Source organism: Oncorhynchus tshawytscha, linkage group LG19 (assembly GCF_018296145.1).
Source record: "Oncorhynchus tshawytscha isolate Ot180627B linkage group LG19, Otsh_v2.0, whole genome shotgun sequence".
Classification (NCBI taxonomy): Eukaryota; Metazoa; Chordata; class Actinopteri; order Salmoniformes; family Salmonidae; genus Oncorhynchus; species Oncorhynchus tshawytscha.
This window is the reverse complement of record NC_056447.1, coordinates 48,558,165-48,663,164: the sequence shown is the minus strand read 5'-3', so window position 1 is coordinate 48,663,164 and position 105,000 is coordinate 48,558,165. Positions and strand designations below refer to the sequence as shown.

The following is a 105,000-nucleotide window of genomic DNA, read 5'->3' as shown; positions in this document are numbered from 1 at the left end:
GTGTGTGTGTGTGTGTGTGTGTGTGTGTGTGTGTGTGTGTGTGTGTGTGTGTGTGTGTGTGTGTGTGTGTGTGTGTGTAGGTAGGTAGGTAAAGAAATAAAACAACATTTGAAAAATAACAGTAGTTAGGCTATATACAGACACCGGTTAGTCAGGCTGATTGAGGTAGTATGTACATGTAGATATGGTTAAAGTGACTATGCATATATGATGAACAGAGAGTAGCAAGTAGCGTAAAAAGAGGGGTTGGCGTGTGGTGGGACACAATGCAGATAGCCCGGTTAGCCAATATGCGGGAGCACTGGTTGGTCGGGCCAATTGAGGTAGTATGTACATGAATGTATAGTTAAAGTGACTATGCATATATGATAAACAGAGAGTAGCAGCAGCATAAAAGAGGGGTTGGGGGTGGCACACAATGCAGATAGTCCGGGTAACCATTTGGTTACTTGTCCAGGAGTCTTATGGCTTGGGGGTAAAAACTGTTGCCTTTTTGTCCTAGACTTGGCACTCCAGTACCGCTTGCCATGCGGTAGTAGAGAGAACAGTCTATGACTGGGGTGGCTGGGGTCTATGACAATTTTTAGGGCCTTCCTCTGACACTGCCTGGTGTAGTGGTCCTGGTTGGCAGGCAGCTTTGCCCCAGTGATGTACCTGGAGGCCGGGCAGTAATGCAACCATGCTCTCGATGTTGCAGCTGTAGAACCTTTTGAGGATCTCAGGACCCATGCCAAATCTTTTTAGTTTCCTGACGGGGAATAGGCTTTGTCGTGGTGTGGTGTGCTTTGGTGTGTTTGGACCATTCAAGTTTGTTGTTGATGTGGACACCAAGGAACTTGAAGCTCTCAACCTGCTCCACTACAGCCCCGTCGATGAGAATGGGGGCGTGCTCGGTGCTCCTTTTCCTGTAGTCCACAATCATCTCCTTAGTCTTGGTTACGTTGAGGAATAGGTTGTTATTCTGGCACCACCCGGCCAGGTCTCTGACCTCCTCCCTATAGGCTGTCTCGTCGTTGGCGGTGATCAGGCCAACCATTGTTGTGTCGTCTGTAAACTTAATGATGGTGTTGGAGTTGTGCCTGGCCATGCAGTCGTGGGTGAACAGGGAGTACAGGAGGGGACTGAGCACGCACCCCTGGGGAGCTCCAGTGTCGAGGATCAGCGTGGCAGATGTGTTGCTCCTACCCTCACCACCTGGGGGCGGCCCGTCCGGAAGTACAGGATCCAGTTGCAGAGGGAGGTGTTTAGTCCCAGGTTCCTTAGCTTAGTGATGAGCTTTGAGGGTACTTTGGTGTTGAATGCTGAGCTGTAGTCAATGAATAGCATTCTCACATAGGTGTTCCTTTTGTCCAAGTGGGAAAGGGCTGTGTGGAGTGCAATAGAGATTGCATCATCTGTGGATCTGTTTGGGCGGTCTGCAAATTGGAGTGGGTCTAGGGTTTCTGGGATAATGGTGTTGATGTGCCTTTCAAAGCATTTCATGGCTACGGACGTGAGTGCTACGGGTCTGTAGTCATTTAGGCAGGTTGCCTTTGTGTTCTTGGGCACAGGGACTATGGTGGTCGGCTTGAAACATGTTGGTATTACAGACTCAATCAGGGACATGTTGAAAATGTCAGTGAAGACACCTGCCAGTTGGTCAGCACATGCCCGGAGCACACGTCCTGGTAATCCATCTGGCCCCACAGCCTTGTGTATGTTGACCTGTTTAAAGGTCTTACTCATGTCGGCTACGGAGAGCGTGATCACACATTTGTCAGGAACAGCTGATGCTCTCATGCATGCCTCAGTGTTGCTTGCCTCGAAGCGAGCATAGAAGTGATTTAGCTTGTCTGGTAGGCTCGTGTCACTGGGCAGCTTGCGGCTGTGCTTCCCTTTGTAGTCTGTAATAACTTGCAAGCTCTGCCACATCCAATGAGCATCGGAGCCGATGTAGTATGATTCAATCTTAGCCCTGTATTGACACTTTGCCTGTTTGATGGTTCGTTGCAGGGCATAGCGGGATTTCTTGTAAGCTTCCGGGTTAGAGTCCCGCACCTTGAAAGCGGCAGCTCTACCCTTTAGCTCAGTGCTAATGTTGCCTGTAATCCATGGCTTCTGGTTGGGGTATGTACGTACAGTCACTGTGGGGACGACATCCTCAATGCACTTATTGATAAAGCCAGTGACTGATGTGGTGTACACCTCAATGTCATCGGAAGAATGCCGGAACATGTTCTAGTCTGTGATAGCAAGACAATCCTGTAGTTTAGCATCTGCTTCATCTGACCACTTTTTTATAGACTGAGTCACTGGTGCTTCCTGCTTTAATTTTTGCTTGTAAGCAGGAATCAGGAGGATAGAGCTGTGGCCGAATTTACCAAATGGAGGGCGAGGGAGAGCTTTCTACGCGTCTCTGTGTGTGGTGTACAGGTGATATAGAATTTTTTAGCCTCTGGTTGCACATTTAACATGTTGGTAGAGATTTGGTAGAACTGATTTGCGTTTCCCTGCATTAAAGTCTCCCGCCACTAGGAGTGCCGCCTCTGGGTGAGTGGTTTCCTGTTTGCTTATTTCCTTATACAGCTGACTGTCACGACTTCTGCCGAAGTCGTTGCCTCTCCTTGTTCGGGGGTGCTCGGCGTTCGACGTCACCGGTCTTCTAGCCATCATTGATCCATTTTTCATTTTCCATTGGTTTAGTCTTGTCTTCCCACACACCTATTTTCAATCCCATTCATTACCTGTTGTGTATTTAACCCTCTGTTTCCCCTCATGTCTTTGTCAGAGATTGTTTATTGTCAGTGTAGTGTTTTTTGTATAGGTGCGCGACGGGTCTTCGTACCCATGTTTGTTTATATTCATTTTTTCTATTTAGTGTTATGGAGCATGTACTTGGACATTTATTAAAAGACTCCATTTTACACTCCGTTTGACTCTCCTGCGCCTGACTTCCCTGCCACCTATACACATATATCTGACACTGACTGAGTGCGGTCTTAGTGCCAGCATCTGTCTGTGGTGGTAAATAAACAGTCACGAAAAGTATAGCTGAGAACTCTTTAGGCAAGTAGTGTGGCCTGCAATTTATCACAATATACTCTGCTTCGTGCACCAGCTGTTGTTTACAAATATGCACAGATAAATATGCACTAACCCTAACCCCACCCCCATCTCGGAGTGTGCTGTTCTATCAGACCAGTCGATGTGGATGGGGGCATGCTCGCCCCTCCGTTTCCTGTAGTCCTCGATCAGCTCCTTGGTCTGACATTGAAGAAGAGGTTGCTGTTCTGGCACCACCCAGCCAGGTCTCTGGCCTCCTCCGTATAGGCTGTCTCATATCGTTACTGGTGGTCAGGCCTACCACCGTCGTGTTTTCAGCAAAGTTGACGATAGTTTTGGAGTCGTGCTTGGTCTCCAGGAGGGGGCTAAGCACACACCCCTGTGAGGCCCCGTGTTGAGGGTCAGCGTGGTGGAGGTGAGGTTGCCTACCCTCCCCACCTAGGGTCAGGAAGTCCAGGATCCAGTTGCAGAGAGAGGTGTTTTAGTTCCAGGGTCCTAAGCTTGGTGAACAGCATTCTCACATAGATATTCCTATAGGGCAGTGTAGAGTGCAATTGAGACTGTGTTGTCTAAAGACCAATGAGTAAAAAACAGGTCAGAATTAGGCTGCCTGTGTAAACACAGCCATAGACAGACACAGAACAGCTGCCAAATCCAAGCCTGTGTGTGTGTTTTGTCAGAGTGAAATAAACATGCTTTTTAATTAACTTCACCCTCCGTGTGAGATAAACATGGATGTTTCCTTAGAAAGATTTTCAAAGAAGGATGTTATCCACTTAATATTTGGCATCTCTCCTCCAGTTTTCTGCTCCTAGATGAATGCTTGTTTACATGTACCGAGCACAGCAGCCTAACTCCTGAAGGCCCCGTTCTATTGTGTTTATCAACACACAGCCCAGTGATTTGTGGGCACTGACAGATATTTCTTCCATTTTTATGATAACAAGCCAGCTTTAGATAAGGTCATGGGGATTTTGGGATTTTTGTTAAGCTACCAAAGCAGATGTGACAACAAGCACACTAGCATCAACTGTTGGATAGGATGGTGAAAGAGAATAATCTTTAAAGCATTAATAAGTATTTTGTATTTTATATCATCACTGTATGTCTAATAAATCAATATGTGTGTTTATTTAATTAAAATGTTGATTGATTTTAATAATTGATTTCCCTGAGCATCTTTTGGCCATTGACATGCTCGGTCTGATTGTGTAGGCCTTAGGAAACTAACTTTAAGATATTGGCCGTGTTCGAGAAGATCAAACCCATAAATGTATCATGGGTCAATTGTGACTGACTGACTGATCTACAAATAATAATGAGTAGTTATTTATGACACAAGGTTCTTTGTAGATCAGTCAGTCGGCAGTCGCCTGCACTATTGGCTGCAATGTCGAACAACTCATTTACATATGCAGCCCTGATTGGCTGATAGGATGGTCTAGAGCCTACCCCCTTACCCAGATGAACGGTCATTGGTGTATTTATTATAATCAATTCCGATGGGGACGTCATGATCTGGGCCAAAAACTCCACCCCTGTAAGGGTCGACACTGGTAGCGACGAGAAGCAGGTACAGGGAGTGAACATTTTATGTCAACGGACATGGAACAGGACAACACAGAGTCTGGACATGAATACATAACGACGTTAATGCAGACACAGGGAACAAACGGAGGAGCAGTTATAGAAGGAGTCCAGGTGAATCCAATGAGCGCTGCTGCGTGTAATGATGGTGACTGGTGTGAGTAATGAAGGGCAAGCTGGCGCCCTTGACCACCAGAGAGGGAGAGCAGACGTGACAATTCCATCTGAACAGTCTGAAATTCTAGGCATTTCATTCAAACAGCTCTTACACAAAAAGGGTATAATCGTCATATTCACAAATTCACAGTGTTATTTCAACCTCATAGTGTGGAAATATATTTTTTTTAACAGGAAACCCTTAAACTAAGGACAGGTATCACCTGACATTTTATACGCAGTATAGAATAACTATGTGGCCTTACGTGATTTGTTTTGAAATCAGGACATTGCACAATGCACTGTAACGCTCGTCTGAAGAAGAGGACCAAAGCACAGCATGGTACGTGTTCATGATTATTTATTCAAATTGAACACCGAAACAAAATAACAAAGTGGAACAAAACGAAAAAGTCCTGTCTGGTGCAAACACAAAACAGATAACATAGAAATAAAGAAACTAGACTGCCCACCCTAGTCACACCCTGGCCTAACCAAAATAGAGAATAAAACCTCTCTATGGCCAGGTCGTGACTTACACATAGACATTTATACATTTAATGTATATTTTATTTATACAGGTAGCCTGGATCCTATTCAGATAAAAGTTATATTGTAGCGACCTTAATAACACAAGACCTAGTGACTTCATTAAACAGTTTGGACCCCTGGGCGTAACGGTTAAGGGTTGGCTTGCCAGTCACTGGTTGGGGATTCCCCCAGAATTTGCAACAATTGATTTAAGGCCTGAGTGGGTGTGGTATATTGGCTAAGAGCTGCTAGACCAGATCCTGGATATAGCTTTGGAATGTTGGCCATATTATAAACTGGGTAGTCTGAGCCCTGAATGCTGATTGGCTGATAGCTGTGGTATGAAAAAACAGTTATTTTTTACTGCGCCAATGTCATTGGTAAACAGTTTATAATAGCAATAAGGCACCTCGGGTACTGCGCCAATGTCATTGGTAAACAGTTTATAATAGCAATAAGGCACCTCGGGGGTTGTGATATATGGACAATATACAGTAGCAAGGCTAAGGGCTGTATCCAGGAACTCCGAGTTGCCTTTGAGATGCCTTATTGCTATTATAAACTGGTTACCAACATTTACGTCATCATAGTACGCCAATTATACATTTTCACCTACAAATACTCATACCTCCAAGACAGTTTACTTAAACCTTTCAATGGATTCTTCCAGGTTAATTCTGAAATACATCCATCTATCTAACAACAGACACTGTGATAACCTTCACCCTACCCAGTGCTGCACCTCACATAGATCCATTCTCTATCAAATACAGAGGTACCATGCTCTGGAATTCTTATCTTCACATTGCCAAAACATCATCATACCTAAATAACTTCAAGCGAAGACTGGGTGTCAGCTTGATGAACCAAACTACTAAGTAATCTCCTCCATATAGCCCGACTCACACACACACACACACACATCCAAACACATTCAAACAAAACATATACTGTTTATTTTTTCTGATTGCTGATTGGTTTATTTGTACACCACACACTCATACATATAAACAAATGTACTTTCAAACAGTTTACCTGAATATAGCCCGCACCGTGCACGTTTGTTTCAAAACTACGCACACATTAGTTAAATTTTTTATTTTGGGGCGCGTTTAGGCTACAGCTGTTTTTGTTCCTTTGACTCACTCTGCAGGGTAACATGAAGACAGACAGACAACCCACCAACTGGAACAGCTCTTGATATCAGCCTCCCCTGTCTGGAGCAGAGCCTCCAACGCAGTTGATTTGACCAATTGAATGCCAGAAGAGTGTTTCAACGGGAGTGAACTTCGATACTCTTTTATTTGCTAAACCCTTTATTACACTTGGCAGATAGACAACAAAAAACAACTGCTACCTCTGAAGGACATTGTTGACTTTCTCCTGGGCACACTAGAGTTAAAGTCTCACCACGATTAGGCTGATTGGATTGAAATCAGCCACTAAAGAGGCAACATGTCTGGGATCAAAAGTTCAGTGAATTTGCTGAGGGTCGCAGTCAGGTCGCAGATCGTCTCCAAAGCCGCCCTGTCACAAAAGCCTGCGAAGCACCACATATCCGCGGGCGTAAGTACATGCAGCAGGTTGCTGAGCACTTTCTCTATCCTAGAATGCTCTGCGGGGAGCAGAGCGTAAAAGCTCGTCCTTCACAAATCCATTTGATTTCTGTCTATTTGAAGCATGATTTTCCATTATAAGACTATATCAAAGTCATATGGGGTTAATGTAAAGATGGTGATATTAATAACTAACTATTACAGCTTTATGACTTCTCACACGGTTAGGCTATAGGGTCCATGGCTAGAATAGATACAGCTTTATGACTTCTCACACGGTTAGGCTATAGGGTCCATGGCTAGAAAAGATACAACTTTTGTCAAATTAAGGTCAAACGTTTATTTTTCTTGCATTGTAGCTAACCCTACCCCCAACCCTGTTTCCTAACCTTAGCCTAATTCTCCTAACCTGCTACGAAAAGGGAAATCTGACAAAAGTTGTATCCCGTCTTAGTGAACACCAGTCTGGTCTATAGGGGAAGTGCGCATAACGCCATTATCACTGTAAATTCCTTCACGTAGGCTCGTCGGTTGCATGCATGGATAATTCAAGTCCTTTATTTTAAAGTGTGTTTGACATTTGTTTTATGTGTTTGGCATCGGATAACTAAGCTACGCACATTTCCTGCCTTGTGGTCTAGTTCATGTGCATGGAGCCTACTTGAAATTGTGCCAAATAATTTGACCTTGTAGGACTTTGCCAAATATAGTCAAACTGTGCCCAGTTTGATTTAAATCTACAGCTGGGACGTTGGGAACGATACTGACAGAAATGTCTCACCACTGTTTAAAGTCCACATTCTCATCTGGGGTGAATTCAGAACAAGTATGGACACTTTTTACATTTATGTCTTCTGTAACTTCTTCAGACATTTATCCAACATATTAGCCAAACACATGATGCATTTTTTGAAACCCTCAAGATCACATACAAAAACATGTAAATATCATATTCACAGGAGGCATGACACACCCATGTGTGTACATTGAGTCAAAACCATAGTTGCAGCTTGCATTTTGTAGACTGGGGCAGCAGGTTAGATAAACTGGACACCCTTATAGTACTAACTGTACCCCAGTGACAGTTCAATTCCATTTGATGTGATTAGGAAACATCTGAGGATTTCAGAAATGTATCATGTGTTGGGTTAATATGTTGGACAGATGTCTGAAGAGGTTACAGAAGACGGAATAATCTAAAATCTCTTTCTGAATTCACTCAAATAAGATTACTAATATGAGTATTAATAAGAGTACTGATAACAGTACTAATACAAGTACTGATAATAGTAATAATAACAGTACTAATAACAGTATTAATAACAGTACTAATAAGAGTACTAATAACCATATTAATAACAGTACTAATAACAGTTGTAATAACAGTATTAATAACAGTACTAATTAAAGTACTAATAACAGTACGAATAACAGTACGAATAACAGTATTAATAACAGTACTAATAAAAGTACAAATAACAGTACTAATAACAGTACTACAATGAAACATGAACAGGATACAGTACTAGAAGAACCAGGGCACCAGTACCAAATGTAAACTGGTTCTCTTTCCTCCATTGGAAAAGCCTATAGGACTGTCCCACTTTAGCTACTCCATGCTGTCCTACTTTAGCTAGTCATGGTTGGTAAAGTGGGACAACAACAAAAATGACTGAATTACAATTGAAACATAATATTGAAACATCCCATACGGAAAAGTAATACATGGCAATATATATACAGTATCAGTCAAAATAATGAAATAACACATATGGAATCATGTAATCTCAAATATATGTTGATATATCTCAAATATATGTTGATTTGTTTAACACTTTTTTGGTTACTGCATGATTCCATATGTGTTATTTAATAGTTTTGATGTCTTCACTATTATTCTACAATGTAGAAGATAGTAAAAATAAAGAAGAACCCTGGAATGAGTAGGTGTGTTTTGACTGGTACTGTGTATGTTATGGGAGCATTATTTCAGTCATGGTAATAAAATAGAACAAATGACACAAATGAAACAAAAAAAACATTACCATTAATGCCCTATTTGCAATGATTGATTTGTAAATGAATTAAAGGCATAATTCTCTTTTTTTTTTACCCCTTATTGTCAGTCAGATGGTTCTTTACCCTGTCCAAGGGCCAGGAGAAACTGTAACCCACGATTTAGAGGTGTTTAAATAGGCACTAATAACATGAGGGGGATTTGGCCATGAACATTTAACTTTGACTAATTGCCCCCATCAACCACAGAGTTGTTTTGTTAGCCATCTGACTATAATGTGTACAAAAGTCAACTATACCTTTAACATCCTTCAATTTATTCATAAAAAAAACAAACAACAGTGTTACGGTGCATACATTTTTTTTAAATGGGATACTGTGAGATTTCGAGATGTAGATCATTTGTCTACTTACCCAGAGTCAGATGAATAGATTTTTATGTCTCTATTGAAACGTAATATTGAAAGAAAATATTTTCAAGATCAAATAATTGTAGGCCTAAACATGATGTAAATGGTGTTGTTTTCATCCAGGAGCAAGCCATTGCATTGACAGTCTTTTTCATCACCATCCTGGGGCCGTCTGGTTATGTCCTGGCCCATCTGGAGGACTACAAGCACCACTCCTAAGTGGACCTGTCCGGACTGACCCCCGATCCACTCTACCGGTGAATTACTCCAGATGGCTTCTCCTGAAGTCTCCTAAACCCTTTATATGACGGATGATTATATTAATGAATGTACCAATAAATTAATGTCCCAATACTACGACTGTCTCATCTTCTGATCTAAACCATCACACACATGCACATGTAAAGCATATACAAAAGTATGTTGACACCCCTTCAAATGAATGGATTTGACTATTTCAGCCACACCCGTTGCTGACAAGTGTATACAACTGTGCACACAGCCATGCAATCTTCATAGACAAACATTGGCAGGAGATTGGCCTCACTGAAGAGATCAGTGACTTTCAACGTGGCACCGTCATAAGATGCCACCTTTCCAACAAGTCAGTTCATCAAATGTCTGCCCTGATAGAGCTGCCCTGGTCAACTGTAAGTGCTGTTATTGTGAAGTGGAAACATCTAGGAGCACTAACGGCTCAGACGCGAAGTGGTAGGCCACACAAGATCACAGAACGGCACTGCCGAGTGCTGAAATGCATAGCGTGTAACTCGTAAAAATCGTCTGTCCCTCAGTTGCAACACTCACTACCAAGTTCCAAACTGCCTCTGGAAGCAGCTTCAGCACAAGAGCTGCTAGTCGGGTGCTTCATGAAATGGGTTTCCATGGCGAAGCAGCCGCACACAAGCCTATGATCACCATGTGCAATGCCAAGCGTCAGCGGGAGTGTAAAGCTCGCCGCCATTGGACTCTGGGGCAGTGGAAACACGTTCTCTGGAGTGATGAATCACGCTTCACCATCTGGCAGTCTTGACGGACGAATCTGGGTTTGTCGGATGCCAGGAGAATGCTACCTGCCCCAATGCATAGTGCCATCAGTAAGGTTGGTGGGGGAGAAACAATGGTCTGGGGCCGTTTTGCATGGTTCGGGCTAGACCCTTTAGTTCCAGTGAAGGGAAATATTAACACCACAGCATAAAATATTCTAAACAATTTTGTCCTTCCAACTTTGTGGCAACAGTTTGGGGAAGGCCCTTTCCTGTTTAAGCATTACAATGCCCCCATGAACAAAACGAGGTCCATACAGAAAGGGTTTGTCGAGATTGGTGTGGAAGAACTCGATTGGCCTGTACAGAGCCCTGACCTCAACCACATTGAACACCTTTGAGATTAATTGGAACACTGACTGCGAGCCAGGCCTAATTACCCAACATCAGTGCCCTACCTCACTAATGCACTTGTGGCTGAATGGATGCAAGTCCCCACAGCACAGTTCCAACATCTAGTGGAAAGCCTTCAATACTTTTGGTCATGTAGTGTATATGTTCTAGTAGATCAGTAGGCAGAAGAGACATTTCTGTTCCTCACAAAAATGGACAACGTATCTATTCTATTATGAATGCTATTATTATATTCTGATAGCTAAAGGTCTCATGGTGCATTTACAATAACCACAACACATTTTTCTTTCATTTAACCTTTATTGCTGAGGAGTATTTCTGTCTGTAATAAAGCCTAGGAGAAAAAAATTATTCTGATTGGCTGGGCCTGGCTCCCCAGTGGGTGGGCATGACTGCCAAGTGGATGGGCCTATGCCCTCCAAGGCCCACCCATGGCTGCACCCCTGCCCAGTCATGTAAAATCCATAGATTAGTGCCCAATGAATATTTTTTAATTGACTTATTTCCTTAGATGAACTGTAACTCAGTAAAACTGTAGAAATTGTTGCATGTTGCGTTTATATTTTTGTTCAGTATAGAGTTGATTTGATTATAAAAATTGTTTTTGTGACATGTGTTGTATACGTTTAGATTTTGAAAATATGTAAACAACATTGCCTAACTTTTTTTAATGAAAGGTTTTGATATTCCTGAAGCCACTGAAAAGAACTTTGATTCCACCCAGAAAACACTTTCCAGTACATTGCATCAGCCACCAGAGGGCAGCTTTTACTGTCAACGAGACAGGCTATGTATCCATATGACAGGGCTGCCCCCACCACTCTTCCTGGAGATCAACCCTAACCTAACCGACATGATTCAGCTAGTTAAGGTCTTGGTGAACAGCTAATAAGAGAAATTAGAGTTGGGACTGAAAACCTACACGACGTAGAACTCCAGGAAGAAGGTTGGGCAGCCCTGACATAGTAGTCTGATTCTCCTCTTCCTCTATTTACATAATGTCAGAAGACAGAAGAAGCTCATCTCATCTCTGCAGTATAGCTGTGTTCACCTAAAATGACACCTCTAATTCTGACGGGACGCTGGTGTCTGTTATGCGTTAGTGGCCAGTAAAGCAAACGCTTGATAAGACCTGGGTCGTGTTCATTAGGCACCAAAAGGAAGAAAATGGACTGAAACTGGGAGGGACTACCTGGAGTTGTCCAATAAGAATCCTTCAGTTGTAAGTTCCATGGCTAACATTTTTTACAGTGTTTCCTGTTGGGTGTGCCCTAATGAACACCACCCAGGCCTTGAACCAAGTGCCTTACCCGTTCTCTTCGTGTAGCCATGGAAATCCCCATTTCCCTCTCTATTGTATTAGTGGTCAATTAATAATTATAGGTGGTGGTTAAATCTAATATAGCACACTGTTTACTGCAACAAATATTTTTTGTAATATAAGATATTAATTAATAATTCATCTTTATTACTGTTTAATTACCATTCTTCCATGGACTTTCTCGGTAGATACCTGATAATTACTGTAAAAGTCAAATAAAATGCCAAGAATATTTATTTATAAAAGATGCCAATTCAAGAGAATGTTTTTGAAACATTTTTACTGAACCTCACATTAGAGTTGGTATACAATATAAATTAGGGTGAATATATAAGTGGATTATTTTCATCAAACCTTTAAATTGCCATGAAACCACCTAAAATCAACGGATTTTTTACTCATTCCCATTCTGAACTGAAATGTGCACATAACTGAGATAGCATAGTGGCACACCATATCAAGATCACCCATCCCCCAAAACGTCAGGTATCACATAACATGAAAAACACCTCATAATATAATCAGATATTATACTTCATTTTGAGGCTCTCTGATCACTAGTTTAGAACAATGCAACTACTGAAACTGTATTAATGGATTCATAATTTAATTCTATAAATAACTTCAATAAAATTTGCTCAGTATAAGAACAACGCAAACAAAACCAGGGACAAATAAAAGGAAACTCATCACACAGTGTCATTCTGTCTTTTGAGAACGTAAAGAAGATTAAAGTCTTGAAACAACATTTAATGTGAAAGGAGTCCGATATGTAAAGTATTTCACCTACAAAAGGCAGAAAACATACCTAAACACACTGATGGAAGTTAATCACAACCCAGAACATTACTATATACTTAAGAAAGATAGTTAACATTTCACATGCTACTCAAACACTGTAGCTATTTTAGTACACAGTCATTGTCTTACATCAGATGATGATTCCGCCTGCACCGATAAGCTTCAGAGCCTGTGACAGAGGTTACACAACAGGTGACAGTCCATTATATTCATTCTACCTCCCCCTCGTCCTCGCTGCCTGAGCCTTGCTGTTGTTGTTGATCTTGTTGTTCTTTTTTATGTTCTTGTTGTTGTGGTTCTAGACGTAGTTGTGTTTGTAGGTGTAGTTGTTGTCCCTGTGGTATCTGGTCTCTCATTCGTCGCAGGTCGCCAGAATTCATCTGTGTCATCGAACCATCAATCCCCAGCATCATTGGCTGGATAATATTGGACCTGAAAGATAGAAAAGTCTCAACTGAAAAGACATGTATGATGATTCATTATTCCAATACATATGGCTGCAGTGCTGTGATCATTACTGTGTATTATTGATAATATTACATGTTTACCTTGTATTGAACATCACTATTGTTAGGAAAGGAGGTAGTGGATTAAGCAACAGGTAGACAGTCTATTTCCACATTTCCAAAGTAATTTTCCACATGTCTACAGTCCATTTCCACATGTCTACAGTCCATTTCCACATGTCAACAGTCCATTTGCACATGTCTACAGTCCATTTCCACATGTCTACAGTCCATTTCCACATGTCTACAGTCCATTTCCACATGTCTACAGTCCATGTCCACATGTCTACAGTCAATTTCCACATGTCTACAGTCCATTTCCACATGTCTACAGTCCATTTCCACATTTCCAAAGTCATTTTCCACATGTCTACAGTCTATTTCCACATGTCTACAGTCCATGTCCACATGTCTACAGTCCATTTCCACATGTCTACAGTCCATGTCCACATGTCTACAGTCCATTTCCACATGTCTACAGTCCATTTCCACATATCTACAGTCCATTTCCACATGTCTACAGTCCATTTCCACATGTCTACAGTCCATTTCCACATGTCAACAGTCCATTTCCACATGTCTACAGTCCATTTCCACATGTCTACAGTCCATTTCCACATGTCTACAGTCCATTTCCACATGTCTACAGTCCATTTCCAAAGTCATTTTCACATGTCTACAGTCCATTTCCACATGTCAACAGTCCATTTCCACATGTCTACAGTCCATTTCCACATGTCTACAGTCCATTTCCACATGTCAACAGTCCATTTCCACATGTCTACAGTCCATTTCCACATGTCTACAGTCCATTTCCACATGTCTACAGTCCATTTCCACATGTCAACAGTCCATTTCCACATGTTTACAGTCCATTTCCACATGTCTACAGTCCATTTCCACATGTCTACAGTCAATTTCCACATGTCTACAGTCCATTTCCACATGTCTACAGTCCATTTCCACATTTCCAAAGTCATTTTCCACATGTCTACAGTCCATTTCCACATGTCTACAGTCCATGTCCACATGTCTACAGTCCATTTCCACATGTCTACAGTCCATGTCCACATGTCTACAGTCCATTTCCACATGTCTACAGTCCATTTCCACATATCTACAGTCCATTTCCACATGTCTACAGTCCATTTCCACATGTCTACAGTCCATGTCCACATGTCTACAGTCCATTTCCACATGTCTACAGTCCATGTCCACATATCTACAGTCCATTTCCACATGTCTACAGTCCATTTCCACATATCTACAGTCCATTTCCACATGTCTACAGTCCATTTCCACATATCTACAGTCCATTTCCACATGTCTACAGTCCATTTCCACATGTCTACAGTCCATGTCCACATGTCTACAGTCCATTTCCACATGTCTACAGTCCATGTCCACATGTCTACAGTCCATTTCCACATGTCTACAGTCCATTTCCACATATCTACAGTCCATTTCCACATGTCTACAGTCCATTTCCACATGTCTACAGTCCATTTCCAGATTATAGTCTGCTAACCAGTTCTATGACACTATGTTGCACAATCGTACATGTTAGCTGTTCTTTTAGGGGGTAGATCAACTTTAATATTGCAGATAGATTGTAGCTTCCATCAATGTAATTATCTGCATTATTTCCAATCCCCCATATATATCTAAAATAAATATCTATATATATACACTCTGTTAGCTGTTGGTAACAGCTCCTTCCTCAGCTCATTAATGATGCATGAACCACAGTGGGAAGGGAAGTGATGAGGACACCTGCTGGGAGCCTGTGGCACTGCTGTAGTGAGCTATCTGTGTCTGTGGCCCTGTTCCAATAAATGCATCCTTCCTTACGTTGTTCTTTAGAGTAATCCCTGATCTCACACGACTGGGTTGCTGTAGGATATCTAGCGGAGTCCTGGGTTTCACCTATCCAACCATTTCAGATCAGCGATTAGGCTACTTTGAAAATGCATCTTTACCTGGAGAGCTTATCAAACATGTTGACCAGCTTCATGGCCTCCAGCTCCTTCTGTTCCTCTGTCATTCCCTCCATGGGGTTGGGCTGCTCATCCTCCACTCTGCCTGTCACAGGGTTAATTCTGGCCAGGACAGAGAACACAATGCTACTCATTCTGAATAAGGCCAAGGTGGCCGAAACTAAATGTCAATGATTTTTAACTCTTCTAAATAGGGCAGGTATGCATTAATTTCAAGCGCGAAACTGTGTCTGTTTCCCCCAAGGAACAGAGCAGGGCTCCATTATTAATAAACTCCAATTCAACTCACTGAGTTTTGTCCATTATTAATACAGTTAAATTCAACTCACTGAGTTTTGTCCATTATTAATAAAGTTAAATTCAACTCACTGAGATTTGGCCTCACGGTACTCTTCTGTGTCACTGTCCTCATCCTCAGAGTAGACACCTGGGTTGCCACCCCCTCGCAGAAGCCCTCGGGCGGCCAGGAGACCCGCTGCATTGCCATAGCCTGTGTACTTAATGAACCTGGACACTGCACAGGATGGAAATAGGGTGGAAGGGGGTGTTGACGGGGGAGAATAATTATATTACAAATCCTATAGTTTCCTTATGATGGTAGTTACCATACTTCCAAATCTGGTTCATCACTCGGCTATTGAGAAAGCCAGAAATCAAGGTTTCTTCTATGATGGACAACAGTGAACAACACAGCAATAGAGGGTACACACTTCAGGGCTTTATGAATTGTAGAAAATTAGAAAGCAGAGGAAAACACCACCACTCACCACTTTCTTTGCACAGGACAAATAGGAACTCTGCTGCACAGTTCTTGACATCAGTGTCAATGTTGGTCATCAGGCGAACAAGCTTGTTGCGAAGGGCGTTCCCCACTTCTGGTAGATTCTTCACGTCCCGCAGAGGAGGGAGTACCTACACATACACACACACACACACAAATGAAGAACCAACTCAATGGGACATTCAGTAATTGACATGCAATTGGATGAATGATGAGATGAAACGTCCAATCACCTACCTTCATCCTGAGGAACTTCCTGGTCTCCCTGTGGATGCGGGCGCTCTCAGTCAGCAGGTTAAGAGAGGGGAGCATGGTCTCCTTCAGTTTCTTGCCCTGGAAACCCACACACATAACTGTTATTAGACAGATAATACAACAACCTCTTCAGCTAGCAGCTAGACCCACACCGACCGATATGGTGGGTGTTACTTGACAGATATTATCAAAGTCTCTCACAAGATTTGGTTCTGCGTGCCGAGATGAATTATTGCCATGTCTCTTATGGATGAGACTAGACTGTTTCATTACTGAGGCCTTCCAGCTGTGTCCTGGTTTTTTACCCATATCCCCAAAGACACTGGTGTGCCTTCCGGAACACCCTCGTGACAACCTCCTTCAAGAACAACATCCCATTTGGAGAGGTAATCATATCCCATCCACACAGCCAGACACCCTCTGCAGGGACATTATTACATCACCTTTAATACCTGGATGGCACACAGAGCAGCTCCAGGAGCAAAGACTCTACAAGAGATGGCAATAAACTGATACACACTAATGCACATCCAAACAATGTGTGTATGCAACTGTTTATGCCACCTTTATGAAAACACGTTGTCTATGTAATGCCGGTTAGAGTTTTCCTTCATTCCATTTTAGGGCACCGTAAACTACGCCCACTGACCGTTGAGCTTTCATCCATTAGTTCTGCCATCAGAACAAGATTGAAATCTCCACTGAGCATTTCTAATGGCATCTCAACCTGCTGTTGAGGGTTAAAACCCAGCTCACCCTGTCTAGCCTCTTCTCCATGTACTCCAGGAGCATGTCGACGGCGTCCATGTTGACCCCCATGTATTCTATTGAGCCCTGCTGAACCTTGGGCATCAGCAGCACATCCAAACAGGACAGAGGGAGGTTCCCCAGTAGGTTCAGTGAATGACTGCAGCCCAGGAGAAACACAAAGGGTTATCACAGGAATGCAGCCCAGGAGAAACACAAAGGGTTTTCACAGGACACAGTTTAGCTGAGGTCGAACGCAATTCCTGGAGGGCAAAGTGTCATCAGGTATTCGCTGCTCCCTTACTTGATTGAATAATTAAGGTCAACCTGGTCATCACCTGGCTGTCTAGGCCTTAATTGAACACAAATTGAAAGGAAATAACAAAACCAGCAGAGACATGGGACAGCCCTCCAGGAAGTGAGTTTGACACCCCTGATTTAGGTTCAGAAGCCTTTACTAATATAATAAGACCTGTTACCTGTGAAACTCCTCTGTGTCGTCCTGTGCGTCAGCGCTGCTCATCAGACAGTGTCTAAGGATGGCTCCCAGGTGTCTGAACGCCGCTGCCTCCTCCTATAGGTTCAGCAGAGGAACTGTGATTATCATTATATTGATGTATGTAAACAACACTATGCAAAGTTTACAGTATACAGTAATATGCTATGGTGGACAGGGTTAGAGCTAATTCCATTTCAATTCAGTTTACCTCTTGCATTGATGAAATTGACCCAAACCCTGATGGCGGATCCACTCTTTAGTGCTCACCTCGTCCACCTCCCGGCGGTTGGCATCGTAGGTGATATTGAAGAGGATCTTGAGGATCTCCATGGCTCTCTCGATCTTCTCCCGGCTGAGTGGGGGCAGTTCGGACGGTTCCTCAGAGTCCGGATCGACCTCCACCCCGGCCCGCCCCACCTCGAAGGTATCAGGCCAACACAGCCCCAATGTAGCATCCAGGTGGTTGGACAGCAGACTGACCCCCCGCAACTCCCTCAACAGCTGGGTTCGCATCGCCACACGCTGGGCTGTGAGAAGGAACATGAGGCGCAGGTCGAAGAACCTTACGTAGTGGTTCCACTGGTCCTCTCCACACTGCTTGAGACGCTCCGCGATGCCAACAATCAGCTGCAAGTCCTGGCCCACCTGCACAGCCACCTTGGTTAAAGAAAGAGATATATTATTAGGAATGCATCCTAAATCACACTCTATTCATATTACAGTGCACTACTTTTGAATCTGGCCCCATATAAGTTATGTCCCAAATAACCCCCTATTCCCTATATAGTGCACTACTTTTGACCAAAGCCCTTTAGACTCTGGTCAAAGTGCACTTTAAAGGGAACATGATGCCATTTGGAACACAGACTATATCATTATGGTGCAGGAATAAAAAGCTCTGGGGAGTAGTTACATACAGCATTCTCTATATTCGGACCTCTTATTTCTTTATCTAAATATTATTTTTGCCCAGCACCGTCCGGTATTCCCCAGTGTGGTTAAGCCTATATCATCACATCACCCTGTTTTTTAATCCACCTTGTTGTGCAAGCAGATGTTGCAGATGCTCTTCAGCGCCTCTACGATAATCTCCAGGTCCGGGTTCTCAGCGAAAGGGACGAGGACCACGCTGCCCTCGCAGTCCACGTTGCCGTGGGAGATTGCGATGCCAGCGTGCCGGCTGAGGGTCTGCATGGCGGTGTGCGTGATGAAGGGTGCCACGTTGTTCTTGTCACGTGACAGGATGCGGATGGTCTCCAGACAGGCAAGCTGGCAGGACGGTTGGAGGTCTCGCTCCAGGAAGCCCAGCACTAGCTCTCCTAACCTCTGAGGACACAGGTGGGCCAAAGAGACAGCATCACTAGACCTAACTACTCAGTATGCAAGTATGACGACACTGCCAAACGTTTCTATACCAACGAGGTGCTTGTCTGTGTAACTAAAGTACATGCATGTCAGTACAGTCCCAAACAGGCCTTTCCCCATCTCCAGAGGAGAGGATGGGATGGGAAATTGCTTATTTTCATGAGATTCAACATCAATGGGGAATAGGTGTTTAGGAGGTTCTTCCACTAGTTCTGCATAAGGTATAGGTTTTAAGTTCCAGAAAGTCCTCTGTTTGGGCTTAAAACTGTGTAAAAATAGACCAAGTCAGAATCAAAGCCACCAAGCTACCCTGTGATCTGTGAGTAACAACAATAATTTAATCATCAGAGACTCTCTTTTCCTTTCTAGAGATATCGCAGTAACACCCTATAAAAAGCCTTTTAATAATACACACACGACGCCTCTGACAAAGAACTGTCTCGTTTGACTGATATGATGACGGGAAACAGTCTAAATCAAATCTCTGCATGTCTGTGGGCCGTGATAGTGACTGGCAGCTGTCTGCACAAAAGCTGCCACACTGGGACAAGCTTGGACATATTATTCACTGGGGTCTCAGATGCTTCCAATATACATAAATAAAGTACAAATGCCAAGTAATCAATAGCCAGTATATTTGAATGCCATCATTGTGAATTTGAATCAATCTAAATCAAATTAAGAGTTGAAAATAGACTACAGTCCAGCCTTTGCTTTGTCATTATGAAGGTAGACTACAGTCCAGCATTGCTTTGTCATTATGAAGGTAGACTACAGTCCAGCATTGTTTTGTCATTATGAAGGTAGACTACAGTCCAGCATTGTTTTGTCATTATGAAGGTAGACTACAGTCCAGCATTGCTTTGTCATTATAAAGGTAGATTATGAAGGTAGACTACAGTCCAGCATTGCTTTGTCATTATGAAGGTAGACTACAGTCCAGCATCGCTTTGTCATTATGAAGGTAGACTACAGTCCAGCATCGCTTTGACATTATGAAGGTAGACTACAGTCCAGCATTGTTTTGTCATTATGAAGGTAGACTACAGTCCAGCATCGCTTTGTCATTATGAAGGTAGACTTACAGTCCAGCATTGCTTTGTCATTATGAAGGTAGATTATGAAGGTAGACTACAGTCCAGCATTGCTTTGTCATTATGAAGGTAGACTACAGTCCAGCATTGCTTTGTCATTATGAAGGTAGACTACAGTCAAGCATCGCTATGTCATTATAAAGGTAGATTATGAAGGTAGACTAAAGTCCAGCATCGCTTTGTCATTATGAAGGTAGACTACAGTCCAGCATCGCTTTGTCATTATGAAGGTAGACTACAGTCCAGTATCGCTTTGTCATTATGAAGGTAGACTACAGTCCAGCATTGCTTTGTCATTATGGAGGTAGACTACAGTCAAGCATCGCTATGTCATTATAAAGGTAGATTATGAAGGTAGACTAAAGTCCAGCATCGCTTTGTCATTATGAAGGTAGACTACAGTCCAGCATTTGTTTTGTCATTATGAAGGTAGACTACAGTCCAGCATTGCTATGTTATCGTCAGAAAGACACAGCATAACCCATCCATAACCAAGTAAAGTTCAGGATCATGAGTCTGTGCACGTCAGATGTTTTCCTGTCCCGATATAACACAGTGCACCCAGTGGGCCCTGAATGTCCTGAGGCAGTAAGTTAAAAGCTTCAGAAACAGAATTATAGCTGCCTAAGTCAGGAGTCTGGGCCATTTAGAATACCTCCCAAATAGTACCCCATTCCCTCTGGTGTGCACTACTTTTGACCAGGGCTCTTGCCGAAAGTAGTGGACTATGTAGGGAATAGGGTACCATTAAAACCCAGCAGATGTAGGTCTCACAGCATAATGTCTCCCTTTGGGAGACAGAGTGAGGACGAGTCAGTTGTTGAATGCTGAGAATGATTGATGGTTGCTGCTCACTCAGCTTGCCTGTGCTCTGCTCTATACTTGAGGAAATTATGATAATGAGAATCGACAATGCCCTCATCAATTAATTGCCTAAATAGCTTGTGAGGTCTCCAGAGATAGCATGTGGCTACCCGAAATACATAGCTTTGAGGGATAAGACACAGCAAATGTAGGACATCAGATAAGAATGACATAATAGCTTGTAACTGGTTGTAACCAATTAGATTGAAGCAAGTCACAGATACAAGTCACAGATAAAAGTCACAGTTACAAGTCACAGATCCCTATTTCTCCAAAACACAGTACATGAATGCACACTTCCTGTCGGTCAGGACTTCTCCAAGTAGCTCCAAACCGAAATAAATTCACCACGGAATAGTGGTTTTGTCCCAAATGGCCCCCTATTTCCTATATAGTGCACTGCTTTAGACTGGAGCCCAATGGACCCTGATCAAAAGTAGTGCACTACATAGGGAATAGGGGGCCATTTGGGATACAACCAGTATCTGCTAAGTTCTCTCATAATGCCTTCTTTCAGATAGGGTGCTGTGTCAACAGTGGACTAACCGCATCCCACATTTAACTTGACCATAGCATTGAGAACACTTGACCATAGCATTGAGAACACTTGACCATGGCATTGAGAGAACTTGACCATAGCATTGAGAACACTTGACCATAGCATTGAGAACACTTGACCATAGCATTGAGAACACTTGACCATAGCATTGAGAACACTTGACCATAGCATTGAGAAAACTTGACCATAGCATTGAGAACACTTGACCATGGCATTGAGAACACTTGACCATAGCATTGAGAACACTTGACCATAGCATTGAGAACACTTGACCATAGCATTGAGAACACTTGACCATAGCATTGAGAACACTTGACCATAGCATTGAGAACACTTGACCATAGCATTGAGAACACTTGACCAAATCATCCAGTCTTGGATATAATGGACAACTGCTGTTGATGATGGCCTATATTCCAGCAGTTGTAAGCCCTAAGTAAGTATTTGGCAATAACATTTGTGGAGAGGGACTATAACGTTACATACAGCTATGGACAGCATCTCCAAGGATCATCAAATGATATGGACTCTCAAATAAGTATGGGCTATATTTCAACACACCACGAGGAGCGATGGGCCTAAGTACATTTCAATATGTCAGTGATAAGACTGATAAACATAATTGTGATGGATATCAGACAACATGCTGTCAATAGTGGCAGAAGTGCAGCAGAACATGGGTGAGTCATCATCAACTAGCTGTGAAAACATCCAGGAAGAGGGTCTGATGCCCCTGTAGATGTAAAGACAATGTCTTGGTCACTTGCTGCAGGTTGTCTCTCATGAAAATAATTATATGTCTACTTCTACGAACCCAAAGTGTATTTCTTGATATAATGTAACAACAATTAATAATTACTTACATTATGCCAAATGTCTAAATACATCATTAAGAATTGAAATAGTTGTAGAGATAAACTCTGGGTTGAAATATACTGAAACACTACCATTACACACCTCTTGTAACTTCCCATCCTAGTGTACAGGCACGCAAGAAGAAAGAGATGAAAGATGAAAAAGAGAGTTAGGGCGGAGGGGATTTGGTAAGACTGACCAGCATGGGTTATACTATACTCTATACAGTTTGGGGTGGCAGGGTAGCCTAGTAGTTAGAGCGGTGGCCTAGTAACCAAAAGGTTGCAAGTTCAAATCCCTGAGTTGACAAGGTACAAATCTGTTGTTCTGTCCCTGAACAGGCAATTAACCCACTGTTCCTAGGCGGTCATTGAAAATAAGAATTTGTTCTTAACTGACTTGCCTAGTTAAATAAAGGTTTAAAAAAAATGGTTGATATCAACTTTGGTGTTTGGGCTGTATCTCACTGTGATTCTACATAATCCAGATTACAAGCAAACAGTATAGTTAAAAAACTGATAATGCCTCAACAACTGTACAAGGGAGATAGGGTTCCTTTTCAGATGTAGCCTATTCCCTAGATAGTGCACTACTTTTGACTAGGCCCCATAGGGCTCCGGTCAAAAGACACTACTTTTGACTAGGCCCCATAGGGCTCCGGTCAAAAGACACTACTTTTGACTAGGCCCCATAGGGCTCCGGTCAAAAGACACTACTTTTCACTAGGCCCCATAGGGATCCGGTCAAAAGAAGTGCACTACATAGGGAATAGGGTGCCGTTTCCAACACATCCATAGTAAAAAATAAACTCCGTACCTCTCTCTGCTCCTCTTCATCTGTGGTAAATGTGAAGCACTGGGTCATCTAGGAAGATTACAAGAAAGTAAAGAATAAACATTGTAAAACATTTCACAACAAAACAGCTACCCCAATACACTATGAATTAGCATACAGTACAGTAAAGTAGAGTGCTCGTGTTCCAGTGGTGAGAGCTTTTGCCTTCTCTCTCTCTCCCTTTCTCTCTCTCTCCTTTCTCTCTCTCTCTCTCTCTCTCTCTCTCTCTCTCTCTCCCTCTCTCTCTCCCTTTCTCTCTCCCTTTCTCCTTTCTCTCTCTGTCTCTCTCCCTTTCTCTCTCTCTCTCTCTGTCTCTCTCTGTCTCTCTCTCTCTCTCTCTCTCTCTCTCTCTCTCTCTCTCTCTCTCTCTCTCTCTCTCTCTCTCTCTCTCTCTCTCTCTCTCTCTCTCTCCTCTCTCTCTCTCTCTCTCTTTCTCTCTCTCTCTCTCTCTCTCTCTCTCTCTCTCTCTCTCTCTCTCTCTCTTTCTCTCTCTGTCTCTCTGTCTCTCTCTCTCACTCTCTCTCTCCCTTTCTCTCTCTGTCTCTCTGTCTCTCTCTCTCTCCCTTTCTCTCTCTGTCTCTCTCTCTCTCTCTCTCTCCCTTTCTCTCTCTGTCTCTCTGTCTCTCTCTCTCTCCCTTTCTCTCTCTGTCTCTGTCTCTCTCTCTCTCTGAAAAGGAAGATCCATCAGTGTTTTACCAAAAAATGAGAGCATATGGGACACTTCAGGGTGGAAGATTATTACAGTTTACCTACAGTAAGCCTGTTACTAGACCAACCCTTTGTTATGTTACAGTAAGCCTGTTACTAGACCAACCCTTTGTTATGTTACAGTAAGCCTGTTACTAGACCAACCCTTTGTTATGTTACAGTAAGCCTGTTACTAGACCAACCCTTTGTTATGTTACAGTCAGCCTGTTACTAGACCAACCCTTTGTTACACTACAGTAAGCCTGTTACCAGACCAACCCTTTGTTATGTTACAGTAAGCCTGTTACTAGACCAACCCTTTGTTATGTTACAGTAAGCCTGTTACTAGACCAACCCTTTGTTATGTTACAGTAAGCCTGTTACTAGACCAACACTTTGTTATGTTACAGTAAGCCTGTTACTAGACCAACCCTTTGTTATGTTACAGTAAGCCTGTTACTAGACCAACCCTTTGTTATGTTACAGTAATCCTGTTACTAGACCAACCCTTTGTTATGTTACAGTAAGCCTGTTACCAGACCAACCCTTTGTTATGTTACAGTAAGCCTGTTCCTAGACCAACCCTTAGTTATGTTACAGTAAGCCTGTTACTAGACCAGCCCTTTGTTATGTTACAGTAAGTCTGTTACTAGACCAACCATTTGTTACACTACAATAAGCCTGTTACCAGACCAACCCTTTGTTATGTTACAGTAAGCATGTTACCAGACCAACCCTTTGTTATGTTACATTAAGCCTGTTACTAGACCAACCCTTTGTTACACTACAGTAAGCCTGTTACCAGACCAACCCTTTGTTATGTTACAGTAAGCCTGTTACTAGACCAACCCTTTGTTATGTTACAGTAAGCCTGTTACTAGACCAAGCCTTTGTTATGTTACAGTAAGCCTGTTACTAGACCAACCCTTTGTTATGTTACAGTAAGCCTGTTACCAGACCAACCCTTTGTTATGTTACAGTAAGCCTGTTACCAGACCAAACCTTTGTTATGTTACAGTAAGCCTGTTACTAGACCAACCCTTTGTTACACTACAGTAAGCCTGTTACCAGACCAACTCGTTGTTATGCTACAGTAAGCCTGTTACTAGACCAACCCTTTGTTACACTACAGTAAGCCTGTTACCAGACCAACCCTTTGTTACACTACAGTATGCCTGTTACTAGACCAACTCGTTGTTATGCTACAGTAAGCCTGTTACCAGACCAACCTTTTGTTATGTTACAGTAAGCCTGTTACTAGACCAACCCTTTGTTATGTTACAGTAAGCCTGTTACTAGACCAACCCTTTGTTATGTTACAGTAAGCCTGTTACCAGACCAACCCTTTGTTATGTTACAGTAAGCCTGTTACCAGACCAAACCTTTGTTATGTTACAGTAAGCCTGTTACTAGACCAACCCTTTGTTACACTACAGTATGCCTGTTACCAGACCAACCCTTTGTTAAGTTACAGTAAGCCTGTTACTAGACCAACCCTTTGTAATGCTACAGTACGCCTGTTACCAGACCAACCCTTTGTAATGCTACAGTACGCCTGTTATCAGACCAACCCTTTGTAATGTTACAGTAAGCCTGTTATCAGACCAACCCTTTGTAATGCTACAGTAAGCCTGTTACCAGACCAACCCTTTGTAATGCTACAGTAAGCCTGTTACCAGACCAACTCGTTGTTATGCTACAGTAAGCCTGTTACTAGACCAACCCTTTGTTACACTACAGTAAGCCTGTTACCAGACCAACCCTTTGTTACACTACAGTATGCCTGTTACTAGACCAACTCGTTGTTATGCTACAGTAAGTCTGTTACCAGACCAACCTTTTGTTATGTTACAGTAAGCCTGTTACTAGACCAACCCTTTGTTATGTTACAGTAAGCCTGTTACTAGACCAACCCTTTGTTATGTTACAGTAATCCTGTTACTAGACCAACCCTTTGTTATGTTACAGTAAGCCTGTTACCAGACCAACCCTTTGTTATGTTACAGTAAGCCTGTTCCTAGACCAACCCTTAGTTATGTTACAGTAAGCCTGTTACTAGACCAGCCCTTTGTTATGTTACAGTAAGCCTGTTACTAGACCAACCCTTTGTTACACTACAATAAGCCTGTTACCAGACCAACCCTTTGTTATGTTACAGTAAGCCTGTTACCAGACCAACCCTTTGTTATGTTACATTAAGCCTGTTACTAGACCAACCCTGTGTTACACTACAGTAAGCCTGTTACCAGACCAACCCTTTGTTATGTTACAGTAAGCCTGTTACTAGACCAACCCTTTGTTATGTTACAGTAAGCCTGTTACTAGACCAACCCTTTGTTATGTTACAGTAAGCCTGTTACTAGACCAACCCTTTGTTATGTTACAGTAAGCCTGTTACCAGACCAACCCTTTGTTATGTTACAGTAAGCCTGTTACCAGACCAACCCTTTGTTATGTTACAGTAAGCCTGTTACTAGACCAACCCTTTGTTACACTACAGTAAGCCTGTTACCAGACCAACTCGTTGTTATGCTACAGTAAGCCTGTTACTAGACCAACCCTTTGTTACACTACAGTAAGCCTGTTACCAGACCAACCCTTTGTTACACTACAGTATGCCTGTTACTAGACCAACTCGTTGTTATGCTACAGTTAGCCTTTTACTAGACCAACCCTTTGTTACACTACAGTATGCCTGTTACTACACCAACTCGTTGTTATGCTACAGTAAGCCTGTTACCAGACCAACCCTTTGTTACACTACAGTATGCCTGTTACCAGACCAACCCTTTGTAATGTTACAGTAAGCCTGTTATCAGACCAACCCTTTGTAATGCTACAGTAAGCCTGTTACCAGACCAACCCTTTGTAATGCTACAGTACGCCTGTTATCAGACCAACCCTTTGTAATGTTACAGTAAGCCTGTTATCAGACCAACCCTTTGTAATGCTACAGTAAGCCTGTTACCAGACCAACCCTTTGTAATGCTACAGTACGCCTGTTAACAGACCAACCCTTTGTAATGTTACAGTAAGCCTGTTACAAGACCAACCCTTTGTTACACTACAGTAAGCCTGTTACCAGACCAACCCTTTGTTATGTTACAGTAAGCCTGGTACCAGACCAACCCTTTGTTACACTACAGTAAGCCTGTTACCAGACCAACCCTTTGTTACACTACAGTAAGCCTGTTACCAGACCAACCCTTTGTTACACTACAGTATGCCTGTTACTAGACCAACTCGTTGTTATGCTACAGTAAGCCTGTTACTAGACCAACCCTTTGTTACACTACAGTATGCCTGTTACTACACCAACTCGTTGTTATGCTACAGTAAGCCTGTTACCAGACCAACCCTTTGTTACACTATAGTATGCCTGTTACTAGACCAACCCTTTGTAATGCTACAGTACGCCTGTTACCAGACCAACCCTTTGTAATGCTACAGTACGCCTGTTATCAGACCAACCCTTTGTAATGTTACAGTAAGCCTGTTATCAGACCAACCCTTTGTAATGCTACAGTAAGCCTGTTACCAGACCAACCCTTTGTAATGCTACAGTAAGCCTGTTACCAGACCAACCCTTTGTAATGCTACAGTACGCCTGTTAACAGACCAACCCTTTGTAATGTTACAGTAAGCCTGTTACAAGACCAACCCTTTGTTACACTACAGTAAGCCTGTTACCAGACCAACCCTTTGTTATGTTACAGTAAGCCTGGTACCAGACCAACCCTTTGTTACACTACAGTAAGCCTGTTACCAGACCAACCCTTTGTTATGTTACAGTAAGCCTGTTACTAGACCAACCCTTTGTTATGTTACAGTAAGCCTGTTACTAGACCAACCCTTTGTTATGTTACAGTAAGCCTGTTACTAGACCAACCCTTTGTTATGTTACAGTAAGCCTGTTACTAGACCAACCCTTTGTTATGTTACAGTAAGCCTGTTACTAGACCAACCCTTTGTTATGTTACAGTAAGCCTGTTACTAGACCAACCCTTTGTTATGTTACAGTAAGCCTGTTAATAGACCAACCCTTTGTTACACTACAGTAAGCCTGTTACTAGACCAACCCTTTGTTATGTTACAGTAAGCCTGTTACTAGACCAACCCTTTGTTATGTTACAGTAAGCCTGTTACCAGACCAACCCTTTGTTATGTTACAGTAAGCCTGTTACCAGACCAACCCTTTGTTATGTTACAGTAAGCCTGTTACTAGACCAACCCTTTGTTATGTTACAGTAAGCCTGTTACTAGACCAAGCCTTTGTTATGTTACAGTAAGCCTGTTACCAGACCAACCCTTTGTTACACTACAGTAAGCCTGTTACTAGACCAACCCTTTGTTATGTTACAGTAAGCCTGTTACCAGACCAACCCTTTGTTACACTACAGTAAGCCTGTTACCAGACCAACCCTTTGTTATGTTACAGTAAGCCTGTTACTAGACCAACCCTTTGTTATGTTACAGTAAGCCTGTTACTAGACCAACCCTTTGTTATGTTACAGTAAGCCTGTTACTAGACCAACCCTTTGTTATGTTACAGTAAGCCTGTTACTAGACCAACCCTTTGTTATGTTACAGTAAGCCTGTTACTAGACCAACCCTTTGTTATGTTACAGTAAGCCTGTTACCAGACCAACCCTTTGTTATGTTACAGTAAGCCTGTTACTAGACCAACCCTTTGTTACACTACAGTAAGCCTGTTACCAGACCAACCCTTTGTTACACTACAGTAAGCCTGGTACCAGATCTGTTTGTGCTATCTTGCCAACTCATTGTCACTCATTGGCACACCAAACAATGGTTGCCATGACAATACCATTTGGAGTTGGAAAGAGAGCAGAAGCTGCCTGGGGGCCAGGCTAAAGCTACAGGATCAGATGAGAACCATTTAGATGGACAGGATTTGAAGGGCCTCAAAGCTTCAGGAATCTATTTGTGTTTCTCAGAAGACTTAATCCTGTTATGCCAATAGATACGAACCCACAGAAGTCTAGGTAGGGCTGACTGCTGATGCTCGGTGTGTAGTCTCTGTGAGGTAACTCTGTCTAAGGAAAGACAAATCAAACAAGCATCACTCTAAACTATGACTCAATAAGTATTGACTCATTGGGATGAATTGTTTCTGCATTGCCTTCAATACAATTTGACTCAATTATGGCTGTTTCAAAGTCACATGTTAGTAATGGTCACATGGTATACGTCTCTGCAGAGAAGTGTATGTTGTGAAAGGCACTTTGTGTGTGCAGGAACGGGATACTCATCCACTGCTGAGATATGGCCCTATCATTTTACTGATTCATTTGCAGTCAGACATCATCACATAAGGATGTCAGAATTGGGACTAATGTGTTCGTCCACAGACATATGTAGGCTGAATACCTACTATAAATAATAATACAGTGGACTATGATGGGAATAATACAGTAATATCACACACACACACACACACACACACACACACACACACACACACACACACACACACACACACACACACACACACACACACACACACACACACACACACACACACACACACATTCACACACACACACACACATTCACACACACACACACACACACACACACACACACACACACACACACACACACACACACACACACACACACACACACACACACACACACACACACACAGTGGGGATTGTTGACTAAAGAGGGTTACAGGGTATGAGGTTGGTTGCCCAGGCAATAGCCTCCACAGAGTCGACTGAGCAGACAGCAGGGTGGTAACATAGAGATCCGATTAAATTATACTTATGGGTGGTAGGGTTAGGAAGGCTGATATATACTCAAAGTGTGTCTGCCTATTGCTAGGCTTCCTTTAGCTTTCTCCTGCTATGATATCGTACAGATATCCCACAAATCAATGCCTGTAATGATATCGAGAGATAGAGAAAGATACTGTAGACGTCCTATCCATGACAACAGCATGATGTGCACAAAATGCTACAATGACATGTTGATATATTTATGAATAGGCCTACAACAGATGTATTATGGCTGCTGGTGCTCAACTGACAGTTAGTTGACTGTCTCACTGTAGTACCTAGCCTATGTAAGTGCGTGTGCGTTTATGCGTCGCTCCCCAAAATAACACTTATTATAAGAGCTCAGGACGTCTACGAGGTTGAACAGTCCGTTCGCATGTTTCTGTTGCAATTGATCATCAAAGTGTCATGACGTTACATTATCGTCAAAAGAGATGTTCAACCTTATTACTGTCAAATTGCATAGGAATTCAACTTAGAAGAAAACATATTTCATACGGTACTTGATAACGATAACGACAACAATTTACCTTTTTATTGTACGTCTGCAGTGCCATCAATGCGGCATCTTGATCACCCGTTTCCATGTTTTCTATTATGGCATTTAAATCCATGTTAATTTTTGTTGTGTTCCCTGTCCACCCGAATGTTTAGCGCCTCGCGGATGTCATGTACAGGGCTCTACCGTACTGATAGCTATATGCACATATGACTCTGAGTGACAGTCACTCGGCTCTGATCCTGGAACTCAAAAACCAGCGATGATAAGATTAGCCGAGGATTGCAAATTTACCACACAGCACCCTGGGATTTGTAGTTCCATTTCGGTAAACAGCATAATATGGAGATATTATTTACACAGAAGATGATCTGGATTCGGAGAAAGTCATATAGAAATACGTATTTACAGCTAAACTCCAACACACCAGCTCTCCTCCCAAACCCTATTTTACGCTGCTGCTTCTCTCTATTTATCATGTATGCATAGTCACTGTAACTATACATTCATATACATACTACCTCAAATGACCTGACCAAAAAGTGCCCCAGCACGTTGGCTACCGGGCTATCTGCATTGTGTCCCGCCACCCACCACCCACCAACCCCTCTTTTACGCTACTGCTACTCTATGTTCATCATATATGCATAGTCACTTTAACCATATCTACATGTACATACTACCTCAATCAGCCCGACTAACCGGTGCCTGTATGTAGCCTCACTACTTTTATAGCCTCACTACTTTTATAGCCTCGCTACTGTTATTTTTCACTGTTATTTTAATGTTGTTTTTGTTTCTTTACTTACCTATTGTTCACATAATACCTTGTTTGCACTATTGTTTAGAGTCTGTAAGTAAGCATTTCACTGTAAGGTCTACACATCTTCTATTCGGCGCAAGTGACAAATACACTTTGATTTGATTTAAGTTATATATGTACATGGCCACACCTCTGAATTGTGAACACTTTTGGTACGTCAAAAGATTCTAAAAGTGTAATTTCCTCAGAAAGCGTCTCAGTCATCCAGTGGCTTCATCCCCAGGGAGACCTTCCAGAGACTGTTTGATGAGCTGGACAGGATCAAACAGGTATTTATTATTTATCTCTACGACAATGTTCATTTCTTCAAAACTATGCAGTTGGCAGACTGTCAGTCTAACTCCAAGCAGACTTTCGTCATTTGCCTTTGTGCTTGCATTTGCAACAGAAGCAACAATTTGGATAGAAGCAAACCTGAAAAGTTATTGTGAAAGGAGTTTGAACAGCAAATTGAAGTCATTGTTTCCCTCTGTAGCATCCTCCATTGCCTGAGTACTCATCTAAGTTCCTGCACAAGGTTCAGTTTATCTTCAGTCATCATTATGTCACTGTGGTGGGGAATGTGCCCCAATGTTATCTGCATCTGTGTGAATTCACTATGTCACAAGTTCACAATATTTAATGAATTAACTTAGATATTTGTGTTTCTGCTTGATCCTAACAGCTCTTAGTTACGACACTAGCCTGGAATCTTAACTGACATGCTTTGTTTGACCATAACAATATAGAAACCGAGCTTATCAGTTAAGATTCCAGGCTACTTATTCACAGTAATATTGTTGATAGAGATGCTTTAGTGAATGTACACTCTATGTTGGCCTGTTCATACTGTAAGTTGCTTGACAACTTAAAACAAATCAAATCAAAATCAAATCAAATCTATGCAGTTGGCGGGCTCGTCCGGGATTTGAACCCGGGACCTCTTGCACCCTAAGCGAGAATCATACCCCTAGACCAACGAGCCTCTCTTAGGTTTAACAACCAAGAGTTTAAATTCCACTGCATGCCACGTGCATGAGGAATTCCTCTCAAGTTAATGTTGCATGCTCAGTAAAACTGTTCAGAGACTACCACCTAGTGGCTATTCTAGACTCTGCCCAAACACAGACATGTTGATCAAATGGAAACAGAGGACTCATCATGGACATAATGCAATTTGGAAAGGACATTGCAATTGAGGGCTTCCACCATTTTAAAGTAGTCAACTGGGTGGGTTTTCCTATGAGTTGGGAGCAATCAGCCAATGAAGAAGAAGACAATTGACTACTTTAAAATGGACATAATATAAGTCCTCTATTTATCTCTGTTATTGATCATCATTAGAGTCAATTGGAAAGGCAGAAGATATAGTCCCTGGCCCATTTTGTTCACCTTCTCTGCATTTGATGTCTCTGGTCTAAAAATGAGTATTTCTTCAGAATTTAAGGGGCTGCACTGTATTGTATCCCATTTTATTTTTAGAAAATGTGTAAGGTCAAAGGTCATGTACGGTATATGCATGTATTATGTCTACTGTATATGCATGTATTATGTCTACTGTATATGCATGTATTATGTCTACTGTATATGCATGTATTATGTCTACTGTATATGCATGTATTATGTCTACTGTATATGCATCTAAGCGTCATCAATGTTCCTCTAGAATCTCCTGGTGATTGACTGTGAGTAGAATCTCTTAACCAGACAACTACTATTTAGAGGCTCAACATTTAAGGCCATTTGAACGTAAAATGTACTACAAGTAGTAGTTACAAGTAGACATTAGTTACTGTACCTGCAGTGCACTGCCGACATGAATGACTCATGTAAAGCAGGTATGGGTCTTGCAGTTTATGTCAATAGCTCAGTGCAATTCACAGACTTTATATGTATCTCTGTCACAGGAGGTTGGTGGCACCTTAATTGGGGAGGACCAGCCTGTGGTAATGACTGGAGGGAATCGGTGGAATGGTATCAAATACATCAAGCAGATGGTTTGATGCCATTCCATTTGCTCCGTTCCAGCCATTATCATGAACCGTCCTCCCCCGCAGCCTCCACTGATCTGTTTTTTCAGACAATCAACTGTTTCTTCATCCTTTACTACCTGCTGGAGATGGCGCTGAAGGTGGTAGCATTTGGCAGGACAGGATATATGTGTCCTATGGGAGTAACGCGTTTGATGGATCTCTCACAGGTCTTTCACTGGTAGGTGCAGTTCAGTATTATATACTGTATGTAAGGATAATGCAGGATCCATTTTGAAGCATGGGCAACTTAGAGAAGATTCTAGTTGATGTATCTATATTACCGTCTGTCACACAATTTAAAGTCACTCGTTGACATTACGACACTGTACATTATATTCCATACTGACTGGATATTGTTTTATATCTCTGTTTTACCAAAGGGCCTACAGATATCTATATTTGCCACTTACAGTCTACCATTTTCCTATTGGTAAGATTTTTCTACCCACTTTGCTTGTGATCTTTCAATATACTAACTCACTTAGGACAACCCTAAATACATCTATCACATATTTTCTCAAAAGGTGGGCTCATCTGGGATTTAAACCCAGGACTACTCACACCCTAAGCGAGAAGCATACCCTTAAACGAACAAGCCTGCTTAGGGAAACCCACCCGATCGTTACACTTTTCCCATCCCCTTCTCCTCATCAGCCTGTGAGTTAACTTCCAGAATCTGTGATGTGGCAGGTTTTGGCTATTAGACTGCCCTCTAGTGGTAACTGACACTTTTGGTTGAGTTTTACGTACACCGAGTGCACAAAACATTATGAACACCTGCTCTTTCCATGACGTAGACTGATCAGGTGAATCCAGCTGAAGTCTATCATCCCGTATTGATGTCACCTGTTAAATTCAGTTCAATCAGTGTAGATGAAGGGGAGGAGACAGGTTAAAGGAGGATTTTTAAGTCTTGAGACGTGTTCTGTATGTGTGCCATTCAGAAGGTGAATGGACAAGACAAGATATTGAAGTGCCTTTGAATGGGGTATGATAGTAGGTGTCAGGCGCACCAGTCTGAGTGTGTCAAGAACTGCAATGCTGCTGTTTTTTTCACTCTCAACAGTTTCCCGTGTGTGTCAAGAATGGTCCGCTACCCAAAGGACATCCAACCAACTTGACACAACTGTGACCAACCATGGCAACATGATGGATGGGTACAGCACTCAACTCGACATCAGAAGGTTCCTAGAGAGACCAGCTCTCAGAGAATAGACACAACTGCATTGGAGTCAACATGGGACAGCATCCCTGTGGAACACTTTCCACACCCTGTATTTATCTAATTAGGCTTGTCAGTTATACGACCAGTCGTTCGGCTAGCTCTCATAATACAAACATAGACGACATTGGTATCCTGTGAGCCTGCTATTTGTTATAGAAACCTACACATGACTGAATATCACTGTTTCTACTGAATATGCATAGTCATCTCCACTTCCCCAAGTAGACAATGATTATCTTGGGCAGTACAACGAGCCTGTAGTGTTCAGAAAAGAAGGGCTCGTCCGGGATTTGAACCCGGGACTTCTCGCACCCAAAGCGAGAATCATACCCCTAGACCAACGAGCCTTGTTGAAAGAAGGGTAAACACATACAATAAGTTTGCTCCCATCTGCCCTGTCACTGATGTCAAGCGTGTGTGAAATCTGAGGTGTGTCCTTAGTGAAACTTTGTTACTTTACTCACCTCTACTGGTGATGATGTATACTGCATCAACACTAGAGTAAAGTTCTGACCTGTAGAAAACATTACATTTGTCAGTTATACGAGGCCATATATCATATTATGTATGGTATATATTTCCTCTGATATATAACTCAATAATATATTGTCCAAGGCATATTCAACACAAAAGAGCTGAAATATCCAGTAGAACTATAACCATACCTTAACATATTCCAGAACACTTTACCTGACCCCTTTGTCATAGGTCATAAGGGCTGTCCCGACCATTTTATGTGCTGCTTATTGTAGTCTTCAGCGAATGAGTAACAAATAATTGCCCAAATTTGTTTGGATTTTTTAAAATGTGTTTTATTTAACCTTTATTTAACTAGGCAAGTCAGTTAAGAATAAATTATTATTTACAATGACAGCCTAGCAAAAGGCAAAAGGCCTCCTACGGGGACAGGGGACTGTTTTTTTTATTTTTTAAATACAATATAAACATAGGATGACACACACATCACAACAAGAGTGACACAACACCACATGTAAAGCACTATAAGAACAACAAAAGGCACAGGAACCCTACATTTAAGTGAGATGTGTGTAGATTATGAAAATGAACTCGCTGAGAAGATTTAAGGATGGAGCAAAATGTAAGCGTTCCTTTCCTTTATTTTCTTAGTCTCCTGTTATAAACTTGTTGAGCAACATTGTGGTGATGATGGAGAGTTTCCCCCTGCTACCTAGGGGGGTTCATTCTGGAACAGACAATTACAGGGTTCCAAAAGAAACACCTTTCTATTGGGGGACACAGGGACATGGTAAGATCTTCAAAATGGCTCGCTCTCTCTCACACACACATACACCGAGTAAGATCATTCAATTAAGACCATGTTCTCCACATGTTTCCCTTCACACAGATGAGGAGCTGTACATTCAACAGGTTGTGGTCCTCAACGAAGATGCTGTACATGTAGGAATAACTTGTTATTTTCCACCATGAGCTGCTTTTGAAATACAGTTTCTGTACATGACTTTGTTTATCAAGACTTTTATAGGACATTTGTTTACATTCCTTATGGGCACCGGGGCCTTAACATGGGCAGTTGACCGTTGTGCCTGGTCTGGGCCGGTGCAGAAGATATCTCCACCCACGGAGCTGAGTTGACCGTTGTGCCTGGTCTGGGCCGGCGCAGAAGATATCTCCTCCCATGGAGCGGGACCGAATGCTGTTAATGGACTGAGTTTTTCCTAGCCACCGTGCTTCTACACCTGCATTGCTTGCTGTTTGGGGTTTTAGGCCGAGTTTCTGTACAGCACTTTGTGACATCTGCTGATGTAAGAAGGGCTTTATAAATAAATGTTATTGATTGATAACCCTTTATTTAGCAGATGTCGATCCAGACATCCATCCTGAGGAGACATTTGGGCGTCAGGGCAGCTTTTGAGCTGCTGCACTGTCAGAGCCAGGAACCTACCTTCTCTGAGGATGTTACCTTGTAAGACAAGACCCCTTTGTGGTGTTTATTTTATTATTATACAACAGGTTATTACAGAGATGCCATCATGAAGGTGAGATGGTTCCCTCCTTACCTGAAACAACATACTGTAATACATAGTGTTAAACAACGTTATGGTTTATGAAGTTATATATGTACATGGCCACACCTCTGAATTGTGAACACTTTTGGTACGTCAAAAGATTCTAAAAGTGTAATTTCCTCAGAAAGCGTCTCAGTCATCCAGTGGCTTCATCCCCAGGGAGACCTTCCAGAGACTGTTTGATGAGCTGGACAGGATCAAACAGGTATTTATATTTTATCTCTACGACAATGTTCATTTCTTCAAAACTATGCAGTTGGCGGACTGTCAGTCTAACTCAAAGCAGACTGTCATAATTTTCATTTGCAACGGAAGCAAACATTTGGACAGAGGCAAATCTGAAAAGCTATTGTGAAAGGAGTTTGAACAGCAAATTGAAGTCATTGTTTCCCTCTGTAGCATCCTCCATTGCCTGAGTACTCATCTAAGTTCCTGCACAAGGTTCAGTTTATCTTCAGTCATCATTATGTCACTGTGGTGGGGAATGTGCCCCAATGTTATCTGCATCTGTGTGAATTCACTATGTCACAAGTTCACAATATTTAATGAATTAACTTAGATATTTGTGTTTCTGCTTGATCCTAACAGCTCTTAGTTACGACACTAGCCTGGAATCCTAACTGACATGCTTTGTTTGACCATAACAATATAGAAACCGAGCTTATCAGTTAAGATTCCAGGCTACTTATTCACAGTAATATTGTTGATAGAGATGCTTTAGTGAATGTACACTACTATGCTTTGTACACTCTATGTTGGCCTGTTCATACTGTAAGTTGCTTGACAACTTAAAAGGAGGGCTCGTCCGGGATTTGAACCCGGGACCTCTCGCACCCTAAGCGAGAATCATACCCCTAGACCAACGAGCCTCTCTTAGGTTTAACAACCAAGAGTTTAAATTCCACTGCATGCCACGTGCATGAGGAATTTCTCTCAAGTTAATGTTGCATGCTCAGTAAAACTGTTCAGAGACTGCCACCTAGTGGCTATTCTAGACTCTGCCCAAACACAGACATGTTGATCAAATGGAAACAGAGGACTCATCATGGACATAATGTATTTTGGAAAGGACATTGGAATTGAGGGCTTCCACCATTTTAAAGTAGTCAACTGGGTGGGTTTTCCTATGAGTTGGGAGCAATCAGCCAATGAAGAAGAAGACAATTGACTACTTTAAAATGGACATAATATAAGTCCTCTATTTATCTCTGTTATTGATCATCATTAGAGTCAATTGGAAAGGCAGAAGATATAGTCCCTGGCCCATTTTGTTCACCTTCTCTGCATTTGATGTCTCTGGTCTAAAAATGAGTATTTCTTCAGAATTTAAGGGGCTGCACTGTATTGTATCCCATTTTACTTTTAGAAAATGTGTAAGGTCAAAGTTCATGTATGGTATATGCATGTATTAAGTCTATTGTATATGCATCTAAGCATCATAAATGTTCCTCTAGATTCTCCTGGTGATTGACTGTGAGTAGAATCTCTGAACCAGACAACTACTATTTAGAGGCTCAACATTTAAGGCCATTTGAACGTAAAATGTACTACAAGTAGTAGTTACAAGTAGACATTAGTTACTGTACCTGCAGTGCACTGCCGACATGAATGACTCTTGTATAGCAGGTATGGGTCTTGCAGTTTATGTCAATAGCTCTGTGCAATTCACAGAGTTTATACAGTGCCTTGCGAAAGTATTCGGCCCCCTTGAACTTTGCGACCTTTTGCCACATTTCAGGCTTCAAACATAAAGATATAAAACTGTATTTTTTTGTGAAGAATCAACAACAAGTGGGACACAATCATGAAGTGGAACGACATTTATTGGATATTTCAAACTTTTTTAACAAATCAAAAACTGAAAAATTGGGCGTGTGAAATTATTCAGCCCCTTTACTTTCAGTGCAGCAAACTCTCTCCAGAAGTTCAGTGAGGATCTCTGAATGATCCAATGTTGACCTAAATGACTAATGATGATAAATACAATCCACCTGTGTGTAATCAAGTCTCCGTATAAATGCACCTGCACTGTGATAGTCTCAGAGGTCCGTTAAAAGCGCAGAGAGCATCATGAAGAACAAGGAACACACCAGGCAGGTCCGAGATACTGTTGTGAAGAAGTTTAAAGCCGGATTTGGATACAAAAAGATTTCCCAAGCTTTAAACATCCCAAGGAGCACTGTGCAAGTGATAATATTGAAATGGAAGGAGTATCAGACCACTGCAAATCTACCAAGACCTGGCCGTCCCTCTAAACTTTCAGCTCATACAAGGAGAAGACTGATCAGAGATGCAGCCAAGAGGCCCATGATCACTCTGGATGAACTGCAGAGATCTACAGCTGAGGTGGGAGACTCTGTCCATAGGACAACAATCAGTCGTATATTGCACAAATCTGGCCTTTATGGAAGAGTGGCAAGAAAGCCATTTCTTAAAGATATCCATAAAAAGTGTCGTTTAAAGTTTGCCACAAGCCACCTGGGAGACACACCAAACATGTGGAAGAAGGTGCTCTGGTCAGATGAAACCAAAATTGAACTTTTTGGCAACAATGCAAAACGTTATGTTTGGCGTAAAAGCAACACAGCTCATCACCCTGAACACCATCATCCCCACTGTCAAACATGGTGGTGGCAGCATCATGGTTTGGGCCTGCTTTTCTTCAGCAGGGACAGGGAAGATGGTTAAAATTGATGGGAAGATGGATGGAGCCAAATACAGGACAATTCTGGAAGAAAACCTGATGGAGTCTGCAAAAGACCTGAGACTGGGACGGAGATTTGTCTTCCAACAAGACAATGATCCAAAACATAAAGCAAAATCTACAATGGAATGGTTCAAAAATAAACATATCCAGGTGTTAGAATGGCCAAGTCAAAGTCCAGACCTGAATCCAATCGAGAATCTGTGGAAAGAACTGAAAACTGCTGTTCACAAATGCTCTCCATCCAACCTCACTGAGCTCGAGCTGTTTTGCAAGGAGGAATGGGAAAAGATTTCAGTCTCTCGATGTGCAAAACTGATAGAGACATACCCCAAGCGACTTACAGCTGTAATCGCAGCAAAAGGTGGCGCTACAAAGTATTAACTTAAGGGGGCTGAATAATTTTGCACGCCCAATTTTTCGGTTTTTGATTTGTTAAAAAAGTTTGAAATATCCAATAAATGTCGTTCCACTTCATGATTGTGTCCCACTTGTTGTTGATTCTTCACAAAAAAATACAGTTTTATATCTTTATGTTTGAAGCCTGAAATGTGGCAAAAGGTTGCAAAGTTCAAGGGGGCTGAATATTTTCGCAAGGCACTGTATGTATCTCTGTCACAGGAGGTTGGTGGCACCTTAATTGGGGAGGACCAGCCTGTGGTAATGACTGGAGGGGAATCGGTGGAATGGTATTAAATACCTCAAGCAGATGGTTTGATGCCATTCCATTTGCTCCGTTCCAGCCATTATCATGAACCGTCCTCCCCCCGCAGCCTCCACTGATCTGTTTTTTCAGACAATCAACTGTTTCTTCATCCTTTACTACCTGCTGGAGATGGCGCTGAAGGTGGTAGCATTTGGCAGGACAGGATACATGTCCTATGGGAGTAACGCGTTTGATGGATCTCTCACAGGTCTTTCACTGGTAGGTGCAGTTCAGTATTATATACTGTATGTAAGGATAATGCAGGATCCATTTTGAAGCATGGGCAACTTAGAGAAGATTCTAGTTGATGTATCTATATTACCGTCTGTCACACAATTTAAAGTCACTCGTTGACATTACGACACTGTACATTATATTCCATACTGACTGGATATTGTTTTATATCTCTGTTTTACCAAAGGGCCTACAGATATCTATATTTGCCACTTACAGTCTACCATTTTCCTATTGGTAAGATTTTTCTACCCACTTTGCTTGTGATCTTTCAATATACTAACTCACTTAGGACAACCCTAAATACATCTATCACATATTTTCTCAAAAGGTGGGCTCATCTGGGATTTAAACCCAGGACTACTCACACCCTAAGCGAGAAGCATACCCTTAAACGAACAAGCCTGCTTAGGGAAACCCACCCGATCGTTACACTTTTCCCATCCCCTTCTCCTCATCAGCCTGTGAGTTAACTTCCAGAATCTGTGATGTGGCAGGTTTTTGCTATTAGACTGCCCTCTAGTGGTAACTGACACTTTTGGTTGAGTTTTACGTACACCGAGTGCACAAAACATTATGAACACGTGCCCCTTCCATGACATAGACTTACCAAGTCTGTCATAGACTGTATGTAGTCTGTCATGTGGACTGTGTCTAGTCTGTAAGTCATTTGACTTCTTAAAAGGAGGTCTCGTCCGGGATTTGTATCACATCCGGCCATGATTGGGAGTCGCATTGGGCGGTGCACAATTGGCCCAGCGTCGTCCAAGTTTGGCCAGGGTAGGCCATTATAAATAAGAATTTGTTCTTAACTGACTTGCCTAGTTAAATAAAGGTTACATAAAAAATGTAAATAAATAGTCTGTGTGGACAAAACATTATGAACACCTGCTCTTTCCATGACATAGACTGATCAGGTGAATCCAGCTGAAGTCTATCATCCCGTATTGACGTCACCTGTTAAATTCACTTCAGTCAGTGTAGATGAAGGGGAGGAGACAGGTTAAAGGAGGATTTTTAAGTCTTGAGACGTGTTCTGTATGTGTGCCATTCAGAAGGTGAATGGACAAGACAAGATATTGAAGTGCCTTTGAATGGGGTATGATAGTAGGTGCCAGGCGCACCGGTCTGAGTGTGTCAAGAACTGCAATGCTGCTGTTTTGTTCACTCTCAACAGTTTCCCGTGTGTGTCAAGAATGCTCCGCCACCCAAAGGACATCCAACCAACTTGACACAACTGTGACCAACCATGGTAACATGATGGATGGGTACAGCACTCAACTCGACATCAGAAGGGTCCTAGAGAGACCAGCTCTCAGAGAAAACACACAACTGCATTGGAGTCAACATGGGACAGCATCCCTGTGGAACACTTTCCACACCCTGTATTTATCTAATTAGGCTTGTCAGTTATACGACCAGTCGTTCGGCTAGTTCTCATAATACAAACATAGACGACATTGGTATCCTGTGAGCCTGCTATTTGTTATAGAAACCTACACATGACTGAATATCACTGTTTCTACTGAATATGCATAGTCATCTCCACTTCCCCAAGTAGACAATGATTATCTTGGGCAGTACAACGAGCCTGTAGTGTTCAGAAAAGAAGGGCTCGTCCGGGATTTGAACCCGGGACCTCTCGCACCCAAAGCGAGAATCATACCCCTAGACCAACGAGCCTTGTTGAAAGAAGGGTAAACACATACTATAAGTTTGCTCCCATCTGCCCTGTCACTGATATCAAGCGTGTGTGAAATCTGAGGCGTGTCCTTAGTGAAACTTTGTTACTTTACTCACCTCTACTGGTGATGATGTATACTGCATCAACACTAGAGTAAAGTTCTGACCTGTAGAAAACATTACATTTGTCAGTTATACGAGGCCATATATCATATTATGTATGGTATATATTTCCTCTGATATATAACTCAATAATATATTGTCCAAGGCATATTCAACACAAAAGAGCTGAAATATCCAGTAGAACTATAACCATACCTTAACATATTCCAGAACACTTTACTTGACCCCTTTGTCATAGGTCATAAGGGCTGTCCCGACCATTTTATGTGCTGCTTATTGTAGTCTTCAGCGAATGAGTAACAAATAATTGCCCAAATTTGTTTGGATTTTTTAAAATGTGTTTTATTTAACCTTTATTTAACTAGGCAAGTCAGTTAAGAATAAATTATTATTTACAATGACAGCCTAGCAAAAGGCAAAAGGCCTCCTACGGGGACAGGGGACTGGGATTTAAAAAATAAATACAATATAAACATAGGATGACACACACATCACAACAAGAGTGACACAACACCACATGTAAAGCACTATAAGAACAACAAAAGGCACAGGAACCCTACATTTAAGTGAGATGTGTGTAGATTATGAAAATGAACTCGCTGAGAAGATTTAAGGATGGAGCAAAATGTAAGCGTTCGTTTCCTTTATTTTCTTAGTCTCCTGTTATAAACTTGTTGAGCAACATTGTGCTGATGATGGAGTTTCCCCCTGCTACCTAGGGGGGTTCATTCTGGAACAGACAATTACAGGGTTCCAAAAGAAACACCTTTCTATTGGGGGACACAGGGACATGGTAAGATCTTCAAAATGGCTCGCTCTCTCTCACACACACATACACAGAGTAAGATCATTCAATTAAGACCATGTTCTCCACATGTTTCCCTTCACACAGATGAGGAGCTGTACATTCAACAGGTTGTGGTCCTCAACGAAGATGCTGTACATGTAGGAATAACTTGTTATTTTCCACCATGAGCTTGAACGTAAAATGTACTTGTGACGTAGAAGTCCGTCACTGGCCGCGGGCAGCATTTGGTTCTTTAACGCACACACATATTCATCACTCCTCCCTGCGCCATTATACCATAAGTTAACAATGTGGGTCGACACACAATTTAACTTCTGTCTTGGTGCATGCATTTCACACTTGTCAATGTTCATATTTGAGAGATACAATAATTATTATACTTATCAATGTTGTGGATGAGCGCATTGTTTGTTTGTTCTGTTCCTCTCTCTCCATCTCTGTAGCTTCTGGGTATGCTGGAAAAGGACCCGAGCTAAGGGAATTGGGTTGGCTTTATAGTGCCTGTCCCAAATTGCTCATTAATGCATATGGGCATATTGAAAGATATTGTCAGTAATGATGTAATGTTGTAAATGTTATGTTGTGATATTGTTTAAAACCGTGTTGCAATGTATATCCTTTAGTATGTTTAGTTCATGGAAAATGTAGGTTTGTATTGTTAATTGATTAATTAATTAGGGTTAATTGTTCTGAGGGGAGGGGCTAGCCCTACAAAAGGAGCCTCTCTCCAGTCTCTAAGGGGATTTTTTTGGATTGAGCTGTGGATGGGGCAGCATTGTTGTTAAGCTGTCCCATAAGGTAGACGTTGATGGCAGTACTGTTGTTTTCTGTTCCGGAATCACTTGTAAATAAACACCTTTGCACAGAAGAACTTTTGCGGTTCCGCCATCTTTTTATTTTTATAGAGGTTAGGTTATCCAGTTTAGCCATCTGGCCTACTCTACGTGACATATGGTGGCAGTGGTGGGATGGCGTACCGCAAATCAGTGAATTCCAACAAGAGAGGTAAAGGAATGCGTACAGGATTGCGTTCTCAGCAACAGCATCAACTGTCAGAAAAGGTACCTGAAGTTGAACCGGGGTGGAATACCATGGAATCGTCTGGTGAAGAAGAGGTCAAGTATGAGAAACTAGGAGCCCGACCGCGGGGCCAAAGACAACCAGAACTGGGTGAGCTGCTGACTGAAGGAGCAGTTGGGGGACCAGAACCACACCCAACCATGGTAACCCTTTTTCAGCAACTTTTCACCTGCCTTGAGAGGAGGGACGAAGACCTCAAGCAGGAGTTACGTGGCCTACGCCAATCTATCCTCACAGCTCCCCACCAGGCGGAACTCGTCAGTGAGAGCCCAAGATTGGGTCTTCCAACACCAGGACGACAAAGGCTCGATGCAGCAGGGACTTCAACTCCACAGCAGGCACCCCAAGCAGTAATGAGGCCAGCACCAGGAGACCAGTCCAGCAGTGTTAACATCCATCTTCCAGCATTCCTGAGGAAGGAGCCAAAGATGCCCTCATACCAGCAGGGGGAGGACATTGAAAACTACCTGCTGAGGTTTGAGCGCATGGCTAAGACGTGGCAGAGGCCTGAGGTAGAGTGGGCCTGCAGGCTTGTCCCATTGCTCACGGGCAAGGCCTTAGAGGCTTACACAGCAATGGATGAGGGGCTGGCCAATGTCTACAAGGGCTTGAAGGAAGCGCTGCTGGTGAAGTTTGACATCTCACCGGAAACCTACCGTCAACGCTTCAGAGCTGCATCAACGCCATCGGGTGAGTCGCCGACAGAGACGTACCACCGCCTCAAGGGTCTCTACCGACGATGGGTTCGACCGGGGGAGAAGTCACAGGACGAAATCGGGGAGGTCATCATCCTCGAGCAACTTCTACAAGTTCTACCACACGACATTCGAACCTGGGTCCGAGAGCACGAGCCCAAGGACGGGCTTATGGCGGCCAAGCTTGCACTGCAGTATCTTAATGCACGTAAAGGGGGCCCACCACAACCTGCAGCACCCGCTCCAAGGAGTCTCAGAGACACAAGGGACATCAGAAACGCCAGAGATGGTGGAGGTAACTCTGGGGGTTATGTGTCTGGGAGGGAGGTAAGGGATCATGCAGTTCGCTCTGATGGGAGGGGTCTGACCTGTTTTTACTGCCGGCAGCAGGGGCACAAAGCTTCAATGTGTCTGCTACGTAAATCCAAGCTCTCAGGTTACTGTTATGTACCCAGAGAGGGGGATGGTGTTCAGAATAGACAGACTCGGGAAGGGTCATGCTTGGTACCTGTAAAAGTGAATGGTAAGTCTTACTGCAATGATTGACACCGGCAGTTCCCTGTCATTGATCAGAAAAGGTAATGTACCTGTTAATGACATTGATTATGGTCATCAGACACTGATCCAATGTGTCCATGGTGACCAGTCACAGCAGCCCACAGCTGAGCTCACAGTTGAGATACAGGGTCAGAAATACCTCCTCAAAGTTGAGGTAATGGAGAAGCTACCTTTTTGAGATGATTTTGGGGAGGGATGTGCCTGTACTCTCTGATCTGTTGGGAAGTGTGGGGGGTCAGCTATATGAGCAGTCAGTTTGCCAGTCTGATGTTCAGATGGCATGTTCAGTTGTCACTCGTGCCCAGGCCAAAGCTGGTTTACAACCTCTGCCTGACTTGTGTGATAGTCTGTGCGAGGGGGGAACCAAAGGGCCCAGAAAGTCACGCCGCCAGCGGCGTCTTGAGAAGTATGTGGGAACCCCTGTACCTGTTGCTGATGTGTCTGGGTTAGAGGTGCAATGGGATGTTCCACAAAATTTTGCTACTCTGCAGAAGTCTGACGCAACCTTGAAATGTTTGTTTGACAAGGCCTTAGCTGGGGACAGTCAATCTTTATGTGGGGGATTTACACAGTAGACAACCACATACTCTACCTTGGGTCAGAGGCAGATAGCAGGAAGTTGGTGGTGCCATCTACCTGTAGACCACTTGTTCTCAACCTTGCACATACAGTTCCATGGGCAGGCCATCTAGGGCAACATAAGACCTATCTTAGGCTAGGCTCCCGTTTCTTTTGGCCCTCCATGTATACTGATGTACAAAAATACTGCAAATCATGCCCCACGTGCCAGAAAACCAGTGCTGTCCGTAGGTCTGAACGGGCTCCTCTATGTTCACTGCCAGTTATCTCTACCCCATTCAAGAGAATTGCAATGGACATTGTTGGACCCTTGGAGAAGAGTAGTGCAGGTTACAAGTATATATTGGTGATCTGTGACTATGCCACCCGGTTCCCAGAAGCCTTCCCACTCCGTTCCATAACCACTCCAAAGATAATCAGTGCTCTTGTTCAGCTCTTCTCTCGTGTAGGAATCCCAGATGAAATCCTGACGGACCAAGGGACAAACTTCACCTCGCGACTGATGGTTCAACTCCACCGACAGCTGGGCATTAAAGGCTTGAGGACTACTCCCTACCATCCCCAAACGGATGGGCTCGTAGAGAGATTCAATCAAACGCTCAAGAACATGCTGAGGAAGTTTGTGGCTGACACTGGTAAAGACTGGGATAAGTGGTTACCCTTTCTGCTTTTTGCTTACAGGGAGGTGCCTCAGGCATCGACAGGTTTCTCGCCATTCGAACTCCTCTATGGATGGCCAGTGCAAGGACCACTGGACCTGCTGAAGAAGTGCTGGGAAGGTTCCCCAGTAGCTACCTCAGGACAGGGGATTGTCCAGTATGTCCTCCAGATGCGAGACAGGTTGGAACGGTACCGAGAGGAAGCTAGAGCAAACCTTCAGCAAGCCCAGAAGGCCCAGAAGAGAGGCTATGACCAGCACGCTCGCCACAGAGTTTGAGCCAGGACAGAAAGTCCTGCTCCTCCTTCCCTCGTCTACCAGCAAGCTCCTTGCGCAATGGCAAGGACCGTACCTAATCGGGAGGAAGATGGGCCCAGTGACCTACGAGGTGCTGCACCCGGACAAGGGTAAGAAGAAGCAAACCTACCATGTGAACCTTCTCAAGGCCTGGGAGGAGAAAGAGGAACTCTCCAAAGGAAAGTCCTTTCTGGTCCGCAGAGTAGAAGAGGATGAGTCGGATGGAGTCACAGAGGCATGGAAAGAACGAGCAGAAGTCATACTGGCTCACCTGGAAGAAGACAAGCAAGATGAGCGGAAGCAGCTGTTTGGCAAGTATCCGGCCCTCTTCAGTCAGAGACCAGGAAGAACCAAAGTCCTGGAACACGTCATTCGTTTGAAACCTGGCCAGAACCCTGTCCGCCAGCATCCTTACCGTGTGCCTGAGAGGCTGGTGGTAGCCCTCAAGGAAGAGGTCCACACCATGATAGAGATGGATGTTGTCGAGCCATCTTCAAGTGAATGGAGCAGCCCTATTGTCATTGTCCCAAAGAAGGATGGCTCTTTGCGCGTCTGCATGGACTTCCGTAAGGTGAATGCCATCTCCCAGTTTGATGCCTATCCCATGCCCCGCATTGATGACTTACTGGAGAGAATAGGTAGAGCTCATTACATCACCACATTGGATCTCTGCAAAGGGTACTGGCAGGTGCCCCTGGATGAACAATCCAAGGCCTACACTGCATTCCGGACGCCAATGGGCCTGTTCCAGTTCAAGGTCATGCCGTTTGGCCTTCATGGGGCCCCTGCGACTTTCCAGAGGCTGATGGACAAGGTCCTCCAGGACTGTGACGATTACTGTGCTGCTTACTTGGACGACGTGGTGATCTACAGCCACTCCTGGGAGGAGCACATACAGCATCTTAGCAGCGTCCTGGGGAAGATCCATGAAGCAGGCCTCACGCTTAACCTCCTGAAGTGTGAGTGGGCGAAACAGGAGACAAAGTACCTGGGTTACCAGCTGGGTAAGGGTGAAGTTCGGCCTCAGGTGGAGAAAGTGGAGTCCATCAGGAATAGCCCTCAACCCAGAACCAAGACACAGGTGAAGTCCTTCCTAGGTCTGGCAGGGTGGTACCGGAGATTCATTCCACAGTTTTCGACCATCGCTGTCCCTCTGACCAACCTCACTTCGAAGGGGGCCAGCAACCCTGTGAATCCCTCTAGTGGTCCCTCTAGTGGTGTGGGGGCTGTGCTTTGGCAAAGTGGGTGGGGTTATATCCTTCCTGTTTGGCCCTGTCCGGGGTGACCTCGGATGGGGCCACAGTGTCTCCTGACCCCTCCTGTCTCAGCCTCCAGTATTTATGCTGCAGTAGTTTATGTGTCGGGGGCTGGGGTCAGTTTGTTATATCTGGAGTACTTCTCCTGTCCTATTCGGTGTCCTGTGTGAATCTAAGTGTGCGTTCTCTAATTCTCTCCTTCTCTCTTTCTTTCTCTCTCTCGGAGGACCCGAGCCCTAGGACCTGAGCTCCAGGACTACCTGACATGATGACTCCTTGCTGTCCCCAGTCCACCTGGCCATGCTGCTGTTCCAGTTTCAACTGACCTGAGCCCTAGGACCATGCCCCAGGACTACCTGACATGATGACTCCTTGCTGTCCCCAGTCCACCTGGCCATGCTGCTGCTCCAGTTTCAACTTCCACCTGACTGTGCTGCTGCTCCAGTTTCAACTGTTCTGCCTTATTATTATTCGACCATGCTGGTCATTTATGAACATTTGAACATCTTGGCCATGTTCTGTTATAATCTCCACCCGGCACAGCCAGAAGAGGACTGGCCACCCCACATAGCCTGGTTCCTCTCTAGGTTTCTTCCTAGGTTTTGGCCTTTCTAGGGAGTTTTTCCTAGCCACCGTGCTTCTACACCTGCATTGCTTGCTGTTTGGGGTTTTAGGCTGGGTTTCTGTACAGCACTTTGAGATATCAGCTGATGTACGAAGGGCTATATAAATAAATTTGATTTGATTTGAAGTGGACTGAGGAGTGTGAGGAAGCCTTCATGACACTGAAAAAACGACTGTGCTCATTCCCTGTTCTCCAGACCCCTGATTTTAAGAAGAGATTTCTTGTGCAGGTGGACGCTTCGGCTGTAGGAATTGGAGCTGTACTGGCCCAAGGGGAGCCAAGAGAAGAGCTTCCTGTGCTGTACCTGAGTCGGAAGCTGTTGCCCAGGGAAACCAGGTATTCTACAATCGAAAAGGAGTGCCTGGCTATAAAGTGGGCCCTAGATAGCCTCCCTTACTACCTTCTTGGGAGGGAATTTGACCTGCACACGGACCACAGAGCACTGACCTGGATCCAGACCATGAAGGACCGGAATTCTCGTGTGACCAGGTGGTATCTGGAGCTCCAACCCTTCAGGTTCTGTGTCCGTCACAAGGCAGGAAAAGAGAACGTTACTGCGGACTACCTATCAAGGCTCCCGAACATGGTCGCTTCAGGAGAGGAGGAAGGTAATGTGACGTAAAATCCGTCACTGGCCGCGGGCAGCATTTGGTTCTTTAACGCACACACATATTCATCACTCCTCCCTGCGCCATTATACCATAAGTTAACAATGTGGGTCGACACACAATTTAACTTCTGTCTTGGTGCATGCATTTCACACTTGTCAATGTTCATATTTGAGAGATACAATAATTATTATACTTATCAATGTTGTGGATGAGCGCATTGTTTGTTTGTTCTGTTCCTCTCTCTCCATCTCTGTAGCTTCTGGGTATGCTGGAAAAGGACCCGAGCTAAGGGAATTGGGTTGGCTTTATAGTGCCTGTCCCAAATTGCTCATTAATGCATATGGGCATATTGAAAGATATTGTCAGTAATGATGTAATGTTGTAAATGATATGTTGTGATATTGTTTAAAACCGTGTTGCAATGTATATCCTTTAGTATGTTTAGTTCATGGAAAATGTAGGTTTGTATTGTTAATTGATTAATTAATTAGGGTTAATTGTTCTGAGGGGAGGGGCTAGCCCTACAAAAGGAGCCTCTCTCCAGTCTCTAAGGGGGATTTTTTTTGGATTGAGCTGTGGATGGGGCAGCATTGTTGTTAAGCTGTCCCATAAGGTAGACGTTGATGGCAGTACTGTTTTCTGTTCCGGAATCACTTGTAAATAAACACCTTTGCACAGAACTTTTGCGGTTCCGCCATCTTTTTATTTTTATAGAGGTTAGGTTATCCAGTTTAGCCATCTGGCCTACTCTACGTGACAGTACTACAAGTAGTAGTTACAAGTAGACATTAGTTACTGTACCTGCAGTGCACTGCCGACATGACTGGCTCATGTATAGCAGGTATGGGTCTGGCACAGTTTGTCAATAGCTCCGTGCAATTCACAGACTTTATATGTATCTCTGTCACAGGAGGTTGGTGGCACCGAGGATGGAATAGTATCAAATACATCAAGCAGATGGTTTGATGCCATTCCATTTGCTCCGTTCCAGCCATTATCATGAACCGTCCTCCCCCCGCAGCCTCCACTGATCTGTTTTTTCAGACAATCAACTGTTTCTTCATCCTTTACTACCTGCTGGAGATGGCGCTGAAGGTGGTAGCATTTGGCAGGACAGGATACATGTCCTATGGGAGTAACGCGTTTGATGGATCTCTCACAGGTCTTTCACTGGTAGGTGCAGTTCAGTATTATATACTGTATGTAAGGATAATGCAGGATCCATTTTGAAGCATGGGCAACTTAGAGAAGATTCTAGTTGATGTATCTATATTACCGTCTGTCACACAATTTAAAGTCACTCGTTGACATTACGACACTGTACATTATATTCCATACTGACTGGATATTGTTTTATATCTCTGTTTTACCAAAGGGCCTACAGATATCTATATTTGCCACTTACAGTCTACCATTTTCCTATTGGTAAGATTTTTCTACCCACTTTGCTTGTGATCTTTCAATATACTAACTCACTTAGGACAACCCTAAATACATCTATCACATATTTTCTCAAAAGGTGGGCTCATCTGGGATTTAAACCCAGGACTACTCACACCCTAAGCGAGAAGCATACCCTTAAACGAACAAGCCTGCTTAGGGAAACCCACCCGATCGTTACACTTTTCCCATCCCCTTTTCCCATCCCCACAGAACAGAATCTGTGATGTGGCAGGTTTTTGCTATTAGAATGCCCTTTAGTGGTAACTGACACTTTTGGTTGAGTTTTACGTACACCGAGTGCACAAAACATTATGAACACGTGCCCCTACTTACCAAGTCTGTCATAGACTGTATGTAGTCTGTCATGTGGACTGTACACCGAGTGCACAAAACATTATGAACACCTGCTCTTTCCATGACATAGACTGATCAGGTGAATCCAGCTGAAGTCTATCATCCCGTATTGATGTCACCTGTTAAATTCAGTTCAATCAGTGTAGATGAAGGGGAGGAGACAGGTTAAAGGAGGATTTTTAAGCCTTGAGACGTGTTCTGTATGTGTGCCATTCAGAAGGTGAATGGACAAGACAAGATATTGAAGTGCCTTTGAATGGGGTATGATAGTAGGTGCCAGGCGCACCGGTCTGAGTGTGTCAAGAACTGCAATGCTGCTTTTTTGTTCACTCTCAACAGTTTCCCGTGTGTGTCAAGAATGCTCCGCCACCCAAAGGACATCCAACCAACTTGACACAACTGTGACCAACCATGGTAACATGATGGATGGGTACAGCACTCAACTCGACATCAGAAGGGTCCTAGAGAGACCAGCTCTCAGAGAAAACACACAACTGCATGGAGTCAACATGGGACAGCATCCCTGTGGAACACTTTCCACACCCTGTATTTATCTAATTAGGCTTGTCAGTTATACGACCAGTCGTTCGGCTAGTTCTCATAATACAAACATAGACGACATTGGTATCCTGTGAGCCTGCTATTTGTTATAGAAACCTACACATGACTGAATATCACTGTTTCTACTGAATATGCACAGTCATCTCCACTTCCCCAAGTAGACAATCATTGTCTTGGGCAGTACAACGAGCCTGTAGGGTTCAGAAAAGAAGGGCTCGTCCGGGATTTGAACCCGAGACCTCTCGCACCCAAAGCGAGAATCATACCCCTAGACCAATGAGCCTTGTTGAAAGAAGGGTAAACACATACTATAAGTTTGCTCCCATCTGCCCTGTCACTGATGTCAAGCGTGTGTGAAATCTGAGGCGTGTCCTTAGTGAAACTTTGTTACTTTACTCACCTCTACTGGTGATGATGTATACTGCATCAACACTAGAGTAAAGTTCTGACCTGAAGAAAACATTACATTTGTCAGTTATACGAGGCCATATATCATATTATGTATGGTATATATTTCCTCTGAAATATAACTCAATAATATATTGTCCAAGGCATATTCAACACAAAAGAGCTGAAATATCCAGTAGAACTATAACCATACCTTAACATATTCCAGAACACTTTACTTGACCCCTTTGTCATAGGTCATAAGGGCTGTCCCGACCATTTTATGTGCTGCTTATTGTAGTCTTCAGCGAATGAGTAACAAATAATTGCCCAAATTTGTTTGGATTTTTTAAAATGTGTTTTATTTAACCTTTATTTAACTAGGCAAGTCAGTTAAGAATAAATTATTATTTACAATGACAGCCTAGCAAAAGGCCTCCTACGGGGACAGGGGACTGTTTTTTTTTTTTTTAAATACAATATAAACATAGGATGACACACACATCACAACAAGAGTGACACAACACCACATGTAAAGCACTATAAGAACAACAAAAGGCACAGGAACCCTACATTTAAGTGAGATGTGTGTAGATTATGAAAATGAACTCGCTGAGAAGATTTAAGGATGGAGCAAAATGTAAGCGTTCGTTTCCTTTATTTTCTTAGTCTCCTGTTATAAACTTGTTGAGCAACATTGTGGTGATGATGGAGAGTTTCCCCCTGCTACCTAGGGGGGTTCATTCTGGAACAGACAATTACAGGGTTCCAAAAGAAACACCTTTCTATTGGGGGACACAGGGACATGGTAAGATCTTCAAAATGGCTCGCTCTCTCTCACACACACATACACCGAGTAAGATCATTCAATTAAGACCATGTTCTCCACATGTTTCCCTTCACACAGATGAGGAGCTGTACATTCAACAGGTTGTGGTCCTCAACGAAGATGCTGTACATGTAGGAATAACTTGTTATTTTCCACCATGAGCTGCTTTTGAAATACAGTTTCTGTACATTACTTTGTTTATCAAGACTTTTATAGGGCATTTGTTTACATTCCTTATGGGCACCGGGGCCGTAGAAGGCTCCGAACATGGAGCTGAGTTGACCGTTGTGCCTGGTCTGGACCGGTGCAGAAGATATCTCCTCCCACGGAGCTGAGTTGACCGTTGTGCCTGGTCTGGGCCGGCGCAGAAGATATCTCCTCCCATGGAGCGGGACCAAATGCTGTTAATGGACTGAGTTTTTCCTAGCCACCGTGCTTCTACACCTGCATTCCTTGCTGTTTGGGGTTTTAGGCCGAGTTTCTGTACAGCACTTTGTGACATCTGCCGATGTAAGAAGGGCTTTATAAATAAAAGTTATTGATTGATAACCCTTTATTTAGCAGATGTCAATCCAGACATCCATCCTGAGGAGACATTTGGGCGTCAGGGCAGCTTTTGAGCTGCTGCACTGTCAGAGCCAGGAACCTACCTTCTCTGAGGATGTTACCTTGTAAGACAGGACCCCTTTGTGGTGTTTATTTTATTATTATACAACAGGTTATTACAGAGATGCCATCATGAAGGTGAGATGGTTCCCTCCTTACCTGAAACAACATACTGTAATACATAGTGTTAAACAACGTTATGGTTTATGAAGTTATATATGTACATGGCCACACCTCTGAATTGTGAACACTTTTGGTACGTCAAAAGATTCTAAAAGTGTAATTTCCTCAGAAAGCGTCTCAGTCATCCAGTGGCTTCATCCCCAGGAGACCTTCCAGAGACTGTTTGATGAGCTGGACAGGATCAAACAGGTATTTATATTTTATCTCTACGACAATGTTCATTTCTTCAAAACTATGCAGTTGGCGGACTGTCAGTCTAACTCAAAGCAGACTGTCATAATTTTCATTTGCAACGGAAGCAAACATTTGGACAGAGGCAAATCTGAAAAGCTATTGTGAAAGGAGTTTGAACAGCAAATTGAAGTCATTGTTTCCCTCTGTAGCATCCTCCATTGCCTGAGTACTCATCTAAGTTCCTGCACAAGGTTCAGTTTATCTTCAGTCATCATTATGTCACTGTGGTGGGGAATGTGCCCCAATGTTATCTGCATCTGTGTGAATTCACTATGTCACAAGTTCACAATATTTAATGAATTAACTTAGATATTTGTGTTTCTGCTTGATCCTAACAGCTCTTAGTTACGACACTAGCCTGGAATCCTAACTGACATGCTTTGTTTGACCATAACAATATAGAAACCGAGCTTATCAGTTAAGATTCCAGGCTACTTATTCACAGTAATATTGTTGATAGAGATGCTTTAGTGAATGTACACTACTATGCTTTGTACACTCTATGTTGGCCTGTTCATACTGTAAGTTGCTTGACAATTTAAAAGGAGGGCTCGTCCGGGATTTGAACCCGGGACCTCTCGCACCCTAAGCGAGAATCATACCCCTAGACCAACGAGCCTCTCTTAGGTTTAACAACCAAGAGTTTAAATTCCACTGCATGCCACGTGCATGAGGAATTTCTCTCAAGTTAATGTTGCATGCTCAGTAAAACAGTTCAGAGACTACCACCTAGTGGCTATTCTAGACTCTGCCCAAACACAGACATGTTGATCAAATGGAAACAGAGGACTCATCATGGACATAATGCATTTTGGAAAGGACATTGGAATTGAGGGCTTCCACCATTTTAAAGTAGTCAACTGGGTGGGTTTTCCTATGAGTTGGGAGCAATCAGCCAATGAAGAAGAAGACAATTGACTACTTTAAAATGGACATAATATAAGTCCTCTATTTATCTCTGTTATTGATCATCATTAGAGTCAATTGGAAAGGCAGAAGATATAGTCCCTGGCCCATTTTGTTCACCTTCTCTGCATTTGATGTCTCTGGTCTAAAAATGAGTATTTCTTCAGAATTTAAGGGGCTGCACTGTATTGTATCCCATTTTACTTTTAGAAAACGTGTAAGGTCAAAGGTCATGTATGGTATATGCATGTATTAAGTCTATTGTATATGCATCTAAGCATCATAAATGTTCCTCTAGATTCTCCTGGTGATTGACTGTGAGTAGAATCTCTGAACCAGACAACTACTATTTAGAGGCTCAACATTTAAGGCCATTTGAACGTAAAATGTACTACAAGTAGTAGTTACAAGTAGACATTAGTTACTGTACCTGCAGTGCACTGCCGACATGAATGACTGTTGTATAGCAGGTATGGGTCTTGCAGTTTATGTCAATAGCTCTGTGCAATTCACAGAGTTTATACAGTGCCTTGCGAAAGTATTCGGCCCCCTTGAACTTTGCGACCTTTTGCCACATTTCAGGCTTCAAACATAAATATATAAAACTGTATTTTTTTTGTGAAGAATCAACAACAAGTGGGACACAATCATGAAGTGGAACGACATTTATTGGATATTTCAAACTTTTTTAACAAATCAAAAACTGAAAAATTGGGCGTGTGAAATTATTCAGCCCCTTTACTTTCAGTGCAGCAAACTCTCTCCAGAAGTTCAGTGAGGATCTCTGAATGATCCAATGTTGACCTAAATGACTAATGATGATAAATACAATCCACCTGTGTGTAATCAAGTCTCCGTATAAATGCACCTGCACTATGATAGTCTCAGAGGTCCGTTAAAAGCGCAGAGAGCATCATGAAGAACAAGGAACACACCAGGCAGGTCCGAGATACTGTTGTGAAGAAGTTTAAAGCCGGATTTGGATACAAAAAGATTTCCCAAGCTTTAAACATCCCAAGGAGCACTGTGCAAGCGATAATATTGAAATGGAAGGAGTATCAGACCACTGCAAATCTACCAAGACCTGGCCGTCCCTCTAAACTTTCAGCTCATACAAGGAGAAGACTGATCAGAGATGCAGCCAAGAGGCCCATGATCACTCTGGATGAACTGCAGAGATCTACAGCTGAGGTGGGAGACTCTGTCCATAGGACAACAATCAGTTGTATATTGCACAAATCTGGCCTTTATGGAAGAGTGGCAAGAAAGCCATTTCTTAAAGATATCCATAAAAAGTGTTGTTTAAAGTTTGCCACAAGCCACCTGGGAGACACACCAAACATGTGGAAGAAGGTGCTCTGGTCAGATGAAGCCAAAATTGAACTTTTTGGCAACAATGCAAAACGTTATGTTTGGCGTAAAAGCAACACAGCTCATCACCCTGAACACCCCATCCCCACTGTCAAACATGGTGGTGGCAGCATCATGGTTTGGGCCTGCTTTTCTTCAGCAGGGACAGGGAAGATGGTTAAAATTGATGGGAAGATGGATGGAGCCAAATACAGGACAATTCTGGAAGAAAACCTGATGGAGTCTGCAAAAGACCTGAGACTGGGACGGAGATTTGTCTTCCAACAAGACAATGATCCAAAACATAAAGCAAAATCTACAATGGAATGGTTCAAAAATAAACATATCCAGGTGTTAGAATGGCCAAGTCAAAGTCCAGACCTGAATCCAATCGAGAATCTGTGGAAAGAACTGAAAACTGCTGTTCACAAATGCTCTCCATCCAACCTCACTGAGCTCGAGCTGTTTTGCAAGGAGGAATGGGAAAAGATTTCAGTCTCTCGATGTGCAAAACTGATAGAGACATACCCCAAGCGACTTACAGCTGTAATCGCAGCAAAAGGTGGCGCTACAAAGTATTAACTTAAGGGGGCTGAATAATTTTGCACGCCCAATTTTTCGGTTTTTGATTTGTTAAAAAAGTTTGAAATATCCAATAAATGTCGTTCCACTTCATGATTGTGTCCCACTTGTTGTTGATTCTTCACAAAAAAATACAGTTTTATATCTTTATGTTTGAAGCCTGAAATGTGGCAAAAGGTCGCAAAGTTCAAGGGGGCCGAATACTTTCGCAAGGCACTGTATGTATCTCTGTCACAGGAGGTTGGTGGCACCTTAATTGGGGAGGACCAGCCTGTGGTAATGACTGGAGGGGAATCGGTGGAATGGTATTAAATACCTCAAGCAGATGGTTTGATGCCATTCCATTTGCTCCGTTCCAGCCATTATCATGAACCGTCCTCCCCTCAGCAGCCTCCACTGATCTGTTTTTTCAGACAATCAACTGTTTCTTCATCCTTTACTACCTGCTGGAGATGGCGCTGAAGGTGGTAGCATTTGGCAGGACAGGATACATGTCCTATGGGAGTAACGCGTTTGATGGATCTCTCACAGGTCTTTCACTGGTAGGTGCAGTTCAGTATTATATACTGTATGTAAGGATAATGCAGGATCCATTTTGAAGCATGGGCAACTTAGAGAAGATTCTAGTTGATGTATCTATATTACCGTCTGTCACACAATTTAAAGTCACTCGTTGACGTTACGACACTGTACATTATATTCCATACAGACTGGATATTGTTTTATATCTCTGTTTTACCAAAGGGCCTACAGATATCTATATTTGCCACTTACAGTCTACCATTTTCCTATTGGTAAGATTTTTCTACCCACTTTGCTTGTGATCTTTCAATATACTAACTCACTTAGGACAACCCTAAATACATCTATCACATATTTTCTCAAAAGGTGGGCTCATCTGGGATTTAAACCCAGGACTACTCACACCCTAAGCGAGAAGCATACCCTTAAACGAACAAGCCTGCTTAGGGAAACCCACCCGATCGTTACACTTTTCCCATCCCCTTCTCCTCATCAGCCTGTGAGTTAACTTCCAGAATCTGTGATGTGGCAGGTTTTTGCTATTAGAATGCCCTCTAGTGGTAACTGACACTTTTGGTTGAGTTTTACGTACACCGAGTGCACAAAACATTATGAACACCTGCTCTTTCCATGACATAGACTGATCAGGTGAATCCAGCTGAAGTCTATCATCCCGTATTGATGTCACCTGTTAAATTCACTTCAATCAGTGTAGATGAAGGGGAGGAGACAGGTTAAAGGAGGATTTTAAGTCTTGAGACGTGTTCTGTATGTGTGCCATTCAGAAGGTGAATGGACAAGACAAGATATTGAAGTGCCTTTGAATGGGGTATGATAGTAGGTGCCAGGCGCACCGGTCTGAGTGTGTCAAGAACTGCAATGCTGCTTTTTTGTTCACTCTCAACAGTTTCCCATGTGTGTCAAGAATGGTCCGCCACCCAAAGGACATCCAACCAACTTGACACAACTGTGACCAACCATGGTAACATGATGGATGGGTACAGCACTCAACTCGACATCAGAAGGGTCCTAGAGAGACCAGCTCTCAGAGAAAACACACAACTGCATGGAGTCAACATGGGACAGCATCCCTGTGGAACACTTTCGACACCCTGTATTTATCTAATTAGGCTTGTCAGTTATACGACCAGTCGTTCGGCTAGCTCTCATAATACAAACATAGACGACATTGGTATCCTGTGAGCCTGCTATTTGTTATAGAAACCTACACATGACTGAATATCACTGTTTCTACTGAATATGCACAGTCATCTCCACTTCCCCAAGTAGACAATCATTGTCTTGGGCAGTACAACGAGCCTGTAGGGTTCAGAAAAGAAGGGCTCGTCCGGGATTTGAACCCGGGACCTCTCGCACCCAAAGCGAGAATCATACCCCTAGACCAACGAGCCTTGTTGAAAGAAGGGTAAACACATACTATAAGTTTGCTCCCATCTGCCCTGTCACTGATGTCAAGCGTGTGTGAAATCTGAGGCGTGTCCTTAGTGAAACTTTGTTACTTTACTCACCTCTACTGGTGATGATGTATACTGCATCAACACTAGAGTAAAGTTCTGACCTGAAGAAAACATTACATTTGTCAGTTATACGAGGCCATATATCATATTATGTATGGTATATATTTCCTCTGAAATATAACTCAATAATATATTGTCCAAGGCATATTCAACACAAAAGAGCTGAAATATCCAGTAGAACTATAACCATACCTTAACATATTCAAGAACACTTTACTTGACCCCTTTGTCATAGGTCATAAGGGCTGTCCCGACCATTTTATGTGCTGCTTATTGTAGTCTTCAGCGAATGAGTAACAAATAATTGCTCAAATTTGTTTGGATTTTTTAAAATGTATTTTATTTAACCTTTATTTAACTAGGCAAGTCAGTTAAGAATAAATTATTATTTACAATGACAGCCTAGCAAAAGGCAAAAGGCCTCCTAGGATGACACACACATCACAACAAGAGTGACACAACACCACATGTAAAGCACTATAAGAACAACAAAAGGCACAGGAACCCTACATTTAAGTGAGATGTGTGTAGATTATGAAAATGAACTCGCTGAGAAGATTTAAGGATGGAGCAAAATGTAAGCGTTCCTTTCCTTTATTTTCTTAGTCTCCTGTTATAAACTTGTTGAGCAACATTGTGCTGATGATGGAGAGTTTCCCCCTGCTACCTAGGGGGGTTCATTCTGGAACAGACAATTACAGGGTTCCAAAAGAAACACCTTTCTATTGGGGGACACAGGGACATGGTAAGATCTTCAAAATGGCTCGCTCTCTCTCACACACACATACACAGAGTAAGATCATTCAATTAAGACCATGTTCTCCACATGTTTCCCTTCACACAGATGAGGAGCTGTACATTCAACAGGTTGTGGTCCTCAACGAAGATGCTGTACATGTAGGAATAACTTGTTATTTTCCACCATGAGCTGCTTTTGAAATACAGTTTCTGTACATTACTTTGTTTATCAAGACTTTTATAGGGCATTTGTTTACATTCCTTATGGGCACCGGGGCCGTAGAAGGCTCCGAACATGGAGCTGAGTTGACCGTTGTGCCTGGTCTGGACCGGTGCAGAAGATATCTCCTCCCACGGAGCTGAGTTGACCGTTGTGCCTGGTCTGGGCCGGCGCAGAAGATATCTCCTCCCATGGAGCGGGACCAAATGCTGTTAATGGACTGAGTTTTTCCTAGCCACCGTGCTTCTACACCTGCATTCCTTGCTGTTTGGGGTTTTAGGCCGAGTTTCTGTACAGCACTTTGTGACATCTGCCGATGTAAGAAGGGCTTTATAAATAAAAGTTATTGATTGATAACCCTTTATTTAGCAGATGTCAATCCAGACATCCATCCTGAGGAGACATTTGGGCGTCAGGGCAGCTTTTGAGCTGCTGCACTGTCAGAGCCAGGAACCTACCTTCTCTGAGGATGTTACCTTGTAAGACAGGACCCCTTTGTGGTGTTTATTTTATTATTATACAACAGGTTATTACAGAGATGCCATCATGAAGGTGAGATGGTTCCCTCCTTACCTGAAACAACATACTGTAATACATAGTGTTAAACAACGTTATGGTTTATGAAGTTATATATGTACATGGCCACACCTCTGAATTGTGAACACTTTTGGTACGTCAAAAGATTCTAAAAGTGTAATTTCCTCAGAAAGCGTCTCAGTCATCCAGTGGCTTCATCCCCAGGGAGACCTTCCAGAGACTGTTTGATGAGCTGGACAGGATCAAACAGGTATTTATATTTTATCTCTACGACAATGTTCATTTCTTCAAAACTATGCAGTTGGCGGACTGTCAGTCTAACTCAAAGCAGACTGTCATAATTTTCATTTGCAACGGAAGCAAACATTTGGACAGAGGCAAATCTGAAAAGCTATTGTGAAAGGAGTTTGAACAGCAAATTGAAGTCATTGTTTCCCTCTGTAGCATCCTCCATTGCCTGAGTACTCATCTAAGTTCCTGCACAAGGTTCAGTTTATCTTCAGTCATCATTATGTCACTGTGGTGGGAATGTGCCCCAATGTTATCTGCATCTGTGTGAATTCACTATGTCACAAGTTCACAATATTTAATGAATTAACTTAGATATTTGTGTTTCTGCTTGATCCTAACAGCTCTTAGTTACGACACTAGCCTGGAATCCTAACTGACATGCTTTGTTTGACCATAACAATATAGAAACCGAGCTTATCAGTTAAGATTCCAGGCTACTTATTCACAGTAATATTGTTGATAGAGATGCTTTAGTGAATGTACACTACTATGCTTTGTACACTCTGTTGGCCTGTTCATACTGTAAGTTGCTTGACAACTTAAAAGGAGGGCTCGTCCGGGATTTGAACCCGGGACCTCTCGCACCCTAAGCGAGAATCATACCCCTAGACCAACGAGCCTCTCTTAGGTTTAACAACCAAGAGTTTAAATTCCACTGCATGCCACGTGCATGAGGAATTTCTCTCAAGTTAATGTTGCATGCTCAGTAAAACAGTTCAGAGACTACCACCTAGTGGCTATTCTAGACTCTGCCCAAACACAGACATGTTGATCAAATGGAAACAGAGGACTCATCATGGACATAATGCATTTTGGAAAGGACATTGGAATTGAGGGCTTCCACCATTTTAAAGTAGTCAACTGGGTGGGTTTTCCTATGAGTTGGGAGCAATCAGCCAATGAAGAAGAAGACAATTGACTACTTTAAAATGGACATAATATAAGTCTTCTATTTATCTCTGTTATTGATCATCATTAGAGTCAATTGGAAAGGCAGAAGATATAGTCCCTGGCCCATTTTGTTCACCTTCTCTGCATTTGATGTCTCTGGTCTAAAAATGAGTATTTCTTCAGAATTTAAGGGGCTGCACTGTATTGTATCCCATTTTACTTTTAGAAAACGTGTAAGGTCAAAGGTCATGTATGGTATATGCATGTATTAAGTCTATTGTATATGCATCTAAGCATCATAAATGTTCCTCTAGATTCTCCTGGTGATTGACTGTGAGTAGAATCTCTGAACCAGACAACTACTATTTAGAGGCTCAACATTTAAGGCCATTTGAACGTAAAATGTACTACAAGTAGTAGTTACAAGTAGACATTAGTTACTGTACCTGCAGTGCACTGCCGACATGAATGACTCTTGTATAGCAGGTATGGGTCTTGCAGTTTATGTCAATAGCTCTGTGCAATTCACAGAGTTTATACAGTGCCTTGCGAAAGTATTCGGCCCCCTTGAACTTTGCGACCTTTTGCCACATTTCAGGCTTCAAACATAAAGATATAAAACTGTATTTTTTTGTGAAGAATCAACAACAAGTGGGACACAATCATGAAGTGGAACGACATTTATTGGATATTTCAAACTTTTTTAACAAATCAAAAACCTGAAAAATTGGGCGTGCAAAATTATTCAGCCCCTTAAGTTAATACTTTGTGCGCAAACCTTTTGCTGCGATTACAGCTGTAAGTCGTTGGGGTATGACTAATGAGTTTTGCAAATACATCGAGAGACTGAAATCTTTTCCCATTCCACCTGCAAAACAGCTAGCTCAGTGAGGTTGGAAAGGAGAGAGCATCATGAAGAACAGCAGTTTTCAGTTCTTTCCACAGATTCTGATTGAAGATTCAGGTCTGGATTTGATTGGCCATTCTAAACCTGGATATGTTTATTTTTGAACCATTCATTGTAGATTTTGCTTTATGGGATCATTGTCTTGTTGGAAGACAAATCTCCGTCTACCAGTCTCAGGTCTTTTGCAGACTCCAACTTTCTTCCAGAATTGTCCTGATATTTGGCTCCATCCATCTTCCCATCAATTTTAACCATCTTCAGTCCCTGCTGAAGAAAAGCAGGCCCAAACCATGTATGCTGCCACCACCATGTTTATGGAAGAGTGGTTCAGGGTGATGAGCCATTTCTTTTAAGATATCCAAAATAAGTTTTGCATTGTTTGCCAAAAAGTTCAATTTTGCCACCTGGGAGACACCTTCTTCCAACATGTTTGAAGGTGTCTCCCAGGTGGCTTGTGGCAAACTTTAAACGAACTTTTTATGGATATCTTTAAGAAATGGCTTTCTTGCCACTCTTCCAAAAGGCCAGATTTGTGCAATAACAACTGATTGTTGTCCTATGGACAGAGTCTCCCCACCTCAGCTGGATCTCTGCAGTTCATCCAGAGTGATCATGGGCCTCTTTTCTGCATCTCTGGGATCAGTCTTCTCCTTGTATGATGCTGAAAGTTTGAGGGAAAACCTGATGGGTCTTGGACCTAGATTTGCAGTGGTCTGATACTCCTTCCATTTCAATATTATAAAGCAAAGTGCTCAATGGAATGGGATGTTTAAAAACATTGGGAAATCTTTTTGTATCAAAGTCCAGACTTGAATCAACAGTATCTGTGCCTGGAACTGTTCCTTGTTCTTCATGATGCTCTCTGCGCTTTTAACTGACCTCTGAGACTATCATAGTGAGGTGCATTTATGGAGACTTGATTACAGTCTCTCGATTGTGCAAGTCATTTAGGTCAACATTGGATCATTCAGAGATCCTCACAGCTGAACTTCTGGAAGAGTTTGCTGCACTGAAAGTAAAGGGGCTGAATAATTTCACACGCCCAATTTTTCAGTTTTTGATTTGTTAAAAAAAGTTTGAAATATCCAATAAATGTCATTCCACTTCATGATTGTGTCCCACTTGTTGTTGATTCTTCACAAAAAAATACAGTTTTATATCTTTATGTTTGAAGCCTGAAATGTGGCAAAAGGTCGCAAAGTTCAAGGGGGCCGAATACTTTCGCAAGGCACTGTATGTATCTCTGTCACAGGAGGTTGGTGGCACCTTAATTGGGGAGGACCAGCCTGTGGTAATGACTGGAGGGGAATCGGTGGAATGGTATTAAATACCTCAAGCAGATGGTTTGATGCCATTCCATTTGCTCCGTTCCAGCCATTATCATGAACCGTCCTCCCCTCAGCAGCCTCCACTGATCTGTTTTTTCAGACAATCAACTGTTTCTTCATCCTTTACTACCTGCTGGAGATGGCGCTGAAGGTGGTAGCATTTGGCAGGACAGGATACATGTCCTATGGGAGTAACGCGTTTGATGGATCTCTCACAGGTCTTTCACTGGTAGGTGCAGTTCAGTATTATATACTGTATGTAAGGATAATGCAGGATCCATTTTGAAGCATGGGCAACTTAGAGAAGATTCTAGTTGATGTATCTATATTACCGTCTGTCACACAATTTAAAGTCACTCGTTGACGTTACGACACTGTACATTATATTCCATACAGACTGGATATTGTTTTATATCTCTGTTTTACCAAAGGGCCTAAAGATATCTATATTTGCCACTTACAGTCTACCATTTTCCTATTGGTAAGATTTTTCTACCCACTTTGCTTGTGATCTTTCAATATACTAACTCACTTAGGACAACCCTAAATACATCTATCACATATTTTCTCAAAAGGTGGGCTCATCTGGGATTTAAACCCAGGACTACTCACACCCTAAGCGAGAAGCATACCCTTAAACGAACAAGCCTGCTTAGGGAAACCCACCCGATCGTTACACTTTTCCCATCCCCTTCTCCTCATCAGCCTGTGAGTTAACTTCCAGAATCTGTGATGTGGCAGGTTTTTGCTATTAGAATGCCCTCTAGTGGTAACTGACACTTTTGGTTGAGTTTTACGTACACCGAGTGCACAAAACATTATGAACACCTGCTCTTTCCATGACATAGACTGATCAGGTGAATCCTGCTGAAGTCTATCATCCCGTATTGATGTCACCTGTTAAATCCACTTCAATCAGTGTAGATGAAGGGGAGGAGACAGGTTAAAGGAGGATTTTAAGTCTTGAGACGTGTTCTGTATGTGTGCCATTCAGAGGGTGAATGGACAAGACAAGATATTGAAGTGCCTTTGAATGGGGTATGATAGTAGGTGCCAGGCGCACCGGTCTGAGTGTGTCAAGAACTGCAATGCTGCTTTTTTTTCACTCTCAACAGTTTCCCGTGTGTGTCAAGAATGGTCCGCCACCCAAAGGACATCCAACCAACTTGACACAACTGTGACCAACCATGGTAACATGATGGATGGGTACAGCACTCAACTCGACATCAGAAGGGTCCTAGAGAGACCAGCTCTCAGAGAAAACACACAACTGCATGGAGTCAACATGGGACAGCATCCCTGTGGAACACTTTCGACACCCTGTATTTATCTAATTAGGCTTGTCAGTTATACGACCAGTCGTTCGGCTTATCCATGTTCTCATAATACAAACATAGACGACATTGGTATCCTGTGAGCCTGCTATTTGTTATAGAAACCTACACATGACTGAATATCACTGTTTCTACTGAATATGCACAGTCATCTCCACTTCCCCAAGTAGACAATCATTGTCTTGGGCAGTACAACGAGCCTGTAGGGTTCAGAAAAGAAGGGCTCGTCCGGGATTTGAACCCGGGACCTCTCGCACCCAAAGCGAGAATCATACCCCTAGACCAACGAGCCTTGTTGAAAGAAGGGTAAACACATACTATAAGTTTGCTCCCATCTGCCCTGTCACTGATGTCAAGCGTGTGTGAAATCTGAGGCGTGTCCTTAGTGAAACTTTGTTACTTTACTCACCTCTACTGGAGGTGATGTATACTGCATCAACACTAGAGTAAAGTTCTGACCTGAAGAAAACATTACATTTGTCAGTTATACGAGGCCATATATCATATTATGTATGGTATATATTTCCTCTGAAATATAACTCAATAATATATTGTCCAAGGCATATTCAACACAAAAGAGCTGAAATATCCGGTAGAACTATAACCATACCTTAACATATTCAAGAACACTTTACTTGACCCCTTTGTCATAGGTCATAAGGGCTGTCCCGACCATTTTATGTGCTGCTTATTGTAGTCTTCAGCGAATGAGTAACAAATAATTGCTCAAATTTGTTTGGATTTTTTAAAATGTATTTTATTTAACCTTTATTTAACTAGGCAAGTCAGTTAAGAATAAATTATTATTTACAATGACAGCCTAGCAAAAGGCAAAAGGCCTCCTAGGATGACACACACATCACAACAAGAGTGACACAACACCACATGTAAAGCACTATAAGAACAACAAAAGGCACAGGAACCCTACATTTAAGTGAGATGTGTGTAGATTATGAAAATGAACTCGCTGAGAAGATTTAAGGATGGAGCAAAATGTAAGCGTTCCTTTCCTTTATTTTCTTAGTCTCCTGTTATAAACTTGTTGAGCAACATTGTGCTGATGATGGAGTTTCCCCTGCTACCTAGGGGGTTCATTCTGGAACAGACAATTACAGGGTTCCAAAAGAAACACCTTTCTATTGGGGGACACAGGGACATGGTAAGATCTTCAAAATGGCTCGCTCTCTCTCACACACACATACACAGAGTAAGATCATTCAATTAAGACCATGTTCTCCACATGTTTCCCTTCACACAGATGAGGAGCTGTACATTCAACAGGTTGTGGTCCTCAACGAAGATGCTGTACATGTAGGAATAACTTGTTATTTTCCACCATGAGCTTGAACGTAAAATGTACTTGTGACGTAGAAGTCCGTCACTGGCCGCGGGCAGCATTTGGTTCTTTAACGCACACACATATTCATCACTCCTCCCTGCGCAGGACCCGAGCTAAGGGAATTGGGTTGGCTTTATAGTGCCTGTCCCAAATTGCTCATTAATGCATATGGGCATATTGAAAGATATTGTCAGTAATGATGTAATGTTGTAAATGTTATGTTGTGATATTGTTTAAAACCGTGTTGCAATGTATATCCTTTAGTATGTTTAGTTTATGGAAAATGTAGGTTTGTATTGTTAATTGATTAATTAATTAGGGTTAATTGTTCTGAGGGGAGGGGCTAGCCCTACAAAAGGAGCCTCTCTCCAGTCTCTAAGGGGGGATTTTTTTTGGATTGAGCTGTGGATGGGGCAGCATTGTTGTTAAGCTGTCCCATAAGGTAGACGTTGATGGCAGTACTGTTGTTTTCTGTTCCGGAATCACTTGTAAATAAACACCTTTGCACAGAAGAACTTTTGCGGTTCCGCCATCTTTTTATTTTTATAGAGGTTAGGTTATCCAGTTTAGCCATCTGGCCTACTCTACGTGACATATGGTGGCAGTGGTGGGATGGCGTACCGCAAATCAGTGAATTCCAACAAGAGAGGTAAAGGAATGCGTACAGGATTGCGTTCTCAGCAACAGCATCAACTGTCAGAAAAGGTACCTGAAGTTGAACCGGGGTGGAATACCATGGAATCGTCTGGTGAAGAAGAGGTCAAGTATGAGAAACTAGGAGCCCGACCGCGGGGCCAAAGACAACCAGAACTGGGTGAGCTGCTGACTGAAGGAGCAGTTGGGGGACCAGAACCACACCCAACCATGGTAACCCTTTTCAGCAACTTTTCACCTGCCTTGAGAGGAGGGACGAAGACCTCAAGCAGGAGTTACGTGGCCTACGCCAATCTATCCTCACAGCTCCCCACCAGGCGGAACTCGTCAGTGAGAGCCCAAGATTGGGTCTTCCAACACCAGGACGACAAAGGCTCGATGCAGCAGGGACTTCAACTCCACAGCAGGCACCCCAAGCAGTAATGAGGCCAGCACCAGGAGACCAGTCCAGCAGTGTTAACATCCATCTTCCAGCATTCCTGAGGAAGGAGCCAAAGATGCCCTCATACCAGCAGGGGAGGACATTGAAAACTACCTGCTGAGGTTTGAGCGCATGGCTAAGACGTGGCAGAGGCCTGAGGTAGAGTGGGCCTGCAGGCTTGTCCCATTGCTCACGGGCAAGGCCTTAGAGGCTTACACAGCAATGGATGAGGGGCTGGCCAATGTCTACAAGGGCTTGAAGGAAGCGCTGCTGGTGAAGTTTGACATCTCACCGGAAACCTACCGTCAACGCTTCAGAGCTGCATCAACGCCATCGGGTGAGTCGCCGACAGAGACGTACCACCGCCTCAAGGGTCTCTACCGACGATGGGTTCGACCGGGGGAGAAGACACAGGACGAAATCGGGGAGGTCATCATCCTCGAGCAACTTCTACAAGTTCTACCACACGACATTCGAACCTGGGTCCGAGAGCACGAGCCCAAGGACGGGCTTATGGCGGCCAAGCTTGCACTGCAGTATCTTAATGCATGTAAAGGGGGCCCACCACAACCTGCAGCACCCGCTCCAAGGAGTCTCAGAGACACAAGGGACATCAGAAACGCCAGAGATGGTGGAGGTAACTCTGGGGGGTATGTGTCTGGGAGGGAGGTAAGGGATCATGCAGTTCGCTCTGATGGGAGGGGTCTGACCTGTTTTTACTGCCGGCAGCAGTAAAAGGCTTGAGGACTACTCCCTACCATCCCCAAACGGATGGGCTCGTAGAGAGATTCAATCAAACGCTCAAGAACATGCTGAGGAAGTTTGTGGCTGACACTGGTAAAGACTGGGATAAGTGGTTACCCTTTCTGCTTTTTGCTTACAGGGAGGTGCCTCAGGCATCGACAGGTTTCTCGCCATTCGAACTCCTCTATGGATGGCCAGTGCAAGGACCACTGGACCTGCTGAAGAAGTGCTGGGAAGGTTCCCCAGTAGCTACCTCAGGACAGGGGATTGTCCAGTATGTCCTCCAGATGCGAGACAGGTTGGAACGGTACCGAGAGGAAGCTAGAGCAAACCTTCAGCAAGCCCAGAAGGCCCAGAAGAGAGGCTATGACCAGCACGCTCGCAACAGAGTTTGAGCCAGGACAGAAAGTCCTGCTCCTCCTTCCCTCGTCTACCAGCAAGCTCCTTGCGCAATGGCAAGGACCGTACCTAATCGGGAGGAAGATGGGCCCAGTGACCTACGAGGTGCTGCACCCGGACAAGGGTAAGAAGAAGCAAACCTACCATGTGAACCTTCTCAAGGCCTGGGAGGAGAAAGAGGAACTCTCCAAAGGAAAGTCCTTTCTGGTCCGCAGAGTAGAAGAGGATGAGTCGGATGGAGTCACAGAGGCATGGAAAGAACGAGCAGAAGTCATACTGGCTCACCTGGAAGAAGACAAGCAAGATGAGCTGAAGCAGCTGTTTGGCAAGTATTCAGTCAGAGACCAGGAAGAACCAAAGTCCTGGAACACGTCATTCGTTTGAAACCTGGCCAGAACCCTGTCCGCCAGCATCCTTACCGTGTGCCTGAGAGGCTGGTGGTAGCCCTCAAGGAAGAGGTCCACACCATGATAGAGATGGATGTTGTCGAGCCATCTTCAAGTGAATGGAGCAGCCCTATTGTCATTGTCCCAAAGAAGGATGGCTCTTTGCGCGTCTGCATGGACTTCCGTAAGGTGAATGCCATCTCCCAGTTTGATGCCTATCCCATGCCCCGCATTGACGACTTACTGGAGAGAATTGGTAGAGCTCATTACATCACCACATTGGATCTCTGCAAAGGGTACTGGCAGGTGCCCCTGGATGAACAATCCAAGGCCTACACTGCATTCCGGACGCCAATGGGCCTGTTCCAGTTCAAGGTCATGCCGTTTGGCCTTCATGGGGCCCCTGCGACTTTCCAGAGGCTGATGGACAAGGTCCTCCAGGACTGTGACGATTACTGTGCTGCTTACTTGGACGACGTGGTGATCTACAGCCACTCCTGGGAGGAGCACATACAGCATCTTAGCAGCGTCCTGGGGAAGATCCATGAAGCAGGCCTCACGCTTAACCTCCTGAAGTGTGAGTGGGCGAAACAGGAGACAAAGTACCTGGGTTACCAGCTGGGTAAGGGTGAAGTTCGGCCTCAGGTGGAGAAAGTGGAGTCCATCAGGAATAGCCCTCAACCCAGAACCAAGACACAGGTGAAGTCCTTCCTAGGTCTGGCAGGGTGGTACCGGAGATTCATTCCACAGTTTTCGACCATCGCTGTCCCTCTGACCAACCTCACTTCGAAGGGGGCCAGCAACCCTGTGAAGTGGACTGAGGAGTGTGAGGAAGCCTTCATGACACTGAAAAAACGACTGTGCTCATTCCCTGTTCTCCAGACCCCTGATTTTAAGAAGAGATTTCTCGTGCAGGTGGACGCTTCGGCTGTAGGAATTGGAGCTGTACTGGCCCAAGGGGAGCCAAGAGAAGAGCTTCCTGTGCTGTACCTGAGTCGGAAGCTGTTGCCCAGGGAAACCAGGTATTCTACAATCGAAAAGGAGTGCCTGGCTATAAAGTGGGCCCTAGATAGCCTCCCCTTACTACTACCTTCTTGGGAGGGAATTTGACCTGCACACGGACCACAGAGCACTGACCTGGATCCAGACCATGAAGGACCGGAATTCTCGTGTGACCAGGTGGTATCTGGAGCTCCAACCCTTCAGGTTCTGTGTCCGTCACAAGGCAGGAAAAGAGAACGTTACTGCGGACTACCTATCAAGGCTCCCGAACATGGTCGCTTCAGGAGAGGAGGAAGGTAATGTGACGTAAAATCCGTCACTGGCCGCGGGCAGCATTTGGTTCTTTAACGCACACACATATTCATCACTCCTCCCTGCGCCATTATACCATAAGTTAACAATGTGGGTCGACACACAATTTAACTTCTGTCTTGGTGCATGCATTTCACACTTGTCAATGTTCATATTTGAGAGATACAATAATTATTATACTTATCAATGTTGTGGATGAGCGCATTGTTTGTTTGTTCTGTTCCTCTCTCTCCATCTCTGTAGCTTCTGGGTATGCTGGAAAAGGACCCGAGCTAAGGGAATTGGGTTGGCTTTATAGTGCCTGTCCCAAATTGCTCATTAATGCATATGGGCATATTGAAAGATATTGTCAGTAATGATGTAATGTTGTAAATGTTATGTTGTGATATTGTTTAAAACCGTGTTGCAATGTATATCCTTTAGTATGTTTAGTTCATGGAAAATGTAGGTTTGTATTGTTAATTGATTAATTAATTAGGGTTAATTGTTCTGAAGCGGAGGGGCTAGCCCTACAAAAGGAGCCTCTCTCCAGTCTCTAGAGGGGATTTTTTTGGATTGAGCTGTGGATGGGGCAGCATTGTTGTTAAGCTGTCCCATAAGGTAGACGTTGATGGCAGTACTGTTATTTTCTGTTCCGGAATCACTTGTAAATAAACACCTTTGCACAGAACTTTTGCGGTTCCGCCATCTTTTTATTTTTATAGAGGTTAGGTTATCCAGTTTAGCCATCTGGCCTACTCTACGTGACAGTACTACAAGTAGTAGTTACAAGTAGACATTAGTTACTGTACCTGCAGTGCACTGCCGACATGACTGACTCATGTATAGCAGGTATGGGTCTGGCACAGTTTGTCAATAGCTCCGTGCAATTCACAGACTTTATATGTATCTCTGTCACAGGAGGTTGGTGGCACCGAGGATGGAATGGTATCAAATACATCAAGCAGATGGTTTGATGCCATTCCATTTGCTCCGTTCAGCCATTATCATGAACCGTCCTCCCCCGCAGCCTCCACTGATCTGTTTTTTCAGACAATCAACTGTTTCTTCATCCTTTACTACCTGCTGGAGATGGCGCTGAAGGTGGTAGCATTTGGCAGGACAGGATACATGTCCTATGGGAGTAACGCGTTAGATGGATCTCTCACAGGTCTTTCACTGGTAGGTGCAGTTCAGTATTATATACTGTATGTAAGGATAATGCAGGATCCATTTTGAAGCATGGGCAACTTAGAGAAGATTCTAGTTGATGTATCTATATTACCGTCTGTCACACAATTTAAAGTCACTCGTTGACATTACGACACTGTACATTATATTCCATACTGACTGGATATTGTTTTATATCTCTGTTTTACCAAAGGGCCTACAGATATCTATATTTGCCACTTACAGTCTACCATTTTCCTATTGGTAAGATTTTTCTACCCACTTTGCTTGTGATCTTTCAATATACTAACTCACTTAGGACAACCCTAAATACATCTATCACATATTTTCTCAAAAGGTGGGCTCATCTGGGATTTAAACCCAGGACTACTCACACCCTAAGCGAGAAGCATACCCTTAAACGAACAAGCCTGCTTAGGGAAACCCACCCGATCGTTACACTTTTCCCATCCCCTTTTCCCATCCCCACAGAACAGAATCTGTGATGTGGCAGGTTTTTGCTATTAGAATGCCCTTTAGTGGTAACTGACACTTTTGGTTGAGTTTTACGTACACCGAGTGCACAAAACATTATGAACACCTGCTCTTTCCATGACATAGACTGATCAGGTGAATCCAGCTGAAGTCTATCATCCCGTATTGATGTCACCTGTTAAATTCACTTCAATCAGTGTAGATGAAGGGGAGGAGACAGGTTAAAGGAGGATTTTAAGCCTTGAGACGTGTTCTGTATGTGTGCCATTCAGAAGGTGAATGGACAAGACAAGATATTGAAGTGCCTTTGAATGGGGTATGATAGTAGGTGCCAGGCGCACCGGTCTGAGTGTGTCAAGAACTGCAATGCTGCTTTTTTGTTCACTCTCAACAGTTTCCCGTGTGTGTCAAGAATGCTCCGCCACCCAAAGGACATCCAACCAACTTGACACAACTGTGACCAACCATGGTAACATGATGGATGGGTACAGCACTCAACTCGACATCAGAAGGGTCCTAGAGAGACCAGCTCTCAGAGAAAACACACAACTGCATGGAGTCAACATGGGACAGCATCCCTGTGGAACACTTTCGACACCCTGTATTTATCTAATTAGGCTTGTCAGTTATACGACCAGTCGTTCGGCTAGCTCTCATAATACAAACATAGACGACATTGGTATCCTGTGAGCCTGCTATTTGTTATAGAAACCTACACATGACTGAATATCACTGTTTCTACTGAATATGCACAGTCATCTCCACTTCCCCAAGTAGACAATCATTGTCTTGGGCAGTACAACGAGCCTGTAGGGTTCAGAAAAGAAGGGCTCGTCCGGGATTTGAACCCGGGACCTCTCGCACCCAAAGCGAGAATCATACCCCTAGACCAACGAGCCTTGTTGAAAGAAGGGTAAACACATACTATAAGTTTGCTCCCATCTGCCCTGTCACTGATGTCAAGCGTGTGTGAAATCTGAGGCGTGTCCTTAGTGAAACTTTGTTACTTTACTCACCTCTACTGGTGATGATGTATACTGCATCAACACTAGAGTAAAGTTCTGACCTGAAGAAAACATTACATTTGTCAGTTATACGAGGCCATATATCATATTATGTATGGTATATATTTCCTCTGAAATATAACTCAATAATATATTGTCCAAGGCATATTCAACACAAAAGAGCTGAAATATCCAGTAGAACTATAACCATACCTTAACATATTCAAGAACACTTTACTTGACCCCTTTGTCATAGGTCATAAGGGCTGTCCCGACCATTTTATGTGCTGCTTATTGTAGTCTTCAGCGAATGAGTAACAAATAATTGCTCAAATTTGTTTGGATTTTTAAAATGTATTTTATTTAACCTTTATTTAACTAGGCAAGTCAGTTAAGAATAAATTATTATTTACAATGACAGCCTAGCAAAAGGCAAAAGGCCTCCTAGGGGATGACAATATAAACATAGGATGACACACACATCACAACAAGAGTGACACAACACCACATGTAAAGCACTATAAGAACAACAAAAGGCACAGGAACCCTACATTTAAGTGAGATGTGTGTAGATTATGAAAATGAACTCGCTGAGAAGATTTAAGGATGGAGCAAAATGTAAGCGTTTGTTTCCTTTATTTTCTTAGTCTCCTGTTATAAACTTGTTGAGCAACATTGTGGTGATGATGGAGAGTTTCCCCCTGCTACCTAGGGGGGTTCATTCTGGAACAGACAATTACAGAGTTCCAAAAGAAACACCTTTCTATTGGGGGACACAGGGACATGGTAAGATCTTCAAAATCGCTCGCTCTCTCTCACACACACATACACAGAGTAAGATCATTCAATTAAGACCATGTTCTCCACATGTTTCCCTTCACACAGATGAGGAGCTGTACATTCAACAGGTTGTGGTCCTCAACGAAGATGCTGTACATGTAGGAATAACTTGTTATTTTCCACCATGAGCTGCTTTTGAAATACAGTTTCTGTACATGACTTTGTTTATCAAGACTTTTATAGGACATTTGTTTACATTCCTTATGGGCACCGGGGCCGAAGAAGGCTCCGAACATGGAGCTGAGTTGACCGTTGTGCCTGGTCTGGACCGGTGCAGAAGATATCTCCTCCCACGGAGCTGAGTTGACCGTTGTGCCTGGTCTGGGCCGGCGCAGAAGATATCTCCTCCCATGGAGCGGGACCGAATGCTGTTAATGGACTGAGTTTTTCCTAGCCACCGTGCTTCTACACCTGCATTGCTTGCTGTTTGGGGTTTTAGGCCGAGTTTCTGTACAGCACTTTGTGACATCTGCTGATGTAAGAAGGGCTTTATAAATAAATGTTATTGATTGATAACCCTTTATTTAGCAGATGTCAATCCAGACATCCATCCTGAGGAGACATTTGGGCGTCAGGGCAGCTTTTGAGCTGCTGCACTGTCAGAGCCAGGAACCTACCTTCTCTGAGGATGTTACCTTGTAAGACAGGACCCCTTTGTGGTGTTTATTTTATTATTATACAACAGGTTATTACAGAGATGCCATCATGAAGGTGAGATGGTTCCCTCCTTACCTGAAACAACATACTGTAATACATAGTGTTAAACAACGTTATGGTTTATGAAGTTATATATGTACATGGCCACACCTCTGAATTGTGAACACTTTTGGTACGTCAAAAGATTCTAAAAGTGTAATTTCCTCAGAAAGCATCTCAGTCATCCAGTGGCTTCATCCCCAGGGAGACCTTCCAGAGACTGTTTGATGAGCTGGACAGGATCAAACAGGGATTTATGTTTTATCTCTACGACAATGTTCATTTCTTCAAAACTATGCAGTTGGCGGATTGTCAGTCTAACTCCAAGCAGACTGTCATAATTTTCATTTGCAACGGAAGCAAACATTTGGACAGAAGCAAATCTGAAAAGCTATTGTGAAAGGAGTTTGAACAGCAAATTGAAGTCATTGTTTCCCTCTGTAGCATCCTCCATTGCCTGAGTACTCATCTAAGTTCCTGCACAAGGTTCAGTTTATCTTCAGTCATCATTATGTCACTGTGGTGGGGAATGTGCCCCAATGTTATCTGCATCTGTGTGAATTCACTATGTCACAAGTTCACAATATTTAATGAATTAACTTAGATATTTGTGTTTCTGCTTGATCCTAACAGCTCTTAGTTACGACACTAGCCTGGAATCCTAACTGACATGCTTTGTTTGACCATAACAATATTGAAACCAAGTTTATCAGTTAAGATTCCAGGCTACTTATTCACAGTAATATTGTTGATAGAGATGCTTTAGTGAATGTACACTACTATGCTTTGTACACTCTATGTTGGCCTGTTCATACTGTAAGTTGCTTGACAACTTAAAAGGAGGGCTCGTCCGGGATTTGAACCCGGGACCTCTCGCACCCTAAGCGAGAATCATACCCCTAGACCAACGAGCCTGTCAAACTGTTAACAACCAAGAGTTTAAATTCCACTGCATGCCACGTGCATATGGAATTACTCTCAAGTTGATTCTGTTGCATGCTCAGTAAAACTGCTCAGAGACGGCCACCTAGTGGCTATTCTAGACTCTGCCCAAACACAGACATGTTGATCAAATGGAAACAGAGGACTCATCATGGATTTAAAGCATTTTAGAATGGACATTGCAATTGAGGGCTTCCACCATTTTAAAGTAGTCAACTGGGTGGGTATTCCTATGAGTTGGGAGCAATCAGCCAATGAACAAGAATACAATTGACTACTTTAAAATGGAGATAATATAAGTCCTCTATTTATCTCTGTTATTGATCATTAGAGTCGATTAGAAAGGCAGTAGATATAGGCCCTGACCCATTTTGTTCATCTTCTCTGCATTTGATGTCTCTGGTCTAAAAATTAGTGTGCATGAGGGTGCATTTTATCCCATTTTATTTTTAGAAAATGTGTAAGGTCAAAGGTCATGTACGGTATATGCATGTATTATGTCTACTGTATATGCATGTATTATGTCTACTGTATATGCATGTATTATGTCTACTGTATATGCATGTATTATGTCTACTGTATATGCATGTATTATGTCTACTGTATATGCATGTATTATGTCTACTGTATATGCATCTAAGCGTCATCAATGTTCCTCTAGAATCTCCTGGTGATTGACTGTGAGTAGAATCTCTTAACCAGACAACTACTATTTAGAGGCTCAACATTTAAGGCCATTTGAACGTAAAATGTACTACAAGTAGTAGTTACAAGTAGACATTAGTTACTGTACCTGCAGTGCACTGCCGACATGAATGACTCTTGTATAGCAGGTATGGGTCTTGCACAGTTTATGTCAATAGCCCCGTGCAATTCACAGACTTTATATGTATCTCTGTCACAGGAGGTTGGTGGCACCTTAATTGGGGAGGACCGGCCTGTGGTAATGACTGGAGGGGTATCGGTGGAATGGTATCAAATACATCAAGCAGGTGGTTTGATGCCATTCCATTTGCTCCGTTCCAGCCATTATTATGAACCGTCCTCCCCTCAGCAGCCTCCACTGATCTGTTTTTTCAGACAATCAACTGTTTCTTCATCCTTTACTACCTGCTGGAGATGGCGCTGAAGGTGGTAGCATTTGGCAGGACAGGATATATGTCCTATGGGAGTAATGTGTTTGATGGATCTCTCACAGGTCTTTCACTGGTAGGTGCAGTTCAGTATTATATACTGTATGTAAGGATAACGCAGGATCCATTTTGAAGCATGGGCAACTTAGAGAAGATTCTAGTTGATGTATCTATATTACCGTCTGTCACACAATTTAAAGTCACTCGTTGACATTACGACACTGTACATTATATTCCATACTGACTGGATATTGTTTTATATCTCTGTTTTACCAAAGGGCCTACAGATATCTATATTTGCCACTTACAATCTACCATTTTCCTTTTGGTAAGATTTTTCTACCCACTTTGCTTGTGATCTTTCAATATACTAACTCACTTAGGACAACCCTAAATACATCTATCACATATTTTCTCAAAAGGTGGGCTCATCTTGAATTTAAACCCAGGACTACTCACACCCTAAGCGAGAAGCATACCCTTAAACGAACAAGCCTGCTTAGGGAAACCCACCCGATCATTACACTTGTCCCATCCACCTTCTCCTCATCAGCCTGTGAGTTAACTTCCAGAATCTGTGATGTGGCAGGTTTTGGCTATTAGACTGCCCTCTAGTGGTAACTGACACTTTTGGGTGAGTTTTTCATATACCGAGTGCACAAAACATTAGGAACACCTGCCCCTTCCATGACATAGACTTACCAAGTCTGTCATAGACTGTATGTAGTCTGTCATGTGGACTGTGTCTAGTCTGTAAGTCATTTGACTTCTTAAAAGGAGGTCTCGTCCGGGATTTGTATCACATCCGGCCATGATTGGGAGTCGCATTGGGCGGTGCACAATTGGCCCAGCGTCGTCCAAGTTTGGCCAGGGTAGGCCATCATTATAAATAAGAATTTGTTCTTAACTGACTTGCTTAGTTAAATAAAGGTTACAGGTGCACCGGTCTGAGTGTGTCAAGAACTGCAATGCTGCTGTTTTGTTCACTCTCAACAGTTTCCCATGTGTGTCAAGAATGGTCCACAACCCAAAGGACATCCAACCAACTTGACACAACTGTGACCAACCATGGCAACATGATGGATGGGTACAGCACTCAACTCGACATCAGAAGGTTCCTAGAGAGACCAGCTCTCAGAGAAAACACACAACTGCATTGGAGTCAACATGGGACAGCATCCCTGTGGAACACTTTTGACACCCTGTAAAGTCCATGCCCCTGACGAATTGAGGCTTTTCTGATGGCAAAAAGGATTGCAACTCAATATTAGGAAGGTGTTCCTATTGTTTAGTACACTCAGTGTACAGTACATTGTCAGATTTGCAAATGAAACCATTGTCTGTGGTTGACATCTTTCTTAAGTGCTGTAAGTTATCATTTGCATTATGAGGACTGAAGCCTATCCAGGACTTTAGTGTTACAGCTGCAAATAAAACCATATGGAAGTTTTTCCGTGGCTGACAGAAAAGAGTATTTATCTAATTAGGCTTGCCAGTTATATGACCAGTCGTTCGGCTACTTCTCATAATACAAACATAGACGACATTGGTATCCTGTGAGCCTGCTATTTGTTATAGAAACCTACACATGACTGAATATCACTGTTTCTACTGAATATGCACAGTCATCTCCACTTCCCCAAGTAGACAATGATTATCTTGGGCAGTACAACGAGCCTGTAGTGTTCAGAAAAGAAGGGCTCGTCCGGGATTTGAACCCGGGACCTCTCGCACCCAAAGCGAGAATCATACCCCTAGACCAACGAGCCTTATTTAAAGAAAGGTAAACACAGACTATAAGTTCTGCTCCCATCTGCCCTGTCACTGATGTCAAGCGTGTGTGAAATCTGAGGCGTGTCCTTAGTGAAACTTTGTTACTTTACTCACCTCTACTGGTGATGATGTATACTGCATCATCACTATAGTAAAGTTCTGACCTGTAGAAAACATTACATTTTTCTGTTATACGAGGCCATATATCGTATTATATATTGTATATATTTCCTCTGATGTTTAACCCAATGATATCTTGGCCAAGGCATATTCAACACAAAAGAGCTGAAATATCCAGTAGAACTATAACCATACCTTAACATATTCCAGAACACTTTACCTGACCCCTTTGTCATAGGTCATAAGGGCTACATAACACTGTCAAAACCAGTATATAACTGACTGAACTGTATCACAGAATCTCAGACCATCGAGTCCTGACGTCACTCTAGGCGATGATCCGTCTGGTCAACATGTTGAGTGTATTCCACTTCCTGAGGTTCATCCCCCAACATTAATCTATCTTCTATGAAAAACAACTAGTCTTTGGAGTCCAGCCCTGCTTCATTATAACAACTGCTGATTGCTGTTAAAATAGATGTATTACATTTGATTGATTGATGTCATCAGTTCCCCTTAATCATTTTGCCATATTCCTCTAAAGCTCACGGCCCTGTTTGCCATCAGCATGGTCGACCTGGTGAAACACCTCGGAGCCTCTGCCGGTATATTAGTGGTGAGAATCTCTAGTGTCTGTTTTGTTTGGGTTGTTTTCTTGTGTGTAGTAGAGACAGAGCTGTTAGACTGGTACGGTTGTATGGTACTATTGTAAAGAACTGCCATCTGTTTGCAGGTGGTGTAACAGTGTGCGTACTGGCGGCAGAGAAGTCAGGCGCAGGAGAGCGAAAACTGATTTACAACGGTGTCATTTCATAAACATAAAAACCACCGTAAACAGAACAGTCAATGAATGGGTCAAACAAAACCCGGTATCCACCAGCATAATGTGCACAAGCACTACAAGAAACAATTCCGGACAAGGACATGGGGGGGGAACAGAGGGTTAAATACACAACATGTAATTGATGGAATTGAAACCAGTTGTGAGGGAAGACAAGACAAAACCAATGGAAAATGAAAGGTGGATCGGTGATGGCTAGAAGGCCAGTGACGTCGACCGCCGAACGCCGCCCGAACTAGTAGAGGGACCGACTTCGGTGGAAGTTGTGACAGGTGGTTTATTATGTATTTGCTGTGATTGGGGTCTGGTCGTTCAAAGGCACTATCATAGCACCTGCTAGTAACCTGAGGTATGAAGAAAACAACCTATTTCCTGCCTACATGTATTATCTATTTCATACAGCACTACCGCTGACCCCAGAATCATGACAATGATTGTAAACAAAACTCTACAATGTGGTTCTTATGAACAGCTTGGTTACTGGTCAAACAACTTTGAGGGCTTTGCAATGAGTATGACTCAACTTAAGTTACCATAAAATCTAAATGAACAAACAAATGATGTACAAAACATTAGGAACACCTTCCTACTATTCAGTTGCACCACCTTTTGCCATCAGAACAGTTCGTCAAGGTATCAAAAGCGTTCCACAGGGATGCTGGCCCATGTTGACTCCAATGCTTCCCACAGTTGTGTCAAATTAAATCAAATGTATTTATAAAGTAATTTTTACATCAGCAGATGTCACAAGGTGCTTACACAGAAACCTAACATAAATCTTCAGAGAGCAAACAATGCAGATGTAGAAGCATGGTGGCCAGTAAAAAGTCCCTAGAAAGGCAGGAACCTAGATAGAAACCTAGAGAGGAACCAGGCTATGAGGGGTGGCCAGTCCTCTTCTGGCTGTACTGGGTAGAGAGGAACCAGGCTCTGAGGGGTGGCCAGTCCTCTTCTGGCTGTACAGGGTAGAGAGGAACCAGGCTCTGAGGGGTGGCCAGTCCTCTTCTGGCTGTACTGGGTAGAGAGGAACCAGGCTCTGAGGGGTGGCCAGTCCTCTTCTGGCTGTACTGGGTAGAGAGGAACCAGGCTCTGAGGGGTGGCCAGTCCTCTTCTGGCTGTACTGGGTAGAGAGGAACCAGGCTATGAGGGGTGGCCAGTCCTCTTCTGGCTGTACTGGGTAGAGAGGAACCAGGCTCTGAGAGGTGGCCAGTCCTCTTCTGGCTGTACTGGGTATAGAGGAACCAGGCTATGAGGGGTGGCCAGTCCTCTTCTGGCTGTACTGGGTAGAGAGGAACCAGGCTCTGAGAGGTGGCCAGTCCTCTTCTGGCTGTACTGGGTGGAGATAAGAGTACGTGTCCATTAAGGCCAAATCGTACATCAAGATGTTGAAACGTCCAAAGATGACCAGCATGGTAACAAAATCATCACTGTGGTTGTAGGGGTGTAACAGGTCAGCACTCAAAGGTTGCTGTAATGGAAAACAGCAGGTCTGGGACAAGGTAGCATGTCCGGTGAACAGGTCAGGGTTCCATAGCCGCAGGCAGAACAGTTGAAACTGGAGCAGCAGCACGACAAGGTAGCATGTCTGGTGAAAAGGTCAGGGTTCCATAGCCACAGGAAGTTGGCTGGATGTCCTTTCAGTGTACTGGTCCCATAGCCGCAGGCAGAACAGTTGAAACTGGAGCAGCAGCACGACAAGGTAGAATGTCCGGTGAAAAGGTCAGGGTTCCATAGCTGCAGGCAGAACAGTTGAAACTGGAGCAGCAGCAGGACAAGGTAGAATGTCCGGTGAAAAGGTCAGGGTTCCATAGCCACAGGAAGTTGGCTGGATGTCCTTTGGGTGGTGGACCATTCTTAATACACAAGGAAAATTGTAAAAGCGTAAAAAACTCAGCAGCATTGCAGTTCTTGACCCACTCAAACCGGTGCTCCCGGCACGTACTACCATACCCCGTTCAAAGGCACTTCCGTCTTTTGTCTTGCCCATTCACCCTCTGAATCCTAATGTTCCTAATGTTTTGTACACTCAGTCTATATGGTACTTTAGTACTTTTTGTCAACCTTGCATTGCTGGTATTGATGGGATTTATAGTAATGGCTTTCTGCTTTCATGTTTCCTGTATTTTCAGTCTGCTCTGGTTCTATATATAACATCATGATGATGAACAACTGGAGTGTCTTTCTGGATGTATATGCCAGATACAATTTGCTATAACAATTACTTTGGTTATTCTAATCTATTCTATCATGTGAGCATTTGAAGAAATGGACGACTGACAGAGAGGTGATGATTGTATTTGGTTTATGTTCCCCAATCCAGGTGGTCCGAGCTCTACTTCATAGCCTGGTGGTTGACCTCCTCTGTCATGTGGGTCAACCTGTTTATAGCTCTGATCCTGGAGGTAGGGTCAGTAAACTGTTTGTTTATATGTTTATTTTACAGTGTGATAACACCTGTTTTTTATTTAACAGTCTTAAAATTGCCATATATATATTTTTTAACGTTTTTAATCAAACTTTCACATTTCTTATCATCTGAATCCAGAACTTCATCTACAAGTGGGACAGAAACCATGGATGCTCAAATCGTGATACGGTGAGGACAGTCTTGGACACTACCATCCAGCTGATGTTCAGGTAGGACCAGAAACAACAGTGGTTTTAGAACAGGCTATAGCTTTGGCTTTTATTTTGGCTTTGTGTTTTTGGGTCTGCCCTGAACAGGCTTTTATTTTGGCTTTTATTTTGGCTTTGTGTTTTTGGGTCTGCCCTGAACAGGCTTTAGCTTTGGCTTTGTGTTTTTTGGTCTGTCCTGAACAGGTTTTAGCTTTGGCTTTGTGTTTTTGGGTCTGCCCTGAACAGGCTTTAGCTTTGGCTTTGTGTTTTTGGGTCTGCCCTGAACAGGTTTTAGCTTTGGCTTTGTGTTTTTGGGTCTGCCCTGAACAGGCTATAGCTTTGGCTTTGTGTTTTTGGGTCTGCCCTGAACAGGTTTTTAGCTTTGGCTTTGTGTTTTTGGGTCTGCCCTCAACAGGTTTTAGCTTTGGCTTTGTGTTTTTGGGTCTGCCCTGAACAGGTTTTTAGCTTTGGCTTTGTGTTTTTGGGTCTGCCCTGAACAGGCTTTAGCTTTGGCTTTGTGTTTTTGGGTCTGCCCTCAACAGGTTTTAGCTTTGGCTTTGTGTTTTTGGGTCTGCCCTGAACAGGCTTTAGCTTTGGCTTTGTGTTTTTGGGTCTGCCCTCAACAGGTTTTAGCTTTGGCTTTGTGTTTTTGGGTCTGCCCTCAACAGGCTTTAGCTTTGGCTTTGTGTTTTTGGGTCTGCCCTCAACAGGTTTTAGCTTTGGCTTTGTGTTTTTGGGTCTGCCCTCAACAGGTTTTAGCTTTGGCTTTTATTCTATTATCCAATTATTTTTGCCTTGGCATTCATGACATTGTAGGTGGGCTATGCTATGGCTTTGCTCTGTGTTTTGGTCCTGCCATTAGGGTTAATGGCCTTTTGGCAGACCGAAGCTATCTCAGCAGCAACTGCACTTGATTACATTCTGCCCATGAACAGGCAGTTAACCCACTGTTAACCGTCGTTGAAAATAAGAATTTGTTCTTAACTGACTTGCCTAGTTAAATAAAGGTAACATTTTAAATTTTAAATTCTGTCAACACACAGGAAGTGTGCTCCTGACATTATGTGATATGGAACTCTCTGTGCTGTTGCCAAGTTTATCTTTATAGATATGAAAGGAATAGACCTTTTTCATACAGGTTATATATACTAGGCCGGGTTACTGTAAAGCACTTTGTGACAACTGCTGTCTGCTGATGTTAAAAGGGCTTTATAAATACATTTGATTGATTGATTCACATACTTTACACTATAAGGTTTGCCTTTTGTGTTTTGACTCCTGGTTTTTCAGACAAAAGATAGCAGAGCCTACTGAAGAGAAAGTTGTCACAAAACTGCATGCCCACCCACAACTTCAACACCTAACTATGTCCATGTCACTGGATCAAATATAGATATTGGGTGTAATGGAAGCGGGATCCCGGTTATTGCTTTAATTGCGGATATGTGAATGAGCTTTTGCATTGTTCCCTGAGTGGATCAAAAGACTGTTTTTCAACTCTACTGCTTCTTTTACTGACTCTGAAACACAATATTGACCGATATAATGTCACCTGTTGAGTGCTTTAAGTTATACATTCTGCATAAAGGGTCATAATAAACTCCTGATAATTCAATCATGGACACAAAGATTTTCTTAGTGCAGTCAGAGGAGTTCAATAGAGAGACAGGCACCATCTGAATGTTGAAGATAGCTGATGACATGGTGTGTGGGGGTGGTTATCTTAGCTGCTGCTGGGGCTTGGGTTACTGGATGACTTCCTCCCTCTACTCGCTCTGTGTAAAAACATACCGACTTGTGTCTCAACTTTCAGATGAGTGTTGTGTTTCTGGCTAGCTCTACCTTTCGTTTGTGCAGCTCTCTCTCTAGAAATACAGTGGGCACAAACAGTTATTAAAACAGCTTGTTTCTCCCACTAACTTGACATTGTAAACAAACAAAAAAAAATACTTTAAACTAAGTAAGGAATTTGCTAATCAGCCACAAATACATTCTAAAATATCGCCTCCCCCAGAATTCTTGCTGCCATAATGTACTGGGAAGGGCACACTAGTTACTGTTTATTCATTACTGGTGTGGTAGCTTCACTTTCACTATGACTCTTTTACTAGTTACTGTGTATTCATTACTGGTGAGGCAGTATTGCTTCCACTATGACTCTTTCACTACTTACTGTGTATTCATTACTGGCGAGGTAGTGTCACCTGTCCTGCCCTGTAGCCCTGCTGAGTGTCACCTGTCCTGCACTATACCCCTTCTGAGTGTCACCTGTCCTGCCCTGTAGCCCTGCTGAGTGTCACCTGTCCTGCACTATACCCCTTCTGAGTGACACCTGTCCTGCACTATACCCCTTCTGAGTGACACCTGTCCTGCACTATACCCCTTCTGAGTGACACCTGTCCTGCACTATACCCCTTCTGAGTGACACCTGTCCTGCACTATACCCCTTCTGAGTGACACCTGTCCTGCACTATACCCCTTCTGAGTGACACCGGTCCTGCACTATACCCCTTCTGAGTGACGCCTGTTCTGCATTGTTCTGCCCTGCCTCTGACCCCAGTTCCAGAGCATTGTCTGGATTCCCTCTGGCCTGGTCTGGCCTCTCCATACCTTTAGGTCCCCTCTTTACCTGTTCTACTCTCAACTCAGTCCTGCAGCCAGTCACTCAGTCAGTCAGTTAGTTACCAGCCTTGACTCTGACCCCAGTTCCACAGGAGCTGTCCATAGTCCCCCGAGGCTGACCTGGTCTGACCCTCTCCCCCACAGCAAAGTCCTGCTAAGGCTTTTATACCTGGAAGTCCCCTCTCTACCTGTCCTGCTGCAGTCATCAAGACACCTGCCTCTACCCTGCCCCTGAACCCAGCTCCATACCTGTAGGTCCCCTGTCTACCTCTCTACCTGTCCTCTCCTGCTCTGCCCCTGAACCCAGCTCCATACCTGTAGGTCCCCTGTCTACCTGTCCTGCTCTGCCTCTGAACCCAGCTCCATACCTATAGGTCCCTTGTCTACTTGTCCTGCTCTGCCTCTGAACCCACCTCCATACCTATAGGTCCCTTGTCTTTCTGTCCTGCTCTGCCTCTGAACCCAGCTCCATACCTATAGGTCCCTTGTCTACTTGTCCTGCTCTGCCTCTGAACCCACCTCCATACCTATAGGTCCCTTGTCTTTCTGTCCTGCTCTGCCTCTGAACCCAGCTCCATACCTATAGGTCCCTTGTCTACCTGTCCTGCTTTGTCTCTGACCCCAGTTCCAGCTCCATATCAGCTGTCTGGAGTGAGTCTCCCTTGCCATGTGTCACGCCCTGGTCAAAGTATTTTGTGTTTATCTTTATGTATTTGGTCAGGCCAGGGTGTGGCATGGGGTTTTTGTAATTGTGGTGTGTTTGTCTTGGGGTTTTGGTGGTGGTATTGGGATTGTAGCTTAGTGGGTTGTCTAGCAAAGTCTATGGCTGTCTGGAGTGGTTCTCAATCAGAGGCAGGTGCTTATCGTTGTCTCTGATTGGGAACCATATTTAGGCAGCCATATTCTTTGAGTTTGTCGTGGGTGATTGTCCTTAGTGTCCTATGTGTACTCTCGGTTAGTTTGCACTAGATAGGCTGTTTCGGTTTCGATTAGGTTTATTGTTTTGTGTAGTGTTCGTGTTTCTTTGTTTGATTAAACATGAATCTCAATCGACACGCTGCAGTTTGGTCCGGCTCTCCTTCATCACCACTAGAAAACCGTTACACCATGGCCCAGGCTGGCCTATAACACACTACACCCCCCCTCCATCACATCACAAATGCAACCTTTATTTAACTAGGCAAGTCAGCAAATTAAGAATACATTTTTATTTTCAATGATGGCCTAGGAACAGCGGGTTAACTGCCTTGTTCGGGGGCAGAATGACACATTTTTACCTTGTCGGCTCGGGGATTCGATCTTGCAACCTTTCGGTTACTAGTCCAACGAACATCATTTTTAAGAGATCTGATTTTTAGTTGAGAAATACTTTGTTAAAATGACACACTTAGTTCTCTACCCACCTCGTTCCTTTCTTTTAGCATATGCATGTAGTAAGCACACCACAAACAAAATGTTGCAATATTGAATCCCCAAGTTGACAAGGTAAAAATCTGCCTTTCTGCCTCTGAGCAAGGCAGTTAACCCACTGTTCCCCGGGCGCCGAAGACATGGATGTTGATTAAGGCAGCCCTCCACACCTCTCTGATTCAGGGGGGTTCAGTTCAATTCAGAAGACACCTTTCAGTTGAAAACATTCAGTTGTACAGCTGACTAAATATCCCCCTTTCCATCGTGCTTTCGGGAATATGTGTATTTTCAGATTACACTATGATTCTTTAGTTGTAGACACTACATCACTGCTCACCCTCTCTTGCTCTTGGTCCTCCTCTTTGCTCTTTGTCCTCCTCTTTGCTCTTGGTCCTCCTCTTTGCTCTTGGTCCTCCTCTTTGCTCTTGGTCCTCCTCTTTGCTCTTGGTCCTCCTCTTTGCTCTTGGACCTCCTCTTGCTCTTGGTCCTCCTCTTTGAAAGTCACCTTGATGTTGCATCTGTGTGTTTTATCAGTTTCTTTATGAAAATATATAGTGAACTCCATGACAGTAGCTAAAGCAAGGGGCTATTAGCAGCACACAAGTAGACTAGAAGTGCATGCTGGGATGGGCTGGCCTGAGCTCGAGTGAGAGCTACTGGAGCGAAATTGCCTTTTTAGGAATCTCACTCTGTACTCCAGTCAAATTGGGCACCTTTTGCTCCTCGCTCCAGCGCCGCTCCGCTCACATACTATGGTCCAAATAGAATAGCTGTCACGTTTGTTTAAAGATGGATTGGACCAAGGTGCAGTGTGGTAGGCATACATTTTACTTTTATTTAAATGACACCGAAAAAAAAAAAAAAATACAAAAACAAACGTAAAGCTACATGCCGTGCAGAAAGCAACTACACACAAACAAAATCCCACAAATTAAAGGTGGAAAAAATGCTGCCTAAGTATGATCCCCAATCAGAGACAACGATAGACAGCTGCCTCTGATTGGGAACCATACCCGGCCAACAAAGAAATAGAAAAACTAGAATGCCCACCCAAATCACACCCCGACCTAACCAAATAGAGAAATAAAAAGGCTCTCTAAGGTCAGGGCGTGACAGTAGCTGTCGCTAGGTCACATCACAGCACTTTAGGAATCTTTATTGTGGCACTAACTGATACTTTCATATTTCGCTATTGTTGTCATTATTATATTTTTCCTGCCTTACATTCTGCACATTTGAAGAGAGACATGAATGCATCTTGTAAGCACTATAATGAGTCTACTCCCTCCTACAGTATGAATGGCTGGGAATCAAACATCTTAGAAAATACAGTACAACCTGACGACCCAGTGACACATGGTATTTCTAAAGCTGCCCACTAAAAATTCCCTTCCTACCCTCCTGACCTCAACTACTGTGCACTACTACAGGGGCTGCAGGACTAGTGCACTACTACAGCGGCCATAGGACTAGTGCACTACTACTACTACTACTACAGGGGCCATACGACTCTGGTCAAAAGTAGTTTACTATAGAGGGAATAGGGTGCCATTTGGGATGCATGTCCAAGTCACTACACCTTTCTACATGACTGAAAGAGAGGCTCGATGGCGTGGGTGGACTGTGAATCTGTGCCCTAAGACCCTCCCCCTCCTGCCCCTCCTCCCCCACCTACCCATCCTCCCCTTACCAACCCTCATGCCCACACGACCCTCCTGAATCTCCTGCACCTTTTCCCCCTCCTGCCCCTTCTGCCCCTCCTGTCCCTCCTCTCCCTCCTGACCTTCTTCCATCACCTGACCCTCCTTCCCTTCCTGCCCCTCCTTCCCCTCTTGACTCTCCTCCACCTCTGCCCCCTCCTTCTCCTTCTGCTCCCCGACCCTCCTCCCTCTCCTGACCCTCTTCCCTCTTTTGACTCTCCGGACCCTCGTCCCCCTCCTGACCCTTTTGACCTCATCCCCCTGACCCTCCTGACCCTCCTCCTTCTCCTGACCCTTCTGCTAACCCGACCATCCTGCCCCTCCTGCCCCTCCTGCCCCCCAACTCTCCTCCATCTCCTCCCCCTTCTCCTCCTGCCCCCTGCCCCTCCTCCCCCTCCTGACCCTCCTCCATCTCCTGACCCTCCTTTCCCTCCTAACCCTCCTCCCCCTCCTGACCCTCCTCCACCTCCGCCCCCTCCTTCTCCTTCTGCTCCCCGACCCTCTTCCATCTCCTGACCCTCCTGACCCTCCTCCATCTCCTCCCCCCTCCTGACCGTCCTCCATCCCCTGCCTCTCCTCCTTCTCCTCACCCTCCTCCCCCTCCTGACCCTCCTCCCCCCTGACCCTCCCCTCCTCTCCTGACCCTCCTTCCCCTTCCTGTCCCCCTCTTCCTCCTCCTGCCCTCCTCCCTCCTGCCCCTCCTGTCCCTCCTATCCCTCTTCCCCCTCCTGACCCTCCTTCCCCTCCTTCTCCTCCTGTCCCCCTCCTGCCCCCTTCCCTCCTTCTCCTCCTGCCCCCCTCCTTCTCCTCCTGCCCCTCCTTCCCCCTCCTGCCCCTCATTCCCCCTCCGGCCCCTCCTTCCCCCTCCTGCCCCTCCTTCCCCCTCCTATCCCTCTCCCCCTCGACCCTCCTGCCCCGCTTCCCCCTCCTGAGCTTCCTGCCCCTCTTCCCCCACCTGATGCTCCTGCCCACCCTGTGTGAGTGTGTGTGTGTGTGTGTGTGTGTGTGTGTGTGTGTGTGTGTGTGTGTGTGTGTGTGTGTGTGTGTGTGTGTGTGTGTGTGTGTGTGTGTGTGTGTGTGTGTGTGTCTGAGCGGTTGATCAGCCCGCTGAGGTGGAGGTTATCAGGGTCTGCTACAGAAATGGTGATCCAGTGACTTTTTACTTGGTTGTGCAACTTATTAGTGTGATTTATTAGTGTGATTAGTATGAATGAGTGGAAATTGATGGATCTCTTCAACAAAACATATAGTGTATATACAGTACATCAATCACAATGCAGGAACCCTGATAAGGATCTTAGTTTCCTGAGCACTGTTGTTCTAAGGCTGTGTGTGTGTGTGTGTGTGTGTGTGTGTGTGTGTGTGTGTGTGTGTGTGTGTGTGTGTGTGTGTGTGTGTCACAGTTCAAAGTGCCGCTCTGATCTAGGGCTGTCCCGTTCAAATTGATCTCATGACAGAAACATACGCCCATGCAACCTAGTTCACCTAACCAGTAGACCATTAACCTGTGGGTAAAGTGCACTGTGTGGGTGCCTGAAGAAAGGTAGGCCTTGATAACATTAGTTTGCTATCTCTGCATCTCCTCTGGATAAACCACAGGTAGATTTGCATCTAGGGGAGAGTAACCATGGCTTGTGGCTGTATCAGGGTCTGTAAGGTTTGTGGGGCTAAGGTGGAGGGACGGTGGTTCAAGACGTCAGAGGTTGTGTTTAAGACGTCAGAGGTTGTATTATGCGATTAGCAAAGGCATTATAGGTTAGTAGTGTGATGTGGAACAGGGGCCCCGGGGCACTGACCTCCAGCCCTCCTTCAACACATTTTGCCATGGTGCAAAGAGAAAAAGTTTTATAATGCTATTCTACATATTTTGTCATGAAGCTAAGAGAAAATGTTGCAGTTTTTAAGCAAATTTCTTGCAATTCTACACTTTTTGTTATCATATGCTTTCTGAAAGACCTTGCAGAGGGCCCTGGGGACCACGAGCACGTGCCTTGCATGTCCGTTCGGTAATCCGGCCCTGATGTTGGACACTCCTAGGAACTGCTACACAGGACAGGATTAGATTAGAGGTAACGTAATGCTGTGATGTTATAGCTCTGTCCATTAGATGGCAGTAACATGTCCTCTGCTCTACAGAAACGCATCCGATCTCTGTCTTTACTTGAACATTCGCTTTTTTAACTGAGGCAGTCTTAACAGAGACAGTGTATGCACATCAGTTGTGTGAGAGTATTGTGACAGGTGCAAACAGACAAGTGAGACATTTTTTGTTCTAAATATGATAGCCTTTGAAGTTTGGAAACTTCAGCATGGCTGAATGTGATCAAGTGTTGGAGCTATCTCAAAAAAATCTAAGAATCTTCTGACTCTAAAAATCTAAGAATCTTCTGACTCTAAAAATCTAAGAATCTTCTGACTCTAAAAATCTAAGAAGAGCCTTCTGACTCTAAGAATCTCCTGATACTAAGAATATAATAATCTAGAATAATGAAATACTGCCTCCCATAAGACATCACCACTTTACAATGAAGGCCAGACATTCATTCATTCACAAATAAGGTGATGGAGAGCAGGAGGTAGAGAGAAAGATAGAGAGAGTTTCAGAGTCATCTCGTGTGGCAGTAATGCATCGCCAAATTGGACATATTTCTGCTGATGCAGCTGAAGTGAGAAGGCAGCAGAGTGACTGATACGGCATCTATAGTTTCCTGGTAATCACTAGAATGAAGTTTTCAGAGTTTCCCACAGTGGCAGGACAATGTACCCAGTCTTGGCTGAGTGGAACATAGTTAGCTACCCTCTCTCTCTCCCTCTCTCCCTGCCCTCTCTCCCTGCCCTCTCTCTCTCTCTCCCTCTCTCCCTCCCCTCTCTCCCTGCCCTCTCTCTCTCCCTCTCTCCCTGCCCTCTCTCTCTCCCTCTCTCCCTTCCCTCTCTCTCTGCCCTCTCTCTCTCTTTCCCGCCCTCCCTCCCTCCCCTCTCTCCTCTAACCTTTTGGCTTTGGAGGTGATCCAACATATTTTCTCTTATCACATGATGGGCTTGTCCTGCTGTAAGTGTTGATAGGGTGGAGGACAAAATGCCTTTGTCGGTTCCCAAGGGGATGGTGACTACATTTGGACCTTGGCACAAAACCACTTAATTTAGCTTCCAGTGCAGTTATTATGATGCTCTACTGCATGAGACTGATAGATCAGTCGTTTTCAGGAATTAAGTCTAATTTGACATTTATCCTTTTGAGATTTAGAAAATTCAAATACCATGTCATCCAATATAGTACATTAGGCTACATATATATTTTCTACTATCCATGCAGTATCATTTATGGTGGGAAAATGCTTCTCTTCTCTCTGGTGATGCTGTTAGCCTGTGGCAGGGACTTGACCTGCTACATGCATCTTATTATGCTTCATACAAACCAGGGTGAAAACAGCAGTCAGTCTCCGCATCAGGGGGGACAAAGGGTTGAATGGTGAGGCGATCATGGAGCCCAGAGATACAGAAAGGTAATCTGTGTGAGGGGACGTGGAGACATGGTTCACACGCTAGCACTGTAACCTGGGGGCATCATTAACATGGGGTGGTGGTGGTTAAACAGTGCTGGGGAAAGTTCCCTTCTCGTTACCCATATTAAGACGGCTGGCTGACTGACAGACTGACTGACTGACTGACTGACTGACTGGCTGGCTGACTGGCTGTTCCTGCCCTGCAAGGGTAACTGCTGTCGTGTCATGGCGTCATGGCAACAAACTCAGTCAGTACTCACCGTGTTCTATCCTCCACAAAGCCAACTCAGCTTCTCATTGGTTCAGCTGAGCTGGTCTCAGGCCCACACTCACGGAAGGTGAGGTGTGTTACACTAGCTAGCAGCTGGTTTTGCCACGTCCAGAACCTGACGACAATATCACATACAACGAGAGATGCTCCTCAGGTTCAAATAGTTAAGTTATTGCTTCAATGTAACCGTATTCTGTTGGTTGCAATGGCAGTGTAAAACTCTCTTAACATGGTATTGACACCATAGCCATTGTACCACAACCCACTTACTGTCCACCAGAGAGTGTCTGAAGCGGGCCACTATAGGTTGTCAGTCAGGATAGAGCCTATGAAAGTTCAGCTAGCTCTAGGCTGCCTGTGACGATACGGGTCACAAGAGGTCTTTGGGTCGTATCCCACCCCGGCTTGGACAGTAACCATCAGTGTCACTGACAGTGCAACACACAACACAGGCATTTCTTCTGAATGTTCATCTTGAAAGATTTCACTCTTTAGTTTGAGAATTGTGTGTTCTCCTCAGCATGCGCACCCAATATTAGAAGCAAGATGTGTCAAATTGATGTCATGACAATGGTGGGAGAGTGTAGCACCTGACAACGTTTAGCTGCATTGTGACAAAAGAATGCACTAAAGAATGGACAGTCGCATGGGAATGTTGTAGAGAAGCATCGTAACGAATGCTGTTATTTTATGTGATTATCTCAATCATATCATGAGGACTGATTAGTATGATTCTTATCAGACTGGTCAGGTTGGCTGCTTCAAATATAGATATCATAATCAGTTCAACCCTGTAGGACCCAAGGGGTGGAGAGGCATGCAGACAGAGGGCCTGATATGGGATGGCCAGGACATGTCCTTAGAGAGCCTTGTATACGGATCAACAGACTGGCCTGTCCAGGAGACTGCACAACCCTCTGCTGTCTCTGTAGCTCCGGCTGACACCCGCCCTGTAGGATCCATGAACTGGTGACTGGTGAGGCATGCAGAAGGCCTGAAACGGCCTGGCTATCTCCTCTAAGAGCCATGCAGACTTGCCTACCGAGATCGTGGCACAGCCTGTGTGTTCACTATGGAGAAACTGGGGGTCAAGTTCAAGGTCAAGGTTTTGTGGTTTTGTGTCTTGGCATTCAGAATCCTCCGCACACGTCCTCTCTTTGAGCCCTATGCTTATAAACCCCTGCCCAGAAGGACAACATGGCCTTGACCAGAACTTCCAGTCACTTGTAAACTTCTGTCAGTCCAATAAAACTCAAGACATAACCCCCAGCCTGTTGCTTCAAGGCGTGTGAGCGAAGCAATGTGGGGGATATTTGGGTCTTGTGAATGGGATGGTTTATGACACGATAATATCAGAAGTAGGTTGGTCAGTGGACAAAAAGTGAGTGGAAATTTTGGGGGGATAATCAAGGAAACACTTTGTTAAAAATATATTGTTATATTAATATTATGCCATGATTAGATGCTCTGTATAGTAAAAACCTTGCAGTATAACAATGCTTCAGATACAGAACATCATCTCACCTCCTTTCTCTCTGCTCCCTCTCCCCTTTCTTCGCTTGATTAACACTGGCAGTATTTAGCTCCCTGATACCTCACACAGTTTCCGTCGTTAACAACAGCCTGTCAACCATTCTTGTGCTGTGTGCTGTGCTGCCTTTGTGCCGGGCCAGGGCGCGGGCGGCCAGCAGGCCCTGCAGCTGTCGTGAGGCCTGGCCCGGCAGCCTCTGATCAACCAGGCATGAAATCAGCCATGAACAGCCCCACATTCACAGGCCCAATGGGCTCATGCTCGGCCTCCCTCTGCTTCAACACTAAATCTTCTCCAGGCATGCAGGCTTCTGCAGCCGCTGGCGCCAGCTATTTGTTGACCCCTTTTCCTTTCTGCTACTCTCCCCCTCAAAACCACCACAAGCACCCCTTCTTCAGCCTCCCCATTCCCCTCAACCCCACCACAAGCACCCCTTCTTCAGCCTCCCCATTCCCCCTCAACCCCACCTCAAGCACCCCTTATTCAGTCTCCCCATTCCCCCTCAACCCCACCTCAAGCACCCCTTATTCAGCCTCCCCCATTCCCCCTCAACCCCACCTCAAGCACCACTTATTCAGTCTCCCCCATTCCCCCTCAACCCCACCTCAAGCACCCCTTATTCAGCCTCCCCCATTCCCCCTCAACCCCACCTCAATCACCCCTTATTCAGCCTCCCCCATTCCCCCTCTCCTACCCCTGGGCTGTTAATGCTGTGTAATGGCCAATGAGAGGCTTTGAAGCCACCGTCAGCCATATTGGTACTCCCCAGAAGGAGCAGTCCTCCATAGGAATGAATGGAATTCTACAGTATTTCAATTAAATGTTTCAAAGACAAAATTACATTTATTTAAGAATTTTTGTTGTTGCAGTGGGGACAGTAATATTAGTTGATTTAAAAAACAAAATAATTCACATCATGTCATTTTTAATTATTCATTAAGGTGTCTATAGTGTAATACATGTGGCAAAAACAAATGCAGACATTAATAAATACATTTTTGTAGCTTCCAAAATATAATTTTTACAACGTTGTGGGAGTGCCAAGATGGAGGTGTGGGGGCTTCAAAACAGCACCCCCTGTCAGTCATCTAGTATATATAAATTGCCTCAACCCCACCATAAGCCCCCTTCTTCACCCTCCCCCATTCCCCACGACAAGCACCCCTTATTCATTCTCCCCATTCCCCTCAACCCCTCCACAAGCACCCCTTATTCATTCTCCCCCATTCCCCTCAACCCCACCACAAGCACCCCTTATTCATTCTCCCCCATTCCCCATCAACCCCTCCACAAGCAGCCCTTATTCAGCCTCCCCATTCCCCCTCAACCCCTCCACAGCACCCCTTATTCATTCTCCCCCATTCCCCTCAACCCCACCACAAGCACCTCTTATTCATTCTCCCCATTCCCCATCAACCCCTCCACAAGCACCCCTTATTCATTCTCCCCATTCCCCCTCAACCCCACCACAAGCACCCCTTATTCAGCCTCCCCATTCCCCATCAACCCCACCACAAGCACCCCTTATTCATTCTCCCCATTCCCCATCAACCCCTCCACCCCTTATTCCGCCTCCCCATTCCCCCTCAACCCCACCACATGCACCCCTTATTCCGCCTCCCCATTCCCCCTCAACCCCACCACATGCACCCCTTATTCCACCTCCCCATTCCCCATCAACCCCTCCACAAGCACCCCTTATTCCGCCTCCCCATTCCCCCTCAACCCCACCACATGCACCCCTTATTCCGCCTCCCCATTCCCCATCAACCCCTCCACAAGCACCCCTTATTCCGCCTCCCCATTTCCCCTCAACCCCACCTCAAGCACCCCTTATTCCGCCTCCCCATTCCCCCTCAACCCCACCACATGCACCCCTTATTTAGTCTGCCCCATTCCCCCTCAACCCCACCTCAAGCACCCCTTATTCCCTTGTCCTCTGCACCTTCTTCCAGAGTGTCACCCCACTCTGTAGTTTAGTTTTATTTGATTTTATAGTGAAACAGTGCTAATGAGCCCATTGGTAGCTGATTTAGTAACCCATGTAGTATGTGCTATGTACTATGTAGTGTGGTGATTAGCTTGAGGATGTATCCAGTGGGTAGTACCACTACTCTTGCAACAGGTTCATGCCATGGGATCTGTAATGACCTATGACAGCAAAACATTTGAAATTAATGACGACACCCTTTAGAAATCAGTTTCTTCAAATACTGTCTGTCTGTCCTGACCTGGGCCACAAAAGTCTCCAACTCTCCACAGACCTCAGAGAGGAGTGCCCCCTGCTGAGATACACTGTAAGGTTCTATTTGTTTCCCTGGCAGCACCCATCCTCCTTCCTCTACCATCAGTAGCTCGCTATTGTCCCAGGGAATTAGCCAGGGATGGGCATTGTGATCAAAGTGCTCAGCTCTTCTTCAATCTCCCCCAACTGTTGTCTGCAGACACACTGTGACAGACAGGTCTATAATGAGGCTGCAGCAGTGCATCAGAAAGCATGTCAGGGACTAAATTATGATGGGAGCAACAATGACTTCACACCCTGTCTTTGTGACGAATGTCAAACTTAGTCACTGCTAGGCCATTGTCTGTACAGACTGGCCTGACCCAGACAATGATGAATCTGGAGCCCTTTGTGTGTGGTCCACTGCCCCAATACCCTATGGAATTATGGGAACAGAAGTGTATGCCACCTTCCATTAGAATGCCTATGGCCAACAAGCAGCTAGATAGTTCTGTATAATGAAGGTACCAGACAGTGATGTTGGACTGGGTTGGGAGTGAGTTCTGCTGCGGTTCTCACTAGAATGGGTACAGTACCATCATCTGCCATCTGTCTTTACACTGCAAAAGTCAAAACAAAACAGAGGTCATAATGTCATGTCAGAATAAGATGGTCTTTGTGAGATCATGGGACATTCACACATCTATGAAATGAAGGAGACTGAGACAAAAGCTTACAGAAAGAGTAAGATTAAGTGAGTTGAGAGAGAGTGAAGCGTCTCGATGAGCAGCTGCCTCTGTGGATTGTTTGGAGGTTATGTCAATGCAACCGAAGAAAGGGACGAAGGAAGACGTAGAAGCAATGTGAGAGGAGAAGAGGAAAGGGGGGTGAGGCACACTTCACCAACCGGCCCAGGGGTGTACAGACTTATTTTTGCCTCCTTTGAGTTCTTTTGACAAAGCTGTCATTGTTAAACGGCTGGAGAAGAGCGCATCCCACGACTAACATTTTACCAGTGACAGTACAGCACAAGATTCTTGTCTGTTCATGATATGCTAAGATTTACATGCCCTCACTGTCATTAAATCTCTGGAAATAGTCATAGTTAGTAATAGTAAAAGTTCATTATAGTAATAGTTAGTTATAGTAATAGTTAGTAACAGCTAGTAATAGTAATAGTTAGTCAAAGTAATAGTTAGTAACAGCTAGTAATAGTAATAGTTGGTAACAGTTAGTAATAGTAATAAGTTTGTAACAGTTGGCAATAGTAATAGTTAGTAACAGTTAGTTATAGTAATAGTTAGTAACAGTTAGTAATAGCAATAGTTAGTTACAGTTAGTAATATCAATAGTTAGTAACAGTTAGTAATAGTAATAGTTAATAATAGTATTAGTTGGTAACAGTTGGTAATAGTAATTGTTAGTAACAGTTAGTAATAGTAATAGTTGGTAACAGTTAGTAATAGTAATAGATAGTAACAGTTAGTAATATTAATAGTTGGCAACAGTTAGTAATAGTAATAGTTAGTTATAGTAATAGTTAGTAACAGTTAGTAATAGTAATAGTTAGTAACAGTTAGCAATAGTAAAAGTTAGTAATAGTAACAGCTAGTAATAGTAATAGTTAGTAACAGTTAGTAATAGTAATAGTTGGTAACAGTTCGTAATAGTAATTGTTTGTAACAGTTAGTAATAGTAATAGTTAATTATAGTAATAGTTAGTAACAGTTAGTAATATTAATAGTTAATAACAGTTAGTAATAGTAATAGTTAGTAACAGTTAGTAATAGTATTTGTCTGTAACAGTTAGTAATAGTAATAGTTAGTAACAGTTAGTAATAGTAATAGTCAGTAACAGTTAGCAATAGTAATAGTTAGTAACAGTTAGCAATAGTAATAGTTAGTAATAGTAATAGTTGGTAAAAGTATGTAATAGTAAGATTTAGTTACAGTTGGTAAAAGTAATAGTTGGTAACAGTTAGTAATAGTAAAAGTTGGTAAAAGTATGTAATAGTAATAGTTAGTAACAGTTAGTAATAGTAATAGTTAGTAATAGTAATAGTTGCTAAACGCTTGTAATATTAATATTTAGTAACAGTTGGTAATAGCAAACGTTTGTAACAGTTACTAATAGTAACAGTTGGTAACAGTTAGTAATATTATTAGTTAGTAACAGTTAGCAATAGTAATAGTTAGTAACAGTTAGTAATAGTAATAGTTAGTAACAGTAAGTAATAGTAATAGTTAGTTATAGTAATAGTCGGTAACAGTTAGTAATAGTTGGTAACAGTTAGTAATAGTAATAGTTAGTAACAGTTAGCAATAGTAATAGTTAGTAACAGCTAGTAATAGTAATAGTTAGTAATAGTAATAGTTGGTAACAGTTAGTAATAGTAATAGATCGTAACAGTCAGTAATAGTAATAGATAGTAACAGTTAGTTATAGTAATAGTTAGTAATAGTAATAGTTGGTAACTTTTAGTCATAGTAATAGATAGTCACAGTTAGTAATAGTAATAGTAAGTAACAGTTAGTAATAGTAATAGTTAGTTATAGTAATAGTTGGTAAAAGTTTGTAATAGTAATATTTAGTAACAGCTGGTAAAAGTAATAGTTGGTAACAGTTAGTAATAGTAATAGTTGGTAACAGTTAGTAATAGTAATAGTTAGTAACAGTTAGCAATAGTAATATTTAGTAACAGTTAGTAACAGTTAGTAATAGTAATAGTTAGTAATAGTAATAGTTGGTAAACGTTTGTAATAGTAATATTTAGTAACAGCTGGTAAAAGTAAAAGTTTGTAACAGTTAGTAATATTAATAGTTGGTAAAAGTTAGTAATAGTTAGTAACAGTTAGCAATAGTAATAGTTAGTAACAGCTAGTAATATTAATAGTTGGTAATAGTAATAGTTGGTAACAGTTAGTAATAGTAATAGATAGCAACAGTCAGTAATGTAATAGATAGTAACAGTTAGTAATAGTAATAGTAAGTAACAGTTAGTAATAGTAATAGTTAGTTATAGTAATAGTTAGGTAGGTAGTAACATTTAGTAATAGTACTAGTTAGTTAAAGTAATAGTTAGTAAAAGTTAGTAATAGTAATAGTTTGTAGCAGTTAGTAACAGTTAGTAATAGTTATAGTTAGTAACAGTTAGTAATAGTAATAGTTAGTTATAGTAATAGTTAATAACAGTTAGTGATAGTAATAGTTAATAAAAGTTTGTAATAGTAAGAGTTAGTAACAGTTAGTAATAGTAATAGTAATAGTAACAGTTAGTAATAGTAATAGTAACAGTTAGTGATAGTAATAGTTATAATTAGTAATAGTAATAGTAACAGTTAGTAATAGTAATAGTAACAGTTAGTGATAGTAGTAGTTAGTGATAATTAGTAATAGTAATAGTTAGTAACCGTTAGTAATAGTAATAGTTAGTAACATTTAGTAATAGTAATAGTAACAGTTAGTAATAGTAACAGTTATAATTAGTAATGCCTAATGACTCATTACATTCACAATGTTGATTATTGATCGAGTTTACTTTCTTAGGCTGACAAGCTGACAAACTGTGAGTCATCTCTCTCTGATCATGTGACTTTGGACTGGTTATCACACTATCCTGCATATTGAATTATCCCCTTTAGCTAACATACCTTACCTCTGTAATTTCACTGTAGTGTAGTGTGTTATTCGGTCAAATTAAAGAACACACAAAAGGATACAGAATGTGTGTATGTCATATGGTGTCGAATGTTTGATGGACAAAATATTCATTGTCTGCCGCTGATACATCTAAGTAATTATTTATTTCCAAGAGCTGGCCAACCTTTTTATTTAAGCACTATATTATCCCTGAATCTACCTATACATCCATCCTCATGGCCCTCTGGTAACTCGGAAGGCAGAGGTGTGTGGTCATGATGGAGTAGGCCTGCCAGTCCTGGCAGCAGTGGGTGACAGTCAGAGGTGATGGATGGTGGGTTGGATGGCAAAAGAGTGGGAGGGAGGGAAATAGGGAGTGGCCCTTCAGTGCTCCAGCAGAAACAGACTGTGTAAGGGCCCAAGGGTCAATGGGTCCCCCAGATCCCCTGTAGATCCCCATTCATCATCACTGTCAGTCACACTTCCACGAGAGAAAAAACCACACTGCATATGATCATTGTTGAAGTCTAGATGACTGAGAGCAGGCAGCAAATGGAACAACATATTTACTTTTTATTTTTTGGAAATATCTTCCCTGTCCAGGTGATCCTAAGACTGAGGATCCAAAGGATGAGGACAAATGGGAATGAATATTTAAAAATGTTTTTCAACAGTAAAAATGCCAGAAATAACTTCACTACTATAGTAAACCAAAGTATACAAACTCAGTAGGCACACACATAGTCCCCTCATAATTAGTAAGCTAGTTAATGCCACCTCAACCCTCCCTGTAGGTAACTAGGTTACATGCCAGTAACCCTCCCTGTAGGTATAGCTAGTTACATGCCATTTCCCTGTGGGTATAGCTAGGTTACATGCCAGTAACCCTCCCTGTGGGTATAGCTAGGTTACATGCCACCTCAACCCTAATGTGGGTATAGCTAACATGCCACCTCAATCCCTGTGGGTACTCAGGTTACATGCCACCTCAATCCCTGTGATTATTACATTTCACCTCAACCCTCCCTGTGGGTATAGCTAGGTTACATGCCACCTCAACCCTCCCTGTGGGTATAGCTAGGTTACATGCCACCTCAACCCTCCCTGTGGGTATAGCTCATGCCACCTCAACCCTCCCTGAGGTCATAGGTTACATGCCACCTCAAACCTCCCTGTAGGTATAGCTAGGTTACATGCCACCTCAACCCTCCCTGTGGGTATAGCTAGGTTACATGCCACCTCAACCCTCCCTGTTTGTTAGAATTTTTAAACCAAGTTTACTGTTCACTTGCACTATATACTGTAAGATGGAAGGGCACTCATGGGTCTGAAAAATACTGTATTTTTCCAGAGAAATTGTTTAGAACCTGGGGGATGTGAAAAGACCCCTGGTGGCATGTCTGGTGGGATAAGTGTGTGTGTGTCAGAGCTGTGTGTAAGTTGACTATGCAAACTATTTGGAATTTTCAACACATTTATGTTTCTTATAAAAACAAGAAGTAATGCAGTTAGTCTCTCCTCAACTCTTATTCAAGGGAAACTGATATTCATAATGTTAATATTATCCCTCTGATTACAATGAAGGGCAAGACGTGCCACTCTGTTCTGGGCCAGCTGCAGCTTATCTAGGTCTGTCTTTGCATCACTTGACCATATGACTGGACAATAATCAAGATAAGACATAACTAGAGCCTGCAGGACTTGCTTTGTGAAGTGTCAATAGAGGTTCAAGGTAACACCAAGTAATTTAGTCTGCTCAACCTGTTCAACAGCCACACCATTCATTACCAGATCCAGCTGTGGTCTAGAACTTAGGGAATGCATTGTACCAAATACAATGCTCTTAGTTTTAGAGATGTTCAGGACCAGTAATCATTTTTATATGTACATTTTAACTAGGCAAGTTATTTAAGAACAAATTCTTATTTACAATGACGGGCAACCCTGGCCAAACGTTAACCTGGTCGACGCTGGGCCAATTGTGCGCCGTACTATGGGACTACCAATCGCAGCTGTTGACACAGCCTAGAATCGAACCAGGGTCTGTAGTGTCGCCTCTAGTACTGAGATGCAGTGCCTTAGACCGCTGCGCCACTCAGGAGCCACCCATTCCAAAACAGACTGCAACTCTTTGTTAAGGATTTCAGCGACTTATGGTTGAATAATCAGCATACATGGACACAAATGCTTTGTTTAATGCCAGTGGCAGGTAATGCCAGTGACAGAGAGATGGGGCATCCATAACCATGGCGTCAGGACAGACCCCTTGAGGTTAGATTCAGTGACCTAGACATAGAGAGGATCAATACTGTATCATCCTCACATTACTAATGAAGATGTTACTGTTGAATCCTCTGAGATGGACTTTCCCTTGTTTATGCCATACTGAGTGAGTGGCCAGGCTACACACAAAGTTCCATACTGAAGACAGCTTAGGCTGCCCATAAAACAGACAAGGCTTTCCTGGACATGATGACTGTATCCTGTTAAAGGTTTAGTCTGGGTCAACCTGGATGTCAGGACCCTAAAAAACACCATGTTAACGTAACAGCTAACAGCCACTAACGGCCAACCAGGACTACGTCCTAAACTAAAACCTATTTCCTATAAAGTTCTTTTGACCAGGGCACATAGGGCTCTGGCCAAAAGTAGTGCACTATATAGGGAATAGGGTGCCATTTAGGACATAACCCAGGACTCCTGTCATGAGAGAGGCCTACAAAGTGGGCCCCACATCCCCTCAGCTCCTATCTCTGCTTCACATGTGGGGAACCTGTGAGGTCTTTAAAACACAGTCTAAACAGAGAGGCTGACGGTAATGCTGTTTGGGATCTTTAAAAGAGGCCTGGTTCGTATGCCGTGTGTCAAGCATCCCTTGCAAGGGCATGTGTTGTCTTGATGGTGTCTTCAAAGACCTATGACAGACTTAAAATCAGTTAAGACAGACTTAAAACTAGTTATGTAAGACTTAAAACCAGTTATGACATGCTTAAAACCAGTTATGACAGCCTTAAAACCAGTTATGACAGACTTAAAACCAGTTATGACATGCTTAAACCAGTTATGACATGCTTAAAACCAGTTATGACAGACTTAAAACCAGTTATGACAGCCTTAAAACCAGTTATGACAGACTTAAAACCAGTTATGACAGACTTAAACCCAGTTATGACATGCTTAAACCCAGTTATGATAGACTTAAACCCAGTTATGACAGACTTAAAACCAGTTATGACAGACTTAAAACCAGTTATGACATGCTTAAAACCAGTTATGACATGCTTAAAACTGTCACACCCTGACCATAGTTTGCTTTGTATGTTTCTATGTTTGTTTGGTCAGGGTGTGATCTGAGTGGGCATTCTATGTTGTGTGTCTAGTTTGTCTGTTTCTGTGTTTGGCCTGATATGGTTCTCAATCAGAGGCAGGTGTTAGTCATTGTCTCTGATTGGGAACCATATTTAGGTAGCCTGGGTTTCACTGTGTGTTTGTGGGTGATTGTTCCTGTCTCTGGGTTTTGCACCAGATAGGGCTGTTTTGAGTTCTCACATTTCATTGTTTTGTAGTTTATTCATGTATAGTTTTCCTTTATTAAACAAACATGAATCATCATCACGCCGCATTTTGGTCCGCCTCACCTTCACCAAAAGAGAACCGTTACAAAAACCAGTTATGACAGACTTAAAACCAGCTATGACATGCTTAAAACCAGTTATGACATGCTTAAAACCAGTTATGACATGCTTAAAACCAGTTATGACATGCTTAAAACCAGTTATGACAGACTTAAAACCAGTTATGACATGCTTAAACCCAGTTATGACAGACTTAAACCCAGTTATGACAGACTTAAACCCAGTTATGACATGCTTAAACCCAGTTATGACATGCTTAAACCCAGTTATGACATGCTTAAACCCAGTTATGACATGCTTAAACCCAGTTATGACAGACTTAAAATCTGTTGTGTTTTTGCCTTTAAGTCCCCCATTAAAAGATTGCACTACACTCGCAATAACATCTGTTAAATGTGTGTATGTGACCAATAAACTTTGAGTTGATAGGTAAAGTTATTTTACTGGAAAAAGTGATTGATTATTGATTTATTGATTGATTCATGGTTGATTATTATGCATTTATTACATATTAAAATGAAATCGTTGTTCATAGTTTATGTAATACGGTACATGTTTAAATGTCATATGATCTACTACATACTTTGAGTGGCCATCTTCTAACATTGTTGATTATCATAGTCCCCTTATAACGTCAGCCCTACAGGTTTGACACATGTTATAGCAACTCCTATTGTGCCCACTACTCTAGCTTTCCAATAATGTCCTATCACCAAAGTATCACCGTGACAACCATGTAAAGAGAATCAGCAAAACAACAAAGCCGCAACAACCTATCTTGTGCCAGTGGCACCTTGCCTTTCCCCTGGCCCTATCAGCTGTTGAGTGGATAAATACCCTGCGCTTCAGGGGACCACACTGGGGGCTATGGGGTTTGCATCTTGGTGTTGGTGTAAATCAAGGTGCGGTTGTTATCAGTAAATGGCTCTCACGAGAGGACTGTCCTGGGGTGTCTTTGTGGTCTGGAGTATCAGGGGTCACAGAGGACCTGGATGACTAGATGATTCTCCTACCGTGGGAAAACACTGAGGCCACCTAGCCTCCTCTAGCTTCCTATAAACACTGGGGGAATTCATACACATTCTTCTTTACAATGACACTCAGAGGAGTCCAGCTCAGGGATATGCTAGTTAGCTAAGGATGATGAGGTAGTGCACTTAGAGAGCAGTGGTAGCCTGAGGCGCTTTCGTATTTTCTCCTCAAGATCCTCTAAGTAAACACACTCAGTGGGTTATTCTCAAACCTTAAGGTCCCTTTATGCTGTGAACCCTGATCAATCTCCTAATGTACGAACAAATTATGTTTATAATTAGTGAGGAGTGAAGGATGGAGACGGAGTAGTAGACCCTAAAAGCCCAATATTTTCTGTAGACCAAGATCCAGACCTCCATGATGGCACTCTGGTAATAATAAAAATAAAAGTCGCCCTGGGAACCTAACAATGTAAAGTCCTTTAATCCACCTTAAAAAGTGATTGTTTACATGTCAGAATGGTTTCACTTCCATTCCTGGTAATAACGCATCCATCAGGGACAGCAGGTACTAGCGATGCAGAGCAGGGGTATTTGGCATTCCTCTACCGGAATCTCAGACGGCCTGGATATGGATGGAAAGGGTTGTTTATGTTTCTCTGTCTTTAAGCTCCTGGGAACTCTTGTTCTACATACTTTATTTTTTCTCCTTTTTCTCCTTCTCTCAAACCTGGGGGTTGTTTTCTAGTCATGGTGGTTACCTTGCCACAACATACTAGTTGTTACTCTTCATTGAATATAGTCCACTTGATTTAGTAATTAGTAATACTGTAATATTCACAGTAAATGTTCATTGGAGATTCAGATGGAAGTGTATTTATAAAGCATTGATACTACTAAAAATGCCAATCACACAATCTCAACCAATCAATAGGCTATCTGTACACTAGTAGTCTAATCGGAAATACGATTCCCAGTATTCCAGTGAGATTTCTAATGGTATGTCTATCTGTTGGTTACATTTGATAAGACACCACATGTCAAGCATAACATGCTCTGACTGTTGAACCCATGATTTCCAACACCAGACCACATTCAGACCACATCACCATTCATATCCCTTCATATCCGTGTCATCTCCAACTCATATGAACTCTACTAACCAGGGTCAGCCAGAATCATGGGGCTATGGAGACAGTCTCTGACACACTGCAGCACTTTGTCCCTAAGCGGCCAGGAGTGATTTGCCCTTCAAGTTTTCTGATAAAAATGTATTAAGTGGCTAATGACCTACTTCCGACTCCTTCTATCCGCCTATTAGACGTTATGAGGACTATTTTGACCCCAGCACACATTGTGGTTGTGTGGTACAGACTGAGACGTAAAATGTATCAGAACAATGTAGTAGTTGTAAAAAACATTCCTTACCCAATCATACTTCAACTGGTGACTGTCCGGGAGAATTAAAATAAAGGAGAAATCTGTTCCTGCATAAATCTGATCGATTTATTGAAGGGAGGCTCTGATTCATGCCAAAATGTAAGCCTGTTGTTTGTCCCATCAATAAATCTATCAGATTTATGCAGCGACAGAGTTCTCCTTTTTCTTAATTCTCCCAGACAGTCACCAGTTGAAGTATCCTGGGGTAAGGAATATTTTTTGGGATTTTAAAGTCACTCAGTCGAGCACCTGATTTCCCATTTTTCATTTAAGCTGGGCTGAAGCGCGTTTGGGTATACCGTCTTTCCAATGTCGTAGCACTATTTCTATGGCTGTGTCATAGAATCATGAGTTGCTAATATGTTTGCCTTAAGGAAAACACAATTTAGATCTTATAGATAGAAGGCTCGTGAGAGAATCCGTAGAAAAAAGGCCATTTAAACAGCAGGGAGACTCAAAAGAAGACAAAAAGGGAGGCCCGTGTGAATACGCTCCCTCAGGAAGAACTGTTGTTCACAACATGCTACAGTTTGTGTCCTGCTGTAACCTTTAACC

At 43.2% G+C, this 105,000-nt stretch overlaps 3 protein-coding genes and 11 non-coding genes across 17 annotated transcripts; 2 read left to right on the top strand and 12 right to left on the bottom strand.

The window, feature by feature from the left end:
• Positions 1 to 6,456: 6,456 nt before the first annotated feature.
• Positions 6,457 to 9,655, top strand: LOC112218889 (cytochrome c oxidase subunit 8B, mitochondrial). The gene is made up of 2 exons (XM_024380118.2): positions 6,457 to 6,882; positions 9,422 to 9,655. Exons 1-2 carry the CDS (start codon positions 6,772 to 6,774, stop codon positions 9,515 to 9,517), a joined length of 207 nt encoding a protein of 68 aa, XP_024235886.1. The 5' UTR covers positions 6,457 to 6,771; the 3' UTR covers positions 9,518 to 9,655.
• Positions 9,656 to 11,201: 1,546 nt separating this feature from the next.
• Positions 11,202 to 34,851, bottom strand: ric8a (RIC8 guanine nucleotide exchange factor A). Of its 4 annotated transcripts, none has more exons than XM_042301784.1 (12): positions 34,691 to 34,851; positions 23,159 to 23,206; positions 22,445 to 22,462; positions 18,644 to 18,931; positions 17,873 to 18,262; positions 17,586 to 17,680; positions 17,116 to 17,266; positions 16,342 to 16,437; positions 16,091 to 16,235; positions 15,693 to 15,837; positions 15,306 to 15,425; positions 11,202 to 13,252 (listed from the first exon to the last, which is right to left on the bottom strand). In XM_042301784.1, the coding sequence occupies exons 1-12, from the start codon at positions 34,751 to 34,753 to the stop codon at positions 13,030 to 13,032; spliced, it is 1,782 nt and encodes a 593-aa protein (XP_042157718.1). In that variant the 5' UTR covers positions 34,754 to 34,851; the 3' UTR covers positions 11,202 to 13,029. The 4 variants fall into 4 exon arrangements, with proteins under 4 accessions (XP_042157718.1, XP_024235884.1, XP_042157719.1 ...); XM_024380116.2 differs by lacking the exon at positions 34,691 to 34,851 and adding an exon at positions 30,198 to 30,435; XM_042301785.1 differs by lacking the exon at positions 22,445 to 22,462 and having other exon boundaries at positions 34,691 to 34,849.
• On the bottom strand, positions 31,882 to 31,953 carry trnap-agg. The gene has a single exon. It is a non-coding gene; the product is annotated as a tRNA-Pro (tRNA).
• On the bottom strand, positions 34,502 to 34,573 carry trnap-ugg. The gene has a single exon. It is a non-coding gene; the product is annotated as a tRNA-Pro (tRNA).
• Positions 34,852 to 37,071: 2,220 nt separating the features above from the next.
• trnap-agg lies at positions 37,072 to 37,143 on the bottom strand. Its single transcript has one exon. It is a non-coding gene; the product is annotated as a tRNA-Pro (tRNA).
• A 4,386-nt stretch (positions 37,144 to 41,529) lies between these two features.
• trnap-ugg lies at positions 41,530 to 41,601 on the bottom strand. The gene has a single exon. It is a non-coding gene; the product is annotated as a tRNA-Pro (tRNA).
• A 12,434-nt stretch (positions 41,602 to 54,035) lies between these two features.
• On the bottom strand, positions 54,036 to 54,107 carry trnap-agg. The gene has a single exon. It is a non-coding gene; the product is annotated as a tRNA-Pro (tRNA).
• A 4,081-nt stretch (positions 54,108 to 58,188) lies between these two features.
• On the bottom strand, positions 58,189 to 58,260 carry trnap-ugg. The gene has a single exon. It is a non-coding gene; the product is annotated as a tRNA-Pro (tRNA).
• Positions 58,261 to 60,720: 2,460 nt separating this feature from the next.
• trnap-agg lies at positions 60,721 to 60,792 on the bottom strand. Its single transcript has one exon. It is a non-coding gene; the product is annotated as a tRNA-Pro (tRNA).
• A 4,060-nt stretch (positions 60,793 to 64,852) lies between these two features.
• Positions 64,853 to 64,924, bottom strand: trnap-ugg. Its single transcript has one exon. It is a non-coding gene; the product is annotated as a tRNA-Pro (tRNA).
• Positions 64,925 to 72,360: 7,436 nt separating this feature from the next.
• On the bottom strand, positions 72,361 to 72,432 carry trnap-ugg. The gene has a single exon. It is a non-coding gene; the product is annotated as a tRNA-Pro (tRNA).
• Positions 72,433 to 74,915: 2,483 nt separating this feature from the next.
• trnap-agg lies at positions 74,916 to 74,987 on the bottom strand. Its single transcript has one exon. It is a non-coding gene; the product is annotated as a tRNA-Pro (tRNA).
• A 2,858-nt stretch (positions 74,988 to 77,845) lies between these two features.
• On the bottom strand, positions 77,846 to 77,917 carry trnap-ugg. Its single transcript has one exon. It is a non-coding gene; the product is annotated as a tRNA-Pro (tRNA).
• A 15,663-nt stretch (positions 77,918 to 93,580) lies between these two features.
• LOC121840032 (vegetative cell wall protein gp1-like) lies at positions 93,581 to 94,510 on the top strand. The gene has a single exon (XM_042301183.1). It carries the CDS (start codon positions 93,581 to 93,583, stop codon positions 94,508 to 94,510), a length of 930 nt encoding a protein of 309 aa, XP_042157117.1.
• The last annotated feature ends 10,490 nt before the right edge of the window (positions 94,511 to 105,000 follow it).

Coding starts and splice junctions, on each gene's coding strand:
- ric8a (XM_024380116.2), bottom strand. CDS start 30,281: ATGGATTTAAATGCCATAATAGAAAACATGGAAACGGGTGATCAAGAT. Junction 16,438..17,115: donor TGGAGAAGAGGCTAGACAGG/GTGAGCTGGGTT, acceptor GTGGGTTTCCAG/GGCAAGAAACTGAAGGAGAC. Junction 15,426..15,692: donor TACCGTGAGGCCAAATCTCA/GTGAGTTGAATT, acceptor TGTCCTGGCCAG/AATTAACCCTGTGACAGGCA.
- LOC112218889 (XM_024380118.2), top strand. CDS start 6,772: ATGTCTGGGATCAAAAGTTCAGTGAATTTGCTGAGGGTCGCAGTCAGG. Junction 6,883..9,421: donor AGCACCACATATCCGCGGGC/GTAAGTACATGC, acceptor GTTTTCATCCAG/GAGCAAGCCATTGCATTGAC.
- LOC121840032 (XM_042301183.1), top strand. CDS start 93,581: ATGGAGGTGTGGGGGCTTCAAAACAGCACCCCCTGTCAGTCATCTAGT.